This window comes from Chelon labrosus (assembly GCF_963514085.1).
Source record: "Chelon labrosus genome assembly, chromosome: 6".
In the NCBI taxonomy this organism is placed as follows: Eukaryota; Metazoa; Chordata; class Actinopteri; order Mugiliformes; family Mugilidae; genus Chelon; species Chelon labrosus.
In genome coordinates, this window is record NC_140342.1 from 2,121,504 (window position 1) to 2,252,733 (window position 131,230).

At 39.9% G+C, this 131,230-nt stretch overlaps 1 protein-coding gene across 1 annotated transcript; it reads left to right on the top strand.

The window, feature by feature from the left end:
* The first annotated feature begins 49,841 nt into the window (after window positions 1–49,841).
* cdh6 (cadherin 6) lies at window positions 49,842–119,248 on the top strand. The gene is made up of 12 exons (XM_084547389.1): window positions 49,842–49,942; window positions 74,315–74,658; window positions 88,403–88,697; window positions 88,799–88,918; window positions 91,442–91,615; window positions 98,215–98,402; window positions 99,706–99,956; window positions 103,562–103,698; window positions 105,389–105,510; window positions 109,624–109,741; window positions 110,361–110,612; window positions 115,546–119,248. The coding sequence occupies exons 2-12, from the start codon at window positions 74,440–74,442 to the stop codon at window positions 116,091–116,093; spliced, it is 2,424 nt and encodes an 807-aa protein (XP_084403515.1). The 5' UTR covers window positions 49,842–49,942; window positions 74,315–74,439; the 3' UTR covers window positions 116,094–119,248.
* The last annotated feature ends 11,982 nt before the right edge of the window (window positions 119,249–131,230 follow it).

The following is a 131,230-nucleotide window of genomic DNA, read 5'->3' on the forward strand; positions in this document are numbered from 1 at the left end:
ACACAGACAGGATAATAGTATTGATTTATGGCTGGCTTAATGACACAATAGAACAGGGCCTACAGGCTTGTGCAGGATTTGGCACCAACCTGTGTTTTTGGCTCTGTTACAACCATTTGTTGTATTTTCATGCTGTCAGACAGGTCCTCCGCCGTTAAGACACTGAGCCGAAGACGACTGATTAATGAGGGCTGAAAGTAACGGACTATCAGTGTTCTAAGAGAAAAGAAAAAACACAAGGCGCTTCCATTCTGTGTGCCCGTGTCTACGTGTCGTCCTGTGTTACCACAAAAGAAGTTTATTAACTCCACTTTGTGTGTACACAGTGTGTGTGTCTATGAGATTATTTTTGTGTTACTGCTATTGTGAACCTGCGGGGGCCCTAAGACATCAATAGACCCAGTCAATAGACCGACCCTGCCAGTATAATGACTTAACCAGAATGGCTTAGTAAATACTTATATAAGACTATTTGTGTGCCAGAGTGCATGTGCATGTGTGTGTTCTTATCTGGTGCGAATGAGCCCTTTTTCAATCAGCAAAAAACTAGAGCAGCTCTCCCCTCCTTCCCAGATAGCAGCAGCAGGGTCACATGTTGTATCAAATCCTGCTTCCTCTGACGAGAGCAACTTTTAATAGCCTCAGAAAACCATCACGTCTCTGGGCACCTCTTGCTTACTCACCTTTCACTCCAGAAAAGCACACTAAGTGAAAGTGACTACTGGCTAGAATATAATATAATATACATTTTTTAAATGCAGGGTTGACTGATATTTAAGAGCTGGAAAATGACTTCATCACAACATCAGATATCTTACATTCTATATACTCCCAGTTTAAAGGTGTGAGTGTTTTAAACATCCATATAGCAAGTCTCCAATGTGTCCTGTAAGAGTTTTGTTACCAGAGAAGAAATCAGTTCATGACATCTGAAAACATGTTCAGATGATCTGTTTGTGCTGCAGAAATAAATTACAACCTTCACATTGAAAGTTAAAAAAGGCAAAAAAAAAAGATATTATGAGTTCTGCAAGAGCATGGCAGTACAGCATGTGAGACTGTGACTGGTTTTATACTAGACTAGGTATTAACACATTTAATGTTTCACTTAGAGTGCATGAGAGAAAGGGTTTCAGTGGAGATAAGGACATCTCTTCTCCTTGGAATAATAGGATCTCTGGAACACTATCACAATAAGACTAGGTAAAAGTATTTCCAATCTGCAAATAGACTTTTTCTCAGAAGCAGATGTTGGAAAAGGGGGTTTCCAACATCAGTCCTAACCCCAAAACTAATCCCTAACCTGTTTTTTACTCACTTAGAGACAACTGTAGTTTATTGTGATTTGGGTAACTTTTCAAATCTAAAACTGTAAGAATCAACTTAATTCACTAGCAAGGGCAGTAGAAGGCTCAATAAACAAATGAACTCCATTAAAAGGACATGTTTGGTTCATTAAATTGTTTGCATCATTTTTCTGTCTTGGTGGTTCTCTAAATATAGTATTTCCCATTCACATTCATACTGACAGCAGCTGAGGTGTCATGCAAGATGCCTCCCATGCCATCAGGAGCAACTTCCTGTTCATTGTCTTGCCTGAGGGCACTTCGGCATGTGAAGAGGTTGTGGATTAAGCCACCAACCCTGCGATTAGTGTACTTTAGCCGTATTTTATCTTAAGTTTATCTAGTTTAAGCCCTGCGATAGACTGGCAGCCTGTCCAGGACCTCTCGCCCAGTGACAGTTGGAATAGGCTCCAGCCCCTCCTGTGGACCCTCCAGAGGACAAGCAGTAACAGAAGATGAATGAATGGATGAATGATCCAGTTACAACATGGGAGGGAGGCATTTTTAAAACAAGTCCCTAGAGGGAAAGATACATGAATAATCAGACATCAAGACTTTATAGTCCGCTCCTCATTGACACTGCAGAAGCGGTTCAGTGGTGTGCTTAGTGAGAGTTGTGATGAAGCACATTGTTCAGCTGCAACAGATATTTGGCACGGATTTGTCACAACAAAAAAAGTGCAAAAAAATGATGATAGATGATAGTCACTGCCGGTTACGCTTCTCTAAATGCTTAATAGGAAAAGTTGAGGCAACGAGATCCGTTATTCCAAGTTGGCTGAGAACAAAATTGATTGCTATTGTTTCATAGTATTCCTTTATTTTATGCTTGACCTAACATAACATAAACGTGTCCTAAATCTGCTTAAACCCAAGTCTTAAACCTCAACTGTTGTATTGATCAAACATTAGGGCTCTTTAAAATGCCATAGTTGTAAAGCTCTGGGTGTTTTCAAAAGAAGTACGAGATCACACACATTCAGACACATATATCCACTATTATCTCTTGCAGTCTCTCTTTTCTTTCTAGAACCAAGAGTTCATTTGTGCCCCCATCCAGAAGCTACAGGGATTTGTAGCAGCCCGTCAGCAACAGCCATTTGCGCTGGTTCCTGATTGATAGAATAGAAAGAATCAGCGGGAGCCTTAGTTTGTCCTCAGCTGCCCATGCAGCTGACCTTTCCCCTGTCAACCCCTCAGCCATTTACCTCATTCCAATTTTCACCCTCACCCCAGAAACTAACACACAAGCTGTGAGCTGAATGAGCTGTGGGAGTCGGGCGAGGGGAGTGAGGATTAAACCTGCGAGTGGGAGGACGACAGAGAAGCAAAAGGGGGCCAGAGAGGGAGTAGGGTGAGATTAAATCTGTGTTTACTGGCTTTCAGCGAATTGGCTAACAAGCTGCCTACAAAGTCATGCGAGCCAACAATACTGACCGATTTTAGCTGCTGCTAATTAAGTTGAATACTAAAAAATGAGAGCACATCATCAAGTCAGCACATTTTCATGGCTTGAAAGACTAAAAGAGAGTCAAACTATGAAGAGTAAAATAAAAGCATGAAAAGCTCAAAAGTTCTTTGCTACAACTTAAGAGCTAGTGCACATCTACTAGGGCCAATTGGAAGACCAAATATTTGAGGGACAAAATAATGTAAATCAAACAAAAGTATAATTTGCTTCGCCAGAAAACCACCAAAGCCAAGAAATGTACCTAATTAACTTGTATAATTCAAAAGGTAAGAACTACTTTTAAATTATACTGTCTTCACATGTTTAAGCTACTGATCAAACATTATGAATAAATATTTTAGAGTGTCGGAAGAACATTGTTGATATCTGAGAATCAGCAGCCATTCTTAGGGAGCCTACCATAGCGTTGGTGTAAAGTTATCTGGACCAACAAATGTTAGAAATATTTGATAATTTGAAACCACCCTACGAAGGAACATAGGAGTTTTCTCATCTATTGACAGCATTTATTTATATATCTGTTCTGGGTAACCTAAACAGCTAATGTTAGTTATATTCAGTGTGTGATTATAACCTTAACATAACAGTGTTTAGGTGGGCCTAGTCCATCTGTTATTAGAAACCAGATTTCTAGTATTACAGTAGGGGCAGGGCTATTGGAAGGGCAATGGCTTGTCATGCAACAGTCCAGGCCAAATCCAATTGACCTGTCCAAGTAGGTGCTATGGAGGTATTCACTCTAAATGCACAATACATAGAGAACTGAAACACAGCTAGAAGTGAAGTTACAGTAAGTTTCCTTCAAAACACAGGCCTATTAGCAGTTCCACTTTAGTTTTTAAATTATTTCTTTGAGACAGGGTGGTTCTTATTTAGGATTGTCCATTTGTCAAATGTGCATGCACAACTTAAGGCAACGAATTGTGAAGTCAAGAGTGTGTCTTGTCCAAAAAAATGTTGCACCACAGTTTTTATTGCACCATTCAACAGCTAAAGGGCTGGAAAATCTGTGCTTAGAAGCAGAGTGTCACTTCACTGAGCCAATTATACAAGTATGGGTCAAGGGCTAGGGCGAGTACAAGGGGATATACATGTTGCTTGTGGGTGACAAGACCTCTGAATCGATTTACAACAACCTTACCACCTTAGCACTAGGCACATGCTGGGCATATCTGGCTGAGTGCCCCAGTCACTGACAATGACTGCTGGAGGGCTGGCAGTAAGCATGACCATCCCCCCACCACCCCCGCCCCACCCTTCACCAGCCCCAACTGCACCAGCTTCCCCTGCTAATGAAGTACCAGTTTAACACAGGGAGATGTGTGATCTGAGACAACACACACACTCACAGTCAGTGACACAGAGCAAGTCCTCTGGTTGGTTAATGAGACCAGATAAGATGGTGTGAAGGGAGGGTAATTACAGCACGGTTCTCTGTCCCTGTCTAACCTGATAAACCACCCGCCTTCCTCGGTACACCATCCTCACCTTAATGAACTCTGTGTCATTCTCTTTCATATCATTTCTCTCCAGCATGATGTATGTGTTGCTTGGTTGGTGATACATACAGCATTTTACCATCTACATTCCTATACCGGTTATAAATATCCTCAAAGAGTGCTTAGTTTACTTGTAGCATTTTTCCGAAGCAAGTTTATCCATATGTAAGGTTGCCAGTTGCTATACTAATCAAAGTGAATATGATGTGACTGTGATACGATATGTGCCCAGATATTAAAAATGGATATGTCTGATGATATCCAGTCTTTTTCTTACTGAGTATCTATATCAACAACGAATAAGTCCTGCACCTATTTTGTATGTATCAATACCTGGTAGATGTTATATCTCTGTCCCAGGGAGTTCCATTGTTGTCCAAAATCTATTACAAAAAAATCAATGTGCCACATGTGCTGTCTGACACATTCCTTTTTTTCCAAGACCCCACACACTGCAGCTGATTTTCATTCAGTTTCACATACACCGTCCTCTTGTCAGAAGTATACAGTACTTGTTGACAGCCATGCAACTTTGAAATTAATACTTACACCATCACGCTAACTCACATTTAGCCTTAAAGTTTAATGAGCTTTTTTTTTTGTTAATACTTTTTGGCCTTTTGTGCCTCGTGGAGAGAGACAGGAAGTGAAGAATAGGGTCCGTCCGTATTCTCTGGGTCCAGGTCGCGGGGCCAGCAGCTTCAGCAAGGAAGTCCAGACAGCCCTCTCCTGAGCCACTTCCACCAGCTCCTCTGGAGGAATCCCCAGGCGTTCCCAGGCCAGACGAGAGATATTATCCCTCCATCCTGTCCTGGGTCAGCCCGGGGGCATCCGGGTGGAGTGGGGTGAGAGGTTATGACCTTCAGCAGAGGGTGCAGGCAAATCTGTGCATCTGCATTGACGGCTATAGCCTCACTGTATGGGACGCCCACTCAACTAACAGTTGCATTTAGCACTACAGCTGAGACTGATGGGGATGGGAATGCAGCATATTGCATCATTAACTCTTTTCAATAAGAGTGAATCAGTATTCAATACGATTGCAGACAAGGTAGGACTGACAAAAATACCAAAAGGTTTGGGGTGGAAGTGACAACAAAAAAAGAGAAGGAAAGGCGGAGTAATGCATTTATTATTTACACATTTACAAACAAGCAAGCTACTCTCTAGCTGCTCAAGCAGTGACACGACCATAACATCTCTATGACGGAAATGCTTTTCATCCATTATCAATTGGGATGCTTCCAAACTGGTCACAGGAGTCATTGATGATGAAAGTGAGAATTTATGATATGGCCTTTACAGCCATCAGACTTTCTGGCACGATTATCAAAACAAGACAAGAAGGAATATTTTAAGGGGAAATGAAAGAAAAGAAAACTGATCTGGAGGTTGATGGCGGAACTACCCCTTGCTGAGACTGCTTTGGTTCACTTCCCATCTTACTCTTGTAGGATACTTACTTACTTACTTTATCTCAAGGACATTATTTGCTTTTTACCTTTAACAGTCTGATTTATGATGCCTGTGGACTACTGACATACAGCATGATGTCGGTCAGAATCACTATTTCTTTTTTTCTCTTCTGAGAATGACACCAAAGAAAACAAAAACTTGCATATCAGAGGAGAAAACATGACAAGTACACTGGAAATAAAAACCTACTTTAGGTGATACGTGCTCCAACTGAACTAAGTGAATTTTCACATGAACCCCCCCCCCCAAAGTCTAAAAAAACTTTTAACAGCTTTTCGAGCAATGTGAATTCACAATAACAGTGTTTTCACAATGCATTAAACTGTAATAAGTTGAGCAAGTTTAAACTATTAAGGGTACCTACAGATCCCTCCTTTTGACATATGAGGCAATTAAATAGACGTAGTGACGATTATGTTTTTCTCAGACCACCAAGCAAAACACTAATTAAGTATAATAAAGGCTGTAAAAGCTACAGAGAAGAGGGAATAGCTTTAGTTAGTTGAGAGCTCTCTCATATGAGAGGGAAATAAATTGCTTACAAGATGGTTTGACCAGTGAGGTCTCTAAAATCCATGTCCTACCTGCACCTGAGCCACCAAGACCCTAAAGAATAGGTACAATCAAAAAAGAAAACTTGAATACAGTTCGGATAAGACCTGGCGTATGTGAAGCTGCTGAATTACAGTCATGAAGCAGAATATTTGGAATTTGTTCCTAAGCAACAGGGGCTGGGAACATCTGGGATTTAGCCCTGATCATCAAAAAAATGTTAAACTTCATGAACATTATATCTTCAAACTAGGTGTGTGTGTAGGGATACATATACTGACAAAGCAGGATACTCTGTCCGGTATGAATCTTCTGTTGTGATCAATAGCAGTGATCCAATAGTTTGACATACTCGCATTCAAGGATTCCAAGGGGTGTTGTAGTGTCCAGTATGCTATAGACAACTATAGCATACTTAGCCTGATGACACATGGCCCCTCAGTCATTCGAATTAAAGTTGCTCATATCCCTGCACTTTACATTAATTTTGGTCCCAGAAAGCATGTGCATTAGTGCCCTTCTCAGTTGCCAAGACTGGATAGGATAAAATTGCATGAGTCAAATTCAGATAATAAAAAGAGTGATCAGGTTGGGGTTGTGAAACTCAAAAAGGTATTCACCCTTTTTCCGGCTTTTCGGTGTGTATAGGTACAAGGTTTTTTAAACTCACGTGCATCGTATGATCAACACCTTTGGGAAAGGGCAATGTTACTGTTATGAATGCTTTCCTGGCTTTGATTTAGTATCCCATAACACAACCAGCTACAGGACTTCCCACCAGCAGGTGAAAGGAACCGGTGTTGGTACGGACGCTAGAACAACTAACCCAAAGCTCAGGAACAAGACCAAACCCCATGTCTCCCCACCTTGAGTCTTACTCCCTGGGTCCATCTACACCACTCATCTCTTCATGTATAATATGCATGCAGATTTTGTCAGAGTTAGCAGCACAGCTAAAAGGAGAATAATGTAAGGTTGCAAAGAGGATGCTGAGTGACTGCCTGAGTTTCTGTGCTTGAGGTGGTTGTATAAGGGAATTGTTCATTGGTCTATTCACCCTAAGGTTTCTAAGGTAGTGAAATGTGTTAACAGCTTCATCCAGTGTCCTTAAGTGATTGAAATAAAGGAAGAGTAGTATTGAGTGTGAAGTCATCTGGATGAGTGGGTGTCAGATTTTGGCTAAATATTGTTTTCTGTTATCCTTTCACAGCAGAATGTCCTTGTCCTCAGTGGTCCCATCATCAGTCAGCATGGATAGCACACAACTGTATTGTTCACAACAGCATTTATCACGTATTTAAAAAAAAAAATATGTTTCAATCAGCCTGTTCCACAGTTACAGGCTAGAGTTTGAATGTTCACTGCTTTACTGCTGTACAGTAAATGAATAGTTCGGTCTTCCACAGAGGAACAGACATATTTAGTGAATTTTCTTGTAACGGTTCTCATGGTCAAAAACATGTCCAAACAAAAGCCAGATTATACTTACTGATTGTGTTGCAAAGTTCCACCTTACCAGCTCTCTGTCTTCACATACAGTTGAAACCAGATGTTTCCATACACTGTGTTAAAAGACACATAAACATTTTTTTCCTCACTGTCTGAAGATAAATCAGACTAAACCTCTCCTGTTTTAGGTCAGTTAGGATTACCAAAATTATTTCTATTTGTTAGATGCCACAATAATGAGAGAGAGAATTTCTTACAGAATGTTTTATTACTTTCTTCAAAGTCAGAAGTTTACATACACAAAGATTACTATGTCTTTAAACAATGAAGGAAAGCCCTGATGATGATGTCATGGCTTTGGAAGCTTCTGATAGGTTAACAGACAACATCTGAGTTAATTGGAGGCACACCTGTGGATGTATTTTAAGGCTACACCTCAAACACACTGCTTCCTTGTTTGACATCATGGGAAAATCAAAAGAAATCAGCCAAGATATCAGGAAGAAAATTGTGGAGCTCCACAAGTCTGGTTCATCCTTGGGTACAATTTCCAGATGCTTGAAGGTGCCACGTTCATCTGTTCAAACAATTATACGCAAGTATAGACACCATGGGAATGTCCAGCCATCATACCGCTCAGGAAGGAGACAGGTTCTATGTCCCACAGATGAACGTGTTTTGGTCTGAAACGTGCGAATCAACCCCAGAACAAATACGAAAAAGACCTTGTCAAGATGCTGGCTGAAGCTGGTAAGAGAGTGTCATTATCCACACTGAAATGAGTCCTGTACCGACATGGACTGAAAGGCCACTCAGCGAGGAAGAAGCCATTACTCAAAAAGTAACATAAAAAAGCCAGATTACAGTTTGCAAATGCACACAGGGACGAAGACCTTAATTTTTGGAGACATGTCCTGTGGTCTGATGAAACTAAAGTGGAACTGTTTGGCCTTAATGACCAAACAGTTCCAGGCTGCCTGTTCAAAACAGTAGAAGAAGAACACAGGAAGCGCATCGTCGACTTTCCTTCTCTAGTCCGATGCTCTAGTCATGTCCGATCATGTCACGTCTTTTACGTCTTGTCATCCGTGGAGGTTAAAAAAGTAACGAGCTTGTTTTTCCAATGTAAGGAGTAGAAAGTACAGATATTTGTGTACAAATGTAGGGAGTAAAAGTAAAAAGTCGTCAGAAACAGAAATACTCAAGTAAAGTACAGATACCTGAAAAATCTACTTAAGTACAGTAACGAAGTATTTGTACTTCGTTACTTGACACCTCTGTACCTGACCAAATTCGATTTGGGCCTCAGTTGTATTTGCACTTGATAAACCAAAACTAGCGAGGGTAGCAACTTTTAACAAACTTAAAACAGTGAACAGCACACAGTAGTAGATACCGTAGACAGCCATGACATGCATTTTGGAGCTAACGAGCTAACTAACCTTCGTATGGATTTCAGGATAACTCGATTGCAAGTGTCGCTTCAAGTTCGTTGTGTTTTTACCGGCGATAGTAGGTCCACACGGTTTGCAATGCGTCTTGTTTTCAGTAATGGTAAACTGGAAATGAGTCCATATATCTTGACTCCGCTTTCTCCCCGGTTGTGACATATTGCGGTGTTAATAAAAAACTGCGAGTGCATGCATATGATGACCCTTGTAGCAGTCTACCGACCATCAATGAGCGTCTTACTGCTCTCCAGAGTTTGTTCTGATTGGTTGTCTTTCCAAATCGTCCAGCTTCACCATGTAAAGTCGTTCTGATTGGATTTCGTCCTTGTCAAATATTTTAGTCTCGTTCTTATTCGTTGACAAAAATGTCAATAACTTTCGTCATAGTTTTAGTCTTTGAGCGTATTTTTTATTTAGTTATCGTCTCGTTTTCGTCAGAGAAAAAAAGGTCGTTGACTAAAACTATGACGAAAAATTTTCGTCAACGAAATTAACACTGGAGGGGCCTCTGTGTCATCCCACAGATACTAGATCAGTTTGGGATCTACTGAATTTGGAGGCCAGGTCAACACCTTGTGCTGTTCTTCATGTTTTTTGAGTTGTTCCTAAACCATTTTTGTGTGTGTGTCTGTGTCGGGCTGCATCCTGCTGGGGATGGCTGCTGCCATCAAAGAGTGTCATTGCTATGGGGTAGGGGTGCCTGGTCTGGTCTAGGTGGGTGCTACATGTCTAAGTAGCATCCACATGAATGCCAGGTCCAAAAGTTTCCTAGCAGAACATTGTATTGTCACAAGATGGTCAATGTTATTTTCTTCTCTTGTCAGTCAGTGGATTTAATGTTGTGGCTGACCGCTGTACATTCTAGTACATGTACAGTATACTGTATACACACAGATTTTTATATACTTTTGCTTTTTGTTCGACATAATCTCTTATCTTACTTTTGATTCACAAATCGGTCTCTACAATCCAGTCCTCTACATTTTCCAGTCTGTTATAAGCACTCCACATACAGCTAACAGCTTACTATCCTCATGTTTACAACAGAGTTACCAGATTATGCTCCTGTGGCTTTTATAATCATCGTCGTTTAATGGACTTTGTAACAAGTATCGTACTGTGAATCACAACTGAGCTGTCAACAGTGATCTCAGTCAACAGAGAGAAGCTACACTGATCAAAGAGATTGTGACAATCACTGAAATTGGCAAAAGCTCTGTTCTCAACAGTGTGTTCATGCTTCTAGTTCTATCCACTTTTGTTCCGCATAGCAGTTCACTGGACACCCATGATGCCATTTGAATGTCAGATACGTATCTGTTTGATAGTTATGATAAAATAAAACACATATCATGCAAACAGCAAGCATGCAAATCACACTATCAGAAAGAGTTTTCACTAGTTAACAGCATAAATTCCGTGCAGAAGTTGAACTGTCTGTTGCCGGAAGAAAGCACTGAGAGCATAGGAAAGAGAGTTCAGTTTCCCCAAGCTGGCGCCCGCCTGGATATGCGAGCCCGACGCGAACGGTACTGTGTTCCTTTTTTAATAAACTGCCTGTATACTTGCAAAGTTCTCAATGCTTCGGTTTACATGTAGGGACCCTAGTTATGCTACCGTGTAAGTGTGGTGATATTGTGAGCCTTGTTAGTGGTATAGAAATAGCGATTTCTTTTTATGTGTACGTGTGCCCCGAAGGCTAGCGTTATACGCTAAATAGCGGTTTGCAAGAAAACTGGTCACATTTGACTAACAAAACAAATGCATGAAAACAAATACCAGAGAACGGTCGAACTCGGTACACATGTGTTATTAACCCCAGGTTCATTTTGCGCCGGAGTTCCCCTTTAAAATGCTGGCCTTTTCTTTTTTTCTTTGCCAGACACTATGTGTTCTGTGATAGTAAGTGAACACTGAAACTGGCACTAAGTCATGACCTGTGGAACTGTAAGATATAAAATGAATTCTATGGTTAAAAATGAACCAATTTCAAGACTTTTTTATTTATTTATTTATTTATTTTTTGCTTTAATCTATCATCTCTAGTTTTGCTGTGACTTAAGGTTTGGATACTTCTTTAAATTTTTCCTTTTAATTTTACTATCCCCGGGAAGAGCCCTTGACTGCATCAGCATTTTCCCCATTCTTGTCCTGTGCTGAGTCTTAAATAACTGCCATCCACACATTTGGAGAAACCCGGCTTTTCACAGGAGGCAAGAGTTGTTTGCAAAAGATTAGGACATATTTATGTACTGAAGAGAGCTGTGGAGAAGAAAAAGGGTATTTGCATTATTGCCTTTGACTTTCTGACTCTGTAAGGACTGGAGAAGAGGATTTGAGAGGCACTTGGGAAAATGGAGACTTTGTTCCAATGAGTAACACTGGCATTATTACTGTAACATAACTGTTACCGTACCAACATACGACTAATTGGTACTACTGATTGTATTCCCTGGAGATTTCAAGAATAAAGAATTTTAATATTTATTCTCTGAATATGAATGGTAATTAAATTCATGAAATCAAAAAAACTGATCTAGTTCATATCCAGAATTTCAGAAAGTAGAACGGATGGTAGAGCCTTCAGCTGTCAGGCTCCTCTCCTGTGGAACTAGCTCCCAGTTTGGCACAACTCTACATTTAAGGTCAGGCTTAAGACTTTCTTTTTTTTAGGGCTGGACTGAACCATCCCTTAGTTATGCTGCAATAGGCCAAGACTACTTCTACTGTATAGCATGTTAACTGCTGTGTGTCCCGCTCCATACTACATCTGCTGTCGTAGTCTCATCAACCTGCCCAGTTTTCATGGCCTTCTGCAGTTATCCACTCCTACCTGAATGAACAGTTCAATGATATGAAGTTGGATTAGTGGTTCGATGCCCAGTACATGGGCTAAATGCCGAAGTTTCATTAAGACATTGAACCCTGAGTTGCTCCCAGTGCTAGGAACTGATGTTTTAATGTGTGTTTGCTTGTGTGAACGAATAGGTAGCCATGTCATTGTGACTGTAAAGTGCCTTGAGTATGATTAGGTAGAAAAGTTCTATAGAAATCCAGCACCATTAAGAACAAAGTGATTGACAAGGTGATGATAAATTGAAATGACAGAATAAAGCACCTGTGAGATAAATATCCACTTGTAGGTCTGAAGGTATTGGCACATATGATCCACACTCCTCCCCACTCGTCATGCCCTCTTTATAACTGCCATCAGGTCACCCTGGATGTTTCTAGGGAATGAGAAGAACATTTTTAGGAGCTTAACTCCAGGCAACAAAACTGCTGTATGAGCTTAGCCAGTAGGAACAGAAGAACCTTTAAGGGGAGAAATGGACCTCTGTAACTTTTATATTATACTTCTGCCTTAGGCAGATACACATGTACATCAGAGAACATGATTTGCGCCTTAAGGCAAATATCAGGAGCTGAGAAAATCCTAAAGGCTGACATCAAGAGTAGCTCTGTGAGGTAGCAGGTGTTACATGTTGAAGGTTTACTGGGGGAAAAAAAGATAGTGGGAAAGAAAGAATAAAACAGTTAAACTACAAGAACTACTACTAAACCAATAAGTACTTTCTCCTTGAATGTTATAATTTTACTATTAACGATACTCATCATGTCATATGTTTAGCATTCTAGTGGTGGTGTTCTATAATGGGTAATGTCTGCTGGTGTAACATGGGTTTCCCAATAAGAACACAAGCATGATACACACTAGGGTCCAAACATCTGGACTTCTAGTAAAGTTCAATTATAATGTCAGCCTGACAGTTTGATTGAATAGTTGAAGCTGTGAGAAGTGTGCATGAATTTCAGAAAGTCTTTGTTTAGTTGCATGGAGTCCACAGCCATGCTATCCCAGCATAGTTGTTTTCCTGAGAACTTGTTTAAAGACTCAGGACCATTGTGCTGTATTGTGCTGATTCAAGTGATGAGTAGGTCAAATTGACCCGAGTGCCATCTGAACACTGTTCCAGTAGGAAACAAAGAGAATCGGATCCTTTTCTCTTTTCTTTTGAACAGAGGACCCAACATGCTTTTCAAAATTGATCAGCTTTAGTTTCATTTTAGGGTCATTTTCAGGTTTACATAAAGAATATGAAAGATGACTGTGAACCACTAAATTGTAGTAAATTGTAACCCAAAGTTCCACCTCTGACACGGAAAAATACTCTCTAATTTCCTGCATCTGCGGACAGTCAGTGTTTTTTAACACACCCCTGTGTTCCATAATTATTCTTTGTTTGACAACCTTGGTGATGAAAGCCTGGTAACCTAGAGTAAAAATATATTCACAACAAAGTAGTAAAAGAATTTATTTTCTTAAACTCTACCAATCTGTAATGGTTGTCACATCATGTTTTAATCAACATTTTTAAAAGTGAATTATAACAGTCTTCTTTGTGTCCTAGAGTACATAAGCATATGGTATTTGGGAGACAGTCAGTCCAATTCTAATGGTGGTGGTGATTCCTTGACTGCATTATCATCACCTGAAGTTCACATTCTTGTTGCAGAGTGAAATGTGAGCTATCGTATGAGGTGCTATAACTTGTGCTGGTCACTCGCAGAAACCTTACCCATAATCGCACACTGTGGATATAGAGTAGCTGTTCAAGAGGTAGAGTAACCCAGGTAACCCAAGACCCTCACCCTAACCCATGGTCACACACACACAATCTGTGTGTAAATAACCATATGATTCCACAGATCCATGCATGCATGACACTCAACAAGCCTTTGCCTTAAACACCAACAAGCTGTTTGTCCATTCATCCATATTTCACATCTAGTCTTTCATTTTATTCTTTTTGTTCATTGTTTTTGTTCACAAATGAAGTGACTCAGAAGCTCCCATCTGTGAAGATCTTAGGATGTCACAGGATGAACTGGAGAATGTGGCTAATATGAAGTAAATCCAAACTACCTTGCTTGAAAATGGATAAATGGACCACGCTTCAGGCATCATTGTAGATTATTAGTTTTGTGCAATTTCAAATAGAAATACCACTAAAAGAAAACCTTAGAGCTTAAGGATGAAAACACAAAAATGGGAGACCTTGGAAAAGCAGAGCCATAGAGGGATTGTGCTATAGTGGCTGAATGTGCCTGAGGTTCAAGGGTTTATGTATTGTCATTTTTGCTTTGAAGCATTGTGTGTGTGTGTGTGCGTGTCTGTGTGTGTGTGTGTGTGTTACAACCTGTTCCTCAGTAAATCTGTTATCCCCACAGATGGTTCCTGATGAGCCATAGGCCACACAGATTTTCCAACAACAGCCAAAAAAAAAAAAATAGAAAATCAAGGACAGCCACACACACGGCTGAACTTGATGACACATATTCACAGACACACACACTGGGTTTTATTAGAATTATTTCTGGTTTACTGCAGTTTGCATTTATACACGGTTTTAAATACATAACCCTCACTACTTTTAAGAACAGTTCACAACTTTTGGGTTTTGTGAAAATGATCAGATTCACCCCTGAAAACAGCAAGCCCTGTATCCCTGCAGATATACGGAGTCATCTGCCAAGAACTGTCCATCACCACTGATCACCTAAGTTAAGGTGCCACTAGGGTGGACAAAATGAAGCAGCAGTGACTTGCTCCTGAAGGATCTGTCCATTCCCACTTGTCATATTCCACATGCACTGTCGCTAATTCCTCCCATTAGGAACATCTTCACCTGACCTTTTCACAGGTCCAGTATGTTGGTGCCTGTAAAGTGTTCACTACGCTAGCTCCTTGTCACAGCTAATTAATTTCAACACTGTGGTTTCAGTCTATGAGAGCAAGGGAGAGAAATGTCCAGTTCACCACTCTGGTTTCATTTGACAGAACAGAGAAAAGAATGCCATGCTTCAAAACTCAGTGAAAAGAATTTGATCTTGGATTTAAAAAATAGGTTTTCATGAGGATCACCAAAGTTTGACAGGTACTTGCTTTTTAACCACATATTTGTATAGGCAAGATAATTGAGAAAATTTTGCATCAAGTGTTGAAAAATACTTCCCACTTCTTGGTAAGGTGGTATGGCCTGTTATTCATTATGGTTGAAGAGACACTCTCACTGCCTTCAGCAAGGCGGCATCAATAGTGACCATCCCCTAGGGCTCTTGGCCAGCTGTGAATGTGTTTGAGTGTGCCCTTCCCGGTGCAGAGAAGACAAGAGGATGTGTAGGCCTTGACACAAAACTGAAGGTTTGCCGGGCTGGTCAGGATGTCATACACAGCACAGATGAGGAATTGTATGCGTTGGGGCTGTGCTTGCCAGAAGTCAGACCAAGTGAGCTTGCAGTCCATTGTGCTTTCCCACCTCATCCAAGCGTTATCAAAGATGATTCATGCTTGCTATCTAGCTGGTTCTTGCTTTGTTCTCTGTTGTCCTCACTTCTTCCTGGAGGATCAAGAGCCTCTCCCTGCCTTGGACATGGGTATACTGAGTCACTGGAATGGTGATCAGGCTTGATCTACCACTGTGCCAACCACTGCCTTGTGTTTAAGCCTTGATTCTTCAGACGCTGGACTCCATTCCATTCCTGTGCAGATTTTTATATTAGCTCTGGCAATTTTGTTGTCATTTAAATCTATCCTGCAGTACCTCCCTGGGTTGGGGGACCTTGAACTCCTCTTTGATGCTGTTAAATGGTAGTTGCTGAATGTCGTTCTTACTATATAGTGCTGCACTACTTAGGCTGCATCTGTTAATTTTCCTCCCCATTGTTTCTACTGATACAGTCGGTATCTTGTAGACCAGTAATGGCCAGAGGATCCAGGGAGGAATACTATATTGACATACCCAGGCCATCCTGACTTATCTATGCTACTTAGCCCGGTGTTCAGCTTCCCTTCATGGCTGACTGTGTGGATGCTGCATCTCTGAGGCTGCTGTCAAAGAGTTTCCACAGGCTCTTCACCATTTTTCCACCAATGGATGGGATCTTGTTGCTGTCCAGAAAAAAGTGTAATTCGTCAGAAATTTGTGAGCCTTTCCTCAGCACCAGTGACCTGGACTTAGCATGCGTAAAGTCCATCCATGCTCGATTGGTGAGTCTCCCCAGTCCATGGAGAATCCATCTGCTTCCTGGATAGATGATTTTGACTGTGAGGTCATCCATGGATGTTGGACTTTGTCATTGTTTTAATAATCAAGGATAAGGTCCTTAATCTTCCTCTTAACATTATATTGGATTAGAGCAGTCTAAACAAGTTTGTCGAGTACTGAAGTTAAGCAGAAGAGGTGATTGACAAAAATGAGACAAGAAAAGTAAACAAACAAAAAAAAAACCTGAATGGTGCCCAGATTAGCCTGATAGGACAACAACAAATGCATGTTCCAAATACGCTACAAGCTTTTTTATAGCCACATAAAAGGTGGCATGTTTGCTCCAATGAGTAGAACACAGATATAACAAAATAGTCACAATCACAACAATGCACTCTTGCATTTGAATTAATAATTTTTCAATATAATGCAACAAAGTTACGCACAAGCTTCCACTTTTAAGAGCAAAGAGGATGTATGATAGGCTCAGGACCAGAGGCAGAAAGCAGATAAGTTTGGAGAAATTTTATAATATTTTCAGTCGTGTTTAACAAAAACTTTAAATGACCGTGGAGCTAACCCAACCCTGTAACACAGCGTTTATGGAAATAAAATTAGAATGCCAGTAATTTGAATTAAATTGCAATAAAGTACACGACCCACAACATAACAGATTTAAAAAAAAAAAAAAAAAAAAGAGGATCATATTTGCAAAAATGAATGACGTAAGAGGCCACAAGTTAGGTGCGCATATACAGTGCGTAGAAAAAGATAACTTCTTCTCCACCATTACATTTTTTATCTTGTGCACCAACTAGAGGTCATCCCTAACATAGAGTTTTAGATACATCATTCACATACTAAGGCCCTCAATGAAGATATCATCCAGTACTGCTGTGGATAAATGTATGTTTTGTTATTGCACTTCCTTTTTGTTGGCTGAGTTGCAGTGGAGATTTTTTTCAAATAGGTTTAATTCTATCAGTATCACCGAGATATCTCTCTGGCCTGTGATGAGGACAAAGGGACTTATATAATGGTCCCTTATCAATGGAGCCAAGGTTTCTCAATTTGACCATACAATTCTGGAGCTGTCACTAACTGAATTTCAGGTTTTAAATATAGCAAGCAACAAGTATCAGGCTCTGAGGATATGGCTTCAGGACGTTTCCAGAAAAGACTTCTTTCAAATCAGACTGAACAGAAACTTTATTTAAACCCATGTGCACCAACAAGAAAAATGTTAGAGTGTTATTAGACCAAATCACAAAATCATCAGATTTGAGGGGGGAATGGTAAGGCCATGCTTAGTATAAGAAACTCCTTGGGTCTCGATCCTGGTGGTGCTGGCGATGAGTTAAAGAGATGGAATGAGGAGTAGACTCTGACTCTCATGAACTTGACCTGGACCCTGGATGTGAAGGCTGGAGGTGAACCAGGAAGAGGAGGATTACAGTGACTCTGTACTGAAGTGACAGCTGACAGCAGCAAAGGAGTACATTTTTAAAGTTTGACAGCAACAATATGATGGGCTGATTGAGACTGTGTCAAAATCTGAATTAATAATATGAAAAAACATATTGAGCTGTGTGTGGAGATTGTGAATGAGTGAAGATAAAGACAGTCTTCCTGACTGATGATATGCTGAGTCCTCATTAAAACCACTGGAAAATAAATTCAGTACTCAATAGTTTCTATAACCTAATCTGAAACTATCTGCAGGCATTCTCTGGGCTGAATAATTTGCATTTGTTTCAGTGAAATTCTAATTAGCCATTGTTGATCCGTTTTGTATGTCATTTAATACAGTGATAGTGACATTGCAGCATATTTTCAAAATAATACCAACTGAGTTTTTACTATTATTTTACAGGCTCACTGTATCTGAGGGTTTTGGTAGTCTTGATCTTGGTTTGTGTTAACTGTACCTTAATTTTGTACTGCACTAGCTCCACCTATGAAGGTGTTCTGATACGTTCAGCAGGATGATTGACAGATGGCAGTTCCTTCAGAGAGAGTCAGCTATGTGACTGTCAGGCTCAGCTGCACTGTGGCAGCCCAGACTTGACAGTTACACAAATTTAGGTGATTGATTAGTTTCTTTATCGGCACACCAATGCAAATAATGTGGATGGAAATGCTCCAGCGTGACCATAAATGAGATTTTAGAGTGAAAAGATTAATTTCTCATGGAAACTCATTGACACATGTATTGACTGACTGACAGACAAACAAACGGACAGGGAGGTACGCAAATACAGGTAAAGTGATTGACAGTTGCTATAGCAATGCCAAACTAATCAGTGTGTGACTGACAGTGGGTTTTGTATTCTTCTGCAGGATGGATGGATGGATAGAGGGCAGAATGCAGCACTAACAGGCTGACCAACATTTTCAGTAGGGAGAATGAGGCAAGAGTAAGAGTAAAACAGAGAACGAAAAAGGGAGGATCCAGACAGAAAGGGAACGAGAAAGATCATGGTTTCACCTCTGCTCTGTTGTCCCTCTGTTTGATGGATCATTTGCTATTGTCATCTCTGCTGACGTTCTCCGTCCTGTCAGGAGGCTGCAGCCATCAGCAGCTGGGAAAGCCAGCAGCGCCTCACGTACTGCACCAGCCCCGCTGTCTGACACACTGATGCTTTATAACACGAATGTGTGCCTCAGCCCTGAACTTAATGAGGACTCTCGGAGCCCCCCTCTGCATCTCCCAGCAGCAACTGTGCTTCAGACTAAAAGCACAGGTTTGTTTTTGGGCTTGTCTGTCCTTTCTTATAACACTAAACGACACTCTTACATTGGGATTGTAGGGAATTAGAGGAATCCAAGGTAGTGTGGTGCACCCCAAAACTGCAACCACAAAAACTGTGTTGAACAGCTAAAGAAGACGTTACATTTTTTTCCTTTAATCTCAAGGGTCTGGAAATATCCTCATTAATATATGTGATATTCTGGAAGGTACAGGTAATTTGAGTGGCATTAAGGCGGAAGAAGTGATTGATAACCCTGTATAGTTGTGTGCCAGGTCATTTCTGGGGGTGATTTGCATGAGCACCTCAGATGCCATCTTGACACCATACAGGAGGCAGTGTGTCCTTATTGCATTTTCCTGTGTTCTACAGAGATACAAATTCAACTTTGTTGCTGTGGTACCATTCTTGGGATCCGTAACATTATCAACATTTGCAATTTAATATTATAAATGCCTGATTTATATGCTTTATGATCTACAACTTGCCCTGATAAGGCCTGACATAAATATTAATATATTCTGACATGAAGGACATCCCAGGAAAATAAGACCAAGAGAACAAATTCACTTGTGTTACCGGCCTCAAAAATTGAAGAGAGTTCTTTTAATCAACAATTAGCAGCACTTCAGTGTTTTCCAGAGTTGAGGAGCAGACACGTCTCAACATGTTCTGGTGGAGGACACTTTGAATCAAACCTTAATGCTGGGACTGCTGTAAAGATTTGCCTACTGAGAGACCAAGAAGTAGAAGATAACCGAGTAACGAAAGAAATGGACATTAAATCAGTGGAAGTCTGGAGTTCAGGCTAAAGAGACTAAATGGAATATTTCTGGTCCCAGGTGCTGCATCTTTGTGAAATGCAGAGAGGAGGGTGAATGAATCTGCTGTGACGGTGTGTGCTGGTGACATTATGACTTGTTCAGGATTAAAGGCTTGGAGGGACCATCATTTTTATTTTGGCAGAGAAATAACCACAAAACACACTCTCAGCTGTCTGACCTTGGCTTCTGCAAACACCTCACCAAAACCGATTTAAGATGGTTGAGGATGAATTGGATGGCAGAGGGAAGGAAAAACAGCCAACACGTTATTTCCATCTGTGGGAAGAGTTCCAATGGTGTGATGAAACCGGTTGATAGAATGAACAGTGTAAGCTGTTTTACAAGCAACAGGAGGCTAGGTTGAAGAACTTTCAAGAGATATTTTGCTTTCTTTATTCTTTTTTGTTAGTTTGTTTATTAGATAGGCCATGCGACTCATAATGTCATTGTCTTCAGTTTTGTCCTACAGTGTAGAGCTATATAAAATTCTGATAGCATACTCCATTAATTTAGTCGTTTGTGTTGTTTCAGTTAATATTTTATCATAGTATAAACATTAACTCATGCAATCCATCACAGTGTGTCTGGTCACTAAATGTAAATTGGTGTGCACTGGATTACCACAGTTAATATAAAAAAAGACATTGGAGAATGTGTCTGTAACTGGGCTGATGCAACATAAAGGTACTTTGTAGGTAGCATGACTAACTGTGCAAAGACACTGCTATGTGATTTGGCCTTTTATCAAAATTCATACATTTGGGAAGAATATAATTAATCTGCCATATAATCTAATTGTCATGACTGAAATGTATAATTAAAGAAGGTAAAAAGCTCTCCTGTTGTAGTTCTAGTAATTTTCTCATTTGTCTGTCTGCTCTCACCCGCCCCCACTCCCCCACCCCCGTCAATCTGTCCTGTGTGACATTTAAGTGTCAGGAGGGAAACGCTGCTAATGAACCTGTGGGGAGTAGCTGGTCAGATAACAGGGTGGAGTCGATGCTTCCAGCTGTACGCACAAAACACAGCAGTTTTTACCTCCTTATTCAGTAGTCTCCAACCTTTATTCAGACTTACCAAGGTAACAATGCAGCTGTTCTCACAGATTCAACCCCCTCCTCAAACTAAATTTTTTGGCACAAAGAAAAAATCCAAAAGAAATATGACTGTGCAGTTGTTGTTGGGTTTTTTTTTAACATTCATGCTGACACCTCCAAGGCCAGCAGTACTAAAGTGCTGTACTGTATTTTGGATAACGATGAACTGAAAACTGAATCATTTTCGAGCGATTTCTAAGGGTGCAGTGAGAGTTATTGACATGTGTACCTCAGAGCACGGAGATGCTAAACAGGTAGCAGCAAATTGCTATATAATTATTTTTTAAAAAAAAATGTATTCATTCACACTGTTTCATTCATGCTCACCCTCTTGAGGCTCTTGAGCCTTGAGCATCAGTCAGCAGCCTCAGATAATGTCAGCTCTCAAATATCACGTGTTATTTATGTCGTTACTCCCACAAACAAAAGAAAAAAAAAGGAAACTAAGAAGAGGTTCAAAAAGCTGAACCTAAGTGGCTGTTAATTATAACGACTTCATATTTATATCTCAAAACTCAGAGACACAAGTCAGTACTTCGTCTCTGACATCCTTGTCAAACACAATAATAGTGCACATGCCCGTGCCCCGGATTTGAAATCTGAATATTAGACAAACACCAAGCACAGGGTCTGCACTGTGCTTGTGTCCTCTTAAACCGATCTCAGCGTGAAACAATGGAGTAAATTACACAAAAGCCATAATATTCTCCCTTCAGGCTGGTTCAGAAATGTATTTGGCTAAATGCCATCAGATCATCTGGAAAAAATAAAAAAATCAACACTTCTTCTCAGTTGTTTCCCACGTGCCCTAAAAGCTGCAGTCAAGCCACTCTTAAAAAAGAACAATCCAGACACCTCACTAATGAACAGTGTCACTTTTAAGTAAAATCACCCGGAGGACTGTTTTTAAACTGATGAACACCTCCTGGCACTAAACATCTGTTTGAGGTTTCCAAGTTTGGATTTCAACTGCACCACAGCACTGAGACTGCTCTTGTTAAAGTCTTGGATGACATCCACACCAGAGTGGCACAATTTTAGGCTTGGGATAATTGGATCTCAGCACTGCATTTGACACAGTCAAGCAAAACACACTACTAGGCAGACTGGAAACATGTGGGACCTGATTTGAATCCTACCTAAACGATGAACCACTGTGTGTAAATTGGTTACTCTAAATTGGTTACTCTTATTACTATTGGAGTAACAAAAAATGATTCAAAGTCAGTGCTCAGTTTCAGGCGCTAACATTAATAATATCAAACCAAACTGAGAATCTTGGTGTTATCATGAACTCAGACCACATGCTTTCAGTGGGCCTGTACTCATTCATAATGGCACTTAAACTACATTAACCAGGCCTCTCTTCTGTGGGACCAGCTCCCAGTTTGGGTTCTACTTTTATGGTCAGGCTGAAGACTTACCTTATTGATCAAGCTTATAGTTAGGGCTGGACTGAACCATCCCTTAGTTATGCTGCTATAGGCCTAGGCTGCTGAGGGATGATGCATTGAGCACACGTCCTCTACTCTATACTCTCTGGCACCAAGCACCTATCACACAACAACACAGACAATAATTTTGGATAAATGGTGGAAAAATAGCAGACTTCAAAAAGGCACAAAGAGATTGAGGACTGGAAAGGACTGGGACAAATAAGGGGAGTAACAACACTTCTTTTTTTTCCACTGCCCATACCTAAATTTTACACAGTTACAACAGCAACCTGTTATCACCTAAAGAACATATCAACACTAAGTCTTAGAATGTTTAAAAAGTAAATGATTTTTTTTCATCAAAAGGATCTTTGCTGCTGTTTCTATATCTTTCCTCTTAATGCATTTTGTGTCTTATGTAAAACATGCTGAACTGATTTGTTAAAAGATACTATACTAATAAACTTGCCTTGCCTTCCCTGGCACATGCTATACTGTTCCAAATATGTTAAAGTCAACTTTTTAGGTTGTTTGTTCTTGAACCCTTTTTGAATTTATGAATCATTTAATTCCCATGTATACATTGCTTGAAGCTTCACTCAGTCAGCATTTATACATTGCTTTTTGTAATTTCAATCTTCTATTCATTCTTTCAATTCCATTGACACTGAACAATCAGGATAGAGTTTTAACATTAACCCTGGCATCTAAGCTGGTGTTGTGTGTCTCCACAAACTCTCTGAATATTAGTGATTATATTGGACATTCTTTATTTAATTTGACCTAGATTTCACAATTTTAGTAGCCTTGAAAATAAGTATGCACTTCATTGTTAAGGCAAGTTTTGGCCAAACTGTTCATAAAAAGCAGAAAAACCTTTCTTAACACATGTAACTGAAGAGCAGATTCTGTGCTCTGTTCCAACAGGCTCATTCAAAACCTTTTTTTTGTGTGTGACAGTCACATACTCCTTTGTAACTTTCTTGAGTTGGTTCTCTCTTGCCAAGTTTAAAGTGGCATAGTGAAGATTTCCATAACTCCAGCAAAACGGCCTCTAAAATATACTGGCTTACTATGGGCATTCTGCTACACGTCTTGTAGGAAGAAATAAATGTATTGAACAACCTCTGAAGTTGCCATTAAAGGCTCAGTTTCATTAGCCATGCTCTCAGCAAGAACCACACATCTTACTTAGGCTGTGATCAGTGACTAATAGAAAAACTGGCACCATATCCAAGTTTGAGCGTCAGAAGAAAAAGGCATTGCATTCTACAGGCTGTGTTGTCAGAAAATCAAAAGCGGAGGACAAAAACTAAAAATAAACAAACATGTAATGAAAAACTTTGTGAAAGCTTTTTGTCAGCTCACTTGCTTTCTACAAATGATGCCTGTCAGACACCTCTGAAAGCTCAGGTGTTGGTGTGTCCTTGAAAGCACCAAAAGAAAGGGACTTTCAGAATGGATCCTCTCCTCTGAAGGATGACTGCCAGCCATGTAAATTTTCGACAATTTGGAAATTTCGAAATCCTTGCACCTGACAAAGAAACAATTTTAGATAATAGCCATATAATTATTCTTATTATTTTAATCATGGGTCCAGTGTCATAAATGTGAAGATTTGAAGCTTTTTAATCATTTACGTATTTGTATTTAGTATTGTATATTATGTATTCTATATATTTTTTTGATGATTTGTGTGATATTTGAGTGTTAAAGATATCAGTAGACAAATCTGCAATATTTAACATTTCAGTTCTGGTTTACTTGGTAACACCATTTTGTGTTTTTTCAACAAATTCAGTTTAATCTAAGAATTCTGGAGAAACAAATCAAACTATTGTGTTTTTAATAAAGAATTCAGGCCATAATTGGCCTCTTTCCATCAACCATAATCTGATTTTATGCTGCAGCTCCACCACTGCCCACAGCCTTACTGAACTGAACATGAAACTATCAATCATTTAATTATTGACATGCAGTCATCAACAACTATCTCTTTGTGGTTACAGTAATGCTGAAATATATCAGTGTTGTCATTTATGAAAAGTTAACATTCGGCTACTGCTGGCTGTCAAGTGTAAAGCACTGATGTTTGTTTGTTGATTTTAAAAGACTAGATTATGACCACCAACTGGTTAGCCAGCCATGTATCAATCTTTGATGCTTCTGACTGTCTAGGGCTCATACTCAAAAAACAACAACTAGGTGTTCAACATATCAACGAGATAGGTGATATGATGCACTCACAAGTTCAAAAACATCAGTGGGCACCCTTTAAATGAAACATTTCATCTTCAGATCGAAAACCAAAGACTGTGAAGTTAATATTTTGCTACTTGTGTGTTGTTGTCCTTTGTAGCATAGGATGAGCTCTCGATATGTTGACATGTTTGACACGAAATAAAGTTAAAAAAGAGACAGCAGAGTGATTGGGAGGTATGAACAAACTTCAGGAAGACAACTGTCAGAAAAAGAAGAAAATACTGGAACCATCAACACAAGCAGATAAACTAACATGCCTCTTTCTTCCTCTTCAGCTTTTCTGCATCTCTCCCTCATTGTTTCCTCTCCTCCTGACCACCTGCCACAGTCTAGCATCCCATTTCCATATTTTCTTTTCTACGTCTTATCTGTGACCTCATTGACCCCCCTTCCACCCACACATGCAGACAAAGACACAAACACAACGTCAGTGTTTGTACAAAGCTGGACATTCATTTCTCCATTGTTGTGGACAAGGTGGTGTAATACGGTAAAACCATTCTAATCAATACACCGAGAGAAGTTGCATCCAGTTTGTTTTCAAACGGACATTGACTGGTTGCGCTAAAAATGCCAGGAGGAAATGATATTATCTTGATAATGAATAATAATAGAAGCAAAACTTTTGCTTCTATTGCTTCTATTTGTGGCTGGTGGAAGTCAGCATGGCTTCAAGGCTAGGTGATGGGGGCAAGGAGACTCATTATATTTGAACTCTCTCCAAAGGATCTCCTGTACGTACAGGCATAATCTCGGTTCTTAAGTTTAGATTTAACAATAGAATCGACAAGTATGCCTGTTAAGTGTGGAGGAGTTCAAAAAAGGTATTTTGAAACCAATAAGCGCTATAAGAGAAGAGGTGAACTTTGAATGTTACACAAAATTTAATGGGCCAGTAGAAAAGTACAAGTGATGAAGAAAGTAACAGTCCTAGCCTTGTGCCCTGGGATTCTTGAATGGTGAATGCCAGTTCATTCCACAGTTTGATTTATTTTGTTGCCAACAAAGTTACAAAACATCATGAGCCTTTATGTTTCAACAGTTCTTAACTTCAGAATGGAGAAGCAGAGAGAAGTTTAACTTTGGAACTTCTTTGAGAGCTGATTTAAAAAATAATAATAAAAAAAAAAAACATTTTATTTACTAGCCTTGGCAACAGCACCAGTGAGGATTGAGCTTTTTGAGTTCCGGTCAGATGTCAATGGTCGGAGTTATCGCTCACAAATGCACAATGAGGTTTTTTTGCTGCGGTGAAAGCTGTGGAGTAAAAATTCTGAAGGGCTAGGATCACACATCCTGCTGACTGTCTGACTTCCCTTCACCTTGCTCCATGCTTCCTACAGTGAAGACAGACCTCTCTCTGTTGGCCTCCATCCACTGCATTTTCATGATATCAGACAGATACATTTTTGTTGATGCATTGCGTCAGAAAAGTGTTAAGGGGGCATTGTAAATTAGCCAACATACAGAGACTGGGGTAGAACGGTCTGCAGTATAAAATGTAGCTGCAACTGAGTTGTTGACTAGTTAACAGAAAATTCCTTCAAAATCTTTCAGCAAGGAAAATCATGTTATCTGTTGTTCTGGAGCAAAAGTACACAGCTGAGTCTAGTGCTTTGTGTTTAATAAGCACTCAACTGGTCCAGATAGAACTATACCACTAACTACTGGAGGAACTGCCATTTATTCATGGAGGCAACACAGTGAATACCAATGGCTGTGGCTAGCATCTGGGCATCATCATGAAGATGATGTTTGTGGTTGTTGTTGACGAGATGCCATGCTTATAGCACGGACATTCACATTAATGAATTCAGTTTGGTCATTCTTTAATGGGTCACTGGGCACTCTCAGACTTTCAGAGCACCAAGAGAGAAAGGAGTGGACAGGATCGAAGGGTAGATTTCTAAATCTGTTCCTACACCTCAGGTGACAGGTTGGCTGTTAAACACAGAGCCACAATTTATAAGGTGCAGTCAAATTAGTTTTACATGATGGCCATCATCCTCAGGTTGAATCTTGAATGCAGTCAGAGTTTTCACTGTGAAGGCTCATTTAAGGTACTGAAATTTTCACTGAAATTTTGCCATGTCATACAAATGTTTGTATCTCCAAACCTCCTGAGTTAACCTTTCCGCCATGTGTTCCATCTTTATTGATCCAAAACAATCAATTTGGAAATTGATGGAGAAGAAGCCGGAAATACTAGAAATACAAGTGGAAACACACTACTACCAATCACAGCTCCTGCGGTCTGAGGTGCATGTCAGCTATGGCGTTATAGGGCCTGCATAGGGCCTGGGATGTCGCCGTAGCTGCAGCGTCAAATTGACGCAGAGGTATAAACCGCGCATTAGTAAACTTCTGATTCATTTATTCTTGAAAGTGAAAAACAGGATTGTCTTTGGTTTATTTTACGAGATTTGTCCATTTCCTGCAACATGCCTCTACGTCTTCTGTCACAGAGGCTTATTATACTCCTTTTCCTTTCAGTGAGTTTTCCAGACACACCGCTCCCACTGGAAGACCTCACCACATCACGCTACCTTGGCAGGGCTAGAAAGATCATTAAGGACCCTACTCACCTTGGACAAAACCTTTTTGACATGTTGCCCTCTGCTAGTTTTTAGAGAGCTGCCAAAACACGTACTAACAGACTCAGGAACAGTTTATTTCCTACAGCCATCATCACACTGAACAAGCAATGAAATATTGTTTTACTTCTGCCAACTCTACTAATACTAATGCTGCACTTTGCATTACGCTACGTCAAAGATGAAGGTTTTTAACTGTTTATGTATGTTTGTAAACTACTGGGCTGCTATGCCATCTTCTCCTTTTACTAAAATGTCCTGTGCTGTGTTTTTTAAGATGTGTGAACATACACACTTGAGCTGCTGTTAATAATTTTGTTCCATACACTTACACGATCACAATAAAAATTCTCATTCTAATTCTGATGTTCTGATTAGCATAGTTGTGTTAACGTCACAGTGATCCTTGGTTTGAATCAGCCGGCTGGGGCCTTTCGGTGCATGTTCTCCCAGTGCCCGCCTGGATTTCCTCTGGGATTTCCTTCAGCACACATTCCAAAAACCTGCTTTTTGGGTTAATTTACTGTAGGTGTGCATGTGAGTGGGAATGGTTGTTTGTCTTTGATAGTATGTCCAGGGTGTAGCCCGCCTCTCACCCAATCTCTGCTGGGAAAGGCTCCACCTCCTCCATGACCACTCTAATCGGTAATAGATAATGGATGGATGATCCTCTGCCTTTGTACATACTTCAAACTGTATTTGTTCAGTGGTTAGAATGATCATCTTTCCTGGGAACCAAGAGGTGGTTAACAAATATATGTTTTCACACCGTGAAGTCTTTTCTTTTCCACTCCCTTTGCTTGGTTGTTTGCTGTCTTGCTGGTTTAGTTTAAGAAAACAGCTTTTTTTTCCGTCACCAATAAGACAGCATTTCTCCAAAGCTTTTTATTTCCTGCACACATTACTATGCCAAGCCAGCATTTTCTACACACTGGCCAAGTGTTCATGTAGTCTGATGTCCGTTCACATAATTAATTCCAGTATTTACTTATTACTTATGAGAGTAAAAACTCATGTATGTAAAAGCTCCTCATTCCTTGTGAGTGTGTTGCTTCATTGATGCAGGAAGGATGAGTGACAGGGTGTGGTAATAAAGACAAGCAGACAGGATAGGGGCAACAGGAAAAGGAAATGGGTCAAGGTGACTGAGGGAGAGAGGCGCATCCACGTGGTATGGACTGATAGGGAGACTTTCATGAGTGCACAAACTATATGGGCACAGCTAGGTGCTAGTGTCAAACCAGGAAAAAAATGTACTCTTGAAACAAAGCATGGATTTAATTATGTTAATGAAGATGTGTGGACCATGTCCTGGACCAGTGACAAACAACAGCCCTACATCAAGGGGCACACAGCAGGAAACGTGTATCCTGAGGCAAAGATTATCCCAACTTTTCTACAAAGGTCTGATATACTGTTCCTCTGTGTACCTCCAAGAACTTCAATAACAACAAATGCTGATTGTTAAGCAGTGTACCCATCAGCAAAATGTCCAAAGAGACAGCTGTTCCACAGAGACAGCTATCGACAGCATCTCTACAAACACATTACCCTAGAAGAGCCAAATGACCACAAAGACAGAGACAGGAAGACAAACAGGGACTGATAGAACAGGATTTTCAGTTTTTCACCATTGAAATATGAGGTTAAATACCACAAAAACACAACAACACAGTATTTGTGGCAAACAGTATAATTTGCTTTTAGTTTTGTATTATTTGACTTTGTTTCTAATTCAAAGTTTAGCACTGCCTCTCCACTGTTTCTGATCTCTCTTTGCATCCAATTATTCTTTTAAATTAAGCGCTGTAGCATTGAAGTATAAACTGTGGTAAGTAATTATCATTACACCGCAATAAAACTTACAAATGATCCAAATTAAATTGACTTTCACTCACCAGTCAGTGAGAGAATGAATGAACACACCTGGTTGACTTAGTGTTTCTCTTGTGCCGCAAAGCAGTGCACATTTTATTTTAAATGTTGTGCATTATTATTTGACATATTGTGACAATACACTGGCCAGACATTTGACTTCTGCGGGCCAGATGTGGCCCATGGGCCACTTACTGGGGTTTAGCGCGCTAGGTTGGAGTCTATAATCGAGGCCACTGCCCTCTAATAAAAATACCCCAACAAATTATTTAGATTTCTGTTTGACTTAAGCTAAATATGGTAAATGTAACATGTTACTGCAGGTAGTTTAGCTTTAGAGGTGATGGTAGGTGAACTGGCTCCCTAATTTCACTGTTTTTATTCTTTACAACTGATGGTTGCAGTTTTATTTTTACCTGAGAGGAAAGCCTTTAAAAATAACCTAATTTGTCTTAGTTTGTGTCAATACAGAAAGTACTTTGCGTGGTATACAGCCTTTTTAATACATAATGCCGGAACTCTCCTAACAAATTTTTTTATTTGCTGAGAAAATACTGATAGATGTTTAGGTTTTAGTCAGTTTGGCATTAGAAAACTGTGATGAAGCTTTGGCAGATAAAATGTGCAAAACTTGATTAACAGTAATTCATAGTATATGTAGCACATACCAGTGCCAGTTAGTATCGCAGTGTTCACAAGCAATTCTGATAGGTCCAACAATCATACAACAATTCAATTCTACAAGATACATCTAGAGCTACAGATAAAGTTAGTTTAGTTTTTAATGAAACAAAATCAACAAATTAAATTAATTTAAGTTAGCGTCATTGCATAAAAATGAATGATAAGACTAATTTAAAGCTACTCATAAGTTGGCAGGTGTACGTTAGGTTGTCGAATGGACATAATCAAATCAAAGCAGAAGGTGCATAGATGATTATAACAGACTTAACTTTGTCCAGACTCTGAATTAGTCACATGCTGTCTCATGTAGACCACGCACAATGAGTCACCTCGGGACGCTTGCTGCATTCGTAAAAATATTAAGACCATTTCTTGATTTCTTTGGCAAATAAAATATCCAATATATCTGACTCTAGCCTTACAGTGTTGACTGGCTCTTTTATTGTTGTGATGCCATGTGTTGTTTGTCTTAATTTTAACTTTTATATTAGAAAAGCTTATAAATAGAGCTCATAAAATGACTTGCTTTCAGTGTGGTAACTGACATTGGTTGCACATGGTAATGTCCTCAGTCCTGTGTGTGGTTTATTCGGGCATGCTGACACTGTCTGCAGTAGTACCCTACGGTGGTACAGTTCTTCTGTGGATTTAGACTGTCTCAGTGTCTTGTGTCTCCTCATATGTTCCCCAACTGACTCCATGATGTTGAGATTCTTTAGGGACCAGACATCTATAGCAGGACTTTTGGTTCTTCTTCTGTCTTTTCTTTATGGCCCTGTTCAGACCTTGCATTAACATTCGACCTGGGCAAAAAAGGCGCCTCCACATGCATCTCCAGCCAGCACTTAGAATTCAATCATAATTTCACACTCGGTGTATAAAGAAACTCCGATGTCGTTTAGGGTGCAGTTTAATAATTTAACAGCTACTGCTGTTTCAAGAACAGGGTTCTCTTTTTTGTTTGTGGGTCATGTCTTGTGCACACACATTAAGTTATTATTTATTAATCTCCGCCCTGGCATTATTTTTAGACCTGCACCAAACTCAAATTAAAACTCCAACCCTGGAAGTTTCAGTATGCATCATAATCATAATAGTAAAGGTAAATAAAAACATAGATGGTTGAGGAAGTACGCTTAACTCCATGTGGCTATTACACATGAACATTATCACATCAATAATTAACCACATGCTGAATGATACGTTAGTAGTACAGCATCACACATAGCGCACTCATATTAAATACTTAAATTTGTTCATTCTCGTTTTTTTACTATTTATTATTTATTAAGTTAAAAGCTGCAAGTACATAATATTTTAAAAGGCTCTCATTACTAATGAACAGACATCACTTACAGTGCTTTTCCCATTTCTGGTGAATTTATAATCTGTAATAGCAGTTGTGTGTTTTTTCTGAATGAGTGAGACAAAACTCAGCTGACACAAGAGCACTCCTGTTGAGTATAGGAGGTCTTTAATGTGACTCAGGGCGCATTGTGTGTTCACACTACCAAAGGAATGCAGATAAATGTGACCAAGACCACCTCCAAATATGGTTAGAGATTGGATCTCTCAAATGTGTCTTCAGCGTGACCTGGACTTTAAGTTGGCCACTTGTGATTGGATTGCCCAGGATGGATGTCAAGGTCTGAACATGGCCCATGACTCTGGTGTGATGTTTGTTACTACCACAGAATGAATTTGCAATTGAGCAACGTACTGACCCTTTCAACCCCTGGAGGTTGCTTTACTGACCTACTGGAGACTGTTTTGTCACTGTTTTAAACAGCACACCGGTGGAAGTAGGATGCATATGGAAGTTTTCAGGGTTCAGTTATAATCTGAGCTTTGTACAAGTCTCTAAAATAATTGTAATAATAATAATAATAATTACTTTCAGTGAGTGAGAGATTTGTTCTAAAATATGTATCATTTAAACAAATCATGACACTGCTGTTTGTGGTTCTGAAACAACAGCAGCGCTGCATTAAGCAAGGGTGTATTCTAAGAAGAAAAAAAGTTGCACTGCAGCCTTAGAAAAATAGCACTGTCAGTTGTTGTTGATGATGTTGTGCATGGCTGTGGATGTGTGCTGCTGAACTGAGGGCATATTGCAAGAACATTTTTTTTTTTTTTAAAAAGAAGATGAAAGTTTGTCTTGCTGTTCATTCTGGAGGTGAAGCAGATAAATGGCAGACTAACATCTCAAACATTGTTTTCAATGGGACACGATCTACCCGTACTACCTTTGCGATCTACCGGTCGATGTATTGGGCACCCTTGTATTAAAGACAGAAGCTGTTATAATATTCAACTGCACCCTATGTAATTAATATACAGTATGCATACAGAGTGTTGTAAGTGATAGCTGGGGACACTGGTAGAGACAGATGAGTGAACACACATACTTAAAGCTGGTCGCTTTCAATCAGATTGACCAAGTCAAATGTTAATACAATGTCTGAACAGAGTCTTTATCACCGTGGTTGAGAGTGCTTCCTTGGCCAACAGCTTTTCCCTATGAGTTTGTATAAAAAGTGAAAAATGTCAGAATCAAGAAAGTAACCTGGATGTCTTCACAACTCCTGTAGTCATTCTTTTGACTTAATTGTCTCTGCTGCTGCTGAGTTTTTCTTTAAGGTGCTTTAAAAAAAGAACAAAGAGGCAAAAACGGTGGGGTGGACACAGTAAGCATTCCTGTCTCTAAATTGCCATGTCTCCCCTTGTCTGTCTGGTGAAACGCTGACCAAAGAATGGGGCAAAACAAGGAACTAAGTCAGTAGGAGGCCAAGGCATCTGGGGAGAGGGACGACTGGAGGGCGGCACAAACTCCAGTGGTGGAAGGAGGAAGGGAAACGAGAGCTAGGGAAAAAGAGAAAGGAAGGTAGGGGGTTAATAGTGGGGTCTGAATAGGGGATTACCCCCCCCCCCAAACCTACACTCACACTGGAGTAAAGCTGCATACCTGAAAAAGCTCCACTTTAGACAGAAACTCTAAACGATGCACTCCTGAAACCAGTCCTACACTCACGTTCTCGTGCATCCTCTAGACTTTGTCATTTTCATGAATCTGTTTTCTTCATATTAGATGTCATAAACCCAGTCTCCTATGTCACGCCTATCTGAGTGAAAGGATTTTCCAAAGATGGACCTAGAAGACAAAGAGCTTGGATTCTCCTCAGTTTCACTGTGAAAATTTCTCATCAACTTGTGCATAATATTGCTTGGCAGAGTCAGAAATGATGGCACACAGCCCTGTGTTTGGTGACAAGCATGACTGGATTTTCAGTTGTTGTTTGTTTGTGTTCTTTTCTACGTTTTGTTTGATATATGCTCCACGGGGGACTTGCTGTGCCAAACTATGTCCTTGGCTCTTCTTTAGTTCGTTATTTAGTTTACTCTGAGGTAATCTGTGCTCGGCAGGGCTGAGTGCCCAAAGATTCATGGCCAAGGCCCAGATATTGGACAGTCATCGCAATGCCAAAAATTCTAAGCACCATATAGTGATATTATGGTCAGCATGTAAGTAACTGCAGTCACAATGCATGCAATAGAATTTACTGATGTTGCAATTAAACACTGGGAACCACACATGCTCACATGCTTCAGTTTTATGCAGCTGTATTAGGTCTGGACAGGAGGCAGACATCAGTCTCCACACACACCATGCTCATGATGCGGTAAAAACTACTCAGGCAAGATAGAACAATTCAACGCAAGATAATGAGGCTAAAATCTGATCATTTTCAACTGAAAGAGTAAAGAAACACAAAGGTAAAATTTAAACTTTTTTGCTAGATTTTGCCTTGTAGGGCAGTCAGCCTTTTAGGTCTGGATTTAATGAACTGGATTTAATCTTGCAGAAAGTCCTGCTTACGTTTTTGATAAGATACTAAACCACTTCAAGTAAAATGAAGAGGCTTTCTCAAATGAACACTAGTGGTGCAATGGTCCCCTGGTTTACCTGTTGCCTTTGTAAAATCCCACTGCTTGACACAATGGTGTGGTCACTGCAATGGCAAGTTCATTCATACCGTACATATTTCATTGATGAATGCAGAAAGAAACACATAAAATATAATGTATTTTGTACTTATACAGTGATTTACCTCTAACTAAAATGTCATCAGTTATAATAACCCAGTAATACAGTGTACCACTCAGTGGGATATTTTTAGAAATTATTTTGGAGGACATTTTGTCTGTCATTTAGATGCATGAATTTTACTTGTATGAAATCATTTTTACATTGCAGTTGCCTCTTTCTTAATCTAAATACTTCCTCCACCACTTCTCAATTCACACACTGAACATGCCACTGACGTCAAGCAATAGACACCTTCTCTTTTTTTTCTTCTAGGTGACAAAGTTGAAGTCTCTTCTAGGCAGGACTCCTAATTCCTTATTATCAGGATGTCCAGTTAGCGCTCTAAAAACCCTCCACTGGTCCAGAATACTGTAACAAGATCACTGAATTAGCAAGAGCAATAATATATCTCCAGTTCTAGCTTCTCCTCATTGGCTTCTCAGTGTGGCATAGCCAGACTCAGTTCTCATAAAAATATGAGTCTAGTTACACTGCATCTGAATTTCATTATGGGGCTTGTGTCAATTCAATAGACAAAGAGAGAGAGAGAAAGTAAGAAGAAAATATAATCTCTACACACAACTATATTATCCTACCAATCAGAGCCATTTCGTTGTAAAGTCATCTCCGCGATGCTCAGATGAGTGTGTATGACCGTGTCACTTTTACTCTCCTGTCCATCACCGCATAAAGCAAACCAAAGGATTTGGTTAGCCCAGCAGATCTTTCATATCAGACCAACTTTCCCCCACAAGCATTTTGTGTGTAGAGAGAGTTTGTGCTGGCTTCCAGGCTATGTTTCCCTTTAAAATACTTCTCCTTACATAGAAGGCCCTTAATGACCAAGCTCCATCATATCTCAAGGTGCTTTGACGCCCTGAGATATGATATTTTCTGTTTCAATTCAGGGAGTAATGCAATACAATATGTTACAATGCTGGACCTTGGTTTGGTTCGTATTCACAGCAATCGAGACAAAGTTCTGACATGCCCCCAACACTACGTGCTTGCAAACACAACTACATTCTTGCACCTGGAGACTTAATGACCTGGAAGAGTACGCATAGTACATAGTAAAGTTTGCACTTGAAATGTAAAAAAAAAAAAAGAAAGAAAGAAAGAAAGAAAAAAGGAAATAAATGAATAGTGAAAACATAAAAATAATAATCAGCCCAGTTATTTCTTTCTTGAAAACAAATAAAAATAAAGCTCGATGGCCAAATATTAAGAGACATGAAATGAAAGTGAAGCTGAAATATCTCAAAAAATAATAGGTGCTGCTTTCTTGCACTAGTGGTGTTATTAACAAACAGAGTGTGGGCAGTAGTGACTGGAGATGGACATGTTGAATTAAGGTCACACGTCCTGCCCAGCCCTTAATACCGATGGCTGGTTGAAATCTAAGACATAAGAGATACACAGTATTACGTAAAATATACTCTTAAGCTGTCCTGTGTATGTTTGTTTCAGATTACAGCTGTTTGACAGTTCCGTGTTGGTAAAGAATCTCAAGGGACTACTTATAGCTTAGTTTACTACAAGCTAAATGGCCTGGCCAATAAGGTAAAATATCAAAAGCTTGGTTTATTAACTTAAAATAGCAAGTATTCACAAACAGGTGATTTCACTGGTCCTCAGCTGTAATGGGGCCCTACTACCAGAGTGTTTCAGAACCCTTCTGTATGGACAAAAACACTAGTGTGTGATCAGAGAGGAATCTAATGGCAGGGGGATGGCAGCGTCCATCTGTGGAGCCAGAGGGGGGTCTCTAATCTCTGTCTCTGAATCCCCCCACTCCAGAGCAGAGATGGACAGAGGAAATACTGTAAAATGGGCAGAAGAGAGGGGGCTATTATACTCCAGCAGAGAGCCTGTTTTGATGGCTCAGAGTTTTTACGAGGGCTTAAGGATCAGGGTGGGTGTGTATCTGGATAGTAGAGTACAGACTGCTACTCACATAACTCTATATAGCTGGATATACTTTCTCTAGATGGTTCATTAGGTACACTAACGTAAATGAAAACATGCTAACATAACAGTCCTGTGCTTCATGAAGGTGATGGCATTCAGCATTTCTTTACAAGAACTGAGAAAGCTATTGATTAAGCAGCGTTTTCATGTTAGACGCTGTGATTTGTAGTACTATTGTATTGAGCTGCACACATTTCGATTATTTTCAAATTTTAGTTTAGGCTCATTTAGGCTAAATAACAGAAACCCTTTGCGTTTAATTCAGTTCATTTTAATAGTACCACAAACTACATCCTCCAAAAAGATCAAACTGTTGAACTACCACCTTTCTGATGATGTTTCAACACAAACAGAACATTACAACAGTCATGATGGGGAAATCGTGTTATGTTAGAATGTTTTTTTTTTCACTAGTGTACATAATGAATCTAGTACTGTAAAGCTTGTTCAAAATATACTTACCTTTAAGCTACTACAGATTGTAAAAACAACGCCATGGTCTCATAACGAATCAGAAATAATTTGCACATCTCAAACAAAATTGTGCTTGTGTTATGTTTTTCCTATTGCTCCAGGAAGCATCTCTCCTTCCCACCCCTCCCCAAAGCCACCTCCCCCCAAACCCTCCTCCACACATACCGGCCACTCACCTGTTCTGTACTGAATTTAACCTGACACAGAAAACGGTATGGACAACATACGGGACTCATGTGAAGCTATTTGTGTTGTTCACTAATAAATATTTACGTTACTGCCACTGTTTAAAATCCAGTATTCATGCTCTTGATTTTTTAGACCATGGGAGTTTTAAAACTATTTTAAGATGATTGGTCAAAAGGACTCCAGACGTAACGTGAACTTGCTTAACTTTGTAAGACCTAGCTACAGTTACATTTATTAATACTGTATTTAATCTACACATACATTTGTCCATGGAATGCCATGTCTCATCAGCATTATGTTTGGTATTCATTTATATGAACTGCGCAGGTTGCTGATATTAGCGTATTGATGGACTGATAAAAAGTGCATGCTCTTATTCTACATGGAGACATTTCATATACTGTATGAACTGTTTTTAATAGGAAGGATTATAAAAAAAGTAAGTAGTTTAAGTAAATTTTAGTGTTCTTTTCAGCACATCGCGTCTATAATATTAGTTATAGGTAGCTAGGTAGCAACATGTGCAGTAGCTAGCTCCAGTAAATTCTGGAACCCTTAAATGAACATACGGACCAACACCCTATCCTGGTCAGGTGCTAGGTCACAAAGGCTAGTCAGACTAACTCATTTAAACCAGTGGAGTATTATGCCAAGTCTCTTCACTGCAGACTGGGTGTTAACTAAATGCAATATTTATTATCCTGTTTCAGAGCTCATTATACTCCACAAAAATGTAAACCAGAGGGTATAGAATGTCTCTGAAGAATGGAGCGCTACTTCTCCTGGTGGAGTCAACGCCCCACGTTTCACTGCGATACACCATGGTTTCATTCTCTCCCCCATTTGTTTTCGTATGTGCACCCTTCCGTGATTTGTGGAAAATGTCACGATTATAACAGGTGGCTGCAAGTTGATTAACTTGAACAAGCCTCGAGCCACCTGAGAGCCATCTGAACACTGCTTCAGTGGAGGAATACAACCTAGAAATAGAAACCTAGACCGAGAAACAGTTAAATTGGAGCTAACTGGATTCTTGCAAAAGGAGAGTATTTCTTCACTGAAGCTGCATTGACTTATTGTTTGCCTTTTAAAGCTCTTTATACTGTGGCTTGTACACCAGTCAGGGGGGCCTTTGGGTCCTATGGGTTGAGGGTTTTTTTTTTAGTTGTTCCTAAGCAGTTTTTTTTGTGTGTGTGTGTGTGTCTGTGTCAGGCTGTATCCTGCTAGGGATGGCTGCTGCCATCAAGGGGTGTCATTGCTATGGTGTGGGGGTGTCTGGTCTGGTCTAGGTGGGTGCTACATGTCTAAGTAACATCCACATGAATGCCAGGTCAGAGTTTCCAAAAGTTTCCCAGCAGAACATTGAATTGTCACAAGATGGACAATGACATTTACTTCTCCTGTCAGTGGCTTTATTGTTGTGGCATATTGGTGTAGTTGTGTTTTCTTGTCATTAAAAAATAGTAGTAGACAGTGATAGACAATGGTTTATCCAATCACCTACCAAATAAGAATTATACATTTTTGAATGTGCGTGCAATTTTTTGAAACTGTTTCCATAGGTTGACTTCTCAGATGATTCTGTGTAACAAACCAAGTCACAGAGAGTAGTTTGAACTATTTTGCCTTCATTCTAGACGCCAGAACCTCTTTTTTGTTAAATCTGCAAACTTATATTATGCAGGTTTACATATAGATTTTAAAAGACAGATAAAACACAGATAAATGTGTTTTATAAACCCTATTAGACAATACGTAATAATGTAACACAGACTGTATTCTGCTGCTTCTGGTTTTGTTGGCAATAGTGATTTTGTTATGTTTACATAATCTTTGTAAAAGATGTACAAGGGGCATTGGCAAAGTAAAATATTTTTAACAGCTGGCCAGAATGTTGGGGTTATTTCGAATGTAACAGAAAGCGAAAGCTGCAACGACATTATTTTCTATTAAATTCCAGCGCAGTCAGCATTTCCTTTGAGCAAAGCGGTTTAAAGGGTAAGATATTAAATTAATCTTGTTGTGTCACTGAATAGTGTAAACACTCATGTATTTAAACAGCCTTCTCTCTCTGGATGAACAGAGAAGAGGGCTTGAAGCACAGCACAAGGAGATTCTTTCTCTTTCTCTCCAGTGGCCTCAGGCAGCCCAGCTCCCTTGGACTGGGTGTGTTTGCGTGTGTGTGTGTGTGTTTGGGGGGGTGGGGATGGGTATCTCACAGGACATCAGAAGGCTCCAAGATGCTCCTCTCAGTGATTAGCTGTGCTCAGCAAGCTCCACAGAGAGCCACTCAGACACACTCAGTCCCCCACACACCTAGTTTGTCAGGCTGACAGAGACAGGCAGACTAGCAGGCCCACTTGTCACTGGCTAAGCTGATGAACTGACACATGTGTGTATGTGTGTGTGCGTGTGTGTGTGCGTGCACAGGAACAGCAGGGGTCTGGTCATGCTTCTTCAGAGACTGCCACTGACTAGCCAAAGCCTGAGCAGCAGGATGTCAGTGTGGTGACTGATGCTGACAGACAGACAGACAGACTGAGGACATGATGAAAGTCTCAGTTTTACAGTCATATACCCCCACCCTGCTCCCCTCCACTCCCCATAAATACACATCAGAAACAGGCTTTCAGATCTCTGTGAATCCTTCTCTTGTTGCAGTCGTCATCAGAAACCGTGCTGCTGTATTTTCTGTACTTTCAGCAGATGAATAACATCAAAGAAACTCAAACTGCCAGTCTTCAAAATGAAATCAGTCTTTATGTCGACAACATCTTACTCGCTTTCCAAGGCCCTCACAAATCCCTGCAAGAGGATGTTGAACTTACCAAAACACTGTCAGCTATTTTGTGAATTAGGCCAAATCACCAACTACACACAGATCACACGCTGTTTCATCTCCAAGCTTTAGGTGTATAGGGCCTGTTCAGGCCTCGCATTAAAGTCTGATCTGTGCTATTCGATCACATGTGACCAGCTGTAGGTACGTGTGTTCACACCTGGCATTAACATGTGTCTCCAAAATGCGTCTCCAGATCCGATCTCAGTTTTTCGCTATGTATGCAAATATATCCCGTCGTCATCTGGGACTCAGCAGAATATTTTAACAGCTGCTGTCTCTAATGGGTCTCTACAGCTGCTCCAGAACCAAGAACAGTGCTGTTTTATGAGTGTGCGTCATGACTTTGCCACAAACGTTAAGTTATTATTTATTGATCTCCGCTCTGACATTACTTAGACCTGCACAAAACTCACATTATAACTCCAACCCTGGAAGTTTCCATACTGTCTGTAATCTGCGGTAATAAAGGTAAATAAAGACACTGGTAATTGAGGAAGTACTTAAACACACACAGCTCCTCTTATCAACATGATCGAATCGATAGTTAACCATTTTTTTCTGAATGACTGAGGTAAAACTCTGCTGACACAGGAACAACCCTGAGCTATCAGATTCAAGGATTCAAGGTTTATTATTTGTCACATGCATGGTGTACAGGTACAGCAGCAGTGAAATTAAATTGCAACAATCCACACACTGTGCAAATTTGGTGAGTCCTAAGAACTAAGTTAAGTAGCGCAAACTGACATTGGCTGTAATCTATTTTGATGTAATGGGCAGTCATGTTTCTTTGCAGTCATTCAATAAATCAAGCTGACCACTTGTTCTTTCTTTCACTTGGTCATAGTCCTGGATGGGAGGTCCCTCTGACTAAAGAAGTGCGGCATTCCACCACTTCAGTCCAGACTTAACGGATTGCCATGAAAACCTTCTAAAAACAGACTTCAGACAAAACACACTTACTGATATTAGTGATCTCCATGTCCAGTGGGGCCCAAGGACGAACATTTATTATTGACCCTCAATGTTTTTTCTTTTAACTGTTGATCAGACAAAGCAAGACACAAGAATATGTTTATTTATGCTTAAAAGAACACAAGAAAAGCTCTCAATATTCTGTAGTTATTGTTGTACTTCAATGGCACACATTTCTAATAGATGTGCAAATATTCTAATTACGGGGAAAGAAATAAGATAAGGCCCCATGAATTTAAAAACTTGAAATGCAATCGTTTACTTTCCCCGTCGGTTATCAACTTTAGTGTTGCCGCCTGCAGATTGACATTTTTCAACCAAGTCTTGACAACTATCAAATGTGTTGCCATGAAATTTGTTGCATACAATCACATGCCCTTCAAGCTGAGCAACATTAATGCTGATGAGACTTTTTATCTTGCACCAACAACAGTTCAGTCAACACATCAGAAACTGTATATCTGTTCTGGACACTGATGACTAATACACCCACAAGTTGGGGACCTCTAAATGATGTATCACATAGGACAATTACAATTACAATTTAGGAACTATGGTTGAACTTTCTGATTGGTCTCAAATTCCTACTGCTTATTTTCCTTTTCTATTTACATTGCTTGATTGTTTTTCTATGATTGCCTGAGTTTCTGTCACATGTACTGTACAACAGGGGTGCTGGGTCATACATGTAGATGATGTGTGTTGTTGTCTTCTATTGGACAGATAATGTACCTAAATGAGACCTTGAAATTAAAACCTCTGAACTCCTGGCCAACAAAAAAGGCAATGGTAGACATAAAAGGAAGTTTCCAAGCATTTCCAATATGCTCCTCAAAGTACAAATGTGCATAAAATATGCATACAAGTAGGAATATTATGTGAGAAATAATTCTTACTTGTACAAAAACAAAGATAGATAATGTAATGTGAATCTAGGCCATACAAAGCTCAAGTGGTGAGTTTGAAAGTAGTGGGAAAATATAGTACAGAACCTAAAGCAATGTTTTTACAGTAGCATATTGAATAAGTGGGCAATTAAATATATCCATAATTTGAATATAGCACAAAATCAGCATGAAATTTGCATTTGACATTTTGTGACCATAGCCTAATCAAATCCCTGATGGTCATCGGCTGCCAAAATGATTGGTTCTAGTATTTTAGTTTAACAATACAGTAGTAATTCACACAGAGTAGGTAATACAGGTTGAAGTGTTGCAAATGTCAATGAAGACAATATGAGTAAATTTCAGTTATCTGGATCTGAATATCTTACTAGGTTAAGGAAAATGTATGCACATAAAATAAAAGAAAGTAGACATGAGTAATAATACACATTGGGACACAATTAAGCCACAATGAGTAAAACATGATGCATTAGGTGGCCATGTAAACAGCGGCATTGAATAAAACAGGTTGTACACATTATACAACTAACAACTGAAACACAAGAGTGAAACGCTTTCTGTATAAACACTCTGCAGGGGTCATAGGGGCTGTTCAGACTTGGTTATTTGAATATGTTCTACGTAAGTGCAGTCTGTATGCAAATAAGCCCAACATCATTTGAGGAGCAGCAGAATATTATAACAGCTGCTGTCTCTAATGGTGTCAGTATTGCAAACCGCACTGTTTGTTATGTATATGTCATGACATGAAGGCTTCGGGACATGAAACAGATTTTGGACCAAGTTGTGAAGTATCTCTCACTAACTGAAAGCATGCCCATGTTAACCTGTGTCTTCTATATTGGTCTCCACCTTGACTGATGAGTTATTTTAGAAAGCCACACAAAGCTCGGATTATAGCTTGAAATTTTGGAATTTCATTCATCAGATGACATTGTCTTAATGCCACATAAGAGTCACATAAAGTAGTAGCCAGCCTAGTGTGAGGATATGCAGTAATATGTGTTGGTGCCAGATGCCAAAGAGAACCTTCTAGTACATTTACAGGTCGAAGCTGTTATTCTCCCAGGACCAGCAGTTTGTTAGGTAGGTTTTGGCTCATCAGCTTACAGCACACGTGATCTAAAAGAATAGACTGTTGAAGTCCTGAGTTCCTTCGCTGTCCCAATAAAAAGTAGCCTACAGATGTAGATGTAGATGTTGGTGCATTCAGAAGTTATCGCTCATTGCTTCCTCTAATCTCAGTTGTCTGTTAGCTGTTAACCAGGTCCGGGTTAACCAACTCCCATATTTGGAATACACAATACACTAAAAATACACTAAAAAGACAGAATGAATTATTTCAGTCACTCAGTGAAGTGTGTGTGAAAGTTACTTCATATTTTGACCTGCTGTCTGCTTTTTCAACATCCAACTATTGTGGATTAGCATTTTCTCCCGAGTTGTACCTACATAGACAATTCAAAAGGTGAATGAGAGCATGGGTATTGATGGCTACCAGAGTGTCACAACTCTCAGTTTTGTTTTTAAGAAAAAGATTTACTGAAATTATGCTATCACACTGTGGAAAATGTCCACCCCCGTGCATATATAGTCACAGAATGAGCTCGAATGAAAAACTAATTTTCCTGCTTCCACCCTAGCATCCTTATTCAGTCAAAGCTCCAGTTTTTCGCTTTGTCTTGGCAAGGCACAGTAAACAGCAATGCCAGAGCCAGTCAGCCAATATGGTGTAACTGATTTAAGGCGGATTAGAGATTCCTGTGCTAAGCCTCAGAGAATCCTCTCAAATATCCACAGACGGACTGAATTAGTGAAAGAAACAATAGCCATTTTCAATGCATCTTATGTAAAATGTTTGCATCCTGTGATACGTGCAGCCATTGTAGGTGGCTGCCGTTAAGTCTCAAGAACATGTGACATGATTATGCTTTAAAGCCTCTCAAAGCTTGACATTTCTTTATATTAGAACAAGATGTAAAAATACACACCAAAAAAAAAATGTTCTTTCTCAGACCTAATATTGTTGTTCTTTATGAGTGCTCTTGGTTTTCCTTCACTGTGACTTTAGCTAATTCTTGGAAAAGCTTTTGGCTTGAAGTGAAACTGCTCCTAGATTTCAACTGTGGAATCATGCTCAGCAGTTCTACTTAGTGGTCCTCATTCTAGTGAGCAATGAGAACAATATACAGTAGCTGATGATATAAGAGGGTAAGGAAAAAAAAGAAAGGTTTTATGTTTGTACTACAACATTTTTATACTCGATCACACAAAACAGTGAATTCAAGAAAGCAGAAGCTATGTGAAGTACACTGATGGCTAATGTAACTGAGGAAAATAGCCTTTTATTTTAATTGTCTTCAACTATGTAACCTGAATATGTCAGACATAACTATAATAAAGAATGGTAATAGTTGAATCAATTTCCAATATATTTGCTTTACAATACTGAATGACACCCACCGACAGTGTGAGTCATGATCTGATCTGAACTTACAGTGCACAAGGGCATGTTTCTATAAATGTTTCAACTCTCTTTTTTATGTAGTGAGCAGCTGTTCTTTCTGGTTAGGTCCAACCATTCCATTGTCTGCTGTTAACCCCTGAAGAGAGAATAGTTGACCCATCATACAACACACATTGGACTTTCTGCCGAGGAGTCAAGGCAAATATTTACTTTGTACGTCCAATAAGTGGTCATTCAAAAAGTCTATTTGCTGCACAAAATGGTGCCTATTACATCTGGTCAGTGCAGTGCACACTGCCTTTGTATTTATGTACTGCATTTCCGATTTATGTCTTTATGTATTCATTTTCTTTTCCTTTTTTTCGCATGTTGCCACTATGTTGTGCTTCTTTCACCTCACAAAACATTTCATTAAAGCAAGATGCTTTATTCACCAGACCGGTCCACCTGAATGAATAAAGCAAGATCACAGATCTGCCAAAACATTATGACTACTCACAGTTTTTATTATAGAACTACTGTGTAGATGTATACACCTGAGCAACAGAGTGGCCAAGCTCCTGGCAAAACTGGCAAGACTTTGGGGCAGTGGTGATGTGACCTTACATGTGTCTTGGAAAGACAAAGCATGAACCTGGTTCAAAGTGCACAACATACAAGGTATGGCTAACAGTAACCAGGATGGAGACCCAGATGGACCAACAGTAAAGACCTGGTTTTGCTATCCATTTATGCAACATTTGGAGAACTTGTGAAACTCTCACGCTTTTGATGTTTTGGCAGACTAATTAGCTTTACCTTCAATAGCAAGAAAACGTATAAAACACATTTCTGAATCTCTTCAGTGCCTTTTATGTATCATTTATTCTTGACACACAGAGCTGAAAGGATTTACAGAATCTATCACAAAAAATGAACATTCTTGGCTGTGAAAATTGATAAAAATAATCCAAAAAAATGCTGAAGGCAGTTCATCGAATCAGTTTCTTCTTACTGTTCCGAGTATTTCTTGGAGGCAGAGCTTCTCGTGAGGCAGAAGTAATGTCAGTGGTTGAATCGAAGCACAGTGCAAGTGAGTCAACTGGCAAGCTTGGATTGCAGAAATAGAGCTCATATCAAAATATAGATAACACATATGAATGAACGACCGCATTTTTCTATGATTTGTTAGCTAATCAGTGCCAGCAGCATCACATGAAGGAGTAAGATTGTTAGTGAAAGTGTCAGACAGTTTTAGAGGAAGCTTCAGAATTCAAGATTCCATATCCTTTCTTGTCAAATACTCCGTAATAATACAGCATCATTAACAGTAATGAAATTCTTCGTCCATGGAGCCAACTCAACTTGACAGAAGCAAAAGCAATCTTTTAGAGTATAATGTATTTTCTATTCTATATTTGGATGCATAGGAATATGTGTACATTTGTAACTTCAATCAATTTTTCACAGATGTACCATGTCCATGAACCGTCTCCTGGCAAACGGTGATGAACCCTTTTACTGGGGCTATCTTGAGCAGTACTGTATAAAACAAACCACAAATATGACTTCCATACACATTCTACTGTGATTGGAATTATTCAGCTGGCAAGTTAAAGAATATTGTCGATCCATTTTAAGTGGGTATTTTCTCCTTCATGTCTTTGTTTGATGTTTGATTTTGTTGTCCAGTTTTATGTACCATCACCCAGAAGATTCATAAAAATACCAGCATTAGTAATGACAAATAGTTGTCTGAAGTCACCACAAAAACAAGAACAAAAGGTTTCACTTTTCACGTTTCCTTAGAGACATGCACACATGGGAGCTTACCTAGTAAAAGATTACTTAGATTGAGCAGAGCATTCAGCTCTGAGAGTAGTGGAACTATAAGTGGAGAAGCTGTACTTCCTGTTGTCCAGTCTCAAGTAGCACTACGCAGTGAGCTGCCTAAATGACAAACTGTCTCTAAGGATCAGGGTTCAGGGGATCAAAATCATTTCTTCCAATTACTGGGTACGATAATGTGTGGAACATGTTGGCTTAATGCAGCATATAATCAGGATTTCAGTGAATTTTCATTAATACAGTTGGTTCAGATAATTTAAGTGACCACTCAGCACAGTTTTTAAGATGAGTTAAGAAAACTGTTATAATGATATTTGAGCTGTAGGACCGTCAAAGTAAACGTGTTAATAATGACATCAACGTGTGCGTACAAGGGTGGTGCTTCTCCCATTATAATGTCGTAAGTGTTGAATGGGTCATGGGTCACCCTTAATTTACTCTCAAAAACAGGTAAAATGTGAAAAAAAAAAATGTATACCATCTTGTAACAAAAAATATGCGATCATAACCACAACAAAGACATTTCTGATTCTACTGTTGTATTTTATCCAGCTATCTTCCGCCATCCCCAACTATAGCAGCTTTTTATAACTGTGCATGTGTTAATACACCTGGAACACTGTTTTTTTTTTTAATTCAGTCAGGGCCATTTTAGGTTGCATGACCTCGACTGAGCAGCTGAGCACAGTGTGGTTAGTGCAGGATAACTTCCTCATTCACATAACCTTCTCCACCCTGAAGTTCACAAAGCACATTTAGTAAAGACTACATCTGTGGTCATGTCTGCCCTAAAATGTATTCGTAGTGGTATTATTTCACAACTTAATGATCATAAAAATATAAGAAATATAAGGAATATCCTACAAATTGTTTTGATCTCCTGGCTCTTCTAAAACTGGATGTTCCTACTTACCATTTTGATCATTACTATATTGCATCCTGTACTTTAATAGTAGAGGATGAAATATAGTAATGAACTGATCCTTTACAATGTATAGTCCAGGGAATATTGTAGATTCAAGACGTTCTGAGAATGACAGAATGACACAATTACAAGTCTGTCTGGGAAACGAAGCTGGAATGGGGTCTTGTACTCAGGGCCTGTTCCACTGCATGAAATATTCCAGTAAGTGATCCATAACCGTAACTGAAACCCAGTTTTGTCCCTTTTTACCCAACCCACATGAACCCATGAAATTTTCTATTAAGCTTAGCTGAACTCGCCTGACCTACAAGGCTACCCAGTATGTTGTGGACTTCAAGCTATTTCCACCATGGCAAACTTAATCACCTGTTTCGTGGTAATCAGAAACAGGGACCTTGTGAGGACTTGTGAGGGCAAAGGTGGTCACTACAATATTTTAAAAACTTTTACATGTATTTTATATATTATATGACATAACTGAATAGGGGAACAGTGGAACAAACTACATTCTCATTGAAATTGTAGACTTTCACAATATATTTGAACATACTCTCTGAAAGTGTGCCTATTGACATATTTGGCAAAAACAAGGATATTCATTTCAATAAGAAGTAGGAGTTCCTAACTGGATGCCAATGATTCAAATAATCTTAGAGAGTGACAGGTCCAACCTGTCTTATTTAAACCTCTGGCATAGGGTCTGCTGTTCTCCTTGCTATTGAAATATGCAATATTGGAATAAATGAATCCACTTGGGACAAATCATTTTAGAAGTAGAGTGGATTTCAGACAACTGCGAATTTGTTCAAGACTTGTCAATCTAGTAAATTTAGGGCAAACAGTTTCATGTAAAAAGAAGTGTCCAAGAACCTCAAGATGATAAGGTTATTCTTGTAACTGTTGGTGTCAAAGCTCTTTTGTCTATGTTCAAAATAAGATTGCACAACTGTGACACATACGGGAAGTTTGCCCATTTCAAAAAAGAAGATTTGATCAAAACTATAGTGTGCCAGAGAATTCACACACTATATAAGTACAGGCCAGGCATGTTGCAATAATGTCCTCTGGACAGCATGGAGAGCATCAAAGATAGAGTTGTTTGGCCACACAAACAGACATGTTTGGGGCAGACCAGGGGAGTCTCTTTAGAAAAAGAACCTCATATCAACAGTGAAGCTTGGTGCTAGAAATGTTATGGTTTAAAGTTGTTTTGCTGCCTCTGGGACTGGACAGCTTGTATTCAATAATTCAGCTATCAATTCTACATCATGTCAAAGAGTGCTTGAAGATAATGTGAGGCCATCTGTCTGAAAGCTGAAGTTTACCCGGAAGTGTACTGTTTAGTGATCCAAATCACAGTGGCAAATCCACAAAGGAATGGTTAAAAAAGAAAAATAGTCATGGAATGGCCAATAAAACCAGATTTGAATCTCACTGAAATGTTGTGGAGCGTATGAAATGGCAGGAAAACTCTCAAACATCTTGCAACTGAGGGAATTTTTCATGGACGACTAGACATAAAATTCAACAAGCTGATGTCACAGACTGAAGAAGAAGGCTTTCCGCTAAAGTGAGCAATAGCTTCTGATGTCTAGGGTGCACTTAGATTTTCAACACATATGTTGGTCTGGGTGGTGTGTTTCATGTTTATCACTTTCATCTGTGGGCTCTGTGTCAAAGAGGATGAAATGTTGGGTTGTCCAAATGTCGAAAAAGCAGCTGTTTCTATGGCATGTACCTATTTCCTCACATGACTGCATACAGCGCAAAACGCTGAGGGTGAATTTACCAAGCTTGGAAGCTCGAAAACTTTTTGGCTCATGGGAAAGCTTCAAGTACCATCTTTGAGTCCGTTTTCCAGTTTTTCTTAATACATCCATCTCTTGAAGGATGCCAAATTTAGCTCCCAGAACTTCAGAGCAGAATCACCAACAACACAACAAAATAAATTTAAAGTTGGTTAGTTTTTTCGAAGTGACTAAGCGTGACTAGAGTGGGTTGTCCACACACCTGAGGGTTAGCGGTTACATCCCTGGAACATGTTTCATGGGGAAGTGTCCTTGAGCAAGACACTGAAACCCCAGTTGCTCCCAGTGCTTGGCACTGGTGTGTTAATGTGTGTGTGCTTGTGTGAGTGAATGGGTTGATCCGTCATTGTGACTGTGAAGCGCTTTGGGTACCAATAGGTAGAAAACCATTTACCATTACTAATGGTGCGTTCATACTTGGAGCGACAAAACCTACAACTCTGTCTGTGAGTTGCCAGTGGCCAAGTTGCCACTGGAGTGTCACTCCAATAGAGCTTTTTGGAAAGGGCTATATAAACAACACAAATATGATTGGTCGACGTGTCACCATGTCAGTGGAGCGACGGAAAAAGCCGGCTCAACTTCCATATGTCCCACATCTTGCCCTTCACGGACAGTGTCGGACATCAGCTTGTCGCTACACATCGCCAGCTTCTAAAGAAAATGGACTTTAGCTTGTAGCTCCCTTGCTGCTAGTGTGAGCGTAACATCAGAACTCTTTGTGTGCCTGTTGTTTCTGTAAAAATTCAGGTAAAATTAGATTCTTAAGAGTACTGAGGCTGAACCAAACCACTGAAGTTGTGGGTCATAAAATCAAAACATCAGTTCTGACGATCCAATGGAAAGAAAAGCTCTCTGTTGACTGAAAAGAAGTGCAGAAGGAGTCATTACAAGTGTGGTTGCGCAACGACTCCTTTAAAATTACATGCAGTTTTTTGATTCATTATTAACACAACAATATTTTTTTGTGTAGCTTGAAGTTTCAAAACACAGTGATCTTGGCGGATATCTGGGGATTTGGGGGCTCTAACATCAGGTTGTACAAAAGCAGGTATGTCATCTTTAATTATGTAGAATATTTTAAGACTGTGTCTAATCTGTGCCACTCTGTCTTCAATTAATATATGTGAAGTCTGCAGACTGAAGGTGTTGACTGTGATCTACGGGCTCCTGCTCATTAACACCCAGTCGGAAACAAGGCATGCCATTTCAGATGTTCTTGTTGCTGAGAGGGCTCCGGATAACCCAGAGCTCTCCTTTAAAACGCAGGCAGTTGGCTTCTGAAAATACCATCTGATTGAAATGTGTCTTCCGGGTGAAGTTGGGGCGAGGGCTGAGCCCCTGGTGTGCATCCACGTGCGTGTGAGCGTGCGCGTGCCCCCGTAATCGCCAACGGGACTGTAATGACCAATCAGCAGCCGTTTCAACTCCTCAATTTGTGCGTGTGTTGGGGGAAGGGGAGGGTGGCCGTGGAGCAAGGGGGCTGGCAGAGCGAGGTCGAGGCTGCACGGGAGGGAGAGAGAGAGAGAGAGAGCGAGAGAGAGAGAGAGAGAGAGCAGAGGCAGTGAGGGGACAGACTCAGAGAGGAGCAGTCGCTCTCCGTTACATCCACTGTGGGCTGGTCTTTGGAAAGCTCCATCCTCGGCACACGGCGGTAAGTGGCACTGGCTCTCAGCTGCTTTCACTGCCCCTACAGCGGGTTTAGAACACATGAAACAACGCTTCACATGTTCATCGACATTTTTTATATATATGTTTTTTTTTTTTTTGTTGTTGTTGTTGTTTTACATTGTTGTGTCTTTGCTACACTGGACGGGGTCCTTATAATTTGGACAGTTGTGATCCTAATTGAATTCGTGGTGTTGCGGAGCGCACGCAGCGCTGTTGGACTATTTCATGTCAAATTGAAGAAATCTGTGGCACAGAGCCAGCAAGCAACTTTATTTCATGTATGGCTTTCTTCGGCTGCTCTCAGTTTTCAGTTTAACCTTTGGGTATTTTTTTTTTCCTTTCCGTTACTAATAGCAATTGGAGTTGGAGTATGGCGGATGAAACACGGTGACTTGTGTGAAAGTTACCATGAAGCTTTTTTTAAAAATAAATAAATAAATATTCTATTCGTGCGACTTTGGCCACTTTTTCCCCCCAAAAGTGCTTTTTTAATATTGAATTAAATTTGACAGATTCAGAGCACAGACTACAAACACGTAGGAACTCATTATAACCGTGCGCAAATCTTGTTGCGCAAAAATGCTGCTGAAGTATCGTCAGTAAACCGGACGCTTAAAAACAACATTAAATTTAAAATGTGTGCTTTTTTGGGGTCAAGTTTTCTTTGCTGAAAGTTTGGTCATTTTTCCCCCGTCATGGTAGTATCCCAGTCGGCTGTGTGGTGTAGTTAATGATGCGTGACTGGAGGAAAAACAGTGGCTTAGTGAGTACAATCTTTAATAGTAATATTTAAGATGAGTAGAAAAGGCTCGAAACATTGATGAAACGGAGTTAGACTTCTGTTTCCGTGATTGTGATTTCTCAGTAGAGAGTGAGAAAGATCTACAGAGGGACTGTAGCAGAATGAAGTGATGCTGATCCGTTCCGACTGATTTTCTTGTCTTCAATGCACTCTCTCTCTCTCTTTCTCTCTCTCTCTCTCTCTTTTCTCATTCTGGTTGTCTTGGTCCTCATATATTGTTAAGATAGTGGGCTATGTAATTAAGAGTAAAATATTTGTTTAATTGAGTGTTTAAAAATGAAACCTCTCCCCTCACACCTCATGCATGGTACCATCAGTTAGATAACCCAATTTTTTAACCTCTATCATTTTGGCCTCCATGAAAATACAATTCAACCAATGCTTTACTGCTCTGTTCTGTGTGTGTGAATTATTGTTCACCCATGCCCTTTAATTGGCACTCCTGTCAGGCTAGGATGGACACCGCTTTTAAATGTGAGTGCATTATCTCAGGCTGGACAGCTGGGAGGGCTGGTTTGGGTCAAACAGGCAGCAGCAGATCAGGTTGTTCAGTGCTGCATTCAACCTGTACAGGCAGCTAGTTGGGTGGGGTTTACAACATCTGGGCAAATGGGGTGGCAGCGATGTTGATTATTGATTTTGAAGAAAGAGAAACAGTTAAAAAAAAATTAGGGCGACCAAAAATCATCCAGTAAATTGCATGTTTATGTTTAAGAGCAGTAATGCATCTAAGTGAATTACAATATTTTTTTGTGGTTTGATCCTGACCATCTGCTGCTTTGTTGGCCAATTTTATGGAAAAATGTTGCATGTATTCTTAAATTTTCAGTCTGAATAATTTCAGAAGCACTGTTTAGTCAGATTTGGTTGCTTATTTTAAACACCAACACTTATGAAATTGCCAGAACACATTGCCCAACTTGTCTTTATAACAAAACAAACCAGTATTAGAGATTTTATCTGTTGAATTATTCAGTCTTTTTCATTCTCCACAACAATGTTCCAGATAATTGCACTGTGGAATCTCGTAGAGACAACTGGAATTCAAAGTCCTGGTTGTTAATTCAGACCCCCTCACTGAGAGCCTTTGATTTATCCTTCGTAGGAGTCTGGGGTTTCCCAGCATGCATGGAAGTGCCTTAGACATGTACTTATCACTGGCATCCATCATTCGTATTACGTGGCCTGAGTCAGTCTCCGAGTTACACATTCCTCACTGACTCAGATGTGACCTCAGTGTAGCCTAACAGTCCATCACTTACAATTTTCTAAGAGTCCAAGCCAAAAGTAGGCTGCTAACATGTCAGCACATAATAAGTTTATTGTAACTCTTGGCCAAACTAAGGATTCAGAAATCACATCCAGTGCACCAAGTAGCATTTTCTTTCAGCAGACAGCAAAAAATGTGTTCTATAAGTTAACATTACATTTTTGGTGGACTGTATTTTAAGAATTAAATTACTATATAAGTCTTCTAGGCGTGCTTGCCAACATGTAGGAATACTGGGTATGATTGATGTTATTTGTCTGCTAATTATGTGGTAAACTAAATGGTAGTGTGTTTACTCCACTGAAGAACCTTGCTGCCGGTGACATGTAAGTGGCTGATGTGAAGGTCTGTCCCACAGTACCAGCATGTACCAGGATGTATTGTTTGTGACCATAATTGACTCTCAGGAAACTCTCAGAACTACAATACGGGGCTTTGTTTCCTTAGGCGTAAGGCAAGGCTGTTTTTCAGACTGGATACAAATCCCAGGGTGGTCTTGACCTTAGCCATAACGGTCCCAGATCTAAAGCTGACCATAATGTTTTAGTGGTGGACCTCATTGAGAATAGGTGGTGACAAAACTGCTGTTGTAAACTCTGAGGGCTGACTGAGCTGTAGCAAACTCACAGCGCACATATACAACAGGATAACAGAATGGGGAAAATCCACTTTTCTTTTTTTTTTTGGTTTTTGTGCTTTTCATTCCTGACTGCATTCTTCACTGCTCATTAGTTAATTCTCAACCTTGATGATAAAAAAAAACATTTTAATTCAAGGTTCATTTACAATGCACATTTACAGTGATTTTATTTAGTTTAGTTCACACTCAAACTAGAAGAGTTATTTTTTTTTATAAAGGAAAACATTTTAAAAAAATAATTTAAACTCAAGGTCCATTTTTTAAAGAACACTTACAGTGATTTTATTTAGTTCACACTCAAACTAGAAGAGTTTTTTTTTTTTTGTCAAGTAAAACCAATATGATGAGTGATGGATAAGAGGAGGTTAGTTATGCAACACAATTCAAGATATAACCATCAACAACATGTGGAAGAAGATGCACTGCCAGTATAAGCTGTGGAGGCAGACCACTCCAAAACCATTCACAATGGCCAAAGCTCAGTCACCTTTATTCTTTAGTCTTTACTCTGGACACGGTCACAAGTAGGTCCCGCAGCATGGAATCTGTTAAGCAGTCAAAAGTTCAGAGAGATAACCTGAAGTCACGCCGGAGGAACATTTGCACACAATCACTATAAAACGCAGTGTTGCCATCAGCGAGGAGAGGGAGATTTTTGTCTCTTCCCTTTGTTGTAGGTGAAAACCTTCTTCAGTGCTCTTACCACACTGGAGGCAAACAAACATGGCACTGCATCAGTTTAGGCAAGAAGAGATAAAAGCATGTAATCCCCTGTATCAGTGGAACTCAGGGTGGATTTAAGTCTAGCAATGCTCCTGAGATGACCAGAAAAGCCTGAATGAACAAGTATTTTAGTGTGTCATTCCAAATTAGGACTTAGAAACCGGCCTAATGTGTTTATTAAGCTGACCTAGGGCAGCTTCCATTTGGCTGGAAATGCTGATATTTTTTGGCTTTATTTAGCTGTGCAGACAGGAGGGTTTTCTCCTCAGTTTTTTTGGTTATTCAGAAAGAAAATACTGCATATATATGTAGCCATATACATATATGCGAAGTCACAAGGACTAGATGTGCTACATACATAATATAGCAGGCAGAACACTGACATTACTAGAACAGAAGACGTGTAGGAATTGTGTTCAGTGTGTTTTTTAACACTGTCAGAAATCCCTAAATTGTATTGGAGATTCAAGATTATTGGCTTTGCTGCCTGCATTGCTTTTGTGCCACATTCTTATATTGCACATATAAGGGATGTAGTTTTAATTTGATTAAAAAAAAAAATCTATATTTGAATTATTTTATGCCGTTTCTTAAATTAATGTTGACAGAAATAACAATCAACAGCTGCAGTAAATGTGCATCATGTACAAATACAGCAATTTGTTTTGAATGCTTCCAGTTGTCCATGTTTGCTTCCTTAATGCACACTCTTTGGGGAGTTCACCAGAGGGAGCTACTGTGTCTCCCAGGGAGAGGAATGTTTCTGGTTCAGCTGCTGTTTTCAGATATCAGCCGGAATTGATTGTCTTATTAAATGAGTATTAAAAAAAAACTCAGCACACGATGTCATCCGACAGCACAGCCACTCACACGCATTTAATAATAGAAACTCTGAATGCTAATGAGTCCCTGATACTGCTCTGTGTGCTAATGTACTCTGATGGCAGGCAACTGCCCTGACAATAGTCTTTGTATTCTGTGTGTGTGTGTAGAAAGTGATAGCCCTGATCTGGTCCAGGTGCATCGTCAGGTACATTAAGTGGATTAAGTAGCAGGAGTGTGGCTGTGGAGAGGTGTGAGTGTTTGTCTCCTTTTGATCATCATTTTTCCATGGAGAGCACATTTCCTGGGCCCGTTTTTCCACTCAGTTTGCTGATCCAAACAATGGCCATGTCTGCTTTTCTAACCTTTAGACCTTGATCACCACAACCATGCATAATCACATGGAAAGCATAAACCGCGGGGATATTTAATACGGCGTGAGCATGGCTGTGATATAAGACAGCTGTAACAGTTAGTTATCATCACCACATCCACAACTCCAGGCAACAGCAGATCCCAAATTGGTATGCATGTGAATAGCAGCAGCTTTTAACACAATGCAGAAAGCATTCACATCAAAACAGTTTTCCTCTGACAGGTGTTCAGCTGCATCTGCCTGGTAGAGAGACACTAAATTGCTGTTTGAAGACAACTTCAGCCTTCCTCGTGGCTGCCTTGACAGCTCCTCCAATTACAGCTCTCTGGGACCAGTGCGTTGTGTTTGCAAATACAGTAGATCTCTGTTCATCAAAGCTAGGTCAGAGAGAAGGAAAAGACATGGCAGAATGTCGAAAATCTCAAGACTGTGCTCTACCACTTTGCCTGTAATTAGATGAGAGGATTTTTTTTTTATCCTATAGCAACTTGGAACCTTTCCAATTAGTGTTTGATAGATAACCTGAGGTAACAAAAATGAGAACTTAGTGGAAATCAACAGTGGGCTGGAGAAAATTATCTGTGAAATGGGGGAATGCATGTTTAGAACACACTATATAATTTCACTCAAGAGTTTTGTCAGGTTCAAACTGATGCTACGTCACACCTAAAGAAGGCATCTGAAACATGAACAGGAAGGTGGCAGACTTTATCACAAGCTGCTACACAACCCATGAAAATACAACTGGCTACAAAACTGTGATCAGTTACAATATTCAGTTGTAGCACTAATATTTAATGGTAGTATTGCTAATGACAACAGAACGGTGTATTTTCAGCAAACTGTTGCTTTGTTAGACACCCAGCATGGATCATCAATCTTTTTATTTTTTTCATTTATTTTTATTTCATTTTTTTTTATTATGACTTTTTGAAGGAGTCTTGAAGGAGTACTATCAAAAATCTATCATGCCACTAATGAAACTACAAGGTGCCTTTGAAAAGATTTGTTTGAATATATATGTATATATGTATGTATGTATGTATGTATTTATATATATGTGAATTTTGAAGCAGTCAAAATGAATATCTCAAGGGAAAAACGTCTCCTCAGATCAGTAGTATTCCAATAAGACACCAAAGAATGCAGTGAATGCACTGGTCCAGCAGAGCTTCAGAGCTATGATGAGACAGTAAGGTGCAGGTGTTGTGACTCCAAACCCAGACTGAAGCTGCCATCCTTCATGTAAGGGAGAAAATGAAACCTAAATGAGATTTTTTTGTTGGTATATTCTTGTGGTCTTGCTATGTTTATATGATAAGTCACTGTCAACAGCCTGGCATTTTAAATTCACACTGCGTCTGTTACTAAAGCAGCACAGGCTTAAGAAGATGTGCTGCAGTTATTGAGGTGCCATCACACATATGATTCAATGCGTGTTGTACAAAACAACTTTAAAATTATGGAAATGACAAGGAGAAATCTTGATGCGATGTGGCTTCATCTGAAATGGCACACAGCAACAAGGTAGTTGACGTTTAGATAACTTTCACACGGACACTTGAAAACACATGCTTTATATTCAGTGACAGCACACAGTGTGGAGATGATTAAGGATGGGATGACTACGTAGGAAGAATGTGCTGCGTTGCCTCTTAACCCACGTGTTTACCTACATCTTGTTTCACAGGCCGTAAAAAGAGGCAAACGCACACAAGGAAACTCTCGTCTCACATGTAAATGTCTTGTTTGTGTGGTGTGAAGTGGTCCTCATCAGCGGGCTTTGTCTACTTTGATTGGAGGTCAAGGAAGAAGCGGGAGTGAGTGAGACAAAGCCTACATGTTGGCTAAAAGAAGTTAAAAGACAACAGTTAATAGACTCCCTCGCAAACAGAACACGTCTGTTGTTTATTGCACTTCCCTGTAGACTTCTTCAGGTGTTGTGGAGACGAGTTGAATGATAAGAACACAAAGACGGAGGTTAAGCTATTCCATTTTTGATTATGGTTCACTTTCATTGGATTGGATTAGACTGGATAGGGTGTGCTGCTGTGATAAAACTGGATAATAAAAAGGCTGCCTTTCAAAGAGAGCTTTTATTACTGTGTTCTGGATGGGCTGCCAGTTTTTTTTTTTTTTTTGCTTGTTTTCTGGCCCAGTTTTTAGTTTTAGTGTATTCCTCTGAGTGATTCTTTAAATAGACAATACTACATATTTTCCCCACAGCACTAGACACTCAACCATAAATCCTGTTTGCAGTATATTAAGTACCCCCTATTTTAATGAAGATGGATTATTAATGATAATGTGTGATCATGTCTGAATGACGCTTTGTCTCATTTCGACAATAATGTGTTGTTTAGGGTAGTTGTTTTGTAGTTTTGGGAGTTGTTTGTGAGTTTAGTAATGTGAGCAATGTTATGATCCAAGAGAACAGAGGATCACATAAAGCCAAGTGCTGTCCACTTGCCACGGCCTTGTGCACAGTGTATACAGTACTTCTCTGTTAGATAAAGTACTGTACAGTATACTCTTCTTTTAGCCACCACCCACTAGCAGAGCAGTGAACTGCTCCCTCACTGATCTTCATCCATCCATCCATCCGTCCATTTTCTATTCCCACTGATTGTAAGTGGGGCTGCTGGAGGCTCGATGCTATCCCAGCAGACTGCAGCTGAAGTGCACAGAGGACAAGTAGCCAGGGTCACTTGACAGCTTAAAGCTCAGATCTGTGGCAATATTTTCTACAGATCCATTGTGCGCGTCTTGACGTAAGACAGAACATTTCTCAGGGAGATAAAAGTGACAGATGTTAGCGTTTGAGTGTCCCATTACCAGTAATTTATGGTATCTTTTTTTCTGTGATGTTGTCTCTTCTGCTTCTCATTAGCTCTTCAGAGTCTGGTAATTTGTGAATGCTGGTGAATCAGGGTGACAGCTGGAGATACTTTAACTTTATTGTTAAAGTCCTTTAACTTTAAAGTTAAAGTTAAAGAAAGTTAGAAAACTCACAGGAACCAAAAAAAATACAAAAAATAAATCCAGTGCTAAATTTATAAAAAGCAACTATTCATGTTTTACATAATTCATGTGCACTCGCTCCAGTTTTCTCTGGACAGGTGAAGTTAATGTTAAAAGCTTTCCAAGTAGTGTTAATCCATCTAAAACCAAAGATGGACAGATGTCCACTGCTAACGCCTCTCAGTCAAGCCAAAATATCTCACTCAACTTGAATCAGGGCACAGAGGTGAGGGCTATAGGAGCTCTGCTGCTGATGGCAGGAGCACTTGTCATTATTAGTGTACATTGTAAAATGAGCAAAATAAGTTTCATACTGGAACTGAACATATGAAGCCAGCAGGAAAAAGCACCATTGCAGACGATGGTCCCACCCATATTAGTCAACCCAGGGGAGAGCCTGTCATGCATCACCCATACTGTATAGTTTTAGAGAATGTTTCTAAGTCTCTAAATTCATAAAAAAATAACATAATGGAAGAGTACCACAAACAGTCTCCATGTGAACTCAAAAATACTACAGAAGACTGCTGCATTCTTGCAGGATTTATTATAGAACTGTTCAAGGCTTTATTAGTTGTTGATAGGAGTGCCTAATAACCCTACAGCCTTTTACTTATCGATAGTGACCCCATACACAGAAGGCATTTCAGCTCCAGTTTGCAGTCGCCCATCTCACTTACATCTCATGGAACAGATTCTCCTATTTGAAGCAACACATCTGAGACTGTGTATTGGGCTCTGAGTGGTGTTTCTGAAGCTGACCTACAACTCAGCTGCTGCAGGACACAGCTTTCCATCATTAGCCCGTTATGAGTCTGAATGATCACCAGGGTTTCTGAATATTGGTCACTTCTTGACGTGGAAGGAAGGATCGGCCTGGAAGTTGGAGCCAGCCTAACATTAATATTTGATGGTGGTTTCTGGAGCAAGTCAATATTTCCTCGCTAGACTCTTAAACTGCCTCCCAATTGGATTCATCCCTTGTAGAAGGAGTTAGGATATGAGGAAGCTACACTTATTCTTGCAGTGAGGAGGAGACTGTAATATGTAGAAATACCCTGGGACGATACAGCTGCGTCTTCCTCCTAAAGCAGGGAAATTAGAGTGGATGACTGGACACCATCTTTAGAAGGTTGCTGAATATCGGAAGATTTAAACCAAGCCTTGTCCTCCGTGTGTGTTTTAACACTCTCCTAACCATATCATTGCTCCTTACACACTCATGTAAACACAGCAGTTTGAAGGAGTAGATGCTCGCTCATTTGCATAGTAATAGCTTGCTACATTCCAGAGGAGAGTGTCAAAAGCATTGTCTCTGTGTTTGTGTGTTCCTGCTGTTTCTCAGCTCTGTGGAAGCCATAAAACAGGAGTTCTCATGATAAAACGTCCTTGTGAATGGAAGAACCGCAAACAGAGCACTACTACAGACCCCAATAAACAGTCACACACAAGAAGAAATCACAGTCCTTTAAAACCTTTTTTACTGGCAGGCCAAAGCATTTTTTCTATAGAGAGGTTTTTGTTTTTTGCAACCTTTACAAGTAAATATAGTAATAGTTTTTTTCCTAGCTTTCTTTGTGAGTCTTCGTTCTATGTCCTTGTTTTTATGTGTGTGTCCAACAGAACTAGTGCATCTCCAGTACAGTGTTTCTGAATTTAGCAGTATGCTTACAGTATGCACTGTAACAAAATAATAAGAAAGTGTGTCTCTGTTCTTGATGCATTTTCCAGCAAATAGTACTGCTACTTTGGGAACAGGGCATAGAAGATATGCAATATTAATAAGAATGGTGTGTTACATAAACATTACATAAATGTAATCTTAAGTTGCATCAGAACAACGTGACAAGTTTAACTGGAGAATCACAAAGGAAATATGATATGCAGTGATCAGAAGACAGAACAAGCTGACATGACACACAGTGCCACTTCTCAGTTTCTCTCTTGCTTAGTATTATTTAGGCCCTGTTCAGACCTCGCATTAACATCCATTCTGGGCAATCCGATGGCATGCAGCCAGCTTTTAGTGCTTGTGTTCACAATTGGCATCTCCGAATGCATCTCAAGATCCAATCTTAGTTTGCAAATACACCGAAATCATTTGGGGCGCAGTAGCTGATGTCACTAACGGAGTTAGACCGGCACAAAACTCACATTATAACTCCAACTCTGGAAGCTTCTATATGCACCGTAATCTCTGGCAGTAAGGGGAAATAAAGACAACAGTGATTAATGATGAAATACACACATAGCTCCTTATACATCAATTTGACCACATTAATAATTAACCACATGAGGACTCATAGATAGATAGATAGATAGACAGACAGTGCTTTTTCCTTTTAAGACGATCATTTTTTTTTTTTCTGAATGAATGAGGCAAAACTGATGCAGGAGCACCCCTGTTGAGTATAGGGGGTCTTTAATGGAACTCAGGAAGCTTTGCGATCACGCTACCACAGGAATGTGCACACGTGGACAAATGTGCCCCATATGCAATCTCAATGCGTCCTTGAGGTGTTTACACCTGTACTTCAAGTTGGCCACTTTTGATGGGATTCCCCAGGACAGATGTTAATGCAAGGTCTGAATGGGGCCTGAGAGACATTAGTCACAGTTCTGAATGAAATTCAATAAATTCAAGGAATCTAATCAAAATCCATATCAAAATTCCATATTCAGTCAGAAAATTAGTTTTTGGTTATTTAAAATGCTTCCATTGTAGAATAGTTAAATATAATAATTCACTGCTTTTATCAGTTTGTAAATTGAAAATCTTTGAGTTTTTTAGTTTTTCATCAGTAGTTAGATTCCTGTCTTTTCATAAGACAGGATATTTTTTAGACTAACCCCAAACCCAGCACAGAAGGCCCTGTGATGTCACCTTACAGAATTCTTGGTCAATGATTTTCCATACTGTCAACTAAGGACTGGGTCTGGCTGTCTGTGATAAAGGCTGCTCATGGTGTGTCAGGACCCTCATCTTCCTCAGTCCTGCTGCCACCCCTACCAAAGTGCTTGGTGGTTACATAACATTGTAAATCCTGAAGTACCATCTGGTACCAACTACACTATCCATCACTAATTGTTGTTGATACACATGGCAACAGTCATCACAACTCTCTCTATCTCTCTCATGCACATGCTGCCTATATATGTCTAACTCCAACTACAGACTGAGACATATTAAGCACTCTTCGCACAGGTATAAAACTTAAACTGGGTTTTGGATGGATTGGAAAACCTCACCTCTCTCTCACTCTGTCTCTCCATCTGTCTTTCTCTCTTTCCTCTCCCCTCTCTCTCTCTCTCTCTCTCTTCTATGTTCTCTCCCTCTTGCTCTCTCTCTCACACACACACACTTTTCGACATCTATTATCTCCCCTTTGTTAAGATTAAAGCAGCTCAGGTTGCAGAGAGGATTAGTCTGGTTGGGACGTTGTAATTGCTGGGAATGGGTCACCCAATGAGTGCATGTGCGTTTATGTGTGTGTGCTGGGGTCAGGCATGGAGGGTAGGGATTACATGACCCACAATGTACATGTCCTGTTGTGTGCTTTGTGAGTTCCGTTCACTCCACTAAAAGCTGTTTCTAAATGGCCCCAGTATGAGGCAGAGGATCTCAGAGCTTTAGATCAACTGTTTTATGTCCCATCAAAGCCTGCTTGGTATCTAGTTTTCATCAGTTAATATGCATTTACCATGCATTGTCCAAATTACTACTCATATATGTAGGTCATTTTATGACACAAACACGCTTGAGAGCTTTTACATAAACAGCACGTTCCTCAGATGCCTGTTACACGTTCTTACCAGAGTGGTGGAAAACGGAGGGTCTGTATCTTTTTAAGATTAATACTAATTCTGACACACGGCATGTTTTTGTATGCCGGATTTAAACAGAGCTAAGTAAAACCACAATCAAACACTTCCGAATGATCATCCCAGTGTGCTGCCTTAAAACGAGGTGTCAGTGCCAGTTGACTGATTCAAGTCACTAACTACGCTGTCACATTGTGCACAACCCCATCAACAAGTTCATTGATTTCCTCAAACACTGAGTGACCTCAAGACCTGAGTTCAGAACTCTTCATGGTGAGTGAACAGTGGTTCTATCGAGCATGAGCTAAGATGAGAGAGATGTTTACTTGAGTCATTCAAAGCTACCACATTTCTGTAGCTGAATTTGGAAATAATGGTCTTATAGATAGGTTTAAAGCTTTGAAGTAGCTAATTTTAAAGATGTATTCAAGGAAGTTTTTATATTTGACATCAACATTGATATCTTATAGCAATATCGATAAGGTCCGCATTAGTAAAACAAAACACCGATATATCCCACCATGAATTCTAATTTTATAAGTCCACACATCTTTTTATTTCAATCTTTTCATTATCATTTTTGAATTATGTTGATGGTGATGGTGGTGATGATAAAATAGTAGTCCTTTGTGAACAAAGAAAACCTACCTGTACATTGTAAGCATAAAGCATAGACTGTATATAAATATGGACAACATATCCCCAGTTCCTTGCATTGGCACTGTCGCTAGTCTCCTGGTGATACGGGCAGCGCCATCTTGCAAGGTTGGAGCCAGACTCACTCATGCTTTCATTAAATTAATACTGCGCTCTGCTCTACCTCCACCATTTAAATAGAAATGTTGGATTAGAGACTGTATTTATTTATTTATTTTTTTCACTCACAGTCTTGCAGGACCTCTTTGCGGAGTGGTTGGCATGGCAACTTGTAGTCATCATGATGTCACATCCTGTTCCTATAGCGTCAAACAAATAACTAAAACAAAACCTCTCAGAAAAATGAACACTTGAGTATGCATCAACATTATATTAACTGATTAAAATGACAAAAATCATCCTTGAAAAAATAAATCTGTTGTGATTTTCAGAATTGTACCACAGGATACTTCTTCTTCCTTTGTTAGTCATCTTGATGGCACTGGAGATTCGTTGAATGTTTCTGAATAACTGAGGTACACAATACAATGAATAGAGCACATTGTAAGATTACTTTGAAACTAGTTTAAGAATAAATGTTTTGTTTGGAAGGCGTAAAAGCTGTCAAATGGGCAATCAGTCTTGTGGCTATTAGGGCTTCACAAATGTTGTTTTCAGTATTTGAAAAGCGTCTAAGCTTTACAACAGGGCAGTTCACTTAGCCAAAGTAAATACTTACAAACTCAAGTCAATATTAGTAGCATATCCAACAAAGGTTCAAAAAAGGCAACTGGACTTGTAGAGTTTTTTTGAGAAGACGTTTCACCATCCTTCCGAGTAGCTTCTTCATATTAGTAGCAGCATTCAGTTATCATACTGGCTGTGATCTGTGGAAGAAAACCTTCTCTAACCAGATGCCTCAGTTGTTCAGAATGCTCTTCAACCACAGCTTGTATCTTTGGTTATGTCTTACACATTTACTGTAGGCTGTTGTCAGTCCAACACTGATAGTGGCTGGTGTGTTGTGTGCTTGTAGTAGAAGTAATCTTTGCTTACAGGCAACCCTTGATGGTAGACTGCAGTGTCTGCTACAAGTTTGATTTCCATTTTTCAGTTCTGGAGAGATCAGCAATACCACAAAGCCAAGCCTCGCTAAACAGTGAGGCTTGTCTCTGGACATATGATTACGATTTACTGGCTCAGACTTGTCAAGGTGTAACATATAGCATCTCTCTGGTGAATAGCAATGTGTTATGAGAAAAGACATCAATTTGTCATGAGCTGTAAATTTATTTTTCATTTTGTTGTTTTGATGTAAAACTATACATGTTTATGTCTATTAAATGTCAGAATTACTATCCTTTTTTTTAACATAGAGAATGAATTTAAATTAGTCTCCATATTTCTGGTTGTACAACGTAAATCCATTTATTCAACTAAATACTGCAGTAAAGAATCAGTGACACTGGTCAACCCAAACAAATCTAATCTGCAACCAAGTGATACAAGTTAATGGATATAAATGACCAGTATACCATTTATCAAGACTTTCTTTGGCTCTCTGTGTGCACTGATGCTTTAATGACTTTGTGGCCTGGTTAAACGTTCAGTTCTAAAAACAATGAGACCTTTTTTTCCTCACAACTTTCTTCAACATCAAACACAGTGGAAGCCAGTTTAATGTTCTTGACGCATTTCTATGTAATGAAAGGTAATATAAAGTTGGTGGAATTTCTTAGATAGCTGAAGGAACACTGAAGATTTCCAAGGTGCATCTACATGTATGTCAAAATTAGCTGAAAGTTCCTTCTGGTGAAGAGCAACAGGAGAACACATGAGACTTGAGTAGGCAATTGTGCTCTGATGTGCCAAAAGTGATTAATGATACAATCATGGTTAGCAATCAGAGCAATCAGTGCCCATAGCCACTGTGGCTGCCTTTCCTCAGTAGTTGTCTAGTGGGGCAAGAAACCTAACTGCAACTACTATTATGCTTCTACAAAGGCAGAGAATACTTCAAATGTATGGGTTACTTACAAATTCTTTCAGTGCCTCTTGGCAAAAAGACAGGAGTGTGTTCTGTACTGTAAGTTTCATGGAAATCTGATGTTATTTTAATATCAAACATATATGTTCTATTAAAAATGACACAAGACCACAATACTTTAACTGAGTTGAACCCATGAGAGTAGATGGAACTCGTGTTTGCCCTGTGACCTTTGGTCTTCCACAAGTTATCAGACCTGTTATGAAAATCAAGTTTTTATTCTTTGTCATATTTTGAAGCGTGAGAGAGAGAGTTATAAGACTTTCGATCACAGCAGGAGCATTAAGAACAGATTCAGGATGTGATGTCATGGCTTGGGTGTAATCACACTAGATGCCTCTCATGCACACAGATCATTTCCCCTTTGTGTGGGTCTGTGTTCAGTCTTCGTGTTACTGATGTGATGGCATTATTGATCTCACCTTTATAACAAAGGGCTGTAATGCCTGGATTGTTGACGAGCTGAATATCATGATGGAATGAAAGCTGGAAACTCTTGCTGAGCGCTGTAAGCCTGACTATGTCAACTACTCAGAAATAACATTTGATAAATGTTAAATGGCCTTGTTTTTATATAACGCATCTAACCATTCGCTCACACAAGCACACACACTCACACACCAGTGCCACGCACCGGGAGCATAAACCTAACCTAACAGGCGGCGGCTTAGGCTTCTGTGTCATAGCCACATGTGGTTGCTTTTTCTTCTTCATCAGTGCTAGCTGTAGAAATTCCTGGTTACTCCAGAGTCGCTATCAGCAATGAGTAATTGCAAATATCTATAGCACTATAGTCTTCCAGCTGTCCAAGTGAGAGAAATTATCAGTAACAGTGAATATTTCAATGAATGAAGCAGCATGGAGCACCTCTTTCTGAGGTTGCTTGGGAAGTAGAGGAAGTGAGCCAATAGTGGAATTAATGGAGGTTTAATGTGATGTAATGTGCCCTTTACCGGCAATACTGGAGGTCACCAGTTCATGTACAAGGATAAATGTCAACAGCTGATAGCATTTCAGTATCTGACTTTGGTATTTTCACCAAAAGCCACAATAAAAATTTGATTTGATTTGGCCGGTGTGAATATTTGAACTGTTATTTGATTATTTGATGTACCAACATGTTAGATAGCTGTAGGAGGATGTCTGTCGGGTTTTATCTTTTCAACCACCACCACCAGATGGGCAAATTAGCGAGCTAATGTTTTCAAGTTAACAGAGCTGACCCAAAAACTACAGCATGTCTTTGTATATCAAAATCTAAACAGCAAAAATGCCTCTTTCTTTCGTTCTTTCTTTTTTAAATGAGTTTTTATACCAAAGCCCAAAACTCTTGTGAATCCTCAGAGAAGTTGGCAGACTATATTGACACTTGGTTATTCTATCATGGTGCCTCAGTTGTGCATCAAATGTGTATTACTTTGCAATTGAAAGTAGTGCCCATTAAATACACAATTCACCCCTGGGTGAAATTCTGCCAACATCTTCAGTTCCTAGCTATTTAAAGAAAGAGAGGTGAGCAGATTTTAAACACTGGCATATTGAGCGGGAACCAGTTGCTATGAGGTTTAGAACCACAGCACCCAAATACAGGCCCCAGCTTTGTTTTTTCATGTGATAGTCGTCAACGAACACTTTATCTGTGACAAAAACGAGACATTGACGAGCTAAAGCTAATATCTGATGATAAAATCTATAATGTAAATATAATGTAAATGAAATGAGATGAGACTGACTAAATGTTATTTGATATGATAAGATGTTACTGAATATCAGATATTCAGAATACATGATCTCTTCATATTGTCTGTGCATTAGGTGGGATAAGGGGCATTTGCCTATGTGATCTCTGGCAGATCTTCTGGGTTTTTTGCTAGTTTTGGCACTACTGGGCATATTACTGCCCTCCTGTAGGTTATGATTATCTCACGCAGTTGATGGTAGCCTACCAAAACTAGCAAGCTGCCACAAGCCATGTGGCTAGGTGGGAATAATACGGCATTTGAAGCCACATCACTCTGCTATTTATGCATGCCATTGTACTGCTTCTGAATATCTGTGTTTATTGCACTGTAATTTGAAATTTCAGAAAATAAATGTTCTATTTTGTCTAAGGGTGACATACAAAATAGCTGCCAAACTTAATGTTGTTAGTCGCAGTTTGACTAAATGTAATAATTAAAAGCCGACAAAAATGTCATGACTTTTTGTCTACTAAAACTAGAATAAAACTATGAAAGATACTGTGACTAATAAGGCCAATAAGCATTTTCAAGGATAAGACTAAAAAAATGACTGTAAAATTTAACAGTGATTCACACTAATAAATTTGTGATTTGTTGACACCTACTTGGCAGAAACTTTGTAAGACATAATAGCTTAACTCTGAAGGAATGTCTTATTAAAAAAACAGCATCAAAACCGCTCAGGAAGCCGATTGTTTTCATGATCAAGTGCTGAAAATCTATCTCCTGGCCAATTGCAGGTAATATCACAGTTTCTCAGGGGGTAACACGCACACTGGAGAGATTTTCACAAACAAGTCATTTTCACCCAAACCTAGACCAAGTGCTGACCTTAAGTGTCCAGTATATCAAGATAACAGCTCCATGAAGCGGAACAGAAACTCTGTCTTTGTACACACATTGTTTAGATGCAACAAAAACTAGCTTTGTATGGTTAAAAGATGAATTGTAGATATGCAAGTCAGCAATCCAAAAGGAAGAAAGTTTCATGACTGATATATTATTTGTCTTTGAAAGTGCAGTAATAATCTGCAATAAAAAGGCTTTTTTTTTTTTTTTTTTTTTTTGCCTTAGCTGTGGTGTGGCTCCACAGGTTGGTTGTTCCTCTGGTCCACCACTTTGGTGCTGATTAAAATATCTCAAAACATTTTTGCATGGATTGCTTTAAATGTTACAGACGTTCGACATTGTCTTCGGAATAAATCCTGCTGATTTATCCCAGATTTAATTAATATTCAAACCTGAGGAGATGGTCACGAGGAGATGATGACAGAGTGATGAATTCCACACTCTGGACCCCCGCCAATGATAGCCTGCCATCTTTCACCATCTGTGTGATGTAAACAAACAGTGGTGTCTGCAGCGTCAGAGCCCAGCACAGATCCTGTGTTTTTCAAACCTCACTAGCTGGCAAAATCAATCACTTAGTTGCTACTCTCTGTGCTAACCTTTAATTGTCCGAGGTTGCTGTGCAGAAAAACAACATCATCCACAGGACCTGGTTTACCTGGGCACACTGTTCTTCACTCATAAACAGCCAAGAAAAACACTATTCCACTGGCCTGCTTGATTCTGGGATGGTGAATACATTTTATTTGCTCTCTCCTGCTGCCTGCCCATACAGTTTTTTTAACAGGTGACCTGCTGCCAACATTGGACATTGCATGGCATTTTATTGGCATTTTATTTTGGCATTACTGAAAAACCTTTTTTAGTTTAGAATTACCCCCTAGCTAATTCCCCAATGAAGATGGAATATATATGATTCAAGTCCAAAGTCTGTAATGATGATACTGTACACGATGTGAGACAATATGTTACATATAACATAGCTATTTTTATATATGTTGGGTAAATAGGACATATGCGGGCAGAGCCGCAAATCACTGAGCAGGATTGCTTGCCTTTAACTTGCGTTATTGTGTAGTTGTACAGTATTATCTATTACAAGTGTCTAATATGAATGGCTAAAATGACACATTTAACATTGTGTGTACGCTCCCAGTCTCTACCCATCAGGAACAAAAACTTTCAAAACACAAGCTCAGCGTTAGTAGTAGATTTAATGTTTAGTCATATGGAAACTTTTATTGAAAGCCGGACTGTTTGTGTGGCTTCTTTTAAATGAGATCTAGGTTTCTCATAATGATAACCCAGTTGTGATGTTTACATACACCCTAAAACTGGGTTACTGACTGGCTGGGATCTCTCGACATGTTCCCTCAGACTGAATACCTAACTAGATGACTGACTGACAGACAGACTGACGTAAATGGACTGGGAAGGCATATGCACCAAATCATCAAGTGAGAAGCTAAATGACACTGTGTCTCCATGTTCATGTCTGTCCGGTCCAGGAAATGAGTCATAGTGATATCATGTGGACAACAAAAAAGTTCCTCCCTTTAAAAACTTGTCGTCAAGTGTCTAAAGTCAAGGTGCAGCTTCTCCACATCGTTTATGATTTATTCATAATGAGACTTCACATTCCCCTGGACCAGGGACTGGACTATTTGACGACAGTGTGTGTGCATGTGTGTCTGTAGGTGTTTGTCCATGACAGAGGGACAGACAGTGAGAGTGTGTGAGTTAAAACTGGACAGGCAGTGTGGATGCTACCTTCAGATGGCTGGGCTATTCTGATGGAAAGGGGTTGCTGGGTTTGTATTTCACACACACACACACACACACACACAGAGAGACAGACAGAGACACACACAAGCTGCTCGGTAGCTGACATTCTCCTTTTTTCACCTCTAATTGGTCCCCTGGGAGTTGTCAGAGGTCTCAGTGGCTGTCTGCAACGTGGCAACGCACACACACACACAAACACAAACACACATGTGCGCTGACGTACACACTTGCACAGCTATGCATCAGGAAAAGTAGGAAATGGAGTAAACAGAGGAGGAGAGGCGCTGTGATTGTCACCTGAAGGTCATGTACATTTATCACTGTTTGTAGAGACAAAAGAGGAGAGATTGGAGAGGAAATATCACATTGGCCTGAGCGTCTGTTCTGGACTGGGTAAGAGGGTTTATCGTATGTGTCCCGCCTGCTTAAATAACTACCGTTTTCGGCATATCAGCTCATACAGGCCACCTAGTTATAAAAATGTTTAGTTGAAAAGACCCCGGCATTGTGTGGCTGCAGCCTATACATGGGATGTGTGGAGCTCTCTAGCAGATGCAAATAGGTGATTGCTGTTGTAACAGTTGGGACAGAGTCTCCACATAACTGACTATACCAGAACTGGAGGTTACCATTCCAATACTGAATTTTGTGGTAGTATAATTTCAGCTTGCTTCACACATGCCCAAAAATTGGTTCTAAAAATGTGACGGACAGTTCTCCCTTTTACTCAGACATGTCCATGAATGCCTCATACTCCAGACTCTTGGCTAGAGATAAATGACAATGTATTTGGAATGTTGTCTCTGAACTGGTGATGCACGCACTGATATAGTGAAGTACAAAAATATATTAAGGCACGCTTACATCTTTTAGATACAACAAAGGTCAAGCAGTCATTTGACATGTCATTAGTTTGATTTATAACCTGAGCTCTAAAACAACAAATGGTAGCTGCTAATAGCCAAACGAGTGAGCGTTCCTTGAATGAGAAAGATACAGCAGAAATACTTTTTCTGCGCAAAACCTGCACCTCATACACACAACATACATACACATGGTCTTGCCAGGCTGTTTCCAGTCTGAAAGTCCGCATATGCCGATACTTAAACTCACTTCTGGTTGAGATTAGCTCCCCAGAAATGTAACTACGTGTCGCGGCAACGCGGACCGTAATTTTTAATATACCCAATATTAACTTGTTTAAACTCATTCTTAGCAGCCTGTGTCAATGGTCAGAAAGATGACTGAAGACCCATTCCCAAGTCCTCCTTTAATCTTAGTGTGACTGATCACTGTATTATCTTCCCTCTTTGTTAACATTCAGTCACTGCAACGGCTGCCTTTGTAGGGATAAACCCTTTGAGCAGATGGTGCTCAAGATCAACTGCTGATAGATTTATATAACTGTCAAGAGTTTCACTGCTACTTGTCCAGCTACACCCTGTCCACGTGTTTTAAAGCCCGTCTGGATAAAAGAGGAAGAAAAGTATTTGGAAACCTTCCAGACTGATTATTACACACAATTATCCTGAATGGAAACGGCTGATGATCAGATCTTTGAGCTTTCCCAGTATCTAGATCACAGTTTGTTTTTCAAGTTGATTATCATATGCTTGGAAAGGAGGGTACACTGAGAATTTTTGTGTGTGCACAGCAATGTGAAATACATGCCCAAAAAATAGTGGCTGTGTCCATCACTATGGTCGACTGTCAACTTTTTTCTTTTTTCTTTTCTTTTGAATGTTTTACTTTTTGATGGAAAAATATCTAACGATTAAACAAAGCGGCATGTCAAGGCTTTCCTTTCTGGCACTGCAGGCATTTGTCCTCTTTAAATGTAAAATGACATCAAACAAAATACTGGCAAGAGAAAGATGTCTTGGCTGTGTTTGTTACTGGTGAGATGCAGTGTCAAGCGAAAAAGGCTGAACTGAAACTCAGTTATCTGTCTATGTGAGAGCTAATCTGTTGTGATGATTTCCTGCTGGTTTCTCATGAGCTGGTTCGATACAACAGTGTTATTAGAAGAACATTTTAATGAATGAACACACACTCAAATACACACATGAATAGCTAGGTGACAGGGGAAATCCCTTTGAACTGGAAAACTTGGAAGGCTCCAGCCTCTTTCAGTGGACGGTGATGAAGCAGTGAGGCTCATTAAAAATGAAGCAAAGGAATCCAGCCAGAATCAATCAGTCTCCTGTGTGTTCTTCACCTGACTCAATTAGGGCTTTTTGATTTTTTATAAAGTACTAACTTAATGGGACTAATGCCGTTCAGGCATAGAAAAAGAGAGGAAGCATTGGACAGCGCAAGATAGGCAAGGAAGGAAATAGAGAGAATGCGACAATAACATCCCTTCATCAGCATGTTTAACATATAGATTTGCTCAATCTAACCATGTCACATTTGAACCATATCAAATGTGTCATATTTGATGCATCAGTTTCTGAGACCACTGTACCACCCTCATAATCAACCCTTAAAAAAATACAATTTGATACTTGTCATCAGCCCCTTGGTGGATTTATCCATGCTCTGCAGTCAGTAGCAGGCTTTTGCAGCCATTTTTTAAAATGACTGCTTTGATGGATTGGCTTTCATTTTTTTCTGCCATAGTAGAATTGTGGTGAAATTGATTCCATCATTTTTTACACTTTTCTGTGATTTTTCTATACATAAATTTTCTATACATAATGTAGCAGAGGGTGACTTAGTAATTATTGTCTTTTGTCAACCTCAGTTCTCACTTCTACATTTTGTTAGACAGTTAAATGACAAAGAATTTCAGGAAAAGAAAGCACACAAGCAATTGTTTTCCTGAGCAACATTTTTTTTTTCTTATCACAAGGCAAAATAAAAAGTCTGTCTGGAATTAAAGATAAAACCAGAAAAGGTTCCAAATACAATGCACATTATGTTATGTTTAAAACAAAATGTGGTCAGTAAATTGCCATAAATGCCGGATGTATCAAATGTGGTACCAAAAAATTCATCATGTGGAAATTATTATTTCATGGGATTTAAAGGTTCTATAATCCCTTCTATTTCAAAAACCAGAACTTTCTGACTACTGTTTTATTTGGAAGGCTTGAAGGAGCATTTGCAGTTCAGAATATGGATAATCTTGTGGTAAACTTAATTGAATAATTTGACTTTGTTTTTATGTGTGGATTGCCCTGTTCTATTAAAGCTGAAGATTGTGACTCTCACTCTGTGATGGCTGATATTTAAATAGCCACTGTTGCTTGTCAGGGCTGCACCCTAGTGCTGAAAATGTGAACTGATGTGGAGCATTATCCTTAAAATAAATTTGTCCAAGGCCAGTACAAAATGCAGGTAATTAGATGACGAGTCCGTGATTTTAATCCGTTCGATCACGATCACGTCTGTTTTCCCCTGATGAGCTGACTCCAGAAGCCCTTTCTCGCTCTTGAACTTGAACTCTCACTCTATTTTTGATTATGAAAAATAAATGTGACACAGATCTGGTGTGTTGCCATGCCACAATGAAATTGGATTTTTTTTTAATGAAAAGTAGCTAAGATAAAATTATTTTTTGCTTTTTGCTTATTGCAGCAAGGCACTGACAGAGCTCTGTGTGGGAAGATAAAAGTGTATTTCCTTTCAGTGTTGTAATTGCTGTGTAAGCTTTCCATCCAGATCTTTCAACATGTATGGATTTATTGATCCAGGGCAGTTCTTGAGTTTACAGAGGCAGTTTTTGGGACAGCTTTTACAGACACTACAACCCCTCAGTCAGTGGTCAATCAGATTTTTGAGGAAACCGTTCACTCCACATGTACAAGACCATTCTGTTTTAGTGACTAGACAACCTTTGCTAAAGCTGAGTTTATCTCCTCTGCTTACAAGTAATATATATTAGTTCATTTTCAGTCTGCTACTGGTCTGGCATGTCCATCAAAATTTAAAACCCAGTGTGACCCTTGAGCCAAAAAATAAATAAATAAATAAAAAATTGCCCAATCCCTCTGTAGAGGATCTGGAGGGGGTCTGGAGCCAATCCTAGCTGTCACTGGTAGAGAGGAGTGAGACACCCCAGCACCAACTAGCAACCTGCTAGTTTATCACAGGGCTACCACAAACAGAAAGAAAAAACAACCATTCACACTCACATTTCGAATTACCAGCTAACCTAAACCTATGTATTTGGACTGTGGAAGGAAGCTAGGGCACCCGGAGAGAACCTAAGCAGGCTCAGGGGGAACATGCAGACTCCAGCAGGTTCGATTGAAGAAGCTTCTCGCTGTGAGGTGTCAGTACTAACCACTACACCACTGAGACTTTGATTTTTAATTTAACGATAGCATAGTCTACACTTAGACCGCCACACACTGTTTATCTCACAGGTGAAGTGAATAACATTCATAACATTGTGCATGCAAAGGTCTGAGATTTATTAAACAGGATGTTGTAGTCCGCATTTTAAAAATGAGCTGGAGGGTTATGGGGGAGTGCAGAGGCAGTGATAATTGATGGCTACAATAAAGTCCTTTCACATTTAACACAGCCATTTAAGACAGAGCATTTCAAGCCATTAATTAGTATGTAAATGACCAATTAGTGGAGTTTTAAAGACAAGGGTATTAAAAAGTGGAGATGGAGGTGAAGGACAACAGAAGCTAAAAAACTGAGCTTTAGTTCCAGAGACGGAAGATACTGGTGGTGCAGGAAGGACCTATTCAGTATTACCTCCATCACTACATATATCATCAGTGAAGTCACATTCATTCATGAATAATCCACTCCTTTCACTGTATAAACACACGTCCTGATAAAAAAGGGCCTTTTCAAGTCTTAGCCTTCAGTATTCAGAGATAGTGAAGATTACATGCCACTTATCTTTCATATTTCTCAACCCTGTTTTCTCAGTATTTTCAGTAATGCACTCTGCTGTTATTACAGACTCTCTGTGGCATTTTCAGTGGATTTCTGCCTTTGTTGTGTTAATGTGAAATGATAGGTCTGACTCTGTTGCTTTTGTTAAACATCTTTTTTTCCCGTGCGTTAGTAATGACTGTATGGCTGGGTGATGGGAGCAGTGAATGCATTTATGTTCCATCCTCTTTATTTCTGGCAGAAATAAATCTTTGCTCGCGGAGAGACGACTGTAGTAAAAGGGAACATTTAATGTGTCGAGGAAAAGGAATAAAATATGTGAAATTGTGGGGTTAGTTCGTGAGCACTCTTTCAGTGCAGTGAGTGCATCATCTTACTTGAGTTCTCATTTTTACTGGAAGAACTTTGGCACTTTGATGTACTGTAACTCTGGAAAAAATTCAAATTATACAGTATTTGATTTGCCTCTGAGGTAATAAGCAATCACTACTGTCTCTGGAAGGCTTTTATTTTGAAATATTTGAAGGTTGAAGTGTTTGGCTCACAGTAGGAGCAAACAAATAGAAGCCAGAGTTAATCAACGAATTAAGTGTGCAAAGGGTATAAAGTGCAAAAGACAGATCATCCTAAAGTGTATTACACATGAGTCACCAAAGGGTTAGTAAATCCACTAACACACCATTAAGACCACTGTAGTGCAGCTGTGTACAATTTTAAGAAGTTGTCTATAGTCTTGTATAGTTTGTTTCTGTTATGTTCCAGTTTACCACCACTTGGTTTGCATACATATATTTCCAAATCCATAAGATCACATTTCTACAAACCCATATCAAGAAGTTCAGGTGCCCAGAAATCCATAAACTTCCTTCACAATTCATTCTTATTAAACATGAACTTGGGTGTTCCACTGTTCAGCCCTGTCATAGCATCATCTCCTTTTCTCTGCTTCTTTTACAGCTCCTTCCAGCTGTCAGTCAAAACCTGAAGGACTATGACTGATAGGCCCATCTCCCACTTCAAAGTGACCCAGCTGGGAAGATAGAACACTTGTGAACTGTACGTGCTTCATCTCCCTCACAAAAATGAGGACTATCTTACTGGCCGTTGTATGGCTCTGTTTTGCCCAGTCCCTGGATGCGGTGTCATTGAATGGATGGAGGACAGACTCAGTAGACGGAGAGGGAATAGAATCCACGGTCAGAGGAGAGAAGCTGCTTAAAAGAGTGAGACGAGGCTGGATGTGGAACCAGTTTTTCCTGCAGGAGGAATACACAGGCAGCGACTACCAGTACATTGGCAAGGTAAGAGCTCAAGTTTTAATTACATTCAGGGATGAGGTAGTCCCAAAAGACATCACATAAAATTGCCTTGATTAGTTGGAAAGACACTCACCGGTCATGTTTGTCTTTCTTATCTAAATTGCTAGCTTTATTGATTAGAATTTATGCAAAGATTATTCACTCTTTAACCTGCTGACCAGGTGTGTTGAAGTGAGTCTGCTCAATTTTGGCTCTTAATACATATCTATACACAGTAGAAATAATGCAAGAATTATTTGACTTAGAACTTATGTAACTTTTGAATGAATAGCACAATCCTTGTGTTGGAGATGATAAGCTATGGTAAATGATCTGCCTCTTTCCTGCCTACTCAAAGCGCTTTACAGTCACATGACACATCTACCCACTCGTTCTCACAAAGCACACCCACCGGTGCCAAGCACTGGGAGCAACTTAGGGTTTAGTGTCTTGCTCAGGGACACTTCAGCACGTGGTCCATGTAGCAGGGATCGAATGACAGCCTGCTCTACCTACTGGGCCACAGCTGAATAATTGAATAAGCAATTTAAAACACCACTGCTGAGTTCAGTAAACTCTCAACTTTCTCACATATAAACTCTTAGCTGGTAGCTTGTGTACCCAGTGTTGTGTTAGCTAATGGGAGCAATCTTCAGATAGATATTGCTGTGTAACTGATATTGCTAGTTTGTTTTTGACTCCTTCCTGCTGGGACATTATGATTTACCTCTAGCATGATTATTATCCTACAACTATCACTTGTTTCTACACTGGCAGTTGGAGCTTATTTTTAGTGGGTGAACAGCAGTAAATAAATGTTGCTTGGAACTAAGCTCTTTATGAGCTGTTGTGTTTTAAGGACAACTCACTAATTTAGCTGAGTCTCAATGCCTTCACCAGTCGCTTCCAGCATCAAGTTGCTGTTCATCTGACGTTAGCGAGTCTCTAGCAAATACCTATATTCAAAACATAACAAGGTAAAAGTTAACATAATCTGATAAACTCAAAATAAAAAGTAACAGGCTTCACATTAATAGCCAACACTGACGCTGCTCTGGCCACTTAAAACCATCTTCGCCCATAACTCTACCAGCAGCAGATGGTTATAGCCATAGCCAATCCATGCTTATTTCATCACAACTAAAATGGAATTTTTGTGTGTAGCCGTGCTCTCTGTCTGTTCAAGTTCATTTGTGAGAGAAAAATGGAGACTTCCTTTAATGGATGATTACATGTGAAAGGTATCTTTGACCTGTAGAAGAGCTTCTAAAATCAGCTCTGATGAGAATGTTAATTTTTATGACCCAGTCGGCCTACTCTGTAAATTAACCATGGTGCACATGGATATAGACTAAGTGTATGCCCTTGGATTTCAGCTGCACTGCACCAAAAAGGTAAAGACTCTAAGTGGTGACCACAGTGGTGCATTTAGCAACCTAATGAAAAAAGTCTTTATGTACTACTTTAAAGATTGTGTCTCTTCCAGTGTTGTTGCTGTTATCGTAAGGCATTTTCTACATAGACCAGTAATTGAATCTAATTACATAAAACCTACTATACGCATGGGTGCTTTACCTTTGGCAGTGCAGAGTGCACTGAACACACAATACAGTGGACATATACCGTAGTTTATCCTAAATGTGATTCAGTTGTGTAGTTGCTGTGGAGCAGTGAAAGTACACCTGCTAGTTGTTTCCTCAAATGGTCACCATGAAAGGCTCTCACAAAGAAAAAAAAAAATGGAATCTCTAAAATTGTTACAGTGTGATATTTTTTGCTCTTTCAAACTGTAAACATTGTGCTGGCACATTCAGGACAGAGAGACCGAGGCTGACAGGAGAAAAAATGGCAGGAGAGGCACAAAAACAAAATGTGCAGAATGTGACAGAAAGTGTAGTGAATATATCAGGAAGGTGTAGAGTTTGCTCACTCCACATGCTGAGAGACATCTGTGCGTATGCAGTGACTCATGCGGTGCTAATATCAGAACCGTCCTGTTTATATCTGGTGCCTCGGCGCTCTCTCCCTCTCTCTCTCTCCCTCTCTCTCCCTCTCTCTCTCTCCCTCTTTCTCCCTCTCTCTCTCTCTCTCTCTCTCTCTCTCTGATAATATTCTGATATGGTGTGCAGCACATCAGCGTGAAGTGTTGCACATATATAGGACGATATTTAAGTATTATTTCTCCCATAATGATCCAGATAACTTTGTCTCTGTCTGAGTATGTGAAACATGTGTAATGTCCGAGCAAGGCTGACTGCATGAGATCTTAAAAGGCTAAAAAAGACCTACGAACACCTGTCTGTTTAGGAAGGATCGTGTCTAAAGCAACATGGCTGCAATGTTTTATAAAGATGGCAGTCACAGAGGCACGGACTCAAAGACAGATTGTGCAGTGGTTAGGAGGTGTTGTAAGATCTATACTGTCAGTGACAAATGCTATTGTTTACACAGCTCTGTACTGATAATCAGACAAGAAGTGTTTCTAATTTATGAGGATTATATGTGGAAGTTGGTGTTAGAGCGCAGACAGTGTGATGAGCAGGTCAGAGAAGGAAGCCGTTGCTCGCAAAATGCAACAAAATGGCGAGATTAAACTTTACCAAAGAACTTAAAAAGAAATCTGATGAATGTTTAGATGGGCTCCAGCATAATTGGTCTGGGCCCGTCCAGGAGTCAGGACCACCACAGTCACTGCACAGTGTGGACTGTGGAAAATGGTGGGACTTTGCTGATATGGGACTGTGTGTGTGTGTGTGTGTGTGGGAAAAAGCTGTAGGGGAGATGACATTTAAAGAAAGTTTGGAACCAAATATAAAAAGAAAAGGACATCTTGCGCTAGGGTCCTTTTTTAGTTTAGTTTGTCATTACATTCAGTTCAGTTCTCTCCAAAATATAAATGCATGCATATTATAAGAAATAAGCTGTGATGGTAAGCTTACACTTCCAAGTTTCCAAACTAAGACTTCAAATTCCCACGGATAAAAGGTCAACTCACACACAAGCATTCGGTTTTGTTTTTACTTTACCCCTTGTAGTCCCAATGAAGGGCCTCCTATACCTGGCCTTAGCTTTAAAGGCTCATTTAAAGTACTGCAGGACTAGACGTCATAACCTACGCATATAGCCAACGCCGGTGCAAGCCTTTTATACTCGTGTGCTCATCGAGTCATACAAGTGTTTGTATCTCCAAACCTCCTCAGTTAACCTTTCCTTCATGTGTTCCATCTGCATTGATCCAAAACAAGCAATTCAAAAATTACGGAGAAGCAGCCGGAAATACTAAAGCAGAAATATGCTAGTACAAAGCCAATCAATCACAGCTCTTGCAGTCTAGTTCCATTTCTGACGAGGTGCACGTCATTCTACGGCGTTAGGGTCTGCATATGTCTGGGCTGTGGCTGTAGCTGTGGCGTCAAATAGACGCAGAAGCCTAAACCGCCTTTAACTGTGACCATCCTGCTTTGAATGCCTATCTTACAATCTATCTACACTATGTGTCTCAACTGATGTGCTATATATAAGCAATTTCCTATCACGTAGTTTTGCAGTTGTGTTCTTTTTTTGGTTGTGTAAAAAAGCTACGTAAAACACTAGAGCAATCAGAAAAATTCAGTGCTGCATGACCGAGTCCTGAACCTTCAGAAAGCTCTAGCTTCAAATCAGGGTAAAATAATCCTGCCCCAAGAACTTAGTCTAGACCCTGGTTCCTCCCATGGAAACACAGTTAGCTTTTCATGTGTCACCTCTCTGTATCTGTACTTTTCACAGGACATAGGTCTGTTAGATGTTAGTTGTGCCTTAAACTGTCATTTCACTGACAGCCTCCTTTTTGTTTTTTATTTATTCCGCTTATTGGCAGTTATAAATAAAGCAGGGCTACATCAATGTACACAAGAGAATACAATGAAGTGAAATAGAAAAAAAAAACAGTCATGTTTCTCAAAGCCAAGAAAGGTTTCATCCATTCATTCATAATAAAGTCCTTCAGTGAAGCTGCACATAAAACATGCCGTTTGCAGACATATTATGACACTTCTAATAAAGTGTATTAAGCTCACTTACCTTGTGCAGAGTTAGTAGGGCTATAAAGTGACTGCTGTGTTAAATATCTAGTGGAGATTCTCATTTCCACTTGTAAGCCTATTAGTGAAGTTAGCACATAGTGCAGCGTGATGATAGTTAGAGTTCTGCTGTTTGATCAGTAGCCAGATGCCAGGAGGTATTGTGCTACTCTGTATGAAGCCTGCTGTCTGACAGCAGAAAAACAAAGTAGCTCTGGAACAAACAAGAGTTTGCCTTGATTGAGGTAAACTCACACAGAGAGAAGCAAGGCAGAGTCAGCACACTTTTCCTCCCGGCTGGAGTGTTGCGTTCATTGCAGGGGGTCTGCTGGGTGCTTCAGATATGGTTTAGTGACAGCAGTATGGTTTACAGACTGATTAGCAGGGAAGGGCATATGTGTTGCAGAGGCGGCAATATGGTTAGACAAACATTCATACATGATTTACTCCTGATACCACGGAGTGCAGACATTTAATATTCAGTTACACAGCTACACAGTAGAATTACCGCTCGAGTTGCGCTGCTTGACATCCTTTTCCATGTAACAGTAAAAAAATGTATAACTAAAAGCACAAGGCTGAGTTCATAATACACTGATCCTGCTCCATGTCTGGGAGCAAAACCCAGTATTTCGATTATTTGGAAAAGGAAGACAAATAAATAAATAAATTAATTAACACCTGTAGACTTGATGGTGCATTTATATGGAGGACAACCCTTGCCTTTTACAACTTGGTTCCTATTTTCATCACTTGGTCCACTCTGTTAGGTAATAACTATATTGGTTGATTGCCAGTTGGCATTCAGATCTTGAACATAGAAAGACGTCAGACTGGCTGACAGATTGGAAGCCGTTTCTCAGCTCTGGAAGTCTGGCATCCTGTTGCAATATTGTCCTGCTCTGCTTAAGGTTAGTTTGTACTCCCCCAACCAGTCTCTGTGGGGCCTACATTGTTGGGGGCTACACTGGTGAAAGCATGCATACTGGCTGGTGTCTTGGCATTGTTCTGCAATTATGCAACTAAACCACAAGGCAGTGATTGGTCAGCTGTATTAAGTGGCTGAGTGGCTCTTGCTGGAGTAGAAGTAAATAAATGTTTATCGACGCTTTCACTGAAATCACTGCAACATAGAGAAGACATTTGAGTAGATGGTGCGTAGGAGGTGGAACAGACTAGAACTTTCTGTGCTAGTCTGGCAGCTGAACAAGGAAATGCATTTTGAACCAATCACAGCCATTGTGGTCTGCATGTAACATTTCCGGGGAGGTGCACGTCAGGTTATGGGTCGGCGTAGGAGTCTGGAGTACGGTGTAGAAGTGACGCGTGACTATAAACTAAGCTTTACTGTCTAGTTGAGTTCTTCTGTGGGATGAGGGACTTTCAGTTCATTCAGTTTTAGAAGAAGAAGTGTGTTTAGAAGTGGTCATCTGACTGACCATGTTTCTTGACAGTGTGGATCCAGATTTAAGCAGTTTATTTGTTGATTGTGGCGTTATCTTAACCAGCTAATGGTATTTCCAAGAGTGCCGTCAAAGAAACTCACAGTGAAATTAATCTAAGTCAACCTTTCCGTAGGCCATGAAGACCTAGACATTTGGCTGAAAAAGACATGGAGGAGATGTTGTATTTGTAGATACAGCAATGACGCTGCATTGTATTCATTAAAAGTTAGAAATAGCAGAAACCAGAAATAGTTCTGTGGTACCTAATGATACCGCTGTCAGCATGAAGGATGTACTGAAAACCCATAAGAGACAGCAGTGTGGTGGAGATATGGTTGCAGAGACAGTGATCTGGAACACATAAGGACTCCATGAAGCATACTCTGCTCTGGAAATGTGCTGTAGTGAAACGTCCGCAGGCTTCGTCAACTTTTGTTAGGTGAAAGCATGGAGGTGTTACAGCCCTGCAGACTGACAGATCAAATCAGACTGAACACTGCTGGAGAGAAAAGGAAGCGAGGATCAAAAGGAGCGAGGGAGGGAGAAAGAGAGCAAGGGAGAAGTGAGAAGATACACGGGAAAGAAGAAAGGAATGCAGGATTGGAGGAATGGTTGGCTTCTGTGGTGGGAAGAATGTGCACAGAAAAGCTGTTGTTCACAGAAACAGGAGGACAGGTAGAACAAAAACAAAACAAAAGCAAAAAAAATAAAAACAACAGAACAAAAAGTCAGCTGTGGGAAGACAACGAGGTGCGGGGGAGCAGAAAGCGAATGTATACAAGCAGGCAGTGAGGGAAAGGTGAAACACTGCAGGTCACTTCAAGGCAGAAAAGTAAAGATGTAAGGGGAGTTTCATTCACAAAATTGGGAAGTGTTCCCTCACTGCTGGACACAAGGGGTTGAAGCAGAAGATTTGAAATCTAATGCAGTAAACAGCATAATGAATTTCATTTATTAAATGAAAATTTAATAAATGAAATAGGCCAGGCATAATGTGTTGAATAGCTTGTTCACACACATGCCGCATATTTATTCCATATATGATGTGATAAATCAAGAGCCACTGGTCAACCTTTGGAGTTAGGTTTAGCCATATTCATTAGTGCACAGCATTACCTATTATGTATCATATGTTTAATGTTTAATGTTTAACCATTAAATGAGATACTGGAAAAGTGCTGCTAAATAAATGTGCATTGTGTTTGTTGTCACTTATAAAGTGAAGATAGAAGGGAAAAAGTATTGCACAATTAAATTCAGTTCTCAGTTTCCAAGTTCAGTGTAGTGGAATAAATGCTTTGTCAAAGTGCAATGCAGTTTGTTCTCCTGTTCTAAACTTAGGGCCTGACAATTGAATTAAAGGATTCTCTTTTTTGGTGAGTTCTAACAAACATCTTAAATATGAAAATATGAAACTCTCTTAAAAACAGTTCCATGATTTTAAACCTTGTTTTATTTATTTTACCTAACTCCTCACTAACAGTTTTTTCCTTTTTTTACTTGTCCTTGGATTTGAAGCTGTCTACTACATACTTCAAAAATTCACATGAAAACTTAAAGGGGACATATTATGCTAATTCTGCTTTTCATTTCAAAAACAATGTGTCTAAATGAGCCATTCAGTTTGGCTGCCCCTTTGGAAGTCATAAGGGGACAAACGTTGCTCTGAGCTGTTTTCAGTTTTGGAAAGCAGAGAAATCTAAAGTTGGTGTCTGCAAACTGTACATTATCCATCGTAGCACCAACTAGCTCTAAAAAAGTTATACCAAATTGTCAGCTAAGCATTCAAAAACAGCTGGCCTCATTCTGAGTGTCGCTGTTCCTCTGCAGAAGTCTCTGCTTGTTCTGGGTCCAATTGTCGTTCAGCTGTACTCCTATAGAAACTGAGAAGTGTGACTCTGTGTGACATTCATTTGAAATGACACCACATTTGCTGGACAGAGAGACAAGTCACACCTGTACCGCTGCAGACAGTATGATTAAAATCAAGTCCCCATCAACATTAACCAGGTTTTTCTGTATCATTTGAACACTGCCCTGAATATGATTAAAACTAGGATTCCGGTGTCCATGTAAAGATGCTCAATGCCAGTGCATTTTAAACTGTACATATCAAGTGCTTTAAATAGTACAAATGAAATTTCCTAACTTCCATTTTATTGTGTTGGAATTGTGTTGGAATTTGTTGTTTCTGATGGAGATAAATCAAAGTATAAGCAAATAACCACATGGCTGGATACTGGAATGGTAAAGCAATATATGGGTACACCATGCTTAAGCACAGAACTCGAAAACTATGATATTAAGATTATGGAACAAATATCTTCTACTACTGCTTTGATAGCATCGTTTTGAATTAATTTGTGAAATTGTAGTTTGGGATCAGCATCCAGCATTAACTGCTTCCATAATGATTTTCTTGTTCATACAGCACAGTTACCTGAAAACTGCTGCAGTGCATAATTCAAAAGACTTTGCATGTGACTTTAAACAAGACACAAGGTAAATATAGTTGTGAACTTCATTCTGCTATGCAAGAAGTTGAGTGAACATACTTGGGGGAGGGGGAAGTGGGGCATTTATACTCAGGCAAGTACAACAGGCAACCATGCCTAGTGTGAGTATGACCCCATAGACTGTATAGAGATGGACGATGGAATGGCCCCTGAAAAGTGAAGCCAAAGTAAGCAAGTGGAGCTTCCCCTTGTGGCTGGCTGCAGTACAGGTCATAAACACCACCTGCCTGCATGTTAGTGGATGGGATTTGAGCCAAACTAAAACACTAAAATACACGTCAAATAAAAAAAAAAAATAAAATAAATCAAGGATGGTTTAGTTTTAGTTATTTAGTTATTTGACGCTATAGAAACAGGATGTGACATCATGATGACTACAAGTTGCCATGCCAACCACTCCGTGAGAGTTGGGGGAAATAATAATAATAATAATAATGAGTACAGTGTATAATCCAACATTTCCATGTTACTGTTTGAGATAGAGAAGAGCGCAGTATTAATTACACAAAAACACAAGTGAGTGTGGTGAAAGTATGGGCGGGTCATCGATAACATGGCTCACTGTAGCTCCACTCTTGGACTGTACTGCACAGAGTCTGGCTCCAAACTTGTAAGATGGTGCCACCCTTGTCCCAGGGAAAACAGCGTCAGTTTGGCCAATGCAAGGGAGTAGGGATGCGTTGTTCATATTTATAGTATATTTACAGTATGACCTTACCACAGTACTTAGAACTAGAGTAGTTGGAAGAAATCACACCTAAAAACACCATGTTCTTCACATTCGGTAGACTTCAATTACAGTAAAAGAATAACCCTTGCCTTGGTGCTTTTAAGTTTGTAAAGAAGTCTGTCAGTTTTATATTCTCATAAAATTTCCATGCAACCTTGTATTTGTTTGACTCTGTCACTGTATCTGCTCACCAATCCTTTCAACAATTCCTTTGGCTTGCACTCAGGAATTTTCAGGGTGGATGGGGAAAAAAAAAGCGATGACGTGAGATGGAAAAAAAATTTTTTTTTGAAGACAAAGAAATATAGAACAACAGCATCCGGTGCTGTGTGGCCTCACTGAAAATTGTTCCTATTCATAAAACAGAACTTGGCTGTTGAAGTGTGACCCATCCCTCCACTTTGATGATTTGCAATGTTGCATTGTGTATCTGTGTGCGTGCGTTTGTGCATGTGTGTGTGTGTGCGTGTGGTTAAGTGGGGTTATCAGCGTGAGCCAGCAAGACCCTAAGGAAAAAAAATAGCTTTCTGCTCTCTTTGAAAAGTAGTGCAACTGTGGAAGAGTCTAATTATCCCCTCAGTCTCATCAGAGTTGAACAAAATTCTGTTTCGAGTTGTTTGGCTCTTCCTCGATTCATCCATCACCACCACAGGAGCATGTCCAGCCTACCCACAGACTAAAGTTTTATTAAAATCATTATTCTCCATGAGAGGAATCATTTGGATTCAGTTTTGTGCGGCATTCTAGTATTTGTTTCTTACATACAGTTATTGCAGTCCATTGACACAGGTTTGTAATACTGGAACAGAATGCATTTTAGCCATTGCTCCTGTAATTTCTGTTATTTGTCAGCCATCCATTTTAATTTTAAGAGAAACTACACCAGTTTTACCCATCATAGTCAGTCATTAGAGTTCATCTTGGTTTCAGAGCCTACGCGTTTGTAGAATATCTAAAATATACAAAAGAGAGAATAAGCACAAACAGTGGACCTCATTTTGAAATACACACCTCATTTACCACACAGGGATGGTCAAAAAATAATTGTAGAGAAACAGTCAGGCGTAGCCTACTCCCATCTGGCGAGCCAGCAAGCTGGAAGCGCACGTTGTTCATGTTAGTAGCATGTACCATGATGTTACAGTCTCTCAATGTGCAGGTTGTTGGAATATTTGGGTCCAAATATCAGCTCCCCAACAATCTCACTGCACGCCAGTGAACATCATCTGATGCTTAGGCACCAGATGTGAGCTGCAGCTCTCAAAAGATGCTTGACTGCCTCTCTGACAAGGAAAAAAAAAAATACTGCATTGCGACTGTATTTAACCCCTAGACCAAATCCATTTGGTGCTTGGTCTGAGAAAAATCACTATTATATTTGCATCATGTAATTGAACTAGTACAGAATCAGTGTTTTTTGGAGCTTGGTCTATAAATAATGTCAAGATAGCTCAGCCTCTGCTGCTCTGTGCATTCTTCAGTATAGACAAACATAGCATTGTGTTAAAAGACAGTCTGATGACAAGTTAGTGAAATTATGTAACTGCAGTGGTAATACACAACCACGTGTGTAGAAATGATGAGACTCATCATTTCTCATAAATGCTACTGCTTATCACAACAGTAGCACACGTGGGGGACCATACTATAAAGACAACACTAACTGATAGCATGCCTCTACCATTAAATACTTTTATTTGATTACATAGTAGTATTTTGATTCACCACAATTACATTGAATGATCTAAAATGCCTCAGATTGATATAGATTTTTTAATCTCTTTTGTGTTTTTGTTAGTGGTTATTGATCTCTGACACAGTGTGTGTAATTGTAGCAACTAAGTGAGTCATCTGGTTGGGATCTCTATTTTTGTCATCGCTTTTCTGTCGCAGACGTTGTAGTTTCAGCTCAGGCAGATGATGCTGTCGTAGTCATGTCAAAAAAGGTCTCATGGACACTATGTCTTTTTCAGAACAAATATGGATAGCTGTTCATAACTAAAAAACTGCGAAATATAGCAAGACCTGATGACGTTCTGCAGCGTTGTGGAGACCTTTTGTGCACAAGTTACACAAGAGTGTTATGTTCCCTTTAAATGTTAACTTAAACACAAATCCTGTAACATCTCATTGGAATTTTATTTCCATTGTCTTGGCTTGTGCAGCAGTCATGAGTATAAATTCACAAGATATACATAATTCATGCATGTAAATATAGTCCGTAGTAAGTAATTGTGTGTGTTATTTTTATCAGTGTCATGCCAATTGTCATTCAATATCGACAGTGAAGTAGTAGTGTATTTCCTGGAGAAAAAAAAAAAATAGACCCGGTATACCAGAGTTCAGCCACATGTGAGACAGAGGAGACATACATTGTCTCTGACAGCTGTGGTGGAGTCAGAACACACAGCTGGATCATATGTACATTGGCTCTCAGATATTCAATGGGTTTCTGCTTTTGTTTGTTATGTATCTGTTAGGCACTTGGGCACTGAATTCAATATGAACCTAATCAGAGTAACAGGGATGCAGGCTACCAAGACTACAACCAGTAAAATCTATGCAAAGACAGGTGAGGTATATTTGGAGCAGGCAAGCCTGGGGAGAACTGATTTCAGCTAAATTTCATGGTGTGAAATACCATGAATAGCTAAAGCAGACCTTGGTCTTAGGCTCTTTTTTTACTGTAGAGGAACAGGAACTTCTGTGCAGACAGAGATATTAACTTGAAAGGAAAATCCTCTTATTGACAGCCCAGCAAAACTCTGACAGGCCAAGTCTGCAGATAACTTTTTCCTTTTTTTTCAAGAGCAGGACAAAGAGAGCGTGAGTCAGCACTCTTGTTTCCCATCAAGGCTAATTGGTTTGGGTGAGGAACTGAATTCTGAAGGCCAGAAAGCTCAGCAGCTGGCCCAGTGTTTGAGTTATTGGTTATGATAACAGCCCATGGTGTCAGGGCAGTGCCGAGTTAACTTATTTCTGTTTTAAACACAGTGAACTTTTTTTCTAAATTCCACACAACAGACTGCAGTCATTGTATGAATGAAACATATGTCTGCATCAGTGAATAATATTACTTCATGGCCATGTCCACCAATTCCACACCCTACAGAATGTCTGTCAGGGATTTTCAGTGAAATTACCCTAGCCCCATAAACTGTTTTAGTTTTAATTCTTTGAAGATTTGCCTGGTAGTTGTGTTTGGTTGAACCAACAAGTATTGCTAGAGTGGAGCAGTTGTCAGAGAATTAACTACACACATTATTATTGTCACATTACAGTATCTAAAATAAAAAAAAGGATAAGTCTTCTTATGGGATGGTCTTCAGCTTTTTTGATTTATTTATTTTTTTTCTGTTTTGAGCTCTGATTTTGTATTATCACTTCAGTTTTCACACTAGCATCCAAAAACGTTGTGAGGTTTTAACAGTTTACTAACCTGAGAAAGACACTCTTCTGGATTTCAAAATTCTCCAGAATGTTTTGGTCCCAGCCAGGCCTACACTGGCATACCTGCAACACAAGTAAAACCTCCAGTAAGTCCACCTGTGTTTCATTTGAACATGGTAGATCTAACAAATGTTAGACCTTACATAAGTCTATACATAGCCAGTGTACATAGTTGGTTCACACCTTCCACAGGTAGTGGAAAAAGCACCAGCTGTAATGACTCTATCTCACACACACACACAAACACTCATAAGCAAAGGCTTCATCCCAACACCTGGCCTCAAGGAGTTAAGCACGGATGAAGGGATGAAAGGTGAACAACGAGCCACTTGAGGTCGAGAGATACAGACAAAGACAAGAGGTGAGGGAGAAAAAGCTGGGTTATTGCTGCAGGTATGAGAGCAAAAGCAGCAGAACCCACAGCAGATCCGATAGATGTTTACTCCTTCAGGCGCAGCTCAAACGCTGGCTTTTTGCTGCTCTGCCTTCGCCTTCAGACGAGCTTTCTGCCTTAAGAAGATTCTTGTTTTGTTTCTCAATCTGTAGCTGACTCCTGGTCTTTCTCTTGCTGTTTCTGCCTTTGTTCTTCCTTGCTCCTGTCTTACATAAATCTATCACCATCCCCCACTGTCCTGTCCATCTTCTTCTCCGTCCTTCAATGTAAGCCCTTTATACTGTAAAGACAGGAAGGAAGAGTGAGATTATACTGGTGGGTTTACATTTTTTTAACTTGAAAACTGAACAGACTAACACACCCAAAATGTAACCAGATGTAGCCCAATATGTGTTTATATCACACTGGAAACTTAATATGCTCAAGGGACTGTACATGAGCTGGCTCATTACTTAGAATAATTTAAGAAATCCACTCAAAGTCATAAATGAAGTGAGGTGTATTAGAATAACAATAGAAATAATAGAAATAATTACAGTTTGCTGCTCCTTCTTACACATTTAACATGTGTTCCAGACTGCACAACAAGATACTTAATTAGTCATTGCTTTCCAAACTGACTGATGAGCAAGAGGACATGGCTATTAAGATTCTATTATGTTGCTGTTAAAAAAAATCCCAGGCAAAGTATACAAAGAAATAATATGTGTTCATTCCTGACATCCTTACACTGTCTCTGACTCACATGCCATAGATCCAGCTGAAGATACAAATCTTTTTCCATTTTTTAAAGAGTCATTAATTGTTCCTCAACCTGTAGGAAATGGAGTATTTTCTAGGGTCTGTTTTCACAGTAATTCGTTGCACTGTTGAGTATATGGGGCCGCAGGATGGTGTATGTGGGATTGAGTCAAAATAAACTGTGGCGTGTGTTAGTCAAGGAGTATGACATCCATTGCACCCACATGTATATCACCAGATTCACAGTGAATATTTGGTAATGCAAGAAAAAGGGAACAAATGGAACGAGATTACTAGTTTGTGAGTTTATAAGTGAAGGTACTACATTTTCTAAAAGTCTGATACAGTACTGAAGTTTGTTATGTAGCTGTTAAATGTTCAGGATGTTAAATATGTGTCTCCATCTGCAGCTCCAGTCGGACCAGGACCATGGCAATGGCTTAGTCAAGTACGTTCTCTCAGGCGAGGGGGCTGGCACCATCTTTGTCATTGATGAGAACAATGGCGACCTGCATGCCACTCGCCGCCTGGATCGTGAGGAGAAGTCCTTCTACATCCTCAGAGCCACAGTTGTCAACAAACGGACGGGTCAAAAACTGGAGCCAGAGACTGAGTTCACCGTCAAACTCCATGACATCAACGACAATGAGCCCCACTTCAGCAAAGAAGTTTACACTGGTACTGTGCCTGAGAGGTCTGATATTGGTAAGCACGATTCTCACTGCACTCTGTCATTCCCAGTATAATGTTTTCTACATTGTTTTCGTTTGAGATTTGTCATGTGTATGTTAATGTGACTCTTTCAGGTACATCAGTCATCCAGGTCACAGCTACAGATGCTGATGACAGTATGTATGGGAGCAGTGCCAAATTGGTCTACAGCATCAGCCAGGGACACCCATACTTCTCCGTGGACCCAAACACAGGTATATCTGACAGTACTTCAAAATGATGCATATTAACATAAAAGGAATAAAGTCACGCAGCTGTCCTTTAAAAGCGTGGCATCCAGTCACAGCACGTCAGGGCTTTTACTGCCTTGTCATTAATTGAGAGCCATGACTCAGTATGTACACTTTCAAATCTGCTTAGTATTACAGGTACAAAACTCACCTATGCTACAAGTACTTGCTGGCTGCAAGCATCTCCTATAAATTTGCATGCTTCTTTAGTCTCATTACTTCCCTGAAACGTGTGAATCAAACTGCAGAAAGCATAGTGCAGCTTAAAAAGGTTCTGGGATCTATCCCAACATAGGATTTTTGACTAGTACAGCATTTCTGAGACATATACCACCACCCACCAAAAGGTTTGTAACTATCATGTTGCGTCGTACAGAGCAATTGGATGCTGACCTCAAGTCAACACTCTCTGTAGGTACTTCATAGGAAAAGCGCCACAGGAAGAGCTTCACCACCGAAACACTTAAGTAGCCGAGGTAGCTACTTTTGAAAAAGTTGCAGTTACTTTAAGCTAGTTCTTTGTGCAAGGCAAGGCTAAACGGACAGGATGCACAGGATGTACAGCAATTAAATGAATAGCCATCTATCCATCTGACTCTGGAAAATACAGAAAGTTATTCCAAAGTGTCTCTCTGTTGACTGCTGCGCTGCTCTGCTTGAGTAACAAAGCAGAGAGACTGTTAGCACGCGTTCTGTGTTTAAACTCTAATTTACAAATTAGTTTCACTCTTCCATGTTGATTTTACTATTTTCAATTCATTAGATCCTCTAGGTAGGACATTTTTATATGCGTAATTCAGGTAAGCAGTGTGGATCAGCAGATATGCAAGAGTTTGGAGGATTGTATTCTTTGTTGCAGCTTAATATCTCAATTTGAGCCAAAATGTAAAGCAAATACATACTTAGTCTACCTTCATCTTGCACTTTTGTGTGACTATTGCAGTGAATAAAGAAAAAGAAAATGGTATTATCTTCTCCCATTATATTTGCCGCAATAAAAACCCAGCTCAGCCCTTCCTTGATCTTATGTACTTTCTCTGTAAATAAAAAGTCAGTCATCCATTTAGATAATCAGGGCAATAATCTCCCTCCCTCTGCTCGTCTGTTTGTTTCTAACAAATAGAGGACTCCAGGCCATGGTCAGATTACTGCTGGCTGTGGATTTTGCAACAATGATAGACTGTTGCTGTTTTTGGAGACAACAAAAGAAAATGTGAAGTGTGAAGACAACAAGCTGTTGCTGAAGCGCCTCTAGAATGCAGTACTTGAAGGAGTATTTTAACAATTTTGGACAACTGCCACGTGTTTAGGAGTTGAAGTTGCAATCCTCAAGATTTCAGTGGTTGATTTGGCGTTGTTACCTCAGTAACTGCAAATTCACATTAAAGTAAAAGAACTGCACATTCCATCTTGGTTGGTACATTAATCACTATGCTGATGTTTCAGAGACTCACTGTGACTTTCTAATAAATCTGGTTGATGCGCTCTCTTGGTACTTTGCCAAGAGAATCCTGCTATTTATCTCATTTCAGCATGAGAGTAATTAGGTACTCTTCAAGTCTGAAAATTTACAAACACAAGTACACTAATTTGTTTTTCTGTTCAAGCCACCGCCAATGGATAGTTGTGCTCTGCCATCACAGTTCAGTAGTTGTGCCAGCTGAACACAGTTGAAATCTAGTTATGGTTTTCCTGTTAAATTGTTGTTGTGTGAGGCAGCAGCAGTAGGAATTTTGGAATCTTGCTTCATCTATATGAGAAGAACAATAATGGTGACGCTGGTATCAATGTGATTAAATAAAGAGAATATTTAATATTAACCTAGCGTGGAAATGGCAGGCTCTGCTAACATAGCACAACTTTTCAATTGGGGGAAATTACCCAAATGCAACAAAAAGCAACCCAAAGTCACACAAAAACCCAATTACAATAATATTTAAAGAACTTTCTGACATTTCAGTCTGTTGTTTTTTACCAACAACCTCTAAACACCCTCATGTCCTTTTTATGTGTCTTTATATGTGGTTTAAATAAAAGTGTGTTAAGCAGTCAGCAACAAAGCCAGGTTAATAGTTTCCCCATTGTGCCTGTCTTTATGCAAAGCTAAGCTGAACATGTTCTGACTCCAGCTGTGTGCTGAATCTACAGATATAAGATTCAATCTTTATTTCAAAGAATGTCTGTGACTATTTGCACAAATATGATTCTTAAATGCAGACACAAGTTGAAAAGATTTAAGGTGGATATGCCGGATCAAATGACTTCAAACGACACTGTAGATGTGTCTGAATTCATGTAGGGAACAAGAATAACAAGCTGGAAAAAAAGCTGACTGGAAAAAAAGCAAAATATCATTGTAACAGATGGTACAAAATAGACAAAAGCAACAAAACAGCAAGGATGGCTGATGATTAACCCAAGGCGATGTGAATAGATAGAATTGTGGGAAGAACTGAAAAAGATAAGCATATGTCATTTTCTTTCCAGGTGTGATCCGGACGGCCCTGGGTCCTGGTGACATGGACCGGGAGCAGAGGGAGCACTACCAAGTGGTGATCGAAGCCAAAGATATGGCTGGACAAAGAGGAGGGCTCACTGGCACCACTGTGGTTAACATCTCCCTCACTGATGTCAACGACAACCCTCCCCGCTTCACTCAGAGTAAGGCAACGACAAAGAGGGAGGACAGATTGCATGCAAATGATGAAACACTGAGTCACACACATGCATTAATTATAGAGTTCGGAAGCATAAAACCCACTATTCAAAATTCCTCTCAAGCATCATTGAGGTGTTACATTTAAATGGAAGGCTCTCAAGAAAACATTAGATATTTTTTTTATTTATTTATTTTTTTACTTTTTAATGATTAAAAAAATATGATGTTATACAGCGTCACAGTGTTTAATCTCTAACAGAAATCTAGCTACTGCTGCTTGTACGCATACAGTATAGTCTACATGTAACTTAGAAACTTGTTTAATCCTTATAAATATAAGTGGAGCAGTCATTGCTAAGATAGCGTTGCTTTCAAAAAGCAAGCTGTTGCCTCCACCTCAATCCTGTGTTGACAGTGGTCATGATGGGACGTGAAAGTGGCTAAGGGCCTGCTCAGACCTTGCACTGAGAGCCGATCAGGGTGATCCGATCACCTAAAAGACAGATGTGAATGCTCCTGGAATGCATTGCGATCGTGAAAGATCCGATATCTGACCACATGTGGAGGAGTCTTATGTACACAAGGACAAGTGGTACAGTCTTTTTACTGGTGTCTAATTTTCCTTAATTATGTAATATGTCAGTAACAGTGAAATAAGATGAAAGATGTTTGAAGGCTGAAGGTACATAAGGGTTATTTGGTCTGAAAAGTCACAGATTACGGCTGCTTGTTAAGGTGATTCAAATGATGGACCGCAGTATGCCAATCACTAAGCAACATTTCAGTTTGAATTGCTGTTTCTGCTCACAGTTCTTGCTCACAAAATTGTTATGGCTTAGTGCTCAACTGACAAGCCAGAGGCCAAAAGCTGCTGCTGCTGCTGCTGCTGCTGCTGCTGAACTACGCACATAGCAGCACACGTAATGAAGTTTCTAACTAACTATATAACTCATCCTGTCCATCACAGCAGGAGCATAGTTCACCCCCAGCATGTGGACCCATTCAAAGTCCAGCCTTTTCTGCTGTAGCTATGAAATACTACTTATCTGGAAAATGATTTCACCAGCTGTATGGGTCATTCTAGGCGAATTAATCCTGCTAAAATGAATTCTTCTCAAAGGTTTTCTCAATTAATTCAGCTTAATTAATCCGTAATCACTGTAAACATGTGGGCTTTGTACCAAGAAGTACAATCTCTCTCAAGGCCTCTCTCAATTCAACAACAGCACAGTCCATTTATAATACCTTCTCTGAATCAGGACTTAAATTATAGTTTGCACAGCCGCGGCTTAACGCTGCTGCTAATGGGTAGTCATTATTTAATCTTTAGGTCACTGTTCACAATTATCAGAATCAGTTAGTCTCCAAAACGTCAGAAAATAGTCAGAAATGCCTGTCACAGCTGTTTTAAAGTCCAAAAAACATTTCGTACAAAAGAACCAAACTGTCATATTTGACGAGAATGAACTAGCAATTTGATTAATAAACCAAATTTAAAACAAGTTAGAACTTAACTATTTTGACAGCTTTGAAATTGACAGGTGTTTTTTCATGTATTAGAAAAAAACATGCAGTAGTATAGCCAAACAAAAAAGTTGGTAATTCGAGAAGTGAGCCAGCATGACGACCTCCACCACTGATGGTCACACTCTGAAAGGGGCTCTCCAGCATCTAGTATTTCATTTCCATGAAGTTGGAAAGGTAAATTGAAAAGAAAGGTCAAACCCAAAGGCAACAGACACTGTGATATGGTATCTGGACTTTAAATCACCAGTTTGGGTCAAGCTCCTAAAGCACTGTCTCCTACATTTCTCAGAATGCAGCTTGATAGCATCTTTTATTACTCTGTCTAGTAAACGCCCACTATGATCAAATTCTGAGCAGAGTTGACCTTGATGATATTTATTCATTATTCAACAGTTTTCTGAGCAGCACTGCTCATGATTAGTAAGCTTGATGTGTAAAATCCTGGAGAGTTCCTTTTATATATAAATGAATCCATCTCCCCCTCACCTGTGTGGGGATAGGCCTTTTCTATGGAGTCTGGCAAGAGCATAAGGAGAGGAATAAACAAATCATTTGAATTCTAAGTCTGGCACTGATTCCCAGAGCAACAGACCCAGAGTGGTTGGTGCTAACACACAGATATATTTTATGATCCAGAATAGTTAATTAATTAAAATTGGTTCCATGTGAAGGCAGATTAGCCTGTCCAATTTTGCCCTCTAATGTTCATAATTGGAACTTAATCTATAGGCTTTTCTAAATGTGGGGTTAATCAGTGAACCTAGCCTATGGCCAATTTCAGTGCTGTAATGTAAGCTTGTTAGATTAGCCACAGCTAATCCAATAATACAGATATAATGCTGCACAGGCCAGAGTGCTGGCAATGGAGCAAAACGCTAACAGAACCAGAAATGTCAGGTAGCCACGCTGCACATCGTATTACACCAGCCAACAATGTTTTCACCCGAACAGTCTTTAAAGGAGCATTTCAAATGATTCAGCAAAGCAGCATTTGCTTCCAATTACTCTAACATGGATTTCCTTTTTAAAGCTTTTAAGTATAAATGTTCAACACTCAAGATCAACACAAACAACTACCCCAAGGCTTAAGACCCTTTGGGGCTCCAAAGTGTAGATGTGTGGAAATTAGGATGTGTAACCATAAGTGACAGGGTCTTAAAGTTGCCTCTGCATTATTAACCAGTCTCTCTTTCATTACTTCCGTTGGTGAAATTTTTGCCTGTTTCGTATTTCAAAAATACATTATGTATTTTTATTATAGTATTCCCGGAAGCAGTACCAATTGCTTTCGACTCTCCGTCTGATGGGTACTTGAAGGCAACAGCATAAAATACACAATGCAAAAAGACTGAAAGAGAATCAAAGGCTTCAGATTTAAATTTTGCCTTGGGGCCCTGATATGAGTGTTGTTCCATTGTTGCAACAGAAACGTTAGAGACAGGATTGTTGATTGCGTTCATAGCGTGAGTTTGGTTAGGTGTTCTGGAACTTGCATTTATATCACATACACTTCAGTGTGACCAAATTGTCTTCTAGTATTTCAGTGTCCACTTTACTGGAACACGTGTGATTCTTCATGTATCGTACATTATGCCAGCCAACTCAACTGTAATATGAACAACTATCATTACCCCAATACTATGGTTTATCCTTATGACAGTGACTTTAGAAGCAATCTACAATTGCTACATTGATTGATTGGAGGATTGTAACAGCTTTACATCTGTTGTCACTAGCTTTTGTAACAAAGCAATAATCTCCATTTAGTAGATGCATCAGCAGTGTTTCAGTGGCCGTAGCAGTGGAAGAGAAGTGAATGTACATTGGCCTCAATCTCATCAGCAACTCTTGCCTAATGCCGTAAAGGCACAACTTCCTTCCCTTCATTCTCTGGCACTCTGGCTTTCTAAATCTGCCCTTAATCCACAATTGTTTTTCCTCCTTTCCCTCCGTCTCTGCCTCATTCAATCACAGTCACTGTACTAGAGTTTCCCTCCTCTCTTCCGCCAGGACTTTGTACCCACTGTGTCTGTCTCCAGAGCAGGGTGTAAACAAGATCACCCAAGGATCTGCTAAACAGATTGCATTATCATTCTGTTTAAGTCGCCACACTTAACAGATGTACACATACATCTAATAGTATATATTGTAAGTTTCCTGTCTGCTAAGTCCAACACTGTCCTAAATCTTGAGGTCAGAAACTGGTCCTTAAAAAAGTAGAACACACACAGTTGTCTTGAACACACACACCTTGGTGCATGCTTGTCAATTCATTTCACTTCACGCCAGGACTCCAATCAGTGCATGTCGGTGTCTGAGCCGAGAGGCAACGCAATCTCCAACCAGCCAGAAACAAAACTGAGTGGAGATGAAATCTGCTTCTCTTCTCTTTACCTCTGGGGTCTTCAGGGCATCACCAGACTCCCACTTATTTGTTTCAGCATTTTGTTTTGCGATGTGTACATGAATGCTCTGCCAGAAGTATTGGGTCATAAAGGACATTTGCTTTTGTGGCTATATTGTTTCAATATGTTCCCGTTTTTCTTTCATGTATTTAGTTGAGTGTCTATTTGATATCGATGCTGTTACAACAAATGAAAAGGTATATGCAAGAGAAATAATGAGTGAATCTACTGTGCAGCTCAGCAGCTTTTAGGGTAGAATATTTTAAGTGCAGGAGTGGCTTGTTGGCGTGAATCGGCATACCTTAAATATCAATTGGACAACTTTGACAGTTCAATTTGTGCTTTTTGTGTCTCTGACAAGAAGCACACTTTGGTGTTGATTGGATCTTCTAGTGTTCAAAAATGTGTGCGAACTGCAAATATTCTGTTAATATATGCAAATATTTTGTGCCTGCTGTGATAAAGGTCTGTTGTTAATGTGCCAATATTGAGTGTGGTAATTACTGAGGTCGTTTTATCGTCAAACCATAGTCACACGTTTGCCACCCGTAGAGCGCCAAAAGGAAATCATTTTCCTTTGATCAACACATCAGTGAGAAACATTTTCTCATAAGCTGTAACATTTGGAGATAATAACATTTGAAGTCGTTGGTCGAGCTGTATACAATCTTCTCATCTCTTATTCCTATTGTATTTCTCTGCTTTGTCACTGGTCACCATAACCCCAAACCATGCCTTTTTTGACAAGGTTTGGTTTACTTCGTTAGTTAATTAGTCAGTGGTTGGTAGCTTACTTTCAGCTTTCACTTTCAGAGCTGAATATGTACACTATAGACACATGTCTCATGGCGGCTGTGACTTGACTTTGTGTTAAATAAGACAGCAGTGGCATTGTGTTTTCCCCGTTCCTGACAATAGGTGTGTACACATGAGTACATTCTTTATCTCAATTCCTTTTTTTGGCTCCAGACACATAAATATAGCAAACAGTGGCAGCCTGAGTGTGTCTAGATACCAGGGTGTATGATGCCTGCTGTGTCTCAGCAGCATATAATTACTCACTCAAGTGGTTTGTACACATGTGCACCACAACATCTCCAATGCGCACACACATCCTGAGCATAAGTGGTGTCCTGATATGAAACTGCCTCAGGTTCATATCGCAGAGTGACATCTCATTTGCATTCATTTAGGTGAGTTTGTGCGCATGGACTGTTTGGTGACTCAAACAAGCTGCTTTTTCCATGCAGCTTGTTTGGTCAGGCAGTGTTTATGTTACAGTAAGGGAGAGAAATCTTAGCAACGGACATCTCTTCTCAGCAACAAACAGACTGAAACACAGTGTTTGCACTTATTCCTGAGAACAAAAGCATGCATCACACTCAGTAAAAAAAAATACATTGAAATGCTTTTTTTTAATGACCGTCAGCAACTCTGGAGAGACATTGTTGCTGTGTCTGGTTTCCATCAGCATTTACACTCCTTTTTTTGGACCGAGAATGCTACTTTTGTTCTTGCTGTCTAATCTTCTTTATGATGTTCTTCAGAGACAAGACAGACAAACTTTCTTTGTGTTTTCCTGAGTTTATGTGGAACCTCCACTGGATGGATGGCAATTAAATTAAGATGGGTAGACTGGTTTATAGTGTCTTATCTTTCTGTAAGGTGAAAAAAGGAATCAAGACTCTTGCAATGAAGATCTTGAAGTCAGTGTTTCTTTATTCAAGCAGTGCACAGAATCTCACACAACACAAGGTTATGAGAGAGGAGCTCCCAGAACAGAAAAATGAAACAGTATTTATACACAGTGGTGGATTATCTTGAGTACACGTCATACTGCCCATCAACAAACATGTTATCTATTCTCTGGAAAGAGGGAGTATCTTCCGTGAGATGGCACCAAGGCCGCAGGCCTCCTGCACTCTCCTTGAGCTAATAGGTTTTCTTCAAAACAAGGCACATAATCGTGCATCAATATAACCTTCTTACTAAACCTAGTAACTAAATCCAATATTTTTCTATCACTTTCTAACACATCTTGGAGAAAACCTCTACATCACAGTTGTAGGTTCGAAACTAAACCCACAGACTGGTGCTTTTAAAAGCTCCGATTCAAGGAATTTCATATGGTTCAATGGATTTTGCATTTAGTTAGTGTAAACAGTATCTCCATACTCCATACAGAATGTCATTGACAAGTTATTTAGTACTCACTGGTCACATAAGAAACCACACAGTATGACATCAGTCTGTCATGGCAGATTCAGAATCCTAATTAGTGTTCTCATACAGTAATCATACATTTATATAAAATTAAATGAGATACGCATCCTCGTGATAAACACACCAGACCCACTTATTGTATCCCGATAGGTAGTCTAGGTGAGTCCTTTTCATATTGTGGCTTCATGTGTTCTGTCTTTCACAATAAATGATACATACAATGACATGACTATTTCCAGTGGTCTCATTTTCTGGAGCCATAATTCTTCAATGTTGATTTGAAAATCACTTGTTTAAGGACATGATGAGGACAAATAATTTAAAAATCTATTTTGTATGTATGTTTTAAATTCCATTTTTAGGCTACTAAGTAACACCCTACAGTTTATCATATCAGTGTACATAACGTGACCCGTATTATGCAGCTCACTGTTTTGTTTTTGTAGGTATATACCAGTTCAGAGTGCCCGAGTCATCCAAGTCTGGCACTCCAGTTGGAAGAATTAAAGCCACTGACAGAGACATTGGAAAGAACGCTGAGATGTACTTCACCATCGTCAGCGGAGACGGCATGGACGTGTTCGACATCTCAACTGACAAGGACACCCAGGAGGGAATCATCACTGTCAGCAAGGTGAGAGGGAGTTTAAAGTGCTAATGTCATTTCTAGCACTAATTTGAATACTAGGATTATAAACTCCTTTAAGGGAAAAACTGTAAACAATATTTATTACCGGGAGTTACAACGATAAACATCTAAATAGGTTAAATGATGCTTTAATAGAAAAGCGAGTGAAATAACTAGCTACAGATAATAATCCAGTTGTTATACATTAGAAATGAGCTGCATCTGTTGTAAAATCCACAGCGTTCCTGATTCCAAAGCGAGGAAGGCTTTGAATTATCTTGGTATTTCTCTTACACCATTAAATCAAATTAATTCTAAAGCAGTGATTCAGCAGATCCCACATTTTTGACTCATAAGGATCCTGCCCACGTAGTCTGTTTTACATGTACTGTTAAATATGCAAAGCCCAGGCATGCTTGACAGATGAAAGAAGCCAAATTAAACTTATTTATCTACCTTCACTACCCCCAGTCCAAGCCTTTGCGGCAGGCGCTAATACACAGGGCTGCAGCTTTTCATGCTGCTGGATTTTAGAAATGATTCACGATGTCCTCGCAGTGTGTGTTTACTGATGTACAGTCACAATTGATATTTAAAAATCCCTTTGTTCCTCTTGCTGACACAACCTAAGAGAGTCTGCAAACTGCAACAAAGGCATAATATATGCTGTCAGCAGGATACAAGATGAGGACAATGTCCCGTTTTTTGTCAAGAAAGGAAAAGCGTCACATGTAGAAGTGTTCAAGTGTATCTGACGCTTTGTTCTTGTACGAAACAGCAACTGTGAAACATTGCCGCAGATGATGTCAGGGATTCCATCAAAATTGTTTGCACTTTTGAAACATCATTATCATTTGTCTTCCGATTGGATCTGTCAGCTGCTTCATGTCACGTTTTTATTAATGGTGCGGGTTTTCTCGCTCTTTGATCATTCAGTCAGCAGCCATGATACAGTAAAAGAATGTGGTTTTGAATTCCATAAATCCTGCCTTTGATGTTTAACTTTTCATCCTTTAAATGTAATATTAAATCAGTGATTGCCTGGCTGGATTACAAGTAAATGTAATGTTTTACATGACACCCGGTCTTCTGTTACTATGGCGATGTGCAGCATGCAAACGCATGCAGTTGCTGACCCAGTCATTGCCTGAAACATGACGCCTGCCTGTATAATAAATTCACTACTGTTAGCACCAAACAGCAAACAAAGATAGTGACTAACTGAATATACTAACTAAAATATACAGCATATTTGCCCAGCTGTGTTAACACCAGCTTAACATCACTATTTCTAACTGTACATTTTTAGCCTTTGGATTATGAGAAGAAGCCATCGTACACGGTAGAGATCCAGGTCCAGAACACCCAGATGGACCCTCGCTTCATGTCTTCGGGCTCCAAAGACATGGCCACAGTTCGGATTGCCGTGGAAGATGTGGATGAGCCGCCACTGTTTGACAAAGCCAGCTACCTGATGGAAGTGAAGGAAGACGCTGCAGTGGGCGCAGCTGTGGGCTCGGTTAGCGCCGTGGACCCTGACGGAGTTCGCAGTATGGTGAAGTAAGTCAACACATCCCACTTTAAGACTTAATCAATCAATAAGGTTCTTAAATATTACAGCCTCACTGACCTGAAAGAAGTCAAATCCAGCTTTTGTTTGCACAGACAGACACCGCCAGAACTGCAGTAGATTAGTCAGACAGAACCCAATACATGTTTACATTCATTAATTGGCTAAGACAGAGAGACAGACAGCCACTCACACTCACATTCACACCTACGCCTATTTAGAATCACCAATGAACCTAACCAGCATGTCTTTGGACAGTGGGACTACAGAAGGCCCCAGTCGGTCTGGATTTGCACCCGGAACCTTCTTGCTCTGAGGCATCAGTGCTAACCACCGCGTCACTATGCCGCCCAGTGCTTACATTTATTTTCCAATTTAGAAAAAATACAGGAGTCAGGATAGCATCTAAAAGTAAATATTTCATTCGAGTTTCCTACACAGATTAGGATTCAGATACTTTTGGATGAGTAGGTTTGAATGGCAGGTGTTTCAGTTAGTGGCAAGCTCATTTTCTGAAAAGTCCTGCTTTGTTCAGTAAATTAGTGTGATCAACCGTCACAAGCGGATGATCACACTGATTAAAAGCAGCCTAAAACTCATCACACATTTGGACACAATCAACCAGCATTAGCCTTGAAATGACTGTTTCATATGTACATGTCTGGTCTACCAGTGCCTCCGTTTAGAGGCCAGATAGATAAGTTGTTCAACTGATTCACATGAAACAGCATCGTCAGAAACCTCAGCATCAGTCAGTTTAGCTGCGAAATGATCCTCATCTATAAACGGCACTGCTAATTAAATGCAGTGTGTCTTTGTCTGGATGTATACTATGTTCACAATGTAGGCTACAGTTTGATTACAAGCTACAACAGTTTTTTAAACCTTGTGTTCGTCAATCAAATACAGACCCTTGCATACGTACGTAAATCATTCGAGTTCAAACAGGAAGCGTGTTTGTGCAGTCCAAGGATCGTATATTTGAAAGCTTTTATATCTACATTTATTTCTCTGCTATTTTAGAAATTTCAGCAAAACTCCATAGTATTTTGACTTCAAATGACCCTCAGTGCTCCAAAGGTTTCCGAGGAGCTCTGATATCAGCTTGAAAAGAGGGGAAGCAAGAGAAATATAAAGTAGGTTTAAAAAAAAATCAGGTGGTACAGCAATCACTGTTAAGATTATAAACCCAGCTGTCTGTGGACTATCCAGCTCTGCGGGAAAACTGCTGAGTAACATACCCAACAAAAACCTGCTCCTACAAGCTATATTTAAACCCCACCGCCTCACTGCGGTACTGTTCATTATTCATTACTGTTATAGGAGAGTTCGAGCTCAGTTGCTCTCTTGTTAGTAATTGTCCATTACTCAAACGGCATCAATACATCCTGGGAATTTTCTGGTGCTGACAAAATAAAAGGCCTCGAGCCCTGAGTAATTTGCTCTGTTGGCACCGCTCATTGATCAGGATGTATGAGATTGTTCAGATAAGTTGAAAACGTCCCGTTCTCGAAGGGCAATTTGAGTCCCTGCCAAAAACGAAATAGAACACAGCCACGAAAAACGAACGAACGTGAACTTCAGAAATGGCGCAGTTTAAACACAGAGGACTGTAGGAATAGTTGAATGGAAATAATCATGATGTATGTATGACAGGTGTTTTCAGCCGTGGCAGGCAGAACAGAGCACAGTTGGGGAGAGGAACTGGACCATTATGACCCAACATTTGAAGCAGGCAGTCTGATGGGGACCATATTCCAATTAAAATAAGCATAGAAGCATGGAGTGCTCTTAAATGGTGTGTCACAAGGGGCCACACACACCAAATCCGATTATTCTTCTGTTTGTGCACTTCAGTGTTAGGCTGTATCATCTGTTGTATTGGTGAACTATTATCTTACTGTTGAGTGCTTTCTGATTATGATCAAGCTGATATGTGCAAAGGAAATTGTTATTATTATTATTATTATTACATATATCTCTTTATGGAAAAGAATAAATGAAAGGTATATAATTAATAGCTAATGTTAGACGTTGAGTAGATGCAGTAGTGAAACTAGCCCTGATCCAGTGAAGATGTTCTTATACAGTACAATATGCAGTTCCTGTAGAGCGGTTTGCCTCCACTTTGACAGGCAGGCGGAAAAGACACAGGCAAAGGCATCTCAGTTCTATTATCTATGGGGTGCTTTGAAGCTGTGAATAGCTGCATTCAGCAACTAGTTCAAAAATAGAGAATGCTCTGTGAGCAGTCCACAGACAGTGGGAAGTTTTATTTTTTTTCAAGTGGCTGTGATGTTTTGAACAGGCTACAGTAAGAGTGAATAGGAGGAGAGGGCAGAATGCTGAAGCTTCCACTGCGACAATTATGCGATTCCAGTTGTTTGAATATCAAAGCTGTCGGTTCTTTTACGCCCAGCCTTACAGATCAAAGTTTGTACCTCATTTCTTGGTTTAGAGTCAATCTAAGCAAAGCTTTCACAACTCAGTCTCATATTATCTGCGTGCACTTCTGTGTTCTTTATTTTTTAGTTTTTTGCATTGGCTGGCTGTAGCTAGCTTGCGACATACTGCACTCACCAACCATATGAGTGTGCATGAAATTAAGCCCACATTAAGAAAAAAAACAGCCCTGTATTAAAAGAATACATTTGGATTTGTCTCTGGGTGGGTGTTCGTCCAGGTAATGGCTGGAAGAGGATGTCCAGAATTAGTGCAAAGGTATATTCAGACACTAGGTTTACAACACCACATGGAAGATATTTCCAACACTGCAGAGTTAGCAGTGTGGCAATTATTTTACCCTTACCTAGATCGTTCATTTAGTGTCCACTTAATTGATGTCTTTCAGAGACTGAAACGAGAAGATCAATATCAATTTGTCAAAACAAAGTTGGCCCAGTTAAGTAAAGACTGAATGCAAGAGAACACAGACAACCTGGCTGGAAAAAAATCACAAAAATAAATACATAAATCAAAGCATTAATGTTCAGCAGCAACCATAAGTCATTGTTGCTATTTATTTATAGGTTAAACAATGGCAGCACAAGTCATCCTAAACTGGATGCTTGATACAGGGAAAGTTATTTCTTTCACTTTGATTCCGCAACTGTAACTTATTTTCATTGCCCAACTTAGAAGCAAAAAAGCTGTGATTAAGATTGTTACTATGACAAACAATATTTTTTATTTGCACTCGCAAAGATCGCAGCCTGCCATGGAAACAACTAAACTTTTGACTTCATTCGGCCGCAGGGATAGGGGTAAATTTTAACCATCAGTCTCGTATGGAACGCAGAACTGCTTCAGTTGAGCGGTTCAGGTCCACAGTATTAAAAAGTTTATGAGCTCACATTGTATCTCCTACAGATTTAAAGAGTTAAACTATATCTACAATAACTCAACAGAGCACCACCTTTGACTCAGCTCTATAGCAATGTGCTCTTCTCCATCATGGTTACAGTGGAATCAATTATTCTCTCTGCTGCACTGACTCCCTGGTGGGGCTACATAGATGTAAGGGTTACAGTAGTTCATTCCACCCTCTGGCTTAACTTAGCCCTTTCTCACCCTCTCGCCGTCTGCCTTGTTACAGGTACTCTATCGACCGTCGCACTGACATGGACCGCCTGTTCAACGTCCATCCGGGAAATGGATCTGTGTTCCTGCTCAAAAGCCTGGACAGAGAGGAGACTGCCTGGCATAATATTTCAATCATTGCCACTGAGTTCAGTAAGTTCAGCTGCTGCTGGGACTAATTGCAAACCTGATATATCGATGTAGACTACACATGTAGGGGGCCAGGCAGCATGTACGGCCACAGTGTATCAGTCACAGTCACTCATCATGGAGGGAATCAAATTTAGTGTTATGCTACTATATATAGTATGTATATAATATAGTATGTGATATACAGCAGACGGATGGGGATGAATAAAGGGTCAGTTCACCTAAATTACAAAATGTTTCCACTCACTTCTAGTGGTATCTAGTCAGGTAGGTATATTGGGTCCATGTTTCGAAATATCCATCGGTGACATCTTTGCTGCCTACATCGTAAAATGGGGGTGATGCATAATGTAGTTTGTGCTCTTCAGACCAGTGATAGAAATGTAACTGAAAAACACAACAGTGCCTTATCTCTGTAATGTGCCTCCAGATGCTGAATTCACCAACTGTGACAAACAATTTTTATAATTTCTATTTTCAACCAAGCAACCAGTCCTAAACCTTCTCGCAGTTAAGTTTGTGGAGTATCTGAATAACACTGGGTTGATGTTGCTTTTTTCGAACATAACTTTTCAGTGAGGTGACAAATTATTATTTTTTTTTTAATATGTAATGCAACAAAGGATACTTTGATTTATCTTGAAGAGAATAATGTAACTGATTATTGCAGAAAATAAAGATGTACAAGGATGCTGTTAAATGCCTAGCTTCAGCTTTAAGTCCATCCACAGATGGAAGTTGATGCCACCCAAAACATAAAAGTGGAAAAAATAAGATCATGGGAACCTCAGAGACACATTTCATTTTGCTTATCATTTAGTTTCCTGTGTCCTAATTGAATACTGAATGAAAAAAGATTACTGTGGAACATACATAACCACTAGTTAAGATTCTTGTTCACTGTTTCCACTCTGCACTAATGCGTATGGGAATAACTTTAAATATGTCATTAACTGGCTGTGGCTACGCTGACAAAGTGGGGTGACAGACCTGTAACATTTTATATGTATTAATGTTGCTGTAGTTCAGCGTTAGAAAAAGTAGTCTTGGGTCATGCTGCTATGTGTTCGGAGTTTGTTGCACGCTAATGATTTCTTATCATCGAGGAGAGAACATTGAAGCCTGTAGTAAAGGTAAAATATAAATAAATAATCGCTTAAAAATAGTTTGTTTAGTTTTTATTGATTTTTTTTTTTTTTTTTTTTATGTTTGAGCTTTTATTAACTTCAAATAACCTCAGCCACCACAAACACTTTGACTCCGACCCAAGTGTGAAATAGAAGGCTGATTGGTTTCCTGGCTTGCACTGAGACATGCTGTGAAAATTGCATCACCAACTACTTGGATATGGGCACCAAAAAATATATATACAGTACATATGGGAAATTTTTATGTATTCTATCTTCAAATCTATTTTATTTTTCTTTTGAAAGTTTTATGTTTATGCGTGAACTCAGAGGTTAAAGAGACAGCATGTGGAGAAATACAATATGTCTGAGAAAAGTGGAAGTCTAACACTCACATTTTTTGCCCTCATCAGCTGCTGACAAGATACCTTTAAGCAGGGCACTGAGCTGCACAGTGGGAGCTTTCTTTAGAACGGCTCACAGTGAGCAGATGTGTAGAAACGTGTGAAAGTGAAACAGGGTGTTAAGTTGTCCTCAGCATGAATTCTTTTCTGTTTGTCCTCCAGATAATCCACGTCAGAGCAGCCATGTCCCCGTCTACATTCGTCTTCTGGACATTAACGACAATGCTCCGACATTCGCCACTGTGTACGAAACCTTTGTCTGCGAGAGAACCAAGGCTGGCCAGGTACAACAGCTTTATCACTTCACATTTGTTGAATGCAAGAACAATTTATCTGAAATAACTGAAAATACAGCATGTAATGAGAATATAGAATTTTTTATTTTTTTTTCCTTTCAAATGTTGAGCGACCAGGTATGCTAATAAGAGACAGCAAGGACACATACTGTATACAGCATAGATTGTATAAGGAAGGACGACGGAACAGATCCTAAGCAGGTAGAGCTCCCCCTAGAGTCTGGCTGCAGTATAGTTCTCCACCCCCTCCATGTTAGTGGATGGGTCAGGGGCGTAGCACCAAATTCTGGGCCCTGTACACTCTTAATGTCAGTGGGCCCCTATCCATGCCAGTGCACAAAGCGCACGAGTAAAAAAAAAAAAAAAAAGACATTTGGGGCATTTATTTATAAATAAACATCAATAAACACAATCATTCACCACCTGAACTGATGCATTTGGCCTACTTGTGCTCAAACACCTATAAACATTAGGCTGCATCTGGTTTGTGTACTAGCATTTTGATCCATGACACATTTTGATTTAAAAACATTTATTCTTGAACAGGAGCCAACAGCTGTACACAGAGAATCAAATCAAATAAACTATCTAATTTTTCAATAAAATTGTTCTTCAGCTTGCAGAAAAAGAAATAAAGCCTTGCTAAAGCCTTACACAAGGTGTAAGGATGTAATTTACATCCCAGTAAATGCCCACTGACTCTGGACTACGACAACGTTAACGTTAATTGGATGCAGTTACACAACAAGTAAACTCGGTTCACCTTTCGGAAAGAAAGCAGTTAACAGTTGCTTCCCCTCATCCTCCAGGTCATTCAATCTGACCAGAATATAGCGCCAGTTTGGCCAATTCAAGGAAGTGGGGACGCATTGACAGTCTGCAGTAAATTCAATGCATTTCTAATAATAAATTTACTAACTTTGGGTCATAGCTGAAAACAGGATAGAACTGCCTCACTGCAGTCCTTTGTACCTGTGCGAATGAATGAATGAATAGATCAACAGATAAATAAATTAATAAATATGAATGATAGAAAAGCAGTAAATCCATGACATCATCTTTTTAACATGTGTTATTTCTTCAGCAATCACTTGATTAATATTACTGTGGCTGCTGAGTGTGTAGAGAAGCTGCTAATTACTACTTCACCTCAACCAGCAGGGACTCTTTGTGGGGAGAAGAGATAGACAAACCAGAGTGGAACGGCACAGGGCTGCACTGTGAGAAAAAATGTAGGCCTTATATTAGATTTTTGAATAATCCCATACAAGAAATACTTAAATCATCTTATAGACACGAAAATGTTTCCTTGCTATTTAAATTCCTTGCACTAACTCTGGACAGAGCTGAGGGTATTGATTGGGAGTGTACCGTTTTAGTAGTTGAGAGTGTTTCTGCTACAAAAACAGTTAATTAAAGTCTTTCATCATAGCAGTGTACATAATACCACATGCTGTATGCACATGCTACCATATTGTGTGGTTAGACACACATGAGACAGAGGAAGAGAAAACCTACAGGCCTGTTTTGTCTCCTTTCAGTTTAGAGTCCAGATGGACTGAAACAAGATAGAAGAATGGAAAAATTGCAGTCTACAGCTCTACTAGGTTGTGATGAACTATAACCACCTTTTTTAAAAAATTGACAGTGATGTAGGCCCCCAATAAACACATAACTACATAACCATGACTATAGTACAAACACACCCACATGCAGCTATTGTGCTAAACTGCTCTTTACTGCTATTTCCTAAGGGGGCTGCTCTGTGACATTATTTCAGTGTGGAACGCTGAACTTGGACGACTTCCACTACAAATTTTCAGCTGGCTCCACAGCCTGCCCAGAGCAGGTGGTACTGTTGTTACTGTGCAGGGGTGTGCTTTAATGAATCACTTACAGAACATACCGAGGGCAAGAGGCTAAACTGAGCTGGTTATCCCATATATGTACCAAAGAGCACAGCATTTGCATGGACTCCGCCATCACCAACACTGACCCAGTGATCAATGAATCAATGTGTCTTGGCGTTATATCTACAAAACCTTACATCTTTTGTTTTTTGGGTGTTACACAAAATAATAAACCAATGAAAATATTTTTGCAGTAGAAGATAGTTTTCACTTTGCATTCTTTAATAATATTTTATCTGTCAAAAATCAGAATACGTATGTCTGGTGCAGTACTTGAGTGTACACTGAACCACACTGTATGGGATTCCTCTAATGTTCGTATTGAGAACACAGTGCACACACACACACACACACACACACTCTCTCTCTTGCAGCTGAGATCTTGACTGGCTGTGTTTCTGGAGACCGCTGGGGTTCTTTTGTTTTGGCTGACATACTAATCTGCCATGTACACTGACAAGAGCTTTCATACACAGAGCATTGTAAATAGGGATTTACAAGCAGATAAATGCATCCACACACAGACACTCAAGTATATTGTGCATCTAATATCACGCAACAGTTAATTGGATAAAAACATAAATTTGTATGGATAATCACACACAATATGTGACAGGTTAAATATAACACAACAAAACAAAATTAGGCACAGTACGCTATGCTCATACCACACACACGCAACCAACATCTTCTCCACATTCTTCAGTATGGTGGCTTGCTGCCATTGGTCTCCTTACGTCCCTGTCATCCTGCCATCCTTTCATCCTTTAATTCCTCTGCCGCCCTTTCATCTGTCCATCACTGTTAATCAACAGTATTTGTTCAACAGATATCCTCTGCTGCTATCCCCGGGCTTTGGATTTGGTTGGTGTATGTGTGCGCGTGCACATGTGTCTGCTATTGGCACTGATCTTTGTTAAAGCCTTTAATCTCCTAGCTAGTATCGCCCATTCAATTAAAGAGACTGGAGTTTAAAAACAAAATTACATACATACTGTCACCAACTGAAAAAATAACAAGAATACACAGCGCCTCAATAATCAGCCAGAGGTAGAGCCCCTAAATGTTGTATAATGTATGTCTAAATTAGACAATTACCATGCCACTGGTTTTTAATTTAGCTGCCTTGCTGATTGTATCCATGGCTGCAGGAGTCCTGCACAGTACTAATGTTGTTCTTAGGGACCACTCAACTTCCATATCGTTTCTAGTTCCTCTGCTTGCTATTTCTTGAGACTTCTCATGTTCCTTCTTCCTGACGTTGCTATAGCTCGGGATTACATCTACTCTGGCCCTCTTCCACGGTTTGTAGTACAGATGTTCCTGTATACTATTCCAGCAACTTGGTTATGGCCTTCCATGGATGCCCTGGTTGCTACATCTTACATCCTAATGTTATGTGGTGGATTGTCACAGGGGTGTCTTTTCACAGCCTGCACCTAGGGTCACTCCTGATGTGGTAGATCTCGGCTTCTATTGATCTTGTACTTAGAGTCTATTCCTGCGCTGCAACTATTAGCGCCTGTCAGTCCTTTTCCAGCCACTGGCAGGATTCCTGGATATCAGCTATTTCTGTTATCTGCCGGTGTTACATACCCTGCAGGGGTTTGTCCTCCCATGATGGTTATACATATATAAAACCATCATGGGTGGACAAACCCCTGAAGAAATTTATATATATTATGAGTTATTGTATTAGCAGATATATTGATGGCTTATTTCACACCAGTGTAAACAAGTAATTGGTTCTGATTGTGATTATTCAAGCCGTTTGGTTTTTCAGCTGCACAGTGTAGGCAGAGAGGCATTAATGTGTAGTGTCACTCTGACTTGAAGCTGCAACCCAGTCAGTTGTTTTCCATTTATTGACAGCTCTTAATTTAGTTGGTTTAGGGGGGCAGCTGTGGCTCAGTAGGTAGAGCGGGTTGTCCACGAACCAGAGGGTTAGCGGGTCGATCCCCGGAATGTGCCACATGCCGAAGTGTCCTTGAGCAAGACACTGAACCCCCAGTTGCTCCCAGTGCGTGGCACTGGTGTGTGAATGTGTGTGCTTGTGTGAGCGAATGGGTAGGTGTGTCTGTGACTGTAAAGCGCTTTGAGTACCAATAGGTAGAAAAGCGCTACATAAAAGCAAGGCCATTTACCACTTAACCGGAAAATTCATATTTATGGATTTTGGTGTCTCTTGCAGCGGATCCAGACAGTGAGTGCTGTCGATGCAGATGAGCCATCAACAGGACACAAGTTTTTCTTCAGCCTGGCTCCTGAGGGGACCCACCGCAGCAACTTCACTGTCCGAGACAATGGAGGTAGGTGACCTGACTGAGGGCTATATATTACTGAAGTTGGATTTAAGTGCATTAACTATTTCAAACAAACAGCTGACAATAAACTAAGCCATTTAACTTATGTGACCTATTCAGGAACATTTAGAATGCAATACAACGGTATTTATTATTCCCATCGGTGGACAAGTAACAAGAAAACTGTCATAGTACATCATCATAAATCAAGTAAATGTAGATTTCTATTGCACTTCACATATAAACCATACATATCCGGCATATATAATTTGTAAAGAAGAATTTTATGTTGTGATTTTTTTATATACAGTATTGCCATTGTTTTTTTCTCCAATGTGACTGGCTGCTTGTATGATGCCAAGCTATATACTGTAAGCCACCTAGTCATTTTATCAATACAATATCAATCAGATAAGCACATTACTTATGTTCCCCAGCCCTGCTTTGTAGATCCTTTGCCCCAAGTTGTATATCAGAAACATGCTGGCTTGTTGCTTTCATATTTCTCTTTGCAACCAAGTAATAAAGGGATTTTTTTTTCACACTTCTACTGTGCAACAATGTCACACACTGTGCACTGCAGGCATGTCACAATAATCTTCCAACAAAACCTTCTCTAACTCAGATAACACTGCTGGCATACTGACTCGTCGAGTAAGCTACAGCCGCCTTCACCAGAGTGTCTACATGGTTCCTGTGGTGATCACCGATGGTGACTACCCCATGCAGAGCAGCACTGGGACCCTCACTGTGAGGGTGTGTACCTGCGACCGCGAAGGCAACATGGAGCTGTGTAACGCTGAGGCTCTGAGCAGCTCTCCTGGCCTCAGCACTGGAGCCCTCATTGCCATCCTCCTGTGTGCCATCATACTGCTGAGTGAGTACAGAAAAATATTTTCAGCATACAGTTACAGTGCAGTGCAGGGATGTACCAACTTAATTAAAGATTCCACTGTGTAAAGATCCTGAAAGAGGTAGATAAGGAACAAAGTAGTGTTGCGAATAAAAGATTAAAATATGAGAAAAAAAAATGTAAACTAGGAAAACCAAGGCCCATTTCAAAGTAAGATATATCTTGTACAGTAGTATCAGTAGTATATCATAGGGCCTGGCTCATGTCTACAAGATTTGGAAACCACTTCAGTGCAACATTAGCACTGTACATTACAAATGAGAAAAATATAATGGGAATTTAGAGAAGCCCAGACAATCCAAGAAAATATGAAAATATATTATCAGCACATAGTATAATTCAATTCAATTCAATTTTATTTATATAGCGTCAATAACAATACAAATTGTCTCAAGACGCTTTACAAAACCCGACCTGAAACCCCCAGAGCAAGCCTGAAGACAAAGGAAACAGTATAGGATAATATAGGAAACAGTGTCTGAGGTGGAGTGGGTTGTCCACGAACCAGAGGGTAAGTGGTTTGACTGGCGTTTCGATCCCCCGTACGCGGACCACATGCTGAAGTGTTCTTAAACAAGGCACTGAACCTTGAGTTGCTCCCAGTGCCTGGCACTGGTGTGTGAATGTGTGTGTGCTTCTGTGAATGAGTGGGTAGATGTGTCACTGCGACTGTAAAACAATACAAATTGTCTCAAGACACTTTATAGAACTTACAGCCTGAACCCCCCCCAGAGCAAGCACTAAGGTGACAGAGGAAAGGAAAAACTCCCTTTTAACAGGAAGAAACCTTGAGCAGAACCCAGCTCATATGGAGGGACCCATCTGCCCAAGGCCAGACAGAAGAAAGAGAGAAGAGAACAGCAAGATAAACATACATCTGTCATAGATACACATATCTGACTAAAGCGTACATGTGGAATCTTATGATTCTTATGATAAGTAAAAATACATTTAAAAACAAACAAATATACTAATCCATAGAGCTAATTTCAACCACCCCAGTGGCCACAGTTTCCAGGCTGTTTAAAATTTAATTGAGAATAAATTATTTCCACATGTAAAGTATCAGTCCCAGCCTGCTTTGATATGATTTGTTAGCCTGGGGAAGCCAGGCTCAGTTCTCATCAGAATAAATGTCTGGTAACACCATTAGTATTTCATTATTGGGGGTATTTCAGTTGATAGAGAGAAACAAATATCTCTCCATAGTCCTCCAACCAATCAGAGCCAAAGATATTTGCCGAGGTATAATCAGTTTCCACTGGAGCGGTTCAAGACAAACTCAACTTCTTGATAAATGTAGATTTTAAGATATTGCTCCAATCTTATGTTTACAAAATACAGAACTTGAACTTACTGGCTTGTACACAATGCAACAAAATAGACTTATAAAATAAAGTCAAGTGACATATTGGAATTTAAAAAGAGAAAATAGATATTCGAAATTCATTTGAAATATAGTTTGCAAAAATAGTGTTCCATTTGTCCAGCATCGACAGCAGCCAGCCACAGCGCTTTTTCAGTTGCTTTAATGAAAACAATGTCGGTTAAGAGCTCAAGTCTTCTGCTCCTGGTCTGAGACAAACCCCACATGGAAATGAATGCATCTCATCTGCCACCACATCCCCACTTATCCTCTTATTCATGCAGTGGTCACAGTTCACTGGGCTGCTTGGAAAGTGAATACATATTTATGCCTCTGAATGTGCAGTCATTGCAGACTTAGTGGACACACACAGAAACACAAAGAGAGGTGTACAGACACACACACATACACAAGAAGTAGCCAGTGCTCTAATACAGACTTACATGCCAGGCTGGCTGTGCCCATGGGCAGCCGTGGCCTTATTTAATGTCTGATTTCAGCGTTTTTCAGAGTTTAGTAGGAAGGAGGAAAGTGGAATCTGTGGATTTTGGTCAATGAGAAATCAATAACAAATACTGTATCTTAAACGTGGAAGAATTTGGACATGGGTGAAATGATTGACTAGCTGGGTCAAAGTGTATGCAGTTCCCTGTTTTGCTCATGTGTCAACTCAACTTTTGTGCTAGGATGCCTCATAGAAGCTTACTTGTTGTGGAGAGGCTGGTTATTGGCCTGTAGTGCAATCAGGACTGTCCTGCCTTACATTAGCCATGCAGGGTGAGTGCCCATTGAGTGAATGAGTTTACTCACTCATGCTGCCGGGTGATCATGGAGTGCAGTTAGCTTCTTCAGCCAGGAGGAATGCATTATGTCCGGTCCTGGTGCTGCCAAGCTCTTAATTTGTGAGACTGGTTAGATCTCTGTGCTTGTGATGATTACCAGTTCTTGTTCTGGTAGGTTATGGTGGTCTGATGTTAGGAGGAGTTGGTGTTGATGGATTTCTTCATCTAGTATTTCTCATTGTCAACGCTTGATGGGTCTGCACTTGTGCTGTTGTTCCCCTTCATCTCGATGAGGTTTTATAGAACAAGTTCAGTCCCTTGACATCTGTTTCTCTGACGTGTCTCTTTATGCCTTGAGCCAGATCTTTGAGTCATTGTTTAGCAGACTCTGGAGGTGCCTAATACATTGAACACAATGGGCCGGTAGATCGCAAAAGTAGTGGGGGTTGCCTACCATTCAAAAAAAAAAAAAAAAAAACGTTTTAGATGATAGTCTATCATCCATCCTCACTATGGTATTTGACGCTTGGTTGACGTACAATACCAGTTTTTATTGTAGGTAGATCATTTTGACTATTGTAAAGTGTGAAACCCCACTGCCTACATGTTGTACTCCAATCCAGGTTCTGACTCCACCTCTGTTAGTTGATGAACCCTCAAGGCTTCATTTCTTATCTTGTGCTCGCATTAGGAATACTGTTGCAGTCGAATATCCAGTTACATTTGTTTTTGAGATGGGTTAGAGGGGATAATGAGTACAGCATGGTTAACATCTGCAAGCATATCTTCTGATAGAACTGTTGTTTATGTCAGTTTCTCATGAGGGTACAATAGCAAGAGCTGGCGCCTGACCTTGATTCAGACAACCCTGCAGTTGCCAGTTATCGGTTGGCCACATTTTAGTACTACCCGACCAGGGATTTGGTCCATTTCTACCAGCTGGGGTGCCAACAAACAATTAATTGTAAATGAAATGCATATGATATAGCATACTAAAAACCAGATGGCACCACATCACCATACTGACATGGGTGTCTGTCAGTCCTCCAGGACTGTCTTTTACCAATAGAATACTCACCAATATGACCGAAGTGGAGGCTGTGATTGAGAGAAATATATGTGGATAGCCAGCAGTTCCAAAACTACAAGGTGGACACTAGAAAGGAGGAATTTCAGCAGAGTACGGACAATTGATTGCCATCTGTTGTTGTTTAGCCAATGCTCTCATCAAAGAAAAAGCATTATTTGCAGATAAGCTGTAAATGCACTGCCTTTAGGAAAATGTGTGAAAACACAACACTAGATTTAACTATGCAGAAGGAAAAAGAAAATATGTTCAGACCTCACATTCTACCAGAAAGATGTGCAAATGGTGAAGCCAATCCCACTATAGTCCCAGAGAGAAACAACATTTAATATGTTAATCAAAACACAGCCTTAAGCTGCCGTATTTTAGTAACGTTGACATGCATATAAATGTATTCATCACTACTTCAACCATCACATCAGGATTAGATTTTTGTTCTTCTTGTACCAGACATCTGTGTCTCCCCCCTGTATGTACAGTGACGGTCTATTTTATCTATATGACTGTTTCTTGCTCTGTAATTTAAAACTTGCCTTTACATTTTTAATCTCTCAGAGTCTGATTTTCCTAGCTCACGCCCTCCTGCTCCTTTGCAGACATTTCAAGCTGTGATTTAAGGTGCTACCGTGTATGAATTGTCGGTTATTTCAGTTCTCTGACCTTAACTCTGCCACTGCTCTTTCTTGTTGCCACCATGCTTTTACTTGATCTAAATTCAAACTGGCCTGCATGAGCTTAGCCAATTAAATGTTCTGCATGATATTTATGGCGGAGCCCACTCTGAAATCAAAGGCTTCTTCTGTCCTTACAGTCCGCCTGTACCAAGTCTATGCAGCCCTCATAGTTTTCCACAGTTTTTTAAACCTTGTTTATTGTACAGTATATTGTTGGGCTTTCCATTGTAGATCATTCTGGTTTATTACAAAATTAACTGAAGCTGGTGAGCCATCCAACTACTAATATCCTACTCCACTCACATGATATATTCTTTTGATGTACTTAAGCTGTCAGTGCTCTATTCCCTCTTCTGCTGCCACACCACTCACCTGAAATATGTGCTGTCACTTTCTACTATTCATGTAGCATTTCAAGGGCCACACAGAATCCACCATCCATTTGTAAGCTGTAAATCTACGCTACCTAATGGGAAAAGTTATTATCATCACTCCCCACTCCTTGATATGTAGGACCTGATGGCACCTTATGTGGAGTGATGAAATCACAGCCTAGATGTCAACTATGAATACACATTCAGTATTCTGCATTTGCATAATCCAGTGCATGGGCGCTATCTAACTGAACTGGATCTTATATTTTTGTTTCATCATAATTTGTCATGTTAAAGCGAAACAAAGTATAAAATGGGTCAGTACCATTGACACAAATAGAGTTTGACACTGAAGTACATAACATGTTTCTTCCTTCTCGCCAAAAAACAGGAAAACGCATCCTCTTACATTAAATTCTCTGTTAAAAATGCATTTTTTTTTGCAATACGATAAACCAGCATCCCCACTTCCACAATGTTCATTGTCAGTCATAACCAACACAAATAAAGCTGCACAGCTAAAATGAGTTCATTGAAAAAAGCAAATGGTCAAATTACTCACTAGTCCTCACTTTCAACTCTCTAATTCTACGTCTTTCCCTTGCTTCCTCCAGTGATCGTGGTTCTGTTCACGGCATTGAAACGCCAAAGGAAGCAGGAACCTCTCATTATCTCCAAAGAGGATGTCCGGGACAATGTGGTAAGCTACAACGACGAGGGTGGTGGTGAGGAGGATACCCAGGCTTTTGATATCGGAGCACTGCGACACCCTGACGCTGCCGCCGCCTTAGAGGAGTCTGCTAAACAGAGGCGTGACATCATCCCCACTGATACCCTGCTGTACCCGCCACACCGCCGACCTGCCCCCGCTGCCTCTGGCCTCATCATGCCCCCAGTGAGCATGGCTTCACGGGATAATGGGGATGTACGCGAGTTCATCAACCAGAGGGTGCTGGAAAATGACTGCAACCCGACAGCACCGCCATACGACTCTCTGGCCACCTACGCCTACGAGGGTGCGGGCTCAGTGGCCGAGTCGCTCAGCTCGCTGGGCTCAGCTTCCTCTGAGGCTGAGCAGGACTACCACTACCTGAGTGACTGGGGGCCCAGGTTCCGAAAACTGGCTGACCTGTACGGGGCAGAGGACAGTGACTTCTCCTAACAACGACACGCCGCGCTCACTTCCACATCGAAGACGCTTTCAGGAAACATTCTGACTATTATAGAGCCGGGGACAGCAACAACTAACTGCAAATTCATTATTAAAGACTGAGAACATTGCTGAAGAGCTTTAAGAAAATGTGAGAACTTTTAAAAATCCACCCAAACACAGACACGCACACACACACACACATTGGCAGATATTAATTCCGTCATTTTGAAAACAGGACAAAAGTCCTAAATTTCTATTTTTGGGAATTTGAACTCATGGATGTAGAAATGTAAATCAACCAGCACAACGGTGGAGCCCAAAGATCTTCAGTTCCACTTGTGTGAACTTCTTCAAAGACTCATATCAGACGGCCTTGACTGGAGTTTGGAATCAAAATGGGACTGTATTTTTATTGAGAATCTGACTTGTACTACTGTCTTTGGCTTTGCTTTAATCTATCCTGGGTTACCAAATAACCGTGTTATAGAGTGTTTTGTGGCTATACATGTGCCATTCAACTGAAACTGAATGGAGGGTTTGGAACCAGGTCAGTAACCCCAAAGTTGTTATTTCAGGACTTGACCCCACACACTTACTGCTGCAGACATGAGGTGAAGTGTGTGTAAAGACGACTTCTTCTTCTCTTTTAGACTAAGTGCCCTTTTGCTTCCCTTCGAGCTGAACTCTGGGTGCCTGTTGGCTGGCTGAGACTGGAGGGGGGCTAATGACTTTTACATGATTTCTTTTTGTCTGTTTCGCTGTCTTGTATAAAATGACCATTCCAGAGGAGCTGAAGGATCATGCTGAAGGATCCTCGCTTGACAAATCGCCTTTTTCGCTTCTTCGGGACACAGAGTAAAAAGAGGACAAAAATGCACTGATTTCTTTCTATTTACACAGGTTTATAGATGCTTTTTTTTGTTTTGTTTTTTTATGTGTTGCACATGAAAGAAGTTATATGTTCATAGCACCATTTCTAGATTTTTAGATTGTTGACTAGGTGTATATTGTGTCAGACCTGTGGTTGAACTGAGTTATATTGGAAGTATACTAAGTTCTGTAGATCTTTCATTTCACTGGAATCCTTTTCAACTTCAGATATCACACAGACAGTTCAAAAACAATGTTTCTTTGAGAATATCGTTTATATTTACACAAAGGACATGGCTCTTCGTTCCTGGCAGGGTTGTCACATTTTATTTAAAATTTCAAGTGAGAAAATCAAAGACTGCGGGTTGGATCTAATAATAAAGCTGCAATAATCATTTGTAAAATAAAATTGCATCAAATGACTACATGTCATGTTAAAGGCAGTGCTTGTGGTTTCACATCTCCAGAGAATTATCACACAATCTGCAGTTCTCCACAGTCTTACTGACTGCATCTTTCAGGCCGTTGTTTAGGTTTTCCACCCCACAGTCTTCAAGTTTTGATTCAGTCTCTCTACTTCTATCGATTCCGTTTTAACAAGAAAGTTCTGACAAAGCCATTGCATGGTACCTTCTCAATGCCAAACAGAACGGTGTCTTCTCTGAGACATCTGGACTGAGGGAACAAACCAAGACAACCCAGCAATAACTGAAGTAAAATGTATAGCTGCTCTTACTCACTGGGCTCCTTACATGCTTGCTGAGAACTTAGTTGAAGAGTTGGGAACAAAATTGGTGGCATTATGAAGAGACATAGACTAACTTGTCAAAGTGAACTTGATTAACTCTGATAAATGATATATTGATACAATTTGATCTGGTAATGAAACCTTAGTAACCAGAACACGTCTACAAAAGTCATGTTACTAACGTTTCATTACTGCTGGATTGATTCTGTATGGAGGAGCCAACAAAAATTGTTTCTCCCACATATGATGATAATGTTTTCATTCATAGCGTGCATGGAGAGCACAGATTATTCAAAAACGGGTCCATTGCAATGTGTTGTCAACACACAGAGTGCAGCTCTTCAATTAAGTATGAGAAACACTGATGCCATGCTCATGTATGTACAGTAAATATAAATCTATGGTAGGCAGCCACTTAGCTTAGCAGGAACACTGAAAAAGGGATACAACTGGCAAGGCCGTGCTTAAAATGACTAAAACCACCTGCCAGCACCAGCCTCGCTTTACTGCCCCGCCAATAGAGCCAATGTAGCTTTTACAATACAAAAAACTAAAAACACCATTTCTCCCGTAACTACCCAGACTCTCAGCTGGCTATTGAGTAAGTTCACACTGACGACAAAGTGGACAAAAAGCAACAATTCCAAGATAACTAGTAAGAACTGCTAACAGATAGTTACAACACCAAACAATCTGAGGGATTATATGAAAAATATTACATAAACTGCATTACGATGTCATCAGTATAATAAATCCTGATGGCTTGTCACAGAGACTTTCACATCTGCACTGCAACTGAATAGAGCCAGTTATAAAGTGTAACATCAGTATAGGCTAGGATAAGGGGTTTCTTTCAGATTTATTCCAACCAATGTTGATTTAATAGTGACAGCCCTACTTTAATGCCAGCATTGAAGCTTGAATGTCTTTTAGTGACTAATAACCTTTTCAGTTTCATACTATCTCCTGTTTGCACATTATTTACCATGTATTGACTGGTTTCAGGATATGTTAAAAATGATTTTCCTTAAAGGTATTCTGGCACAGATTCTGCTCACTGCTGACCCTAAAAACAACTTTTTCAGCCCACAGTAGTCTCTCATTAAAAAGATCAAAATCTCAACCTCAGTGCTACATTATAAAGAAAACATTTTCCAAATGATGGAAGAAACAATTATTAAGTTTGTTTACTGATTTTTGGTTCTGATTTGATATCAGGAGCTTGTACTGTGTGGTTTAGCTGTTTTAATAAAAGAAGCAGTTTGTTCCAGTTGTGTTTTGTGACTGTGATCTGCGCTGAAGGCTTAAAACAGAAATGTCCACATATTTTTCTTTATATTGTAACTCATTGTTTTTGTACCAAATATTTATAGGACAAAATAATATTACTGCAAGGGGAAAAAAAATCAAAAAAGCATCCAGCTTCACTGTTATTTTTTTTAATGTAATTTTGGAGGTGTGAAACTTGCTGTGGGCAGTCTATCGTCCGTATATGATGATGTATTATCAAGTTGTTTAATTTTATCACAATAAACTTTTACATTCAAAGTGATGTCTTGATCTTACTGTATCTGTATCTCTTCTATTAACACACTGAGTCAGCTGTCAGCCATAGGCCGGTGTTGGGGCGTTGATGATCCCCTGTGATCCTAGTTTTTGTGATGTGTCCCACACTATTGGGACTAGTCGGACTCCTGTTGCTGGCTTTTCTAGCAGCTCAGCATGTTGAATTGATGGCAGAGTGCATTAGTGAGAGAGACTACTGCAATGTTTTCATACACATGACATGCTCGCATACACATACATGCAATGATTGTATGTGTTTGAGAGCATTTTATTTGTGAATGTGAACCTACAATTTTTCATGTGTATATATGAGAGTGTTACACCTGTACAGTAGCCTACATGTGAAGGACCAGTGTCCCTAACGGTCCCTCATAAAGTTCAAAGGGCACAGACAGAAGGGTTCTCGTTTCGTTTCATCTAATCTGAGCATTCAAATACATAAATACATCGATCAGCCCCAACATTAAAACCACTGACAGGAGAAGTAAATAACATTGACCATCTTGTGATATTCAATGTTCTGCTGGGAAACTTTTGGACCTGGCATTCATGTGGATGTTACTTAGACATGTAGCACCCACCTAGACCAGACCAGGCACCCCCACCCCATAGCAATGACACTCCTTGATGGCAGCAGCCATCCCCAGCAGGATGCAGCCTGACACAGACACACACACAAAAACACTTTAGGAACAACTAAATAAACATGAAGAACATCACAAGGTGTTGACCTGGCCTCCAAATTCACTAGATCCCAAAGTGATCAAGTATCTGTGGGATGATCCACAGAGGCCCCTCCCCTCAACACCTAGGACTCAAAGGCCCCCACTAACAACATTACTAGACACCACAGGACACCCTCAGAAGGCCCATGTCCATTCTCTGATGAGTCCCAATGTTGTGCCTGATCAGTGTATTTTCATAATAATTTTTTTACTCATCTTAACTTGTGAATCAGAAAAGTGTTTTATTGCAACAGGACCAAGATCATTTTACCCATTTTGCCGTTACACAGAATTCAAGAGGAAATTTCTAAGTACTTTTCTAGAGTCATTTTCTCCACACCAAAGTCAACAACTTCCATTAATCTTATCTTTAGCCAGCTATTGTAACAAGGACAGCAGGTCCTAAGAATTTCCTGTTTTGAAACTAATATCAGGTGCTCTTCCCAAAGTTTATCTTAGGACATAAGTTCATCGAGGGATAACACACCCACAACCATACAGTATGACTGCCATATAACTCCACTCAACACATCAAGAGAGAGCAAAGAACCCACCCACAAAGAACTCAATTTTACAACTCACAGCTAATAGGTGCTCTTCTGGTTTACTGCCACCTGCTAGTAAGAAGAGATTCCCTTTAATTAAGGTGCAGGAGCCGTCACAGTCACCCTTCATTGCCAGTAGTCCTTTGATACCGGTTTGGTGTGTCCATATCTTTAACTTCGCATCATTTCCTGTGATATAATAGTAACTGTCATTCCTGCAACGCCCCGTCCACCCTCCTGAACTTGTTTGAGGGAAGACTAGTATTTTGTCAGCTGTGTACGATTTTAAGTAATGGAATAGAATTTTACTTTTTTTTCTCCATCAATAGGCAAAAAGTGAACCATTCAGACATACAAAACTGTTTCTAATAAACAGCACAGCTGTGAGTATCCTCAGTTTTTGTAAGTTGTAATTTTGGAAGCAATGTTTGTTGCCTGCTGTATATTTCTACGTCTACCTAGAAGAACTTCTCTCTCAGCCCTCACCCAGGGGTTCTGACTGCAGCAACCTTAACTGTCCGACTTGCCAGTTGGACGAGCTTCGTGTTTCCTCATTCTCTGAGTGAGAATGGACCACGCCAGAAACACGGCTCCTCAGTGGTGTCACACATCCTGTTAAATTAGGCTTTCATTTATCCTCCAGGCGTCCTCAGGAGAACCCTACTGCTCTCACACTGTCCACATGGTGCATCTTCACTTATTTCTCAACTCCTCACACTCACAAAGATGGCAGCCAGCTGGATCTTGTCTGCATCCCACATTGATGTACTACAGACCTCAAATACAGGTGTTTCTGGTCCCCTTACTTTCCATCAGCGTTACCTCTGTTCTCTTCCCCCCACTGAGCTATAATTCTCTGATCCCTCTCTATGATGTTTCTTGAATCTGCCACCACTTTCTTTCTTTGAAAGACTACCTCTGTCCAGTTTCTTATAGGGCACCATCTCAAACTCCAGACTCCTTTCTCTGTATTCTCTCCCTCTCTGTCTAGTGCTACAACTGCTTTGTATCATTCCACATTCTAGACTTATAGAACTTAAAGCCCTTTCCATCAAAACATACTGCAGCACATGTCATCCATCTCATCATCCTTTGAGATTTTACTCTTCTGATGGCTTTAAATGTGCTTTTTCTGTGAATGGGTCTCATCCTCTTGAATTTGCACCCAAACTGCTTTCCAAGCTTTCATTTATAATCGCTGCTTATAATTCTAGAGCGAGAAAGAGACAGAATAGATGAGTGGAAAAAATTAAATCTTAATCACAGAGATGCCTTTTCACACGGAACTGGTATTATGACAGTACCTCTGTGTTTGGAGAAATGTGATCGGTAAATTGCTGTGTAATTTTTACTTTACATGGTTGCTTCACACAGGATTAAGGTGACAGCTGAAGTCCACCGGTAATACCAGCCTTGTGCAAATAGAGCAATAGTGTGAATGCATTTTTCAAGGGCTTGAATATTACAAGATATTAATTTGTATGTAAAAGTCCAGTTTTAAGACAGGTCCTACCAGACAGTCAGGTGGAACCTTTTCACTGGATCAGCTAGGCCAAAGTAAATCCACAGTTAGCCCATTGTGACTATTGTAGGTGGGGGTCTACACACAGCAGGACAAACACAGTGCTATGGGGCCCCAACTGCATGTATTTGCCCTAGGCTTCATAATGGATATTGTATTAGTTTACGCAAAGCACTGAAGTTGGGCTTGTATTATTATCTGACTGACACCAACGTTTTACACTGTTACTGTAATAATCACACCAACATTTTTTTGCTTCCCCCTCCTCTTGCCACCTTCGATGTGGCAATTTGGGTTTATGACTGACTGTAGAACTGCTTGAAAACAAAAACAACTAGTGCCTCTGACTGAATTAATCATCAAACACCCTGGCCAAGGCAGTATGCACCTCTGCCAGGTGTTCTGTTTTTTTGTTAACTCCAAGTCTGAGTTATGGAATCTTTCATAAATGGGCCAGTGTTGCATTGATATTCATTTTTAACACTGTGTTTTTGTCTGTAAATGAAACAGAGAGATGAATAAATAACCTACATAGATGGATAAAAGAGAATTACATTAAAGATTCAAATTGTTTTATTCTAGACTGAAGTCGGACAGAAAAAGAGATGCAGTGAAGCTGCTGACGGATTCATTCCTGTTGGTTTCTTTTCCTGTGGTTTTCATTATATCTTTTTGGGGGGGGGGGGGGGGGGGGTAGAGGGCAGTTTTGCTTTTTTTTGTTTAGTTGTTTAGTTGGAATGAATAGATTTAAACAACTGTGTGCCGTCCCCGCTCTCTCTGTTTCAGCAGCGGATGGACAGTCAACTGTGAGGGGTAGAGTACATCCGTCACCTCATCCCAAGTTTCACAGTGTGTGTATATGTGCGTGGTTAGTGGTGACAGCTGTTACCATGCTACGAGTACACCGCGTGCCTCCATTAGTGCTTCATATTTTTCTCTCACAGTTAAACTTTGATGGGGCTGTCATGTAAGGAGATTAAAAATGACTGTCAAACTGACTAACCCCACCCCCGTACGTAAGTACCACACACTCTCACACTGTGCATTCGAAAATGCACACACAAATTCACTCAAAAATGCAGAACCGGTCATCCCTCAAGGCGTGGACTGAATGAAGTGCTGAGCTGCATTACTGGAAAGAGAGGTTGTGTTAGGTGGGACCTCCAGGGCTGTCCTTCCCCCCACACAGCTGAAGATACGCTGCCACTGCTCCCGAGGAAGGGACGAGAAACAAGAACGGGAATCAGTTATTTAGCAGCCAAGCAATGCATAGAAATGTCCTCACTTTTTGCACAACAAGAGAAGCCAAGAGGATTCAGCAATGAAATAGCAGCATTTAAAGTGATACACACAAACACAAAACATTTGATCAGACAAGCCTTGAAGAGAGGTTCAACAATGCTTCTCACAATGCCTCCTGTGAGTGTCTCTGGTCTGGAGCTGTGTGGTCCTGGTCTCATCAACCTGCCCAGTCTTCATGGCCTCCTGCAGTTATCCACTCCTACCTGAAGGCATTATTCTCCAACCTGCCTGTGATGCCTTATATTCATTCATTACAGCAGTTAACACACCTGTAACTGAATATTGTCACAAATTGGCAACAGTTTTATGCTCATATACTCTTGATTTTATTCATTATCAATCTGCCATGTAACATGAATCTTGTACTCTTGCTTGTCTCATGGTTAGATTTAACATATTTTCTTTAGTCTGATGTATGTGTGTATGACAGATGTATGTTTACGTCATTGCTCCTGCTACTCTCTTCTCCTCCTCTCTTCTCTCTCTTTTTTCTGTCTCCACCCAGCTGGCCTTAGGCAGATGGGTCCCTCCATATGAGCTGGGTTCTGCTCAAGGTTTCTTCCTGTTAAAAGGGAGTTTTTCCTTTCCTCTGTCACCTTAGTGCTTGCTCTGGGGGGGGTTCAGGCTGTAAGTTCTATAAAGTGTCTTGAGACAATTTGTATTGTTTTACAGTCGCAGTGACACATCTACCCACTCATTCACAGAAGCACACACACATTCACACACCAGTGCCAGGCACTGGGAGCAACTCAAGGTTCAGTGCCTTGTTTAAGAACACTTCAGCATGTGGTCCGCGTACGGGGGATCGAAACGCCAGTCAAACCACTTACCCTCTGGTTCGTGGACAACCCACTCCACCTCAGACACTGTTTCCTATATTTTCACACCTCTGTTATTGTCTGCTCTGACCTGACTGATTTTCACCAACAGTTCAGGTGTTTGTTTTTTTGCCCTGTGAACCAAATCCTGTTTTCATTGTTCCTTTTTTTTTTAATTTTTGTTTTACATGAAGTCTAACCTGGATTGTTGTTTTGTTTCAAAAAAGGCAATCATCTGACTGTGCATTTGCCAACAAATAGAAGCCTTTCTGTTTGTATGATGTTGTAAGAGAATTAGCCTTCTGTGATTACAGTGTGCCTACATGGGAGCAAATCAAGTGTATTGTGGACTTATGGGAATCAAAAAATTCATTATTATGAGCTATCTCCCCTTACCCATGAATTAACTGTGGTGCCCACAGATAGATGCCTGTCCTACTTGTCAGTATCAAGGTAGCCACACTATGATGACATTTTATGAGGGGGCATGATTCCCATTACATGGGGAATAAAGAAAGAAACAGAGCTCTGCAAATCCTAAAGAAAAATCTGTATATTTTGATGGAGGCAGTGTTGTCACTTTGCATTCAAAAGGGCCTGTGTTGGGTCCTACTTTCTGGCTGCAATCATTATTCTTCTTGTTTTCACTCAGTATTTCAGTGGATTTGAAATCTACGACCATTGCTTTGTGCAAAATGCATTCCAAATATAGCCAGCTGTGACAATGTCCTTCCTAGCTATAATGAAACATCATATGTGCATCCATGCTTTCAGATTTTACAAGACAGTGCATTTTAGACAAACCGCTTCTGCAGTGGTTTCAGCTTCAAGCTGTGGTAGGTGTCCAACTGGTCCAACTAGAGGGAGATCCAAGGCAAGACTCACAGCACATTATAGATCCTGCAGGAAAGGATAAAAACGGATCTTTGCCAGAGGAGCAAACCGATGGATGAATGGATGGCAGCTATTGGTTTGTCAGTGATTATTGTTATTTTCACAAATTAGAACACAGTATTGTCCATTTTGCCTCACGTGTACTGTGTTGCCAAGGCCACGTAAAGTTCAAAGTTCACACAAAATCCATCACATGGTGTAGCATGTTCATTGCTGTGATGCTTCCCCTGGATGATGTTTTCCATGCATCACAATATTTGTAACAAATCCTTTAAATCCTGTAAAAATAACCATTTTAATTGAACCGTTCCATTTTAAGACATTATCAAAACATAATTAGCTCCCTGCCTGTGCTTGAGTCAATGGAAATGACAGAGCTTTGACATGTGAGTGCTAAGTCTAAGTTGGACCAAACTGAAAAGAGGAGAAATATTATCAGATGCCGTCCAGGAGAGATCAATAATGAGCACGTAGAATAGAAGCAAAAAACATAGAATTAATCAGACTCTGAAGGCAGGGGAGCACAGACGAAATGGGAGGTTGAATAAGAGACAAATTGCACAGGGAGAGAGCAAATCATTCCTAATCTTAATGTTTCATGCTCAATATTTAATCAGATACCTTCTAATTAATTGCAAATTGTTTAATAATATTTCCCAGTGATTAAAGGATTATCTTCTGCTTTGATTATTCTAACCTCCAAACATATACACGATTAGATTTTTTAATTAATCTCTTTCTTGAAGCTTTATCTTAATGAGGACCAGCTTTAAGACGCGCTGTGAATGATTAAAGTCAGTCTGAGCTTTTCTAAATGTGGCAGATCCGCTGTTTAACGTCCAAGTTGAAACAAATCAGGCTTTTAACAATACTATATAATCACTCTTATATTTTATTTTGAAGTTGAAGTTCACTATAAATTTAGGCAGCAGTTGCATGAAAACACAACTCTTTACAAATATAAAATACATCATCATTTACACCAATCAGGCATAACATTATGACCGCCTTCCTAATATTGTGTAGATCTGCCTTGTGCCTCCAAAACAGTTGTGACTCAACAGAGAATGGACATGGGCCTTCTGAGGGTGTCCTGTGGCGTCTGGCAAAAGAGTGTTGTTAGTCTGGGCCTTTGGGCCCTATGGGTTGAGGGGAGGGGCCTCTGTGGATCATCCCACAGATACTTGATCAGTTTGGGATCTAGTGAATTTGGAGGCCAGGTCAACACCTTGTGATGTTCTTCATGTTTTTTGAGTTGTTTCTAAACTGTGTTTGTGTGTGTGCCTGTGTCAGACTCAAGGTCAAGGAGTGTCATGGCTATGGGGTGGGGGTGCCTGGTCTGGTCTAGATGGGTGCTACATGTCTAAGTGCCAGGTCTAAAAGTTTCCCAGCAGAACACTGAATTGTCACAAAATGGTCGATGTTATTCACTTCACCTGTCAGTGGTCATAATGTCATGCCTGAACGCTGTAGATATCTATGTAGATTCTCATACAGGTCAGGGTTATCTGAACCAAGTACCTGGAACTCAGTTCTCACTGACTGGATTTTATATAGGACTATCTGTAGATGCTTTCTTGTGCAGTATCCATCCATCCATCCATCCATCCATCCATCCATCCATCTGTCCCTTTTCTTCCACTTATCTGACATTGGATCAAGGTGGATCACAGGCTAAGCAAGAATTTAGAATTCCTCACCCCTGGCAACATTTTTCAGCTCTTCCCGGGGGATTCGGAGGTGTTCCATGGTGAAAGGAGATATATAATCACTCCAGCGACTTCTATCTATCCGGGGTCTCTTTCCTGCTGGCCACACCTGGTAAACCTCCCAAGGGAGGCGCACAAGAGTCATCCTCACCAGATGCCCGGACCACCTCAACTAGCCCCTTTCAACAATCAGGAATAGCAGCCCTACTCCCAGCTCCTTCTAAATCTCTAAGATTGAGCCCAGAAATGTTAACCACTTCTGGCAATGCCAATGAAATGCCATTCTTTCAGTCACTTCCCAAAGTTCATGAACATCCTTGTCCATCTCTTGGTCTATTGTACCATGACTTGTGAACAACATCCTCGAACTTCTTTGCTTGGAGAAGGAACTCACTCCCAACCTAATGATGTGTCACCTAATTGACACATCGGTCTACAAGGATTCAGAAAGGATCACTTTGAGAGCATCATTGCTTGTTAACATAAAAACTGTGCAGGACTCACAGGACAAGTAGAATATCAGACAACCAGACCAGAGTTTTAACGTTAGGATCTCAAAAGAACACAGCAATCAAAACAAACTCAACATTTTACCAAGACAGCATTATGTGTACCTTGCTTTCCAAAAAGTATAATTGCATTATGATTTATTTGCAAGTTTGCTTTGCAGATGTTTCCTTTTTTTTTTTTTTTTACTTTTCCACCTGAACAAAGAAAAAACTTCTTTAGGAACAATATTATAAGATAAGTAACACTAAAGACTAAAAAGTGCATAGTCATAGTCATCTCATCTGTTGTTAAAACTATTGGTGCAGCTTGATTAAATTAGCTCTGTGTAGCTTACATGTGCACCATTTACTCCGTTTACTGTATGTAGGCTGCTTGTCTACGTATCTGTTCCTTAATGATAAGGCTCCTAAATGCATAAGCACCCAGATATTCACCCAATCAAGGCCCAACATCATAATCAAACACTGGAATGGAGGTTTTTACTCTTCAGCATTGTCCTCAACTTCCTTCAGAAGGCCGTCCAGGAAGTGTGAAAAAAAAAGGGAAAAACAGAAGGGAGGGTCAGGAGCCCTTAAGTGCTTTCTGAGGATGGAGGAAGGGTAGGGGGTGCTTAAATTCTGGATTCCTGTAAAGATGCCAATAGAGCTAAGACTTGAAGGGGCTCAGGTTTGTGTGTGAAATTGGTAAATTTGTGTTGGAGTGATAGAACCAAGGAGCATCTGTTAGCACAATGAAAAAAGAGACTGAAGAGAAAATGTTGCAGCCTATTTAGCTGCTGAATAGAAATAGACACTGCACATTATTGTTTATTATAAGACCGAATTACATTCAAATGTTACTTATAAGGTTATCGAAACAAAAATCATATTTACACCTGGTAGTTGTTACTTTTAGAAACAATTTCTAACAATTAGAAATGTCTGCCTTACATTTACTGTGTAAAATAATACAAGAAAAAAACACAGAGATTTTTACACTGTGGTGCTGAAGACTTTTGTTGCATGTAATTGGCAAAGTATTACATCAAAATGAAATAGTCCTCCTCCTTCTGGCTGTAGAGATAAAAACAAAACAGATGATTTAAACACTGACTTCAGAGCAGACTCAGTGAATCTTATTCTTCTGAGATTCTTGTTAAATCAGACACACCACAGATGGCCTGAGAGAAGCGCCAGCAGTTTAAAAGTCTTCTCCAGCGACTGCTTGTTGTCATAAATGGCACCTTAGATGGTAGACGAAGACAAAAAGACGAAGAGAAATTTATTGAGACTCTTAAAAGTGATATGAAGAAAGCTTCTTTTTTTGACATTTTCCAGAATCCAAAAGGTAGACTTTTTATCATAATCAGACAGTCACTCTCAAGTTAGCAAACCAAGTGAAAAGTGAATATAATGTTGGAACCCCAGTAACATTCACAATGTTATCCTGGCTCTGGTGACACCAAAGCTAGAGTGTCAAGGATACCATGAAATAGAAGAGCACCTGTGGTGTTACATACACTACAGGTGCTGCTGGAGTTTTGACCTTTCTACCGTTTCTTTTCTTCCTCCCTGCACCTTCATAGCAGGAGAAGTTGCACCAGGAAAGAAAGGAATATGGATCCTAACAATTGCGTTGGTTCTGAAGGAGTTAAAAATGCAACTGTATGTGCACATGACAGATACAGACACACCACATAACTAATACCCTGGAACAGACCAGGCTGAGGAGAAACAGTGGCCAAGAGAAAGAAATTAATTTGCAATCAGTCTCACATGGTTCTGGCTTTGACATCCCCTCTCCTGGAACATTATCAAAATAAGTGCCACACAGCCATATTTCATATCACAGATACAGTGGTGACGTCCTGTCTCTTCTCATGCTCAACAGCTACCTCTGTTCTTTTTCCTGTTAGGAGAAGTTTCACCTTATAGGCTGAAGTTTGTGCAACTGGCACAAACACAAGAAGCCACCATGGTGAAGGTAGCAAAAAAAGACAAGCTAAATAATTTACAGCTGTTCAGGCAGGAGCACTGCTGGACATGACTGCATGTCTTCATTTCGGCAGATTTGTCAGGTATACAGTGTATGGTAATCCAAATCCAAATATTCTGTATTCATAATGTTAGCCCTCTTTATGAGATTGGGGGAATCGTTTAGTCAAATTACTAAAACTTGTTCTCTGTTGAAGTTGTATGCATGGAATGGATTGTATTTTAAGTCAGCATCACATTCATTGTGATGTCTATTGCGAGCAGCTTGTCCCTGGACTAAGCGGAGCAGCATTGTGGTTTCCATTAGACTGCTGAGTGATGCTTTCATTTGAAATAAATCAAACACAGCAATTATGGCCAATTCATGTGAGGGAAGAGATGGCTGAGCAGAAATTCAGACCACTTGTCCACCAGACATAGCAGAGAGGGTTTAATGAAGCTGCTGTGGGGTTTTTCAAAGGCAGTAATTACATCTCATCGCGTATGCCTCACATCACGCCCTTCCCAACTCTAAAGCACACCTTAATGCTCTGCTCCAATCATCCTATTGATTGAGGGCCTCTGACTGCATGCTTCCCTCAAAGTGGTTAGTGCTGCTATCCCTAAATATAGGTGAGGCCAAAAAGGCACCGCTCTAAGTCAATCAATATCACTTAAAGTAAAATGCTAGCCTATGTCATTCTCTTTTTAGCCACGGTGAATAGGTTAGACTTTCTATCACAAGACAGACTACTAAACATGATTACATCTGTTCCCTCTTTGTTTAGTTACAGATAAATACATACATTACAGGCAAACATGTGTAGAGATGACAAGATGCAAAGCTGATCAGTTTTCTTTGTTTTCTGTGCGTAAGCCCTCAATCTGATTTTGACACAGCGAAACGAGATCTGAGGTTTATAACGGGATGAGATGTTCTATTTATGCCTGAGAACCAGAACAGCACATGTGATACTTTATTTAGCACTACACTCTAAACATTTCACTCAGAGCTGCCAAATTAGATTCAGGACATACTGTATATTTCCTGAATTCGTCTCAGTGCTACATGTCAGTAAAACCTAGGATAAAAATAGAGAAAATGAACATTGTATGGTAATGAATAAAATAAAGTCCTGACAGTGTGGCTCTTATTCAGTACAGAACCAAACATGTATGTCTCCTGTTTCACAATTAGATGCTACCATAAATGTATAGCACAAACTCTGAATAAAAAATTTTTTAATTCCCACATTTTCCTTCCAGTGTGGACGTAGTTACTCTCAAATTAAAACTCCAAAGAGTCTACACAACCTACAGTACATCCAGAAAGTATTCACTGTGTTTCACTTTTTCCACATTTTGTTATGTTACAGCCTTATCCTAAAATGGATTAAATTCATTTTCTTCCTCAAAATTCTACACACAACACCCCATAATGACACCATGATATTTATTTATTTATTGAGATTTTTGAAAATTTTGCAAAAAAAAAAAAAAAAAAAGGAAATTACATATATGCACAGCCTTTGCCATGAAGCTCAAAATTGAGCTCAGGTGCATCCTGTTTCCACTGATCATCCCTGAGATTGGAGTCCATCGTGATAAATTCAGTTCACTGGACATGATTTGGAAAGGTACACACCTGTCTATATAAGGTCCCACAGGTGACAGTGCATGTCAGAGCACAAACCAAGGAGGAAGTCAAAGGAATTGTCTGAAGACCTCCGAGACAGGATTGTCTTGAGGCACAAATCTGGGGAAGGGTACAGAAAGATTTCTGCTGCTTTAAAGTTCCCAATGAGCACAGTGGCCTCCATCATCTGTAAATGGAAGAAGTTCAGAACCACCAGGACTCTTCCTAGAGCTGGCTGGCCGTCTGAAATAAGCAATCGGGGGGAGAAGGGCACTAGTCAGGGAGGTGACCAAGAACCCGATAGTCATTCTGTCAGTGCTCCAGCATTCCCCTGTGGAGAGAGGAGAAC

What these genes read in the sequence shown, in the direction of transcription:
- cdh6 (XM_084547389.1), top strand. Translation starts at nt 74,440, where the DNA reads ATGAGGACTATCTTACTGGCCGTTGTATGGCTCTGTTTTGCCCAGTCC. An exon ending in ACTACCAGTACATTGGCAAG is followed by an intron (nt 74,659 to 88,402) that starts GTAAGAGCTCAA and finishes CTCCATCTGCAG; the next exon opens with CTCCAGTCGGACCAGGACCA. An exon ending in CCCTCCCCGCTTCACTCAGA is followed by an intron (nt 91,616 to 98,214) that starts GTAAGGCAACGA and finishes TTGTTTTTGTAG; the next exon opens with GTATATACCAGTTCAGAGTG.